Source organism: Pollicipes pollicipes, unplaced genomic scaffold (genome assembly GCF_011947565.3).
Source record: "Pollicipes pollicipes isolate AB1234 unplaced genomic scaffold, Ppol_2.1 Scaffold_6052;HRSCAF=7182_pilon_pilon_pilon, whole genome shotgun sequence".
Taxonomy (NCBI): Eukaryota; Metazoa; Arthropoda; class Thecostraca; order Pollicipedomorpha; family Pollicipedidae; genus Pollicipes; species Pollicipes pollicipes.
The window spans coordinates 9,530,029-9,649,610 of NW_023596805.1; the positions used below are offsets into that span (position 1 = coordinate 9,530,029).

At 51.5% G+C, this 119,582-nt stretch overlaps 6 protein-coding genes and 2 long non-coding RNA genes across 8 annotated transcripts in view; 4 read left to right on the forward strand and 4 right to left on the reverse strand.

Annotated features, from left to right (window-relative positions):
* LOC119104819 (high-affinity choline transporter 1) overlaps positions 1-9,755 on the reverse strand; it is a gene marked incomplete at its 3' end in the record, with an annotated part of 37,160 nt that extends 27,405 nt beyond the window's left edge. Inside the window, 2 exon segments of the mRNA XM_037228536.1 lie at positions 1,945-2,375; positions 9,676-9,755.
* A 12,974-nt stretch (positions 9,756-22,729) lies between these two features.
* Positions 22,730-24,562, forward strand: LOC119104764 (high-affinity choline transporter 1-like). Its single transcript, XM_037228484.1, has 3 exons — positions 22,730-22,806; positions 23,723-23,898; positions 24,462-24,562. Exons 1-3 carry the CDS (start codon positions 22,730-22,732, stop codon positions 24,560-24,562), a joined length of 354 nt encoding a protein of 117 aa, XP_037084379.1.
* Positions 24,563-31,158: 6,596 nt separating this feature from the next.
* Positions 31,159-33,008, reverse strand: LOC119104618 (uncharacterized). Its single transcript, XR_005094974.1, has 4 exons — positions 32,931-33,008; positions 31,910-32,504; positions 31,576-31,644; positions 31,159-31,404 (listed from the first exon to the last, which is right to left on the reverse strand). It is a non-coding gene; the product is annotated as an uncharacterized LOC119104618 (long non-coding RNA).
* A 5,291-nt stretch (positions 33,009-38,299) lies between these two features.
* KFase (kynurenine formamidase) lies at positions 38,300-65,615 on the reverse strand. Its single transcript, XM_037228485.1, has 4 exons — positions 65,530-65,615; positions 41,696-42,084; positions 40,806-40,925; positions 38,300-40,255 (listed from the first exon to the last, which is right to left on the reverse strand). Exons 2-4 carry the CDS (start codon positions 41,963-41,965, stop codon positions 39,773-39,775), a joined length of 873 nt encoding a protein of 290 aa, XP_037084380.1. The 5' UTR covers positions 41,966-42,084; positions 65,530-65,615; the 3' UTR covers positions 38,300-39,772.
* A 14,435-nt stretch (positions 65,616-80,050) lies between these two features.
* Positions 80,051-82,013, forward strand: LOC119104906 (uncharacterized). Its single transcript, XR_005095011.1, has 3 exons — positions 80,051-80,079; positions 81,153-81,211; positions 81,803-82,013. It is a non-coding gene; the product is annotated as an uncharacterized LOC119104906 (long non-coding RNA).
* Positions 82,014-82,893: 880 nt separating this feature from the next.
* On the forward strand, positions 82,894-88,729 carry LOC119104767 (uncharacterized). Its single transcript, XM_037228486.1, has 8 exons — positions 82,894-82,921; positions 83,906-84,172; positions 84,561-84,739; positions 85,253-85,456; positions 85,847-85,906; positions 87,500-87,616; positions 87,809-87,940; positions 88,652-88,729. Exons 2-8 carry the CDS (start codon positions 84,076-84,078, stop codon positions 88,727-88,729), a joined length of 867 nt encoding a protein of 288 aa, XP_037084381.1. The 5' UTR covers positions 82,894-82,921; positions 83,906-84,075.
* A 676-nt stretch (positions 88,730-89,405) lies between these two features.
* Positions 89,406-97,312, forward strand: LOC119104811 (uncharacterized). Its single transcript, XM_037228530.1, has 5 exons — positions 89,406-89,432; positions 90,209-90,382; positions 90,810-90,916; positions 91,291-91,402; positions 97,037-97,312. Exons 1-5 carry the CDS (start codon positions 89,406-89,408, stop codon positions 97,190-97,192), a joined length of 576 nt encoding a protein of 191 aa, XP_037084425.1. The 3' UTR covers positions 97,193-97,312.
* Positions 97,313-110,880: 13,568 nt separating this feature from the next.
* Positions 110,881-119,582, reverse strand: part of LOC119104768 (uncharacterized) — a 179,734-nt gene continuing 171,032 nt past the window's right edge. Inside the window, 3 exon segments of the mRNA XM_037228487.1 lie at positions 110,881-111,071; positions 111,373-111,378; positions 112,271-112,513. Coding sequence (XP_037084382.1) covers positions 110,881-111,071; positions 111,373-111,378; positions 112,271-112,513 — 440 coding nt within the window.

The following is a 119,582-nucleotide window of genomic DNA, read 5'->3' on the forward strand; positions in this document are numbered from 1 at the left end:
ATCGGTCCCAGAGCGGACACGTTGTTTGCCCCCACTAGCATGGAAAGGTCAGCTGGCATCTGGTCAACGGGGTCAACCCGGCCCGGGGAGGCCATGTCGCAGTACAGAGCAACACGTAAATCTCTCCGCAACCATCTTGTCTAGCAAAAGGGCGGAGACAAAATCCTCCCTTGAGCTGGCGCCAAGACTCGGGTAGTGTGTTCAGGGTAAACGCAACAGTCTGTGTCTAGCAAGCACCCTGAACCTAAATCCACCGATGTAAACCAATGAGGATATTTTCAAGCGCGTCACTCACGCGGAAAACTGGAGTTCTTTTTCTCTCCTTCGGCTTTCACTGTATGTGAGCCGCCAGCTAATGTTTATTTGGTGCGCCCAACTGCTTAATTTTTTGTAGCGAGACGACGCGTGAGGAGAGGTGGGGGCACGCGAGCAGAGGTAACCCGGTCACGTAACCCTTAACGGTTTGAGTATGGTCGGGATGATGTGCTGCGGTTATGGCCCGTTCAACGACATGACCACATTGCGTGAATTTCACCCGCCTACTTTCCTTGGCGACACGTCTTGGCGACACGTCACTCGTCATCCACTTACGTCGGAAACTTCATGAAGTGAACTAGCTAGCTACTTTACAAGCGCACAATGTTTAATGCCGCATGCTAGTTTAACTAGTGAACTAGCTTCATGAAGTTTTAACTAGAGCGGCGCAGCAACACAATAACAAAAACAACTTAAGCTGCAGCTGCTCAGTTTGACCATGGACCTCATGATATCCGAAGGTCCGGGCTGTCAAGCGGAATGATAGACTCAGAATCCGTCGTGTTCAGTCGTGCCGGGTCTTTGCGGGTGACAAAGCGGGTCTCATGCTCTGCCACTTCCGTCTATTGATTTGCTCGTGCTGTATTCAATGGATGGCTGTTGCTTGTCGCCAAGGGGGTCCTTTGGCGGCGTTTCCGGAATTCTAAATGTGTAGCCTGTCATCCACGCTGTGCTATTATCAGCCATTGGGTACCCCAACATCGCCGGGGGAGAGGGGAGGGTCTGAGAACTGGATAAGTACATTCTATGTGATTATTTTGTCTAAAAATAGCGGAAACAGGATTTCGGCTCCGGGTCCTTCCCGAATCTTCCTTCCTCGAGGCTTGAGGAAAACATAGCGCGATGGCTTGTCTCCGCTGTTTTTAGTAAAAGTTTGGTATCACAACACTGGTTTCTCATTGCCGCGACTTAGTACTTTGTTTAATGATGAGTCTCAAACCAGCATTTTGCTACGCAACTATTCAAGGCATACAGACACACACACACACCACACACACACACACACACACACACACACACAACACACCACACACACACACACACACACACACACACACACACACACACACACACACACACACACACACACACACACACACCACACACACACACACCCACACACACACATATATATATATATATATATATATACACACACATATATATATATATATATATATATATATATATATATATATACCATCGATGCGTGGCACGCCTTGGCTACGGGCATTTCTAATTTCACATGGCCCATGTACCTGAGCTGCAACCTGCAAGCAAACGCGCCCGTGCACGTGCTGAGAGGGCACACAGCAATGGTGCCCAAAAGGTTTGCAACGTTCCAGCCGTCAAAGAAAATCGATATTACATGGACAATCATTGGTAAACAATTCTACCTCATGCAGGTGTCCCAGGTAACATACAACGCACGCAAACGTCGTCTACTAGAGGGATTTAAGCGCGGCAGGGGGCATGTCTGATAAACTGAACATTCGGGGTGTTACGATGGAGGATCGTGCAATTCAGCCGTATATTTAAAAATAGATAAAGGAAATTCATGCAGATCACTGTATAGTGAGATGCTTGCAACACCTTGCGCAATGCATCAGAGAGTGCAATGAAGCTTACCTTTACACCCTTGTTGTTCCCGTTGGAAGATCTACTTTTAACTGAAAGCGATAACGAAATAAAATACTACAAATCTTTATAAAACTAAGACTCTCGCGTTATTAAAATATGTTGTCCGTCGTTGCCCCAGTCCGGGAAGCCCAAGTCTCTCTCAACCACTCAGCAATAACGGAATGTTCCGAAGCTGCAAGTCACTCGCCAACGACGCAACACTCTTCGCCGGGAGCCAGTGACTGCGCTTCCTGACGCACGCAGTTCTGGCACGTGGTTCAAATGTCAACGCTAGATGTCACTAGGCAGCATCCGTCGCCCCAGCGCAGCGAGGTTTTGTTTGAAGGTGTATTCTTGAGTTTAAAGCCCAGGGAGCACATGATACGTTTCCATCGGGGTCGGGTACATAACTCAAAACTCCTGTCTGCTTCTGGTCCAGCCTGAAAAAGAAGGAGTCGGCATCAGGCGTCATTTTGTCATTTCAACTGAATCGAATGTGTTGCACGATTTTTGGGGGGAGGGCCATGCAAGACAGCTCACCGCAACGACCTTGAGCACATCAGTCATCGGTCTAGGTGGAGCAATTCCATTCATCGGACAAGATGCCGGAAAAGCGCATTGTAATGACATCCGCACAACGCACCCCCCTCCCCTACACCCCCCCCCCCCCCTTGTCCTCATCGCCACTCTAATCACCTTGGCCAGTTGACCAGCTGGCTTGGTCCTAGCAACTTCCAAAGCGCGCCTGCAGGCATAAAATCAATGGCAACGAAACCAACCCTGGTAATGGACGACGGGATTCGCGCATGGACGGCTGAGCAGGTTCAGGTTTTGGAAGGCCAGCATCAGTTGAATTTGTGCCTGGTGCCTACAGCGAAATAGCTGCGAACAACCAGCGGGATAATCGACGCTTTTCCCCCGGTAAACCACCCTGTTATCTAAGGGCATCTTACGTGTTTTGGTTTAGGTCGCACGCTGTCTTTTGCAGCCGACTGCATGCGGCTTCCAAGGATCTCGATGAAGGGTGTAATTCCTCAAGCAGGTAGGTGAGGTCAGCGCCCAGCCCTATTTATTCTCGCCCCCCCCCCCCCCCCTCCAGCCAACTTAACAGCCGCTGGGCGTGTTACTCAACTTTGGATTGTCACCACACCGGTCGTGCACATTCAGATAGGGGACGGAGATCAGGTTTGGCATCTACACTCAGCCACACGCACAGAAGTGCACAAGTCCAGGGCCACCACGCCGAGCCTCTGCTCGTTTAGCAAAATCAAGCTCCTCATCGCGTTGAATTTAAAAACGCCTCCTCCGACCTCGTTTACATGGTGCCTCGCGACTTGGCGTTTCTCATGTTTCGAGGTCATGTGTTATCGGCCGAGTCACCACGTGACTGGATCTGCACCTTCCGTGTGCGTCCCATCCCCTGGGTCTCACCTCTCGACATCTTCAGGCCTTACCTGCTGAGCTCCTCAGCTCTGACCTCATGCCTGCCTCAGGTCTGACCTCCTGACCTCCTCAGATCTCACTTACTGAACTCAGGTCTCATCTTCTGAACTTCTCACGTCTCACACCCTCACCTCAGGTCTCACCTACTAACCTACTAACCTCCTCACCTATCATCTAATCTTCTCGGGTCTCATCCCCGGACGTCCTCAGGTCCGATCTCCTCGGCCGACGTCAGCAGCAGTCCGAGGCGCCGACCGTGGCCGCGAAAAAAACCACTCCGACTTGAATATTCCGGCCACAGTTCCCCCAGCCCATTCTTCAGCCGGTGCTAGACCGTTCTCCAAGGCGACCGTTGTCGCCAGGAGTTCTCAACTCTTGGCGACACAAGTAATGACTCGAATTTCTGCCTTTCATGAAGAAACAGCAGCAGGAGGCGAGTGCCACAGCCGACACGACTCAAACCCTGAATATCCTCCTCTACACCATAACCGCACTTTGCGGCTATTCAGAGCTCGATGCCAAGCATAGAAGCTCTTTGAGTGACCTTTTATCGCGACTGGAACTGCCGCTAGCGTGCAAACTCGGACCAGAATACGTGCCTTTTAAAGCAGCATTCTTTCAGCTGCGCCCGCCCGCCCATTGCCATCAATTCTCCAAGTCGAAGCCGCCTTGGAACCCGGGTATTGATCTTCTTCCGTGAGTGGGTGGTGCCCACCACCCCCTACCATCCGGCGCCCAATGACGTCACTACGAATTGGAAGACACTACAATGACGTCAGACTTGTCAACTGGTCGGCGATTGTGACGTCAGTGATGCACGGCGGATGGGCGATTGGCGGGGGAGGCAGTTGGCGTGTGGGTTGGCGAAATTGACGGAACTTTCCGTCGTGTTTTACGGAATGTTTGAGATGAGGCATTAGGGCGACAGGCGGGATAATTGTTCGGGATGCAATCCTGACCTGACATCTCTCCACATTTTCTAAACACTAACCTGCCAATATATCACCAAGTATTATCATTGTGATTATTATTATTTTTTGTTTTGTTATTTTTCATTATTTATTATATAGTTTTTTGTTTTTTTGATATTATATATATGTATATATGTGTATATATATGCAGATATATGTGTATATATATATACATATATATATATATATGTATATGTATATATATATATGTATATATATATATATATATATATATATATATATATATATATATATATATATATATATTATTGGGCTGAATACATCACTGCTATTATTGGAGGCGCACTGCATGCACTTCGTGAAAAGCAGATACCTTTCACTGGGCACGTTTATGTTACACATTGTACCGCGCTCTTGTGTGTGTGGAGCTCGGGAGAGGCCGGCATGGGGGTGAGGATACATTCAGGTGGTACTGGTACGTCGGAAACGCCAATGTACCCACTTAGGTCATGAAATAATGAGAATATGTGCTGATAACACACATCACGGCGTGTTGGTTCTCAGCACAACAGTCCGGCGAAAGCTGCAAAATTGCGCACAATTAGCCATAGTTTCCATGTATTTTGGGAGCTCGAACCGCGTCTTCATTAATGTATTTGGGGAGCTCTATAAGCGTCATCAGAGTAATTGGACTTGTATTCCACTTGATGCAAACCACCAATGATGAAATAACACACATACGGGGCAAGCAAATGTCCCCGACGCATGTCAAACCACGTTACAAAACATGTCGCATGTCAAAACACACGCTACAAAGCTGGTGGCGTGCTCCGGCGTTGATTCGCCACCACCCCGACCGCCACCCGCGCGCCACGATCGCCGCTGCCGCGTCACAGCTCGCCGCCCCGCGCTGCCCCACTTCTGCGCCATCGATTGCCGCGGGCATACCGGCAATGACCCACTTGCTACCCTCCCCTAGCATGTCGCCAAATAGCCGTGGGACCGCACAGACGCCCCCCTCCCCCCCCCCCCCCCCCCCCCCCGAATGGTTCGCTGGGGACCCCGCTCACCGCAGGGCAAACAGCACGTGCGCTGCCGCCGACGCGCGCGCGTGATTCCTTCGTTTGTCGAGTTCTTTCAAGGGAATGCACCCACCTAGACCGGTCCCCAACTTCGTGGATTCTTCAGCAGGCGGTACATTCTGATCCTGAAATGTAGTTCTTCAACCCTATTACAGAGCGATCACGACAAATCTCGACTCTCGAAAATCTCGTATCTTCGGATCTCTGCATGTTTCATATCTTGCAAATCTCTGTGCTTTACTTTCCAGGGTAGGGCTATGGGCTGAACTGTAATCATGAAAGTACCACATCACTGCCTGGTTGCCGCCCTCCATTAGGGCAGTACTAGCATCAAAACTATATGGAAATTTACGTGCAAAAAAGGAATATAAAAATACAACTTTTAGCCAAGCAGAACAGTGCGCAACAACTTAAATGTTATTGTACGATGCACTAATGACTTCACTATCGTATTGGAATGAAATAAAATAAGCCACAAAGTGCAATAGGAAGATGATAGATACTACTAACAAGAAACAACAAACCGCATATCTAATTCGAATTTGAGACCCAAGTCAAGGGTGTACCACACAATATTAATAAGGGTGCACGGTCGCAGAAAGGGTCTGTTATCGACAAACGCAACAACTTGTCAAGCACTCAACTCCAAACCATTTGTTGTGGGTCACTTATAATGTTCTGGTCGATCATGATTGCCAAAGTAGGATGTGTTCTCAGTGCGTGTGCCTGACTGGACAACGATGTGACACGAGTGCAGTTGCGCAGGAATGTGTTGACGAATGCGAGAAAGAAAAGGGCTAGTCGAATGCGTCACAGGGCCGTCCTGCACGATTTGAGTCTTGCGCGACTCACTGAAAATGCTGCATATCGGTGAAGGAACTTGTGAAGCATTATGGGGCCCGCGGGTGTCGCATACTCGTTGTTTTGTCATCTCGCATTGTATGTGTGCTTTGTCATCTCTCCCGAAGATTGGTGGTCTGAGCCTTTGGCTACATAGCTCGTCAGTTCATATCAAGATAGCCTTTTGGGAATCTGATCACCTCCGAGCCGGAAGCACCAATATTTGCATCCAGCGAAAATTGGTATTCAACGATCGTCAATTCTTGTTTCAAGTGCATTTGGGGCATACAGCCCTCTCCCTACGATGTTAAATTATCGTGGCTTTGTTTCACAAGCCACCATGGTGCAGACATGGGAATACCTGCACCAAGGTGATTTTGTAGCTGCCACTAACAATAACAGAGATAATGTTTTCAAATTGCGAGCTCTTACTACAAACTCGATTGCACAGCATCCGACAACAGTTGAGCTCCAAATTGCGTCCTGCAACGGCCCCAGGAGACGTTTTTTTAGGATACGCGGCAGGACAAGTCACGGGTTGTTTGAAGAGAATGTGTCCAACGTGTTTCTTCGGCTATAGGCGTCGGCGTTTGAATGAAGGGAGTTAAGATAGAGCTTATCTAAAACAAGCTGAAAACGGTGTTTACTCGTGAGTAAAGCATGGCAAATATTGAGTACTAGGGTTGGATCAAGGAGCAATGGGAGCAGGTGCTTGGCTTCTCTCCACTCCCCACATAACTCAGCCTAAAGCTAGGGCCTCCTCTAAGGAGTTTGCACTGGGCGGGACGATAGTTTCTTGCCCATGCGTAACAGGACAAATCTGACGTAACACACAAGAGCACGTGAATATTTCGTTGAATGCGCTTTGGGCGGGGAGATTTGCCAATCCAATGTAAGGATTTTGCGTCGCATTTATTCAACATGTATTGGGAGGACCCGGGCTAAACGACTTAATAAAACAATGCGATCTTACTAGTAAGGTCGGGTATGTCGGAGACTACCAGCAATACAATTCGCATAGGTAGCAAACACTATTTGTAAACATAGCGAAATCGCAAGTGAAGATGAGACACCGGGCAATTAGAATGGTAGAACTGCAATTGGTATTCTAAGCTGGAAAGCAATATGGTTAAGATCTTGTGCTTTCCTGCCATTGCCATGATGTACATCGATCATAATAATACGCGTGATGCGTACATAGGTTTCAGGCAATGTAAATGATGGCAAGAGGTTGAAGGCCACGTGAATAAGTGTGATGTCCGTACCCGTACTCGCAATACGCGCGATGCTTTTTTACATTTACGATTTCAACATGTGTAAGGACGTTTGTTCTATAGCTAAGGACACAAACATGCGTAGTGAATTGCATTTTCCATGGTTATTTTGGTCTGTAGCTGTGCGCGTATGTTCATATGTAAGGCCTGTCAGTGAAGTATAGAAAATCGTCGCCCACGCACGCAATCTGGTAATCTCTCAGACCATTGAATTGTCTAATGGTTTTGAGAGGAGAAGACCTTCTGATCAGCCTTGCCAGACATCCAGTTTCAATTTTTTTTACACTTTCAAAGGGAGTTGTCATTTACGGCAAAGGCAATTTTGGGTGAAATCTTGACGTTTATGCCGAATTAGTTCAAATAACCATCTGCCGAGCACAAATGTACAGCAAGTGTCTGTATGACGTAATGACCATTCAAGTTCAAGATCACGTGAGATAAAGTCCTGAAATAACTCAGGGCAGTCTATGTTGGCGTAAGGTGGCCGCGAAAGAATGCGAGGGATTAGTGATGGGCCTGTCTATTACGCTAATACTATTGTCACGCACCAGTATTTTTAGCGCGAGATTATCCGCAGTCAATATTGTCGCAGGTCTTGGGAAGCATTCAGACACCGATGGAGTTAACGTATTTGTGAAATGACTTCCCCGTCTCCCCCTCCCCCCTACTCTTTGTTTAGCTTCCTGAATATCATCCATCGCTATCCCCCTGAGCGTGTTACAGGAAGTCCCCACAGTATATAAGGGACGCCGACACAAAAACATAACTTTTGCAATAAATTTGAATACTTGGCTGCCATAAAGCATTCTGGGGCTCCTCAGATGACTTGAGACATTCTTGCATCACTACTTTGAAGTTAACGGTGGTATGCACTGACAAGAACTAGCTTCATTCCGTAAGTCATATTCAAAGCCTCGCGATACGGCAGAAACAAGAGTTGACCCCGTTTGTCTTTCACTGACAGCACAGCAGGCCGCCTGAAAAAGGCAGCTGAAAATTATCTAACTTGAAAGCAAAGACCACCTGCCGGCTGCTTTCGCTCTGAGACATTGGGTGCCGCATTGGCAGAAGATGCCTTATTGGTTCTGACCCCACAACAGAAGGTGGCTAGACCATCCAAAGTTAGCAGAGGTTGGATGGAAGGGAAGGGGGCGAGATGGGGTGGGGGGGGGGGGTTATAGACTCGGAAGTTTCCAGCAAGATGGTAATACACCTGTCCACGACTGTCCCCCCCCCCCTACCTTCCCATCCATAAATATATAATGTTCGGAACTATTTCATGTTCCACCCTATGCCTACCCCTTTGAATACGACGTTGGTGCAACGCAGCACCTTCCACACTTTCTTCTGCACTTGCCTTTCGCCGGGAGGGTCGGGGAAACTTGGAACTTGCACAAATTGGAGAAGAATGTCTGCCAGCGGAACCTGCTTTGCAATCCTATGTGAAACAATCGGCATGCTACGCTCAGAGCAGCTCAAAATGAATTGACTTACAAAACAGTTCGACATTACATGAAACGAACCATAGATTCTTCACACGGATGTCCACCTCCACTTCCGAAGTGGTGGGGCACACAAAAAGCTTTCTGTGCCGACAGAGCGTTCCATTTTACCGCGTCTTCCGAAGGGCCACGTGTCAGATCGCCAGACACGCCTATGTCGGGTCGACAAGGTGACATGGGGCGTGGGCGAAGTGGCAATGGACGTGGCACGGGCATGGGACCTGGTAGCCAACCATCAACACTACCGCAGGTTTACACACGCCGAAAAAGAGACGGCTCGTCGTCATGGGATACCCAGCCGAGTGACGTCCGCCGCTTCCTCTGAACACCTTGCAGCATTTTTCGCGACGCTGTTGCATAGCGAACAATGGCATCTACTTGCGGAAAGCCCACGAGGTCGTAGCGTGCTGGGCGAGGCGAGGTCATAGAGAGGTCATAGCGTGACCTGATGTCGATTCTGCGCACGGCTACCCTGCGCAGCGCATGGCGGTCCCCACCTGGCGAGGACCTCGAAGGCCACCACAGCAAGGATTCCTGAGACGCCTGAGCGGCCTCGGCGCGGCTCGTCTCCACCGGGGCGTCTGCGGACTGCTCGAGTTAGGCCCGAATCAGGCTCGAGTCAGGCCCGAGTCAAGCTCGAGTCAGGCGCGACCGCGTGATGACTCACCTCCGTCGGGGCGCGGGTGTCGGTGGCTGTCGAGTCGGCGGTCGTCCCTTCGACCCGACGTCGGCTTCGGTCGAAGCCGGCTGACGTCATGCCGCGGCCGAACGCTATTGATCGGCACGGCGGGCGCTGGCGGATCGGCGGCCGCTGATTGGTCGGGGTGGGCGGGGCCTTGCCGGAGGCTCGGCGAGCGCGCGGACGTCAGGGGTCGCGGGGTCAGCGGTGAGCAGGACGGCATTCATTAGCGCTGGCATCAATCGCCGCCGACTGCGGTCAGCCAGACACCTGGAAGACGCGACGAGTGCGCATCTCCGGAGGTGGGGGATCGCCCGGCGGTTGGGCGCGAGCCAGGGAGGCCAAGGTTACTTGAAGGTCGCGCAGCTGAGGGGCGGCGCTGATTCCGACAATGCTTTATAGATGGCGTCCGGTGGGACCACTTCATCCAAATTCAAGACAGCGAGGGCTTGCAAAATTGGTGCAGTGGAACGCTCGCGCCGTTACAGCTTGCTTGATATCAAGTAGATGGTTCTTCGAAGCGTTCGAAGACAATTGTTCAACAAACGCGCAGCAGAAGACTGGCATCATGCATATCAGCACATCTCTCACTGAAATAATTACCCTCCTGAGAGTTCAAAAGACCAGGCCGAAGCATATTCATCCGGCCTTCTTTCCTCGCTCAGTGTTCCATCCTGAGTCCAAACAGCAGACCCTGACGCTTCCTTAAACCCAGTCCCTCCGCCACGAGCTGCGGGCCGTTAGCCTTAAGCTGGTGAAAGCGCCTCGATATAGGAAGCTCAGCCTAAGTCCCGCATTGCCCCACAGAAGGATCCCTGTGCGGACCAAGTCTCGAAGCCAGTGGCTCCATGATGGCAAGTCTTGCCCCATCACTTACCCATCTCCTTCGTTCCCAAGTCGTGACATAGTCATTGCTGGCCGACAGGACTCCATTCGTCCTCTGTCCTCACTCGTCGCTTCATGATACCGCCTGCAGCGTGACATCTCGGAGAGTGAGCTGCGACCTTCAGCCACGAGTTGAACCGAGGGTTTCACTGACGGCGGTCCCACCAAGACGCCCGCTGTAGCCGAAAAGACTCTTTTCGTTACCTGTACCCCGAGCAGGGATACATGTCATGAAAAGAGGTTTCTTGCTATGGTCCGACATCTTACTATCCCGACATTGCCCCTACACTCTCCCCTCTTTTTCATTTAATGGCTTTGGAATGGCTGATGCAGGCAGCCAGGACTACACGTAAGGTCACAAGTGGCGTCATCTGGTGCACTGGTTCGGTGGGCAGACCGTGGTGCCAGGTCCGAAACAAACGGTGCCACGTGGCGCTGCTACAGCAGGGAGGGTACTGAGTGTTCTCCTCGATCAACAACTCACAAGGGAGGCCCACATCGTCGCGGTCGTTCGACGTTGCAACACCACCATACGTGATGCGTAATACGGCACGTGATGCGTGCCGCCAGCCGGACATGTGCAGACCCACGTAACCAAGGATACAGGTCGAACGTTGGCCGTGATTGGTCGGGTGATAGCCCAGGCCTCTGCATTGTGCGTGCTTTCGCGGTCTGCAGCCGTGTGCGGTCAACCACGTGACCCGCGGGCCGGAACGATGTGGTGCCGAATGATGTGAAATGGTACGTGTGAGCTGGAATGATGTGGTCCGGCCTCAAGACAGTTCCGGAGCTATTTGCACGGTCGCAGGCAGATGGTGGGCGACCCCGAGCCGTTGCTGCCGTCACACGGTGTGGCTCGGGGATCTCCGGTCAGGCCCACTATTATCAACGACCTCTCCAGCTTCCTGCCTCACGGCCGCCTTCTACCCTTCGCCGATGACACCCAGCTCCTCGACAGTTCAACACCCGACGTCATCGGCCTGTCCCACCTGGAATCCCGCGTCGAGGAGTCCATGCAGTGCCTCCAAGATTGGTTTCGATCAAACAGTCTTAAAATGAGCCCCGAGAAGACCGACTTTACTCTGATCGGTACAAAGTCTTGAGTTCAAAAGACCGGCAACTTCCACATCAACATTTCTCGCTCACCTTTTCACCCCTCAACAGCAGGGAGGGTACTGAGTATTCTCCTCTATCAACACCTGACAAGGGAGGCCCACATCGCCGCGGTCGTTCGACGTTGCAGCACCACCACACTCGTATCGTTGTCCAAGGTTTGGTACCACCCCACCCCTGATGTTTTGACGCTTCTCGTTCGTGCGCACGCCCTCCCCCACATACATTCCTGTTTGTCCGTATTGGGAGACACTGCCGCCTGCCATTTAGGCCGGGTCCAAAAGGTAATCCACTTTGCCGCAAGACTGGTGACCGGCATCCGCTGCCGCGACCCCATTACGCCTGCATTAGAAATGCTGGGATGGTGCAGCGTGGCGGAGATGGTGCGCCGACGTGACTGTGTCAATGTGTGCCGTGCATTGCATGTCAGCGGAGTGCCCGCCGCTCTGCGCTCGTTTCTCTATAGGCGAGCAGAGGCCTCCCAGCGCCATACCCGAGCCGCGGCCCGTGGTAAAGGTTCACTGCGCCTTGAACGTGTCAGACGGACACTAAGCGGCGGTTCCTGTACCGGGCGGGAACTGCTTTCCCCTGGCGGCCGTCCACGCTTCAACACGGCGTGCATTGTTCTCTGTTTTAAGACTCCAACTGTGTGACAGCAGTGTGACTGTTTGTGTGCATATGTGTTTACGCCGACCTTAGAAATGCTTATCGCATGCTTTTATGCTTTAAAGTTGTTGGGTATAACCGACTGAGTGCAGAATAGCCACCACGTGGAAGTCCCCTTCATTAACGAATACACGTGCGAAGACTTGGAGTCGTGGTCCTCCGTTTGCCGGAAACAGAAAACCTGCTCACTGACTTTCGGTGGATGGCGCAAGCAGTTCCTGCCACCGGGCCCATCGAACGACACCCAATCGAAGGCGTGTCGTGCCACAGAGGCTGATGCAGTGCGCGTGCTGAACTTTTGTATCCCTTTCCTTTAGGTGGCTCAGGCAGCACAATCTGAAGCGACGATGGGGTTGGGGATAGATGGGTGGCTGCGTTATAGTTTCAGTTGAATGCAGCCGGCTAGGGCTATATCTATATATAGAATATATATCTATATATCTATATATCTATATCTATATCTATATCTATATCTATATCTATATCTACATCTATATCTATACCTCGCACCAAGGCCGGGACCAAAGACCAACACCTCTCTGTCATTACTGTCAAACTGCAACTGCCAGGGCGGTGAAATTGGATAGGCATGATCGTTGCATACATGACAATCGATGAGCGGCTGTTCCGTGACCGGCAAGCGTTTGACCTTTCGGTGACTTTTAACCTTTGGCGTACGTGGCACTCCCGCTGAGTGAGAAGCTACATTCCCCATCCTGGCGAATATCTTCCACGGCACCCAGGGGCCCACTCACATATCAAGATTACCATGATCAGGGCCAGGATGTCATTTTGTACAACGTTTATCATCATCATTGTTGGGATAGTTACTCGGGCTGTCGTCCTCGTCTGGTGTGTTAGCACGTACACAACATTCCGGCTGGCTGACTCTTCGTCCGCCGTCAGGTGACCCGCGCATAGCTGAGAAGAACTATTCATCAAAGTCCCTCATGGAAATCAAAATACCTCGAACACCATTCAGTCTTTGTCAGGGCTCAAAATTTCCCGGCGACAGTCGGGGAATTACCTGGCCGCAATGTTGTTACCATACTAACACGTCGGACAGAGACAATAGTCTAACCAATGATCTCATCCGTGAGACTGATACCCCGTCTTAGTCCTTCTGTAGAACTGTTTGTCCTCATGCGAGGCTTGACTGCGCTCACCTGACACCAGTATTCACATTTAACACCTAACACCTGATACTTGACCTCACCTAACGCCAGTGTTCGGTTCGGCTGCACCTGTCCGGCGCTCTCGGGACACCGGCCTCTTCCACGAGTTTTTTGTGCCGGATGTTCACTGTTTAAGCATATTATTGCTTTGTGCGGACGTCTACCCATTACCTGCAAGCATTCTTCAGAGTTCTTCGAGCAATGACAACTTTGTCAGCCAAGGAAATCGTTCCAGTCCGGTTTGTTTTGTTTCATCAGCACCCGTGAAGCGTGCCTTTTTTTGCCGCTGTGTCTGAGCGTTTAAGGTGCGTGCGAAATTATGCGTAAGCTTAAACACATGTACTTTTTTTGGTGCATCGTGTCTTCAAAAAAGTGCTTTTGCACTTGGGCCTTTGCCGATGGACCACAAACACCTAAATAACAAAACGACAACAAGATGTAACATAGATGGCGCAAACACCACTAAATTACATTTGGTCCTGACCCCAGTAGCTTTTGAGCAGAATGAGCTAATCCTGTGTTTTGTAATCATGAAATGTGGGTCAAAACTATCATGTTTCCTCCACATTTTCCGGCTGCCCAGGAGTGCTCTCGAATATGTTGGAGCAATTTGCTTAACGCCTTGCTAAAATGATCGTAACAGGCCATCTCGGATTCCGAAAAGAACTCTTTCAAGCAAGCAGGCATCTAAAGCTAGTCCTCAGAGATAAATGTGAAATCCTGCTGATTTGGATCGAATTCTTGCATCATTCTTCAATACCTGATCTGAGCCACTCGGAGGGGTATGATCCCCCCCCCCCCGCCTTTCGAATACGTGCCTATGAGCTCATTTTTGGCTAGAAAAGGTCAGTTCAAGAAAGGAAAGCACCCAGCGAATCTCAGGCATGGAACGACCACTTCTGGGGATCACTTCTTGACACTAATGGGTACGTCAACAGTTTGGCAAAGCATATCCCCGATCGAAAAGCCAATCGTTAAGTCATAATGATATGTCTCATATTTTAAAGCGTCTCTTAGTTCCCAGTAAGGATGATGAAAGGCTGTATCAGTCTACTGGCATATTATTACCATTCAAGTATTAATTTATCCTGGGAGGAGTACAGCGACGTAGAGAAAATCAGCCATGATCTCGTACTTGATTAACTATTGGAAATATCACCAAATGTTTAAACAAGGTACAATTTTTCGTCTTCCCATCCCTTGCACAACAGGAATAAAAAACTACATTTTGTTTGCACTTGACTCGCTACGAATTGTCGCAAAGTTAGTGGTGGCATCCTCTTGGGGTAGGCAAATTAAGCTCATAATACGGGACATAAAGCTGTTATAGGTCGGAGAACATATTCATTTTAATGTAAAATTGCAGTACCCGGCACAGCAGTCCGGCCACATTGGGGCACAATGTATATTATTTGAGCTCGACCTTTTAGTTGCATGCTAAATACTCAGCAGGAGAAGACACCAGCTACTTTACTAACGGCACGCATGCACAATATACTGGGCGAAGCTGGCCGGCCGCCGCTTCGAGCAGTCAGTCCGCAGTTCAGTGTTGTGCTCTGACGCCAAGCAGGCATGCGGTATGTCGTTGGACTGAAGTGGCGCCGCAGTGACATCTTACGTCGTGGTTTCACGTTTTTCTTCATAGAATTCACCATCTGTATAGATGTCGCTGCTAACCCACCGTGAGCATCAACAAAAAACGGACACAGATGCCGCTGTAGCGCTAACCTGCCGTGAGCATCAACCAAAAGACAGACGCAACCAACAGGTAGTTATGAACCTCACTATCATGCCTCGTCTCACTGTCCTACGGCTTGGTCGGTCAAGCAAGGCCTTCTGCAAGCCACAAGGAGACGAGCGAAAGTGCAATCCATAGCAACGATGTAGAATCTAGCGACTATCTGGGCGCATTCAATGCCGTTGTAGCAGTAAACGTGTAGCAGAGGTGCAGTTTACTATGCATTTGGCGGCGGGGGGGGGGGGGGGGGCTCCAGCTGCCAGTTGAACTCCAGCCAGGAACGGTGCCGCCGATTTTTGATAGAGCGGACGAAGATGTAAAACCATCACAAAACATGGATCAAAAATGCACGAAAGGCATGCGTCCCCATTTATGAACTGGGGGTACGTAAATGAACAATGCTTCGAAAAATGTATTATGTGCCATGAGCTGCGCTACAGTGTGACATGGGGGCGCGGGAATCGTGGGTGGGGCCGGGGTTAAGGCCTATAACTTTAAGAAATTTGACCGTTTGCCCTGTGGACGTTGACTGGAAAGCAACTATCCAAACGGCTATCATCCCCTCTCCCTTCCACGCCACGGGGACGGGCGTTGCCCATGCCGGCAAAAGCCAATTTATTGTAATTTCGTCGTTTCCTCTCAGCACAGTGCACATATCTATTTAGACGGATTGACCATGTCATGTACGAATGTGTAAACGTTTGTATGTGCAAGGTGCCAGAGAACACCTTTATGCCAGCCAGCAAATGTTTGCGTAGTTTGGAGGGCGCCGCTTAGAGGCGTCCGCGTTCTCCTCCTCCTGCTCCAGGCGTCCCGCGCGAGGGTCGCCGCCACGGGGGCCAGGCGAGAGGGCAGCAACAAGGAAAGAATCCTGAGAGCCGCCGGCGCGAGAACGGACGCGCCGGCAGGACGGACTGTGTGGAGTGCCTGTGACGAGTATCAAATACAGAAGTGACTTTGAACGTACCGTGTGTACCAGTGAGCCGGAGGCGAGACACCGGAACAGCAGAACTCACATACGTGGCGTAGCAAAAGCTTGGCAGGATGACGTTTCATCCATTTCTGTCCCGGGACTGCGCTGTGACTCGGACGCTCGATTCCAAAGATTACCCTCGCTTTTGGAGAAACAATAAAAACAAGCGGATCCGACCATGTCTTACAGTGGTGATGAAAGCATCCGTCGACAAGTGGCTTCAGGATCACAGAGCACGTACGCCTTCCAGGTCTGCACCAACACACACCGGTCATGATGCGACCCTGCGCGTAGCCAAACATTCTCCGACGTCATGTGTTTGGACTGACAAAAGCGACCGCCGCGTGAGCCGCATTCGCTCGATCCAGGCGAAGGCGATGCACGCGGCGCACTGCTGCTGCGATGCACGTAGCGCACTGCTGCTGCAATGCACGTAGCGCACTGCTGCTGCAATGCACGTAGCGCACTGCTGCTGCAATGCACGTAGCGCACTGCTGCTGCGATGCACGTAGCGCACTGCTGCTGCGATGCACGTAGCGCACTGCTGCTGCAATGCACGTAGCGCACTGCTGCTGCGATGCACGTAGCGCACTGCTGCTGCAATGCACGTAGCGCACTGCTGCTGCAATGCACGTAGCGCACTGCTGCTGCGATGCACGTAGCGCACTGCTGCTGCGATGCACGTAGCGCACTGCTGCTGCGATGCACGTAGCGCACTGCTGCTGCAATGCACGCAGCGCACTGCTGCTGCGATGCACGTAGCGCACTGCTGCTGCGATGCACGTAGCGCACTGCTGCTGCGATGCACGTAGCGCACTGCTGCTGCGATGCACGTAGCGCACTGCTGCTGCGATGCACGTAGCGCACTGCTGCTATGTTGATCCTCCTCTGCGTCACCATCAAGCGAAGCAAGCTTTCAGCCCTGTCGCTCCCTGAAGCTGTTCAGCTTTGCCACTGAAATGGCGGGCAGGGCCATAAGAAGACGACCAAGTTTCATGACTTCCGGGATTGGTCCCCACGCGTAAACCCTTACATGGTGAAAAACGGGCAGGGCGGAGTATATATATATATATATATATATATATATATATATATATATATATATATATATATATACATTCCTTTGGCAAATGGCAAAGGGCGTTTGACCCTTGTCCTCCGGTGATGTTACCCTTGGTTACCTCCGCATGGTTGGTATGTATAGCTTCTGCACGACCAGGAATGATAATGTTACTAGGAGCTTTGGAAGAGGGGAAAAATCAATGAAAGGGGTTTCTACAGATGTAAGTGACCTGTTATCACGAAATGAACTTCAAGAGGGTGTTCCACATTTACCACACTTACGGTTTTCAGTAACCACGTGTAAAACACGCGTTCGCGCTGGCTGCTGTATGCACTAATAATGAGCTTTAGCAGTATGCTTATGACAAGGGGTCCTATTTGTGGGCAAGATGATGTTCTCTCACGTGGGCACCGTGACTGTACACACTAACACGTGCACGAATGATTACAACGAGACCCCTGAGTCACATCACCACTACCGCCACCATAACCACCACCACTACCACCGCTGCAGGAGTCATAATGAGGGTCGCGAGACCCAGCTAAATGATATTAATGGCTCTGGAGACAATACGCTCCCACAGATAACCATGCCAGCGCTAGTAAACATGGGCGCGAGCACTGCGCCCTTGGAACAATGCATGATGTCTCTCGATCACACCGGTCTCTCTATCATGTAACGAAGTGCTGGTTTGAGGCTGATAGCATAGGGAATACAAAGAGTGTGACCTGTCTTGCCACAACATGTGACCCGTGTTGTCACCGAGTAGCTGGGTTCGTGTATTGATTGGCTGCACTGGGGCCGCTGTTTCTGGCCCTCGCGGCCGCCAAAAGGTCACGTGACCCCATTTGAACAGATTGCGATTGGTGTCACGTGCTCTCGTGAAGCCGCTAGCGTGGCTCCAGTCGAACCCCGCCGGCTCTTTTCTCGGTTGTAAGCGCAAAAGCTCCTTCAAAACATGTAGTAGCCCCGCGCGATTCACGGCCTTGCCCAGGGTCGTTTTGAACTAGTTATGGTTACCTGAGGAGTCTGATCACTTGATCATCTGATCACGACCTCACCTGATGATGCTGGTGATGGTGATGATTATAACTGTAATGGTAATGATGATGATAGTGATGATGCAAATGATTATGTATTCGACATAAGATCCACATGGTAATTTTCCTCTTAGTCACGTCGTGATAAAGCAAATGTGCATGGAACATATTAAAAGAACACGGACATATAAAAAACACGGACATACACAGCATAAGTGACACATGGCGCACATGACACAAGTCGAGTGATTCGACAGCATTGAACGTTTCACGCTCCGTCGATACACAGTCGGAACGTCGTCAAGCATCCACCGCACTCGACGTGTCTTCGCCGCGAAGGCAAAGACGGCGCTTCCCAGCATCTGTGCAGATTTGACGAAGTGTTTGTCGGCTATCACGTGCAGTGATGTATTGGCTCCTCTCACTGGCGCGCTCCCCAACCGCCCAATAAGTTATCTCCGACTTTCCGGCGGTACTGACGTCCGAACTGCTTTTCTGGGCCGTCTGGCAGGCAGCAAGCAGAGATGATCATTTGAATCTTACACGTGGTTGCAGGGGTGTAGTTTCCTAGTCGGTTGGATGGATCCAGCCCCCCACCCCCAACCCCCTCCGCCAACGTTGGAAGAAGGTAGGCATAATCTGTGGTGGGTCCCATTTGTTGGCTGTTTTCGGGAAGGTTGGGCCATGTGTCGCGGCTCAGCCTGCCCACGCCTTTTCTTCTACTCATTTTGTGAAACTACGGCCCTACGTGGTCGTATTACCTCCTGCATCTCACCACACACGCACAGAAGTTCAAAGCTTTGTTCACATGGTGCACCTGGGTATTACTAAATGAGTCAAATGCTGACATAAATACATAAAACAAAGCTCGCACACTGCTCTTTAAAGTTGCTTTTAATCACAAGTCCCCCGTGGCACAGCGTCACGTGACTTTCACGTCCCGCTTTCAATGCTTCCACGTTTTTAGTGCTTTCGCCACACCTTCAGTGTTTCTGTGGGTTATGATGTTGGTACGTTCCTAGAATAGTTGCAAGCTGAGGTGGTGACGGTCATCGGTGAATCCGACATCTCCTACGGATCTGTAGCCGGGGACCAATGCACCACAGAGGCTCTTTGTGGGTGGCGGCAAATCTCGCAGCATCGTCAGAGTGCTGCGTACTGATATGTTCGTCTCCTGTGTGCTTAAGTGCATTCAGTTGCGGCAAACCATCGATAAATGGCACCAAGCGCATGGTCGATCCTGGAGATGAGCTGCTGCTAGACTTTGTTTTCCTCATCTCCCCCGAATTTTCAGGGATTTCAGGGATAAGCTGAGGAGCCCTTGACAGAAGCGATTCCTTGTGTCCCGATTTGGCCCGCTCCTAGACAGAATCCTGGCTACACCATTGTATCGCACCGAATCATTTTAAAGGGCGAACAAGACATGATAACTTTTTTACCGCAGCCATGGCCATGCACGTCTCTTCAGCGGTAGCGTGAAGCACGATTCCAGAGATTCGACGAGACGCTTTTGCGGTAGCCGTGATAAGAGCCATGCGACACTTCTGATGCTCCACATAGCTGGTCAGTCCTCTGGTGTGAGTTAGAGCGTGAAATGTGCGCTGAATCTAAAAAGTTCCCAATTCCACCTGTACTAAAGCTTTTAAGCTATGCAAAAAACAATTTCAAGCTTCTTCACATGGCAGGTAGAATTGATGCGGTGCAGACGCAGCCGGTAGTGCGACTCGTTCTATCAGGGGGCGATGCGGGCGCATGGACGGAACTTTATGTCGCTTTGAGAGGAAACGCCCCTCCTCCAATGCTGAGCTGCCCCCCCCCCTCCCCCCTTCCCCCCAAGAACACGTTAACCCAAATGCAGATATCATTGGAAAGTAGCGGCACGATTTTCTTTCTTTTTCAAATAGAGGTCAAATAGAGGCTCTCCTTTTCAAACAGAGGTCACCCAAGAACTTATCTCACGATGCACACCGTCCTTTCGTCGTCACCGTCATGTGACCGACAGCAGCGTTGTCTGAACTTACCAAATCTGCAAGTAGCGCACCAAATTTTCGACAGCATCTCTGATCAGTGGAGCCCCAGAATGCGAATGGATAGCAATAACGTGTTGTTTCCGAAAGGTCGCGTCATGTGGCACCAATGACGCTAGTTTACCTCCGGCTGTGCACAAGGCTCTACAGCACGCCTGTTGCTAGTCTAATAAGTTTGTTACCTTGCTTTGTTTTCTGTGCGCATACCTAACCTCTGTGCGCGTACCTAACCATTCCATACCATTCGTACCTAGCGTACCTAACCATTCGTACCTAACCATTCAGTGCCTTTCATCCGGCACGCAGTAATTGGTCGCTGGCGTGTTGTTGAAACCAAGGCTGTGAAAACAAAAGACCTTTCAGGCTCGCAAGGGAAGACAGAAGTCTTTTTGACATAATAAGAGGTGACCTTTGCGAAGTTCGAAGCCATTACTGTATTAGGGGTTGCCCAGAAATCACGCTGCGCATTTTCTATTCTTTTAACCCTCCTTTCCATCTTGCTTAAGCATTGATTACGCCGGAAGTCACCCTTCCCTTCAATGGCCACGCTGCGTTAAGCGTAACGTCTCAAGAAAATAACATCCGTTCAGGACCTAACTGAACTAGAGATGCGTAACAGATAACGGATGGGTCTCTTGTGATGAGTGGAAGCCAACGACATCCGGCCATAGGAACCGTTCGTAAGTTCAGTTACGCATGAAGGACCGCAGACGTGTAGCTGCAAATCACGCTAAAATATTGTAAAACAAATTAGCACCCTCAAGCCGGACGTTGTTGGCTACCTATCATGACAAGGAGCGCGTGCGTCATTTTCGCCGGATGGCTAGAGCCATAAGGGGTCATACGTGCGACACTTTTTGGGACGTTTCGGCTTACACAGGGCTCACAGGAGGACGGTGCTTTCCAGGCGGAACCACTGCATAACCAGGGAGGGAGAGGGTCGAACATAACACAACGATTCGTTACGTAATTTATGAACGGCGTGTGACGTTTCGTTTGTTTAAAAATGATTTAGTAGGATCCCCAGCAACATCTGAGCGTAGCAATACGCTATCTAAAACCTCCCTTCCCTCCCTTAGTACGCCTCTGTTGCGCTCTATCAAGCCCCCAACTTCCCCCCCCCCCCCCCCCTATGCATGACAGTGTTACGGACGCAACAAATAACGCTGTCATATATGTGATGAGGCACGCTCACCCACCACCTGGGCTCGCCTCTGCGCGGCGGCTCAACCTTGAGCGACTTTGACCGCGCGAACTGACGGGACGGCACGGAAAACCAGCCCAGTCTAAGAACGACTAAACGACTAAACTAACGACTAAGAACGCCAGTCGACTGTCATCTATCCGTTTTATTCTCCGTTTTGCTTCATCCTGCGTCCTCGCGGCAACTCGCTTGTTCGGGGCAGGCTGCGTGTGTCACTCATGAGTGGGCCGAGAGCCCCGTGGGAAGGGGGGCCTCGACCGGGTATCCGGCGCACATCGCGGGTCAAAGATCGGCGATTTGCACCCCCAGGCGCGTGCAAGCCTGCCCCACCGTTAACCACTTCCCTTCGTCCCATAGCCCTGAAATGATCATTTCTGGTCCAAAGGGCACTAATTTAAACAACCAAACCAGTCGACGGTAACCGGTGAGTGTGGACAATTACAACGCAAAGACAAGGTAAAATGTGAGGAATACGTGGTAGATGCAGCATCAAGCTGTTGATGTTGCGTCGTCAAGTTGGGTCGGAGACTGAGATCATCTGGGTGATGCCCACTGTTCTCAGGCGTCGGAGACTGAGATCATCAGGGTGATACCCTCAGTTCTAAGGTTCAGAGACTGAGATCATCTGGGTGATACCCCCCGTTCTCAAGCGTCGGAGACTGAAATCATTTGGATGATGTCCTCTGTTCTCAGGCGTCGGAGTCTGAGATCATCGGGGTGATGCCCTCTATTCTCAGGCGTCGGAGACTGAGATCATCTGGGTGATGCCCTCCGTTCTCAGGCGTCGGAGACTGAGATCATCTGGGTGATACCCTCAGTTCTAAGGTTCAGAGACTGAGATCATCTGGGTGATACCCCCCGTTCTCAAGCGTCGGAGACTGAAATCATTTGGATGATGTCCTCTGTTCTCAGGCGTCGGAGTCTGAGATCATCGGGGTGATGCCCTCTATTCTCAGGCGTCGGAGACTGAGATCATCTGGGTGATGCCCTCCGTTCTCAGGCGTCGGAGACTGAGATCATCTGGGTGATGCCCTCGGTTCTAAGGTTCAGAGGCTGAGATCATCCGGGTGATGCCCCTTGTTCTCAAGCGTCGGAGACTGAAATCATTTGGGTGATGTCGTCTGTTCTCAGGCGTCGGAGACTGAGATCATTTGGGTGATGCAGGTCGGCATCTTCGTGACGGACACCCTCTCGACGGTCATGGCGCTCACCATGCCAACCATCTACGGACTCTGGTCAGTACGGGCGCTCACCATACCAACCATCTACGGACTCTGGTCAGTTCAGGCCGGTCGAGGCCATGGCTCGGCTGGTTTTACATAAGCTAATTTGGGTTTTACCCCGAACTGCCAATTGAGCCATGCGTCGAGTTTTGCGTCATGCAGAAACTGGGGTTAACTATTGTCAGAAATGTAGCAGAATTTCATACCGTACTAACAACATGTAGCTGCTTTGCACACCATCGTTGAAATCGTATTTTACCCAATATCCAACTGATCGATGTTTTAGAGGGCGGCCTTCAGACCCGACACTGGTAGCAGATACCGCTGGTAGCTGGTACCGATACCGACGCACACTGATAGCAGGGACCGCGGATCCCCGCAAGAAAGGTCTGCCCGGTCTCATTTTCGTTTGCCGCGTGTGTCACTTGGGCAGTTAAGGATATGTTTACGTCTAACCGCTCTTGACAACGTGTGATCGTGATGATTGGGTTCAGAAAGCGACTTGCTAGAGCGTGGTTGCATCTTGAATTTGGTCTCTTGATAAGTGCGTTTTAAAAAGAGAACATCGTTCAGAATATACTGTTAGGTAGAATACACACACATGCTGCGAGCTGGAGCGGGCTTGAAAATTCAGAGAGAATTGCGAGTCCCTGCTTTTCTGTTACACTTCTGGTGCAGCGGCGGATGCTACGTTGATTTTTAAAGACTGCAGCAGAGCGCAGACTTTTTATTGAATGAATAACAACTGTCTTGGTCAAGAAAACGTTGGTTTTCAGGTTGCACTCACTGATGGAGGTCAAAGCTGAGAACACTAAAAGGCACTTATAAACGTAACTTAGAATACAGCACGATATCTAACAACACTTACGCCCCAAACGCTCCATATACCAGGCATATAACCGTTTCTCTCTCATCTTCTTTGTTCCAGGGGCTTGTCGTCGGATCTCGTGTACTGCATTTTGTTCCCACAACTCTGCATGGTAGTGCACTTCAAGCACCACTGCAACACCTGCGGCTCCTTGGCTGGCTACTTAATGGGGCTGCTGGTTCGGCTGTCCGGAGGGGAGGCCGTCATGCACATACCGCCTATGATATACTACCCAGGTAGGGCACACTACTGTGGTAGTGGCTGTAGTAGACAAAATGATAAGAGGCACGCTACGTTTGAACAATAAGTGTATCGTTGTTTCAAAACGTGCCGTAGTGTAATGCAGAATTTGAAGATGTTTGATACTCTTAGGCTGTATTGTCTGCCAGGGGCTTCACTACAGGCAACAAGATGGAAGAGCATACGTTGTTAAAGGTCCTTTCCCCTCGGCGCCCAAAACATAATGTTAAATTTGGCAGAACTGCACCACTGGCTGGTAGCGAGTACATTTGGCATTGGTGCAGCGCAGGTTAGCGCAGCTGTCATTGACATATGAGGTTGTTCTTGTTAGCATAAGTTTACAGAATTTAGCGAGGTTTCTCCCCTCCGCTCCGTTTTTGGCGGAGCACACGCTGTGAACTCTAGGCGAACAAAAACGTATAAGGCTTGCTAACAAATGTTACCAAACCCACAACTGTCTGGTGAGATGAGATATGGCTCGCCCAACTTGATGCCTTTCTCACCGGCACTGATTTGCGGAGCACGCCTGCCTAAGCCTCCGTTGCGTGGCTGCTTCCAGGTTATGACTACGAGAACAAGCGGCAGCTCTTTCCGTTCAGAACACTGGCTATGGTGATGTGCGGTATCACCGTCATCCTTGTCTCCCGCTTCACCAAATGAGCAATCCTGCGGAAGTCCCCCGCCACTCATGTGTGATCGCTTTGGTCCCAATGACATCATCGTCGTCCTTGTTTCCCGCTTCACCAAATGAGCAATCCTGCGGAAGCCCCCCGCCACGCATGTGTGATCGCTTTGGTCCCAATGACATCATCGGTGGTAAAATGACCAAAATCACTTCGCTAGACACGACGTTGCTGTCGATCTTGCACTGCCAAGGCCCCTGGCTTTCACAAAACGGAGGAGGATTGCGAGGAATTTGTGTAAAAATCTTCTGCGGTCACACACGTAATCAGCGCTCGTTCTGGCACAAAGATCGTTGGGCCTCAACTTTGTTCAAATTTCAGCTACAGATGCCATTGGGAGAAGGACACAGGGCGATGAAAAATAGCCATAACCTAATATTTAAGTACATTATCAATCCCATAGCTATGCCTGAAGAGAGCCTCTGGAATCGTGATCTTGACCCACTCTGTTTTTTGACGCTGTGGTGCTCCTGTCAACATGGATATTTATTTTGCAGAAGTTCAAAAGCGATAAAATGTAGATTGACCTGTATTTAAAGAACCGTCTGCAATATTGATATCAGCGGTAGTCTTTCCTGGCGAGGGCATTCCACAAAATTTTTATGGAGTTTTGAACTGAAATTGCCATATTGAAGATCATTCGGCGCAGTTCATAAATTCGGTGCCGTTCCTAGGACCTGAACTGCTGTAATGTTTGGGCTACGCAACCGCGAAGATGTGCAAACTACTTCGGGGAGACCATTTCCAGGCCACTCAGGCCTCCACGACGTCGGCGAAGACAAATATAGTTGTCGCGTCGTTCATACAAGGCGTTCGTGCGTTCCAGATGTAACGGCCGGCATTTGGCCGTTCTCCCTCACTCACTGTTGCGCAAGGTACGATGACGCAGTTAAACACAGACGAATTGAGAAGATCATTAACTAAATAGAGAAAATGTGTTGTTTAGAACAGTCCTTTCCGGTTAAAAGTACACAAAAAGTTATAAGTGAGCTTGATTCACCACTCTTGATGCTTGCTTTAATATGCCCAATTGTGCAGCACTTCCTGTAGCATAGCATGTAGCATGAGCTCAAAAGCAAGAACTATTTAGGTAGATAAAACATGATTTAGAACAATTGGACCATCAACGTCACCACACTTTTATAAGACCTCTAAGACCAGGACAGCAGTATATACCCGGTTCCCCCCTCCCCCCTTGTAATGTGTGAGATGCGCAGAACACCATCAGCGTAAGCGTAGTCGCATATGGAGCGCGACACTGGCTTGCCCATCCGTGGGCTGGAGGTACCCCAGTCGATGAAGCGGGCCCCGCCTACTTCCGGGGCATGACCAATCACAGCGAATTATCGATATCGTGATCGTCCGCGTCCGCGGACGGCGGGCATCCGGCGAGTCCCATAGAGATCTGTTATATCAGCTGATCGATTGCATAGAGAAGCTACGGGTTTTATCGGTGTCGATAACGGTATTGTGGATAATGATATGCAAGGTCATGGAAGGGCCCTCGGTATCAAATGTCATGTGGATTCCGCAGACTTGTGCAGTACCGCCTTTGGCTTTCTGTCGCTCAGAGGAGAAGTTAGGTGTTCGGTTGGGGGAGGGGGAGAGCTCACGCCCCCAACTTGTGCTCCAGCTCCTCTGCCCAATTTTGAGAAGAAAGCAGGCGAAACTTGGGGAAAATACGTTTCTTGGCGTGTTTAAAGACAGGCCTGCAGATGCATTATGGCGTATTTCGAGGCAGGCTGCGTCCTTTTCGCTGTTTAACCTCTGCCCCAACTCATTTTGCGAAGCTACGCCCGTGCCTTTATTGCTTATTTGACGGTGGACAAGGACAGTGTTGACGGCGAGATATCATATATTTAGTGGCCTTTGGAGAACAATACCAGGCGGGGTGGCAGCAAATGACAATGAAATGTATGACGCCATGCCAGTAGCGTAGCCGGGGGAAGGAAGGGGAAGGGGGGGGGGGCTTTTGGCTTTTATAGCCAGGAGAGGGGGGCAAGGCTTTTATAAGCCTTGGAGGTGGTAAGGGCTCCTTATGTCAAAGGTTCATATTGTTTTTGCTTATTAAAGACACCGGTATGGTTTCTGGGACACCAAAAGCATCGATACGGGATCCCGAGCCTGAAAATGTTCCCGAATCTAAAAACAAAGCTCTTATTTTGGTGACGAAGTGGCCCCTTTGGCAGAAAGGACACCCTCGCCGCGATTTTGTTACGTGGGCAAAATCATGGGTAGCCATTGCGCCAGACAGTGTAATTTTATGAGCTTTATCGTGTTGCACAAACTACCCGAAAGAGTAAAGTTATATGGCAACGTGGTAACTGCGAAAAGCAGCAGAGACTTGGCAACGAAGTCTTAAAGGATAACGAAGAACGTGGAAAACGAGTGTGTTGGCGTGCGGCAGCGACAGGAAACATGCATCTTACATGACATTCAATACTGCTGGCTCGTGGATCTTTAACATGCGCAATGACGAAATCTGCCGCACTACCGCCTTTTTAAAGGAGCGTTGAAATTCAAAACGTTCCCCAGCGAATCTTGTCACATCTCTACGAGGTGCGAGACATTGGCGCATAAAAAAGGCCTGGTCAGCTCCTGTGACTACTACACCAGGTTTACCTGCAAGTCTGGCAAACTCAGGCTGCGGTCACTCAGCACGCGGTTTGTCGCTTTGTTGCCTGCTTGTTTGTCGCAGTCGGACAATCGTACTGAACGGTGAGAGCGCAAGAGTGACGCGGCCAGTGTTGAAAATAGGAAAATGATCCGTAATATTGCCGCTGCTTTCGTCTTATCAACGGCAGGCGCCACTGCCGTTGTTTGTCACGCGCCATGAGACATGTATCAGACCAGGTAATCAGTGTTCTACACCGTCAGAAAGTGCGTTTTGAGTGCGTTCTCCATAGGCATATTATGACAGGGGGGGGGGGGGGGGGGGCGCAAGGAACGATTTTGGAGTGGGCAGAATGGATGGTCATGTGGTCCCTGCAATTTTCAGTGCTGTGGATTAGATTGGAACATGTGGCTTGTACTTCCTCCTGTCAACGCAGCGCAATCGGGCTTACGGGGATTTCACCGGCGCATTGGTCACTCCCCGTCAGCTTCCAGGTCCCCCCCCCCCCCCCCACCGAATTCATCATAAAACTCTGACTTGACCATGCTGATTTAAACAGGAAGCTATCCCTGAGTCTTTCCACCCGAGCACGCATCAGCTGAAGAACCCGAACATACTGGCGGATACCAAAGAAAAAAATCGACGTTTTTTTGCGAAAAATCTACTTACTGCAAATCAGTTCAAATTCGTCGCACGGTACAACCGAGTGGGACTAAAAATGCCACAGCGGGGCGTGCACTGATGTGCAGGACGCACAGGATGCGGAGGACTTCTGCTGCATCCCAGACGTACATCTGCGTGCAGCAATAGCCGCTGAACACGTGGCTTTATGCGTTCGTGATTTGCAACCACGTTGGATTGGCCCTCGTCAGTCGAGAGGGGGGGGGGGGGGGGACAGGGCTTACGTCCTTAAGGTGATCTCGAAAATAATACATACTAAAGCCACGAGAAAAACGGCATCGGATGGTGTATGCAGATCATGTTTTTAAACATCAGTGCATGTTGCGTTGGACAGGTGGGGTGTGAGTGGATGCCAATAACCGAATACCGCGTGCTGTAGAAAGTTTTTGTAGGTTGGAACGCCCACTCGCCTTCTAAAACATGAAAATGCACCGCAGATTCAACAAAAGATCCGAAGTGTAGATGGTTTCCGAACAAGATATAAAAAAACAGCCCCTACGCGACGTACAGGGGCTTCTGTCTACAACGGTCCTCGTGACCAGATTTGGCCCCTGCTGGCTGCAATCCTGGCCTCGCCACCGATAACGATAGATAGTTCAGTCCCCTTCTATCCCCAGAATCTACGGCTGGAAAGGCCATAGAAAAAATGTTAAAAAATTTCGCCCTTCGTTCACTTGGGTATGCACTGATCCGTTTAGTGAACTTATGTACGAACTGTCAAACCAGGTCACAGTGGGAAGTCGTGTACCCAAAGGCCCCACCGCGTCATCTCAGTATATATTTATTTCTCTCATTCACTGACACGTATAAACAGCTATACGATGCCGTTCTCTCCACGTTCGAAAACATAGTCTCGAAGAAAGGGTCCAAATTTCCAACTTAACCACGTTCACCTTTCGTACGCATGTCGACAAACGTTGGTGCACCCCATCTTCTGGCGAGCTTAAAAGGTTAGTGTTGAGGCCCACCCTACCACGACGGCAAACCAGACGCCGCATCCTATCAAATGCACCGAATGCCGATTTGACAGAAGAGTCTTGGTAATCGTTTGTGAGAACCTCGCCTCATACACCGCCGGTGTGTCAGTGCTTAAGAATTTTGATTACAGATGGCGGACACTGTCCGTATAGGTGGCGCTGCTGCCCACTTGCCAAGCTGGCGGAGCCAGTTCCTCACCAAAGCCAGTTTAGCGCCACCTTGGTTTTACCACCGACATGATGGAGACTCACTGACTGCCACGCGGTCAAAACGGACCGGATCCAGAGGCTTTTTCAGACGCAGCCGCCAGCGACACACATCTGGCACCCAGAGGGCCTGTGGTCACTGTATCCCGTATTAGATGCGCCCCGCATCCAGCTCGGGTCATTGGTGCAGCTTCCCCGGCGGTTGGCAAAACTGGAGACAAACCCGTCTGTTGGCGCGCTTTGGGAATAAGTTGGGTCCTCTCCCACTGTTCAGCCCCCCCCCCCCAAGTTTGGGATTACGCCCCTGGCCCAAACCACACCATATAAGCGAACCATATAAGCGAAGCCGAGCCGAAATCGCCTATTTCTGGAGCATGCGACTCGGCACACACCACCATCAAGCCACGCACGGTGCGCCCTGCTTGGAGGCACTCAATCTGTCAAGCTGAGGGGTCATTCATTTTGTCTTATGAGCCACTTTTCCATCCAGTACGTTCAGGACCGAGGTTAACTTTCCGAAAGCTTTAAGTCCGACCTCTCCCTCCCCGCTCACTGGCGCCGCCGGACACCATCATTACCGCAGCGGCCACTCACCTGCTATCGGAATCCGGGTCCGCCTTCAACGACGCGCTGCCGAAGTGGACAGCGATCCGGCGACAGCCTCCGTGCGAGCAACGCGTACTTCGATTCTGACCCCTCGCCGAAGCAGCGCGCGACAGCGCGCCCAAGACCTAACGCTCCTTTGAGTTCCGCTGTCTCATCGATGCCAACGTACTGTGATCACATTCCATCTCGGCGCCGCCTGAACCAACCAGAGCCCCCCCCCCCCCCCCGCCGAGCTACGACAGAAATTGTCGAGACGGTGAAGGCCTGGACTCTTACTTCAATTATCCTGATTGTCGTTCGTTGATATCAACGCAGACTTCCGCCTTCCGCTAGCAGAGCACGTTCGCCGCGCTTCAACCGCCTACTGAGGCCAGCAATGGTCAAAACAGAGATCGGAGACCATTTCGCGACGACACGCCTTACGACCTAATCTAACCTGTAAGACAGGGCTGCCAAATGTGGCAAATCGAGCCACTGTGCAGTCTGGCCAAAAGACAGGGCCGCCAGGGTGTGACAAATTGAGCCGCTGTGCAATCAGGTCAAGGGAACCGACGTGGACGCCCTGTGTGGTAACCAGGTGGCTACTGCCTACCGCCCCCAGCAGCCGGCGAGCGACGGGGACCGAACTTCGAGCAATCAGAAATGGCAGCACATGCGCCGAAGACAAAACGATGATCAGAACACGAATGCACTCGTGCCGCTGGGTATCTCCTACGTCTGCCCCCCCCCCCCCCCCCCCTCAACAGATTAAGGGCTGCTGAAAGTGATCTACATTCAACACACCAAGGAAAATATTTTGAACAATGTTTTCACTTAAGCATTGGCTATATTGAGAAGACCTGTTACATAGAGGGAATGTGTCTGAAACTTTTAGAACATGTTTCCCAAATAGCCAATACTCAGATGGCAGCCAGTTGACCGTTACCTACTGATATACTCAAGGAAACTAATTGCACATAGCAACACCAGACTAATCCCAAAAAACAGGACCACAAATGCCATTAATACTGATGCATCATGGAGTCACAGCAGAACTTCTGAAGTGTGGTGGCAATATAGGGTGGCAATACATCCATCTTCTAAGCAGTCTACAATGATATGCCAGTTTCAGAGCCAAGCAGCACAATCTATCCATTGCCAGTCTGCACGCTCAAATGACCCAAGCAATGGGAGACAGCAGAACTAGAGCCAGTGTACTGCATGTTGTGGTGCCAGCTTTAATTTTGATTCAGTGTGCCAAGCACAGGCCAAGCAAGATCTGGCCACCAGAGTTGGTATTGGACTTAACCCAACCTTGCATCAAACAGCTGAGCAGCTGCTTCCAGGTTGTCCTCTTCAAAACTGGAGGTAGCAGAAGTCAAGAGCATTTAAGCATTTCCATACATACATTCATCATCCATTCAAACTGCTTATTGCACACTGTATGCCTGCACTTCTGCAAGCCCTTACAAAAGTGCGAGAGCATAACCCCCCAGGTCAACACACAAACACATTCTCTTACATTGTATTACACACAACCATCACAATACAAATATCACAGCCAGTGCTGCACTTCACCAGTAACTGAATATCTCATTGAGAGCCCCATGCTTACCAAAACTTTGACAATAGAGCAAATAGCTCCCTCTGAAGGGCAAACATGTGACTTTCAAAGTGAGAGCATCCATGACCGGTCACCTCGGGGATACTACCTCTGTCCGTCCGTCATCCTCTGAGGTAGCAGGCATGGGCGAGCTGGAAAGAACATGGCCAACCATTATCCAGAAAAGGGAAGTCTGGGCAAAAACAAGTCAAATTTCCTAGTAGTGGTACTGAATGCTCAGCTTGTTTATGAAATCACAAGGCTGCACATAGAGCAATGAAAGTTCATTTTCAGTGAATGCACATGGGGTCACTAATACCAACCTGTTATAAATATGATGGTTCCATGGCAGCTTGCATGGAGATGTGCTGATAACCTCAGCAGCCATCAACCTAGAATAAGAGCATATGGCTAAAAACCAGACACAGTCACATAAATTCCTAACAGTCACTGGCACGGCTTGCTTCACAAAGCATTGAACCTGTCATCTGCACAGGTCACCACCCACAATGCGAACACATGTTCATGAGTGCCTCAAGCACACATTCACACCTTTCAGGATACCAGAATTGCCATGCCTGGCACCCTGACCTCCACATGTCATAGCCTGAACAGCACTCAGTCAGTAATCTTGCTTTCCAATTAGTTCACACACACCTCCAGCAGGTGCAGAGTTCTTTTCAAACACAGACTTCAAGATTTCATCCAGGGCAGGCAGGGCAGGGGCAGAGCGGTTCAGCAGTGCACTCCGCAGGAAGGCAATCTCCTCTTCAGCAGCCTGCAATCTACCCTGCAAGATCTTGGTTAGTGTTGTCCAGCTGCCTGTTTTCACTGGCAAGAGCTTCACACCTCTCATTCAAGTTCTTCAGCTCTTCCTTTTTCCTGTCTCTATTGATTTTGGCATTTATTGCATTTAGCCTACAGCGCTCCATTTCAGGGTTCTTGCATGGAGCTTCTTGATACCTCTTCATCTTCTTGGTAGTTTTGAAGTAGATAGAGTCAGACACTGAATCAACCACATCAGAGGAGCATCTCCTTTTTGAAGCCCTTCTGTCAGCACTGGCCACAGATTTGTTCTTCTGTTGGGGTTTGCAATCCGGAACATGCGGTTTGTGCAGCACTTTCAGCCTCCGTCTCCTAGGCACTTCAGTGCTGGCAGCCACTGTGCTCATCTCAGGAGATGATGTCTGAGATATTTCTGATGACTGCAGCATCTCTGGACCCATCTCAGCAGGAGACCTCTTGCAGAAAGCTGAAAGAGAAACTGGTGACGTAACAACTGCATCTTCTGAGCAGGCACGTTTGCTGGCATCTGCCTGGAGATCATCATCCATGACCAGTGCATTCAAAGTCTTTTCTGGAGAGCCCACATCCTTCAACATTTTCTGCTCAGGCTCTGGACTGTGATAAATAGCAACAGTACAAGATGCTACAGCCTCCTTCAGCTCATTCAAGGTGTGCATAGTTGGGCTGGCCAGCACACTATACATACACGGGTCACTGACGGACGAGGGGAAGAGTGATGTCTGTTCGTCGTCTTCATTCTCGGGACAATCCAGCTCTGAAGCAAACTGGTCGTCGCTGAACCGAAGAAACTCCAACTCGTCAAAGAGCCTGGTGTCAGGAAAAACGTCCCCCATGGCGAAGAGTCTCCTGGATGCAGTTTACAGCAGCTTACCGGCTATAAGACGTAGAGCTCGGCCCGACGAATGCAGTCGCACGCGACCAACGCAACCACGCCCGCCGTCTGCCCTCCGTGTGGTGGAAATAGATCCCGATTTCGATTATAAGCCACGTGCGGATGACTACATGACGTCATAAAATCCAGGCCACCTATTGGCTATCGCGTCGTCTAGGACCGTACAACAGCAGCATTTCCTCGCGTAAAAGTAGTACCCTGGCGGGCAGGCGGAAACGTTTCAGAAACGTTTCAGTGACTTTGACATATTTGGCGCAGTGGGGCAATTGTGAAGCATTTCTCCAACGTGTTACGTGCCAAGGGGCTTTGTATGCAAGCATTGCTGCCTAAGTTTTCAGATGGAACGTTCTGTAAGAAAAGAAAGAGCATTTAACTAACTGTGGCAGTTTTGAATCGAGGTGGGATTTGTCGGTCGGTTACTCCACGTGCTTCGCCTTCTTCGATTTACCGATGTATTTTGATGAGACCCCGTGTGGGGCGTAATACGAGTTATTGTATGTTTATTTTTATTATACATTATTTTGTTATATATTTAAGATGCATTCTCCATAATCATTTGAAAATGGAGGACGCAGCGAATTACGGGCAGGGGTGGGCAATGGCGGGACGGGGAAGGCCAATTTCCCATGCACTGCTCCCCAATCATGATCAAAATATCAAACATCTCTACACTTCCCGCGAGGCCTTTTTTAATGAATGGCGGCATTGTTTATACCTCTCCCCAATCCGGCGACCTCCCCCCCCCCCCCCCCCCCCCCACAAGGCGACGTCCTGGATCTGCCCTCGGTCTCACATGAGATGGTGGATGGCAGTAATCAGAATCTGGGTCGCCAAGGCATCAGTGGCACGGCCCGGACACGAGCCCGGAGCTCGGTGACGTCACGCCGATTTTTAGCTGCGTCGGAAGCCATCGATGGCTGAACACGAAAAATCTGGGCTGAAAGGGGGCAATCTGGGCCTTTCTTGGATGCGCCCCTGAGCCATGCCAGGATTAGCGACGAGTGGGGAACAATTGGAACGCTTTTCGGCCCCGTTTGCAGTACTTACACCCTCTGCACATACATATACATAGGACACGATCCCTAACAGCAGCGGTATAGTTCCCTTTTTCTCCTTCCTCAAATTCCTATTTACTAGGCTACAGCCCCCCCCCTCCCCCTCCCCAGTGGTGTAGGCATGGTGGGGGTACAGGGGACACGTGTCTCCCCCCTTTGGGTCCCGATTTGAGAGATCGAAAGACCCAAAGGATTGGTTGGAAATCGTATTAAGGGGGCCTGGCCCGCGAGACTGGGTCCGAAAATGCCAGTCAGAGGGCTTTTCGCGCCGGTTGGGGTCCCTGAGTCGATGAGGACCTATATGCCGGTCAGGCACCAACAAAACCGAACATTTAGCTCCGTGTCGGTCCGGGCCTGAGAGCCCATTTACCGGCAGTGACAAGACGGGAGCCCGCGATTTACATTGGCAGGGGCCTCTGAGTCAATGAGCCCCATCACAACTTCCCACCCCAACCCCGACCCACTCCTTGTCGACAAGGAGCCCCCCCCCCCTCCTCCCTGGGACCCGCAATGCGTGGCAGGGGTCCTGTGTTGGCGAGGGGCCTGTGTTAGCAAGGGGCCTGTATCGGCAAGGGACCTGCGTTGGCACGTGTCCTATGTTGGCAAGTGTGCTGTGCTGGCAACGGGCCTGTGTTGACAGCGGGCCTGTGTGACAAGTGGCCTACGTTGGAAAAAGGCTTATTTTGGCAAAGGAGTCAGGCTGGGGCATTGTTCAAGGGGTAGCGGGAGGGGCCGAATGGTCCCTCGCGACCGACGACCGAGGGCCATATGGAAAGCTGTTGGGCCCGAAAGGTCAGGTCAGGTCAGTCAAGGAAAGGTCAACTGCAAGTCAATCAAGGAACTCGGCCCGGAGGGCTGTGTCCTCAGATGACGGTCTGAGGGGTTATTGTGCTGACTGAGGTCCCGTGGGACAATGAGGATGTCAGTTGGTCGGTTGGTCGATCGGTTGTCCCGGGCTGCCCACTTCCCAAGCAAGGACACGGTCGGGACCCGCAGTTTGATTTGGCCGGGTCCCCTGCAATAATGAGGGACCCCTGTGGCGTTCAGGGGTCCGCACTGGCTAACAGGGTGTCCTATGTAGGCAAGGGGAACATTTGCTGGGCAGGGACAGGCACGGAACCCCGAATGCCAGAGTGCTTCTTGCGTCGATCGGGCCCTCTGATACTGAAAGAAGATATGAAAACTTATGGTCAGAGTCCATAATCAGACAATGGAAGGACACTGTCAGTCAGGACCCCCAATATCGAGCAGGGGGCTCCGCACCCCATTTAGGCCAACGGCCCGCCAAGCCTAAATGGAGACTCAAATGCCAATTTTAGGATTAGCTGCGGCGGTGAGGGATCCTGTTGCATCAATGAAAGCTCCTGCGTCGATCCGGGGTCAACTGCCCGGGCCAGAGGGCTTCCTGCGTCAGGGGGAGGACAAATCTGTTATGTATTTATCTTGGGCTTCCGGATTGACCAGGGGACTCCACCACCCTGAGGGCAGCCCGCGCTGGGGCGGAATGATCCTTCAGCCATCGAGCGAGAACGATATTATGCCCCCTAGCGTGCTACCCACGGGCCCCTCGCCAGGGAAAAGGTTAGGGTCTCAAAGTATTGTAGAGTGGATCAAAATGAGGTAAGAATGAAACAGATTAACCCATGTTTGCCTGAGAAGATCATCCCTTTGCAGAACCGATCAATGAAGCTATTCGCACAGCAAAGTTTTGAGCCTGCGCGCTCAGTTTCAGGAGGAAGAGCACCGGTAGCCTGTATTGGGTTTTCCGTAAAACTCAACGTCGGTAGTCGCTGAAGATGACACCAGGCGGTGAGCGCGAGGCGCGCAGAAACAACCGTCCTGAAAGCATTCCAAGTAAAGTCGTGCCATTCAAAGTTTGGACTGGGGGCGTTCAATTCACTTTCATAATTTATAGGTGTCTTTTGAACAGATGGACAGTTGGAGCAGCATGAATAACAAAGATTCTATGCGTGCTCTTCCAGCTTCACCACCAGTTTCCAGCACGAGTATACGGTACCGCAAATCCTAATCCATTCGCATTGAAGCCTCTCGTACTGAAGCCTTTTAGTCAAACTGAAGTGTTGAGAAAGTTCGGGTGGCACGTGGGAAGAGCACGCACGTACAGGCGAGCCAGTGATTTTAGTGGCTTCAGGCGTGCCAGTCGGTGGTTTCGACAGACCGATACCAAATGTTGTTCCGACGAGGGTGAATACTCGCTGCCATCTGTATTACAATAAAACCAAGTCAGCACAACGTGAGGCGTTTTCCACCGTCCTCGGAGCGGGACATGCCCCCTCGAATCCATTTTGATCCAGAGACGTTCCAGATGATCCAGAGGCGAACCACTAAGGGCGAGTTGGGGGCAAAACGATGCACCCCCTTCGTTTTCCTGGAGCGCGTTTCCGGCGAGACGGCCGCAGAAAGCCTGCGGCTGTGGTGGCGCCCGCACCAGGTCACTGCATGTTTGCATCTGGCGGATGGGCGCCGTCACCGTCCACGACCATGGTCAGCCAGCCGAGCCGAGCTCGGAGCCCGCAGGGGTTGGGCAGGCCCCCCTCCCCCACCGGAAAGGGGGCAGGAGAGTGAGGGCCACGGGACGGCCGTGGTGGGTAAGGAGGCGGTAAAAAATGGTCGCCCGGCGGTGGCACGAAGGCCACCGTGGCTACCCCGTACGACGACGCCAGATTGGACGGAGGGGGGGGGGGGGGGATCCGTCTACCGTCTATCTACCGTCCGACGTCAGGTAACCGGGGCCATGGGAGACGCGACGTGATGAGGCGTCGGGCAGCTGATGGCCGGCTGATGACGCGGTGGCCCTTCTCTCTCTCTCTCTCTTGCTCTCTCTGTCTTTCCTCTGTCTTCTCCTAGACTTACATTGATAGTCTTGGAGTACTGTGTGGGACTTGGTACCAGCAAGGCCAGACGACCAGGTGCCGACTTAAATAAATTCGCAGTGGTACCCGGAGCAGGTGTATTGAAATATGATAATATTTCGGAGCACGTTGGTTAGAATAAGCCAAAATAATCATATACGAGGTTCTCACACCCAATCTCACAGTTCAGACGTCAGCGTGTCACATTTGAGATCGATTCCGGAAAAGGCGTCGTTGACCGCTTCCTGGTCTGGTACTGACGCGTCCGTTGGCCGGACGACGTTTAACGTCTCGATTGCTCTGCAGACGGTACTTCTCACTGTGCAGTTACGCTTTGCAATTCGTTTCACACGCGACCTGCCCTGGCCTGACCTTAAAATGACGGAGATAACCCTTGAGAACATTCTGAGACGGTTGAATCCATGGTTTTGGCACGAGAGCGTTGCCGCACACATCGACACGCAGTTTAACAGCATATTTAGGTGTTTTTTCCAGAACGTGCTCCCAGGACGTGACGTTTCTACGGCGTCAGGTCGCCGGAATCGGGGACCCGATCCCGATTCGACGCCGCTTCTCAGCGTTCTGTAAGTTGGGCGTGCTCCGACTTCCGTGTTATTTGGTGAAGAATGATAAATTGGAATGATATTGTGATACGGAAGTAAAACCACGCAATCTCAAATGCCCTGTTCGCGAATATCTTGAGAACCTTGGTAAACATATAAAACTAAGATGAAAACCTTAAATAAGCGGCTGCTTCTTGCTAGCAGTTAACTGGTCGTGGGTAAGTGGCTTCTGATGAAGGTCAAAAGTCTCTAAGGTCTTAAACCGTATAGAAGTACAAAAACTTTATATAAACCACACCGTCGAAGGGCGAAACATCCAGTTAAAAGCGCAGGGAAGTAACTGTCTACAAAATATACTGACCCCAACTAACAAATACCATCTCAAGCACCCAACACCATACGTCATTGTGCCACCAACAATTCACTAGAAATCCGGCATAATTCTTCTGACCACAAAGCTGAGATTCTAGTATGTGATTATGAACAGAACGACAACAAAATCCTGATGGTATCTTAAAACAGTGCCAAAACGTGACAGACCTGTTGGCTTCAAGCCTTCCTCAGTGTTCAAAATGAGGCGATACTGAAGAAGTTTTAGAGGTAAAATGTCTCTTGATGTTGCCTTATCTTAGTACGTCATAAGGCTTTTGGTCACTGCTCTTTTTATAAGCCCCAGCATCAAGGAACGTAGCCAAAAGGGATGTCACGGAGGCCATATTCCTCTTTTCTCCCCCCCCCCCCCGCCAACACACACACACCCGAGACATGCGTTCTACACCAGGCATCGAACAGTTTCGCCAGATAGCTACTCGAGTACGAAAACAGCGATAGTCCCCCCCCCCCCCCCCTGAGCCACATGATGACCTGGTCCTCGCTGCCACCCCACACCAGAGAGCACTGGGCTTATCACACCATTCCATCGTAAACCGCACCAACTCAGCTCGCTGTAACTCCGGGGAGCACATTAAACCAGGCGCTATCCCACCGGTCATCCCGCAAAGGCACCCCGCCCCGATGGTAGAGCACACCACACCAGGCGTCATCCCACCGGTCATTCCGCAAAGGCATCTAGTCCCGATGGTACGGTCTCCATGCCATGCTGCCCGGTGGCGCACAGGTCACCCTGGTGGCACCCAGGCCACCCCGGTGACACGTACGCCACCTTGGTGACACAGCTCACCCTGGTGACACGTAGGTCATCCTGGTGACACATAGGCTACCAGAGGTGACACACAGACCACATTTATCATTACGACGCTGGCGACATCCACACCAGGTGGTCGCTATAATACGAGTGACCACGCTCAGGCTGTCAGATCATGTCTAGTTGGCCTTCCTCAAGCCGAGGCCATTATTTCCGTACTGAGGCCATTATTGTGAGCAGAGCCAGGCCATTATTATGCGCAGATTCCAGTTGTTCGCGGTTACTGGGACGAGGTGTTAATATGGCGGATGGGTAGTTGTTCGGACAGACGTCCTCGTCCGGTGTGTACGTATGTGCATACAGCGCTTCGGCCGGTTATGTCTTCGGCCGACACAAGGCGCCACCTGAGTTCTGAGGATGCCGGCAGGCTGTTCGCCCTCAGTCGCTGATGAGCTGCGACCGCACTCTCCTTCTCAGAATCAAAATTTTCCCCGCAATTACAGTGAGACAACTCTGGTTGTGATCCGTCCCAGCTGAAGACGTTATCGACGTTATCGAAGACGTTAAAGACGTTATCGACGTTATCGAAGACGTTAAAGACGTTATCAAGTCCTTCTCAGAACCCGATAGCAGCTGACGACGGCGGGAGAGTGATCGGACTGAGGCTCTGTATGCTCACGCTAGCACATCAGACCGGGACGATGGTCCGGGCAATCAGGCCATCCGTGGTTGAGAGCAGGTGTCCGTCATTGTGATTGGAAGAACGTTACCGAGAAACGTAAAATGATCTGAAAAGTTGGTACGGGTGGCCCTGGGGGTGGGGTAGTGCGATTGTCACGTAAGTTCTTCCCAAACACCTTCAGAAGATTCATGCTATATCTTAACAGGATTGAGGGGGGGCCGCCCGCTGCCCCGTGGGTGTGTTTTCGCAAAATAATTCGGGGGGGGGGGGGGCTGAGCAAAGAGAAATCTCTGCACGTTTTTCAAAACACATTGAAAAGGAGTTTCTCCCCGGTTTCGAATCACTTCTCTCAGTCGGGGGCCGAGGCGCCCCCCCCAAAAAAAACAGGCAACTAAACCCCTGCGCTCCTCCGCTTTCGCCATCTAATCCTGACATCCAGATGACCATCATCCTATCATCCCATCATCCCATCATCCCACCAGCCCATCATTCCACCATCTATCATCACACGGCGAGCACGTCCGCCAGCTGCTGCTGCACGACCTTCATCACGTCCGACCCGGCGTCCGCCAGCGCCTCGCAGACATCGAAGTGGTCGCGCCCCGCCACCACGTGGTCCACCGCTCTGCAGCCCGCCTGCCGCAGGCCGGCCGCGAACTCCCGCGTCTGGCGCACGAACTCTGGCGAGTCGTGCTCGCCCACCAGCACCACGTGGCGGAACTCCGGCAGCGCGGCGAGAGTGGCGCACTGGCGCAGCGGGCTGTGGCGTCGCGCGCCGGCGGCGTCCAATCGCAGCGCGGCGTTCACCGTCGTCGACAGCAGCGGCTCGAGGTCGAACACGCCTGACACGTAGACGGCCGCGCCGACCAATGGGCGCTGGGCAGCCGGCAGCGTCGACCAATCGGCGAGCATGGCGGCGGCGAGCTGCGCGCCAGCCGAGTGGCCGAACAGCAGGAGCGCGCGGCTGCGCTGACGGAGAGCCAGCGCCAGCAGCTGGCGGCCGACGGTGCGCACCTGAGGACCAGGGTCACGCAGGGTCACTTGGAGCACGCGGGGTCACACTGGGTCACACGGGGGGCACCCGGGTCACACGGGGGCACGCGGGGGCACTCTCCGCGCTGATGGCGTCTCACCACCAGGATACGGTGGCACCTTCACTGGTCAATTCCTCGTGCATCGTGTATCTATTGAAGCTTTTCCGAAGGTTCTTAGGGGGGTAACATGGTCTTCACGATCAGGTCTTCAAAGCCCCACTCTCACCAGCATCGAACATCTTTCAATGCATCCATGCAAATGTGAAACCACTGGGACGGGAAGCCTCTCCTCCAATTTTCGGAAACCGGGACTTCGCCCCTCCAATTCCGCCCGTAGCAAGCACGCATCGCACGTTATCTCCCTCAAAATATCCTTCAGATCCGACTTTCCCCTTCAGATTCCAGTTGGACCCCTCAACCCCCCACTTGACCCCCCACCTCCCCAGTGTCAGTGCCGTGGCCACGCCCTGGCACCCAGCGAGCCGCGGTCCGGCGCGGCGAACCTGGCGCTCGATCTGCTCCAGGCTGACGGCCGGCGCCAGATCGTAGCCGACGGTGGCCGTCCTCCAGTCCAACTGGCGGAAGCCGAGCGCCACGCCATCTGATGAGTCCAGGTCCATCATCTGACGCAGAGCGGGGGGAGGGCGGTCAGTCCGGAGACGTGCCAAGGAAGCAGTGCCCACCCCTCTCCTCCCCTCTCTGGGAGTCAGGAGACTTACACGTCATGCAGCGCGATGACGCTGGAATTAGTTCAAAATACGGAATTTGTTAAAGGAAGTTCGACATTTGCCCGCCTCCCTGAGCAAAACGCTGGGTACGGGTCTGCATCAGTCGCATGGAACAAACATGCAAAGCTCCTGAAACAAAACAAAGGCAGATCCCACATCTGCCGGCACGTTATCAATCTTTTCCTCAGGGGTTGCCGAATCGTCTCCAAAACTCTGCGAATTTGAACCAGATTCTTGCAAAACCATTCACTGTCTGATGTAAATCTCCCGGATCATCCCCCTCCTTTGGTTACGTCCTGCTCATCTAAAATACTCCTTCAGATAGACGGGAGTGCCTCTCTGTAAATCACACACAGAACACGGCGGATCTAGACAAAAAAAAAACTGCACGCGGTCACAACTTTTTTAACACCCTCTACCCCCGCATAACGAACTGTTCCCTGACACCCTCTCCCCGCACATAACTAAATGCTCCTTGACGCCCTCTCCCCGTACATAACTGACTGTTCCCTGGCACCCTCTATCTGCACATGACAAACCTCCCTGACATCCTCTTCTGGCACATAACAAGCTGTTCCCTGACACTCTCCCCCCGCACATTATAAACAGCTCCTTTACAGAGGCATCCACAAGCGATGGTCGCAAGGCAGGAGCTCGTGCCATACCTGCCAGAATCCTCCGTGGATGAAGACCGCGAGCGGGGCATTGTCCGGTACATCGGTCCCGAGCACGTTGTATCTCTGCTCCGGCCCCGGTCCGTACCGTAGGCCCAGGTCGCACGGCAGCGATCGGCGCGCCCTCTGGCTCTGCGCAGTTAGAGCCTCCACAAACTGCCGCACCACCTCGGAGGGCGCCACGCGTCGCACCCAGGCCGACGGCGAGTACTGCCGCTCCAGCTCCTCGCTGGTCAAGCTGCGCCACGCTGGTGACGTCATCGCTGCCGGCGATTCACCGCCGAATGACGTCAGCAGTAGGCTCCGGTGACGTTCCGATCGCAGCGGTTGCCCGTCGTCGAACACGTTGACGGGGTCGCCAGCCTTCTCACAAGGCTGACCTGACGTGGCGGGAAAAACCGTGATGTAATTGACACGCAAACAACAGCACACGGGCAGCTGACCGCAGTGCACGCACCGGAAGCCGCTCCGCGCGCGGAGTCACGGTATTCGCTGTGGACAGAAAGAGGCACGCATTCAGAAGAAGCCCTCTTCCAATATCCCAACGTCGGGGGGCTGGGGAGAAAGGATGAGATGGTGGCCAAATCCCCACGCTTTTTCTGTTCGCGAGACAGCGGCAAAACAAAAGCATCAGCAAATTGTCAGCATCAGTAATCAGCAAAACCTCAGCATCAGCAATCAGCAGAGCACCGAACCGCTGAGGATGGCATAGGCTGGCGAATAAAGGACCAGGTTCACTTGAGGTCAGAACACAGTCAGACGTTGGCCAGGTATAACCTGACATGGCAAAGGCTGACGTTTTCGTGTCTTTGAAAGACTTTTAGAGGCCCACAGTGGGGGGGGGAGGGGGGGGGAATAACTATTACGTGCCTGGTTTCAGGTCTGTAAAAGTTTGGACAATTTGGATAACCCAAGGAAACATTGCACCGTCCCACGTATTACTGCACCATAGTTTTAGTATGTTCAACGTAATTAGGATCGCCTAAATCTGCATGGCTGAGGAAGTCCAGTGCAAAGTTCCGATATCTGCAGAATTTGAGAGCCATAGTCTACGGCGCGGGTGGAAAACTTAACTTTTCAATTCCACTTCTGCTTGGTTCTACTCTGACCTATAGTGTTCCACAAAGCGTGTAGGGACGGTTACCTTACCGGCGGCCGTGCCGTGCAACAGTGCTTTCTAAAAGTGAAGCTCTCATGCTATGTCCAGTCATTCCACAGCCCACATGCCGCAGACATAACGGATCGGAACTGAATCACAGCCCGCATGCCACCGACGTAACGGATCGGGACCAAATCGCAGCCTGCATGCCACAGACGTAACGGATTAGGACCGAATGTGTCCATGTAGGTGGGAAAATGTCATAGCACGGGCCATCTGAGGATGAATTTTTGTCGCCAGAACTGACGAACTAATCCGAAACCACTTGCTCCAACGCTTGGAGCGCGAGACCGTAGTTGTCACCTTCTCCGTTTCCGTCCCACACCGTTATGACTCGCTTTCTGCTTCTTATAATCCCGCAGTGAAGTCGTGGAACAAAATTAGCTTTCTGGCACTTCCATTGCCCGGCCTTATAATCGGGTTCTGGGACTGAGCTGATCACACACGTAGCCTACGCCACACACATGTAGCTGTGGTATTTGAAAGCACCACAATTGACAGATATGTCAATTGGGAGTGTGTTTAATCAAAATGAATCGCTATGGATCACCACCATGTATGAGCATGGATCACCGTTATGGATCGCCATGGATCACTACCAAGGATCATCACGGATCACCATTATGGATTGGCATGAATCACCATTATTCACTGTGCGGAAGAAGCGATGAGTTTTACACCGATATGTCCTTGAAGTCAAAAGCATCGGTGGTAAAAACGCAACTTTCGTCTTACGTACGAAGATCAATAACCGGAGTGTTTCAAACACATTCACACTCTTCCATTCCAAGCAGCGCCATATCACAAGAAATCGCTCCGCAACGCTGTTTTTTAGAGTAGATGATGTAGCCTAAGCCTTTAACCTTTAGCCTTTTTATAAGCCTTTAGCCTCTAAAATATGCTACAATGAAACTCAGAAAATCAGCGCAGCCATGCCTGACAAGCAAAACACGCCAGCGTGCGACACAGAACACACAAAACAAAAACGCCATCGACGTTCGCGAAATGGCCATCTGTAACCACCGACTGATAAGCTTCCTGATTGTGTTCGACGTTGACATAGGGCTGCTATCGTCGAAAGATAGATGGTCTACAACAGTACACGACAACAACGCTGGCCTCTCGCTCTGAGCACCCCAGCGAACCGCACGCGGGGCCCAACGCGGACGCATGTTTGAAAAGGTTGAGTCCGGACACCTGGAATCTATGGGCTGCTGAGCTCAAAGCTCACGCTAGGCAGTATTCTGCGTGTCCTCACTCTTGCCAGCTGGTCGTCTGATTCCAGGTTAACGGCGGACATTGGAGGCGAAAGCTGAACGTGCCGCAATGCTCGGCACAATCCGTCCTGCCCTCTGACGTCACCTGACCTTTACCGCGGCCGATGCCACAGGCTGCAGGCCATCCCAGTCAAGGGCACGTATCGAGCTCCTAACGCGACTCGAGCCCGCCCCGCCAAGGGTGAGTGGATCAGAAGCCAGGCGCTCTAGCCAACTGCTTTTCGGGACACACGCTTTGACTCATACGCCCTTTCCCATCCTGATCACGACACCAGACACCTCGTAGGCCGCAAAGACACACAACTACTCGCCAGCGTTTTGGGGCAAACGCTTGCGACTTTATGCCAAAATGGATGCCTGGCTCTTCTTGTGACTGCCGCTTGATCTGACCTGACCTGACATGCGTCGCCTAACTGCCGCCTGCGCTGCACAACGCGAACGCGGCTCCTCCCGGCCAAACAGCGATCATTAAACGTCGACCGATCCCAGCTCGGGCCGCTTGACAACCGATCCCAGCCCGGGCCTCTTGACAATCGATCCCAGCTCGGGTCGCTTGACGACCGATCCCAGCTCGGGTCGCTTGACCGATCCCAGCTCGGGCCTCTTGACAACCGATCCCAGCTCGGGCCGCTTGACGACCGATCCCAGCTCGGGCCGCTTGACGACCGATCCCAGCTGGGGCCGCTTGACGTGTTCTAGATGGCCCGCTGCCACATGCTGTGATCTAACGCTGGGTGAAGTCCCACCGTAAAACCGACTGCACTGTTGAAGTTGAATTTATGGGTGGCAAAAATAATACTCCTCCACGCCCTCGAATCGCGGCTGTTCTAAGTGCGGGGGCCCATCGTCACCGAGCGATAGATAGTTTTACACCGGCCTTTCACGGCAACACACCTCGGCCATTGGTATCTCCCATGACAGTTGGTTATATCATCACCCGGTGAACCAATCTTGATGGACTTATCGGTGGATCAGCTGGCAATCATGTCAACTTCATCGCATCTCGTCACGCACGCAGTATTGCACGACAAGGTAAAGAAACACAGCTTACCAGTTCTATTATCGAAAGGTAGAAACGTCACAACGGCTCGTGAGGTATCGTTTTCACCGTTCAAACAATCAACATTACATCACATTTATGGCGAAACTTGCATCCGCTCCCGCCAACCTGCTGCGCAGCGACGAACCGCCCCCGCAGGAGCGCCCACGTCACAAAGGCACGCGTCACCGTTGCGAGCGGGCGCAGACGGTGTGGCAAAAATGCACTCAAGCCATTATGTTAACACACACCAATATAGCAGCGAGGGACGCATTGCACTGGGAATTGGGTCGGCATGCTAGGCATAAACGCGCCTGGAGCCACCCCCCCCCCCCCCACCCCCTGTTCCACCCGCGCCGTGTTCTGGCCGCACGCCCCCGTTCGAGGTCCACAGTCCACCTTCCTCCCGCCAAGCTGTTCAAGGTTCGCAAACGCGTTGTGCGAGCACCGCAGCGCTCGCGTCGTCGTTTGCTGACGTCATGGGTATTACCGGCGAGGTCATCGGGTCGCGGAGAGCGCCGAACTCTTCAGGGCTGCCAGACGGAGCACCTGCCGCCCGGAGGATTGGGTGGCAAACAAGTCACAAGTTTTGCGACCTCCGAGGCACGTTATCAGATAAATTCCGGGCCATTAGTCTGACAGCTGTCCCTTATCGAGACGAGATTGCCGTTGATGTGCACCGCCGAAGACGCCGACTCAGACGAGGTCAGGGAGTCTGTTGCACACACGGAGCCCATAGGTCAGCTCTGGTGAACACTTGGAGAGTTTTTACAAGCTGTTGCCTAGTCACTTCCCAATGCCATCTCGCCGGTCCTCTCCACGGAATCTGTAGCGATTCCACCACATCCACGGAATCTGAAGCGATTCCACCGTATCCACGGAATCTGTAGCGATTCCACCGCATCTTCTCACCAAATCTGCATCGCGCAGCGCAATGCTACCTTAGTGACAACGGCCACTACTTCTTGCTCGACCCCCACGATTTGAAGAACCGCTCCACACTATAACCTTTTCCGTCTGTTTTGCTCTTGTCCTTTGACACGGGTCGCGCGCCGATCTTGAAGTCGTACTTCGGCGTCGGCACCAAATGTTTATCACACTCCGGCGAGAACGGAGCGCCTTGCTTCCTGTGTGAGATCCCATCGGCCTTCGCCAGTGCCGGTGGCCAAGACTGCGCGCGGTCCATCGCAATGGCGGCGGCGAGAGACGACCAGCAACAAACCAACCGCTCCGGGGTCCGGCGTTGCTCCTCACCCCGTCAACCAACCAACCTTCAACCGCAGTCCCGCCCTGTCACTGCCGCTCGCTGCCCGCTGCCACAGCGCGGAGCCGCACGCGTGCAACGTCGCCTCGATGCACGCCGGGAGCCCCTTACCTCGCGCGGCGCCGGTGCCACACTGCGCGGCGCAGTTGGCGGGCGCGCCAGGACCCCTCCGACGGATGGGATCGGACGCGGGGGAGGGGCCGCCGGCCAGCGCAGGAATGTCCAGTTCAGAGATAACGCTCGGCGCGCGTGCGCGCGGGGTGGGGATCTCCCGCCGACCGCGTGGAAGGACTCGCCACCCCGGAACCAGTCTGTACGCCGCAACAGCGCTTCGCCGCCGCCGGCCGGACCGCAGCTGGCGGGCCACATGATCCCACACAGGTGCATCCCCGGGCGTTCTGAGTGAGGTCTCAGGCCTAAGCTCTGAGCGACAAACGCTTCTCGGACTCAAGGACGCCGCACTCGGCGCGAGAATGTGGTACGATAGCTGTGACGGCGGCGTCGCAGAATTCTGCCGACAAAAGTGAAACTGCAACAATTTTCGGGTTGATTGCCCTTGTTCTGGCCGTTTTGGCGCCACAGCTTCCTGCACGGCCGGTCCGGCCCAGAGAAGGTCCCAACACGGCCGACATAATCATAAGTCAGATGTTAGTTATCGACCGCGTGGAACACGTACTAAAAGTATAAAGCAGATCGGTGCATAACGCGGGAATAGGGGAGGGGGGGGGGGAAGAGGGAGCGCTGCCTTCCCCACCCCAACTTTGTGGGGAGGGGCGACGCTCCCTCCCACAAACTTTGATGGGGATAAGTTAAAGTTCTCAGATGCGAGATTGCAACAGTATTTATCACAGGAAGTCTTACAAAATGAGAGTCAGTTGTGCTTTCTTACTAAATCTCAAAACAACTCCCCAACGTGTTTGCTTTTCTTACTAAATCTAAAAAGAACTCTCCGATGCTTTTGTTTTCCTCCTTTTGATTGTGATTTTTTTGTCACATCAAGACAATTTTTCAGCCTGGTGAAAGCCGGCTACTTTGCGAGCCTCGCAAAAAAAGTCACATTGTCGTCGACGAATAACAAACGTGGCGTTTTGTTCACATTTCAGTGCCTGATAAAACAAAACAAAAATCATTGTCGTTGACAAATAATATCCGCGGAGTTTTGTCGACATTTAGGTGCTACATCATCGCCACGCACACCGCGCGCAACGCATCAGAGCAGCTGGCATAGGCACAGGTATCTGCCAATGCCTCTGACCCACTGGCGGGTTCAAACTTGGGCACACCACTCGGCACGGGCGCATGAAGTTGGGAACAAATTCGGATTATTTGATCGATTTTTTATCTTTTATATTCGGATATTCTGATCGACATTCACGACGGACCAGCTTTCGGACCAGCAGCGACGGCTCCGGAAAAGGTCTTGCCAGTCCCGCTTTTGTGCTTATCGGGGTGAGTGGATGAATATCCATTGTTCGCACATTTTTTGCGAAAGTCGAAAGAGTCCGTTTAAAATGACATGACCTCGCAGGCTACAATTAAAACTCGTTAATGAGCAATAGGGAAGCTGCGTGCTGGTCGTACTTTTTATATTCAGAGTAACCGTCTACGTTTGGGACATGTTTCTGGAAGGGGAGCGTCCCACCTTTGGGGCATATTTCAAAAACTTACCCTCATAATAGTACCAGAGGGTAGTGTTACTGCCGCACCAACGAAATATAGTAGGCAAGTTAATCGAATATTTTTTCAAGCTTAGATAAGGCCGTAAAGGTGTTATCGCTACACTACACTTCTTTCTTTCCTTCTAGCCTCAGAATAAAGCCCTAGTCCGCGGCATCTGACGACGGCAGAATCAGCTGACGGCTGCGTCAGCTGTTCCGGTCTAGAGGTCACACATTTGAGCTTTTTTAACCCACTGGGCCTGCCGGTCGTCATTCTCGTCGTCGTCATTGGGGATTTACGCCGCACTCAGCTGCTGAGGCTTTATGGCGTCGCCTGCCTCTCCCCCTGGCAGGAAGGGCAGCCACAGCGGGTAATCAAACCCCGTACCTCTGGTTTCCTGGACGCGCACTTATTAACGCAGAAGCGTTAACCACCTCAAAAAGGTGGCACCTCTACGGTATGAATGACGTCAGTACAGGTGAGCGTTTGTGATGGGCACAGTGGGCGACGTCGCATTAGTTGAAGTTTGAAGCAGTGCGTCACCGTAGAGTAAGTGCCACGTCCGCTATCTAAAACCAAGGTGTGCTCCGAAAATATAAGAAAAATTACAAAAACTTGACGATCGTGCATCACATGACGATGTCAGGACTTTGGTGACCACCGGCATGTGTGGATTTCGTTCATTCAATTTTCGGATTCGTATAATTCTAATTTTTGTAAGGCGAAGCTGTCTCACCGGACGCACCACTAGACGGATATACATGGTACGTAGGTACATGAAATGCGTTCATTTTTGTCCGTAACCTGGATATTTACGACTGTGAGCTGCCTAACGGATGATACATGGCAACTTGAGTTAAAGCTGTTCACACCATGCGGGAGTATTCCCTAAACTCAAGCCCCGCAACATGGAGAACGCTTGCAGACTTTCCTGGCGATCTCTGGCTAATTGATAAGGCACATTTTTCCTTATTGGCCAAGTCAAATCAAAGAAAAAATTCAGCTCGACCCCTGTACTGAGCAAAGCCTACCGCATGGGTGGCGATGATCCAGCGTGGTCTTATCGGACCGTTCTTGTTCGACGAAGAAGACGGCCACGTGGAAGCAGTGAAAACACAGCGATTCATTGAAGACTTGGGGGAGTTCTGGGGTTATCTGGGAAGAGTACTCGCTTACAAGTGCACCAGTCATAAGTCTCTACAGCACAGGATCACACCCCATTGCTTCCACGAATCACGGGAATGGCTCCAGCCACTTCGGTGGTGAAATGACCAGGCCTCGACTCGACGAGCGGCGCGTGTCACCCGTCGACTTCTTTCTGCGGGAGTACCTGTTGGACTTGCGTGTGAAGATAACTGCAGACGATCGCTGATGCCACAGCACCAACACAACATAAGATTCAAGCGATTCGAGCGCTAGTCAGGTGACGCGACAGAGGGCAGAACGGATTATGCCGAGCATTGCTAAACGTTGAACTTTTGCCAACAAAGTCCGCCTTTGACCTGGAGTTGCACGATTTGAAGGTAGGCGTCAGGGCTCACACCAAAAGCACTGGTTAGTGTAAAGTCTGATCCCAGACATGCATCCATTCAAAAAAAGTTTGCCTTAAGCCGAGCACGTGAACTTTGTGACCAATTTGGCAAAATTATTCATGTGTGCTTTAGCCATCGGAGCGAACATTTTAAGCATGGAATAAAGCAGCTCGAAATCAACACGAGCTGTCTTATCGCTATGTTACTGGGTGAGCTAAACATACAGAGTTTTCAACATGCCGCGTGAAAATTTGATTTGCTTAAACCGGTGAATGAAGCAGGTATTTCCAAAGTTCAGTGCCATATCTGCACTTGCTACAACCAATATTTATCACCCACAATATTTCCTACATTCATAAATAGTGGCCAAAATAACCTGTTACCAACCAGATATATACGTGGATCAGTTGTTTCGATTTTCTTGCGTTAGACATGGGATAAAAAAGTTCCATCGGCATAGCGGCAGCTTATCTTTTGGTTCACCTCATCGGAACGGCTTATTATACACATACATACTTATATATATATATATATATATATATATATATATGTATATATATAATATGACATACATTATATATTATTATAATTAATGAGTTGGTTTGCGTGCACACGAAGTTTTCGCGTGGTTTTATACTTAGTTGGATATGTACTACACCGTATTAACAGCTAACAATTGCTTCTCGTCTAATACCCTGCGTTTTGGTGACTTGTAAAACTGTAGTTCATTGTTTGAAGAAAAAAGCCTCCATAATCGAGCGGGATCGGCCAGCAATTTTTAACTTTGAATTCACTTCTCATCTTCATTTCGATGAGGGCATGTACCCAAAACATCAAAACATCCATCTCTTGTAATCCTGGTTACTCTACGAGGAACAAGGCTCACAATACTGTCCCAGCCTTATCGCAAAATGCGGCAAAAACGCGACACTCCTCGCCTTTGCCCTTTCTTATCAAACGTGGTGAGACTACCCCACCCCCCAAAAGAGAACTGATCTCTGTTGACCAAAACTGGCCCATGAGCATACTGCTTAAACCCAAAAATGTAACGAAGCCCTCATCATCACGACCCTATCGTCACCGGCTAACAAAGTCTACAGCAGCATGGCAAAAGTCACCCAGTGGGGTGTCAGGAAGGTGAATATGAATGACTGCTGTCCAGTTGGGTGTCAGAGATGTACATATGAATAACTGATGTCCAGTTGGGTGCTAGGAAGGCAAATATTAATAAATACCGTCCAGCTGGCTGCCAGAAAGATTCCTATGAATAAATACTGTCCAGTTGGGTGCCAAAAAGGTAAATATGAATAAATGCTATCAGACTCATTCGCCGCCTCCATCTCCGCAACGCTTCGTCAGATGTCCATAGGCTGCCCTTTGACCTCAACCCCTGCCACCTTGACCTGCCCACGCTCTCTGTCTTTTCCGTGACGTATAGGGGGTGGGCCGGCCGCGTCCGACTCGACGCTGATTGGTCGATCCTGAGCAACGAGGGGGGAGGGGGCGCAGACCTAAATCACATGCATCTAATATATATGCAATAGAAGTACATGCAGTATGCAATAAATAAAATAGGCAAGTATGCTATAGCATGCAATCATATGAGACGTCATCTGCCTCACTGGCACCAAAGTGACTGAGCTTCTTGAAGTGGCTGATCTTCCCTTAGGTCCAGTGGGTCGGCCACATACCGCAGTGCGGCCCGGGCGCGCGCCACGATATCTCAGTTCCCGGCAGAGAGACGCGCGTTCCGTATCAGCCGAGACGTGACGTCACACGCTACCTCCAAGCAGCTGCCAGCCGTAATCCGGAAACCCCGGAACTTATGAACTCTGGACATACCGGAAACAAGGGCAGGGCGGAACAACAGCAGCGCCACCGGCTCGAGGGAACTGCGATGACGTGACGGGAGTTTGCCTGGAGCGAGCGAGTGTGAATGGTGTAGGGCTGGTGTGAATGGTCGGGGAGCTCTGATTTGCAGTGATGTGACGGGAGTTTGCCTGGAGCGAGCGAGTGTGAATGGTGTAGGGCTGGTGTGAATGGTCGGGGAGCTCTGATTTGCAGTGATGTGACGGGAGTTTGCCTGGAGCGAGCGAGTGTGAATGGTGTAGGGCTGGTGTGAATGGTCGGGGAGCTCTGATTTGCAGTGATGTGACGGGAGTTTGCCTGGAGCGAACGGGTGTGAATGGTGTAGGGCTGGTGTGAATGGTCGGGGAGCTCTGATTTGCAGTGATGTGACGGGAGCTTGCCTGGAGCGCGCGAGTGCGAATGGTGTAGGGCTGGTGTGAATGGTCGGGGAGCTCTGATTTGCAGTGATGTGACGGGAGTTTGCCTGGAGCGAGCGAGTGTGAATGGTGTAGGGCTGGTGTGAATGGTCGGGGAGCTCTGATTTGCAGTGATGTGACGGGAGTTTGCCTGGAGCGAGCGGGTGTGAATGGTGTAGGGCTGGTGTGAATGGTCGGGGAGCTCTGATTTGCAGTGATGTGACGGGAGTTTGCCTGGAGCGAGCGAGTGTGAATGGTGCAGGGCTGGTGTGAATGGTCGGGGAGCTCTGATTTGCGATGACGTGACGGGAGCTTGCCTGGAGCGAGCGGGTGTGAATGGTGTAGGGCTGGCGTGAATGGCCGGGGAGCCCTGATCTGTAGCCGCTCGAACCTCGCGCTCGTGGACAGTAATTGCTATCTTGGAACCAACGTGGGGAGGGGGGGGGGGACACGGTGCCCTGAGATCTCGTAGCCCGGCGGACCGATCGTGACGGACCGGATCCAGAACGAAAGCTTGCTATCCAAACAAGCTTCTGTAGGGGACAAAACACTGACAGTTGTCAAAGGAGCGTTCTCACAGGATCAGAGGCGTACTTCAACAAAGTTGCGTTAGGGGAGGGCGTCTGAATAGGCAAAAAAGACAAAACCTTCCCCCAAATACGCCACAAACGGTTTAGTCGAATTTGGCACAGTTCTTCAAAGTCGGGGGGGGGGGGGGGGGCTCGAGTTCCCTCACCCAGCGGAATAGGAAACTGGGCGCCTGTAGAGGAGCAACACGTGGCGTCAATTCCCGATTTTCTCGACCCAATATCTCCCAACATCTGGAGGAAGAACTCCAATCCTCAGCACTGTTTTCATTTCAAGGAGGCCATTATGGTGGGCCCGAAGGTGCATGTAGATTATCCCACCTCGACCAAAGTGGCGGGGGGGGGGGATGTTCAACAAGGAATTCAGAAGTAAAGATCACTTGGCTCAACAAATTCATATGAAATGCCATGGAAAAAGGAACTGGCCTGCGTGCTACATGACTGCCGATTACGAAGGATGTTAATGCATTAGTTCCAGGGCGTATGAAACATTTCATAATGGGAGGAGGGGAGGGGAACTTAGACATATTCACTGAAAACCGATTTCGCCACGATGCATGTGCGTGTAATTTCCCACGGATCGTAAAACACGCACGACCTAGATCTTACGCATCCCACTGCAAAGTCTGACTGCCAGCACTAAATAACGCGCGCACAAGTGATCAGCATTATGAGGGGAGGCACGTGCCCCCCCCCCCCGGGAGCCACGGTGTGCGGGGCCACCGGGGGGCCTACTATTACGCGGCTCTGGGCCGCGCTCCGCGTTGTCAAACGCTGTCCACACGTTGCAGCCTATAGCGTCACATGTAGGTGTGTCACAACAGTGCCTCCGGCTTGGAGTGCAGCCACTCGTGTGTGAGGTGCGCACTTTTGACGTCATGGGTAACAATTCAGGTAGGTGCTTTGCCAACGGGGAACGCGGCTTTGAGCCCAGTTCCTCATTGACTTGCGACACGAGTGAAGTGACGTCATACCCACTGAGGGGACGTCATAGATACACGTCAATGGCCAACGCCTTCATTCCAAATGTGGCATGAGCAGAATCAGCTGATCCAACCACCTGGCGACATATAGCGCACGGGAATGGTACACTTCAATATTATTCGAATCACTGTTATCGGCAAGCATGCTGTGACTAAATACATCATGATCCATGACACCATCCCTTTGAGATCGAGACCTGCCCATTTGCCGGATCTACAAGACCGTTAACAACGCATCGACCGTTGCAATGCGTTACTATGTCAGCACCGACTACTTACCCGTAAAGAAACGAACTTACTTCGCCCCTCCGCAGAGTACGGAATGGGCTTGGGTTGTGACGTCATCGGCAAAAAATACGCTTACCCTGGAATACGGGATGGGCCCTCATGGTCAGATGAATCACGTGGACCTGGTGTCTAATCTGAACGCACACATTGCCTCCGCAGCGAACCGTAACATCACCTGGCGGCCGTCTCGTGAACTAGCCACCACCTCCATCTCAAGGACCGCGTTCGCTCTGTCGTCAGCACGATTGCCAGCACCAATCACGGTCCAGTATTCACCCTACGTCACGTCACGTGGCCACAAAGCCACGTGGTCTGCGACGTTATGCGCCAGCTGACGATGATGTCAGGATTTTTTGTCAGGCCCTGTTCGATCTGTTGTCGGCACGACTGTCGGTTGGAATGCGTGACGTCACGCGTGCTGACGGAGCATTTGATGTGTGGGCCGACGGGAAATATTTTTCAACTTCGCTTTCCCTTCCTCATTTATCTTTTACCTCAGACCACATACACTTCTGGCTTACCGCCGATCATGACACACTACCTTCTGGCTTACCGCCGACCATGACACACTACCTTCTGGCTTACCGCCGACCATGACACACCACCTGTAAAGTGGTGTTTAAAAGTGTGCGTAGACGTCGGAACGTTTGAAGACGTGGGGACCAAGCTCAGGGCGTACTTCAGAAACTTCTTATGGAAAGCAAGCTTGATGATCGGGGGGGGGGGGGGGGGGCGGGGGAGCAGCCGTAATAAAGAGCGATAACAACCTCCCTTTGGGGGTTGTTATCGCTCTTTATTATGGCTGCCATACTAGATATGCATCTAGAGCTGCTTTTCACTGATGCACAATCTTGCCTATTCCACTCATCTATGTCATTCGGCAAAAAAGGTTATCCTGCTTCCCACGATTATTTGTCCATTTCAACATCGCCTTTTCTGGGGAGACGAAACTCCACAAGCGGGTAGGCATTTTGGGCCATTGAGGCACCTGCCCCTACAGGGTAGATACCGAAATACGGCCTGGACATACGCTGGTAAGAATTGCGAACGTGAATCGATGTCTCACAGTGCGGCAAATTTTTCCTGCGCCTTCATTTCGCTGGCTGCTTTTCGGGAGAAAAGGCTTGTCGCAGCATTTTAGGCGGAAACAAATTCGGAGGCTTGAAACTGCCAAAAAGAATGTGACAAACGTCATAAAACTGGACATATTCCTCTAAAAAAGTCACGGAATGAATCAGTGTGGGAAAAACCTACGTGTTCTGGTGGATGTGGCACCAGGAAATTTTGTACTCCAGGCTCTTGACTGGTAAGAATGACAATTTTTGCACTCCAGACAAACGCTGCAGTCGCCCCACAAAGCAGACACCATTGCAAATGTATGAGCCTGAGTATAAGTACCAAGGCAGACAGTTTTGCTTTCTTGATAACCAGGAGGGTGCATGAACTTTGCTTTCATAAAGTGAGTCATAACTTGTATTTGATTTCCAGGGACCAAACATATGGAGCACCAAGAAATGGAAACAAGCATCTCCAATCCTGCAGGAGCTGGCCAATCCAGGGCGTTCATGTCAATGTCCTTCATCATTGTATTACATGGGTTAGATGCACTTGTGCAAGCCTATGCAACTCCTGAATGGTGATGACAACTCATGTGAATTACTTCTGTGGGAATGAAATAAACTGAAATATGAAATGTGCTTGTTTTAAGTACCTACCGCTGCCACATACCTCGCATGTCATTACCTGTGGGGAAAATATATGGCGCACCTGAGTAAGTAAGACCGCATTCTCCACGACGCACACACCTACCGATACCTTTCAAGAAACGGACAAACATATCACGGCTCTGGCTCCCACCACGCGACGAACCCATCGCCTCCCGTACCCGAAACCAACGGCATCCCAGCCTCCTGCAACTGACGAGTGCATTTTCGAGCAGTGAAGGTCCGCGTCGCAAGACACCTACAACAATGTTCGTTCGACCAGAAAACCACTAGCAGCACCAAAATCATCGATGGCACATCTTTTTCAACTAGGTCATTCAAAGACTCGCCGAGCAAGAAGTCCAGCATGCCAACTATGCTCTTAACTTACCTCATATTAAGATAACATGTTAGCGATTTTACCAAAGGACGTGCATCTCGCAAACAGTGGTGGAAAAATTCCAAAGATTGCAGCAGTGCACATCCTTTTCAAAGCGCCCGTTTTATTCCTGCTCCTGCCATACGAGCCACCAGTCACCATCCAACTTGCAATTAAACTAAAAATCATAGCATTCAAACACACCACATATCGGCACTTTTGAGATAGAATCATGACATGAAATGGCACCCAAATATCACTTTGTGGGCGGCACTTTTGGTGGTAACGGCTTCTTTTGGGTTCTTAGATGTCATCGGGAACTACGTTCCCAAAATGGGAGTTTGTAGCATGCAGCATTCCAAAACTTATTACTATTGTATAAACGATAATACGTCAACCACTTTTTCAGGAATCGGTAAATGCCGATCTTTGAAGATTCGAGGATATCTTACTTACTGAAAAACGGTATCATGTCTCCAGGCTCAACCAGTACCTATACTTGTAAGATAGAGATGGTCCATAACCCAGTGGGAAAAAATCGCAGTACTTGGTTGCCCTTCTCACAATGGGGCCTATGAGGAGACCCGGGGAGAACAAGCCGGAGTACAAGCCGGAGAACAGCAAGTTTTTAGCAAAGTTAGCCAAATTTAATTGAAAAATTTACGTGTTTTGGTATCGCCCAGATTCGGGCCTTCCTCAGAGGGTGTTGAAATGGCATGATATGCCTTAGAATGAGAAATATCTATAGATTTCTAGTACAGGTACTGCATTGTCTCGGCGTTGTCTTGCGCCACCAGAAGATAATATATATTTGTAGGTGGAAAATAGCAACTTGAAATGCATGACTGTAAAGCTCTATGATTTTTCTACCACAAACTTAACAATTTGTGTTGGTGCAACTGCATAAATGGCTTTTCTTAGACTATTCATCACAGCCTGTCATTTCAGGACCGACCCGACAGACCGACTTGTACTTGGTTGCCCCATTGACGAGTGATAGAACGCCATCACAATGTCTGTGAATGCGCCAGAACTCCTGTGCATGGTTTGGTTGTTTGTCTTGATGTAGTGGGAGTGAGGAGGGTGGAGGGTGAGTGAAGCTGCTTGGGATTATGTGCATCGTAGTTGCGGGTTTGAGGTATTCAGTGAGGCAAAGTGGAATTGGTTGTCTTCAGTTTTCACACAGCATGCATCCACACGTCTAAAGTTACTTGGGATTTAGCTTTGGACCACTATTAAGTCATTCCAAAAAAGGTAAATAAATACCGGAGGACTCATCTATAAATGTTTACCGCTGCAGACTGGTACAGAATCACCTTGGTATAACCTGCTCTACCTACAGCATGGTGGGTAGGTACGTAGGTACTAAGATCTATATACAACATCAATGCTAGGCTTGGGTTTCCCATGTGGGATCAAACATGAGGCTGGCCTCTTTTCAGCCTGTGGTTATAATTGCTGTAACCTGACAGGTGGCAATGCTGCCATGTTCCTTGCTGTCAGGCATAAGGTCTTACAGTGACACTATTAAAATTGTCCCTACATAGGATTATAGGGAACTTGGAGAAGAGGAGAGGGATAACAGGAGGTGCAGGAAGAGAGGAGGAGCAGAAGTGGAGGAGGAGTGGAAGGAGAAGAGTGACAGAAAGAGAAGGTGAGGAACTGAAAGAGGAGAAGAGCAGAAAGAGAGGGATAGGAAGAGGAACACTTTTGGTATGTTTATATTAATTATGTAAAGGCCAAAAGGACAACATGTTAGTGATGTCACATACATAAGGCTTTCATAGTCAGTTGCAGCTGCCTAAGACTCATTAAAAAACCAGGGTGTGATGCACAGTGGTTGTCCGCAATTCAGTTTGTCAGTAAGCAGAGGATGCACCTGATTTATCATTTTGATATTGTGTAAGTTTGCATGTAGATAGGTAATGATAAGTAACTGAGCTTTGTATGATGCACCTGTGAATGCATATGTATAAAGCTTTGTTGTTAACCTCTCTAACTGTATATTTCTTACTAACATGTACCATTACTCGATCTTTGCATGTATAGGTGAGCTAGTAGCACTACAGGGATATGGATGGGATCAGTGTGGCACCCTCACTCACAAGAAGTGCTCTGTTCTACTGAAATGCAAAATTGCATGCTGACACTAATTTTTGCCAGAAAAATGTTGGGAAAATGTTGACCCATTAAAGGCAGTATGTGGTGTACTCCAAGCAAGGCCCATTGTGCAGACACTCATTCCACATTAGACAGACCTTTGCTTGCAGGCAAGTTTGTACTCCGACCACAAAAAAATTGTACTCCGCCACCAGCAAAAAAAAAAACCAACTAAATTTCCCACCCTGGAATGAATCCCTTCGGTCATATATTCCTTATCTGAGCCCTGCTCTCATGCGCCGTCGACGGCCACTGCCCAGGCTCGGCTGTTTCCCTCGTGACTGATTACGAACCGATCATGTGGCTGCTTTGTTACATATTTCTGGATCAGCATTGCTATTAATTGGTGCGTAAAATATGTCGGATACCTGCAACAGTATCTTTTTCCGAATTATCTTGCCTTACACCACACCAACTCGCCAAAAAGCCCCGTGAGATGCCTGCCTTAGGTATAAACTGACCCAACGGATATTTAATTGCTCATTATTCAACGTATATGCTTTGATCTGCTTTTGTGTGTAGGCAGGGGCGTACCCAGAGCCTTGCCCGGAGGGAACGCAGGGTTGAAAAAGACCCCTCTGATGGTGCCCCCCCCCCCCCCAAAAAAAAGAAACCGGGTATGGCTTACTTGCTAACAAGGGATACGGCTTTCTTTGTTTCATTGTTACTTTCGCCTTGTAACCATAACATAAACCAGAAGCTACAGTGAGATCAATTTGATTTGTATTTTCAATTCAATAAACTGCAGAAATCAGGCGTTGAATGGCCCAATGGAATAAATCACCGGTGCCCTTAACTTACAATGGTTTAGTGGACCGATAAAATTAAAATATATAAATCGATAAAATTAGAAAGCTTTGCCACAATGATTTATCTCGGTTTTACAGGCATTAAGGACATTGCCAAGGCACATTGCAAATCGATATGTTTGATCGAAGTTTTAGGATGAAAATTTGATGGTAGATCGAGTGGTCAGCAATGTATATTAACATGGCCAAGCTATGTTGGCCTGGAAATGTTTAACATTCAGCCCGAATCGATTAGTGATACAGTTAATGCAACGTGTTTTTTAACATGCCTGCTCGCAAATCTCGGCAACAAAAACCTTGACACTAGGCCTTGCAGTGTCCGTAGTCCGCGGAGCAAAAGCCCAGTAGCTAATTTTTCGGCGTGGCCAATCACTGGATGAAAACGATGACGCTCTCGAAATAATTACACTTAAACACATAAATCTATTAGTAATACAAGAAATGCGACGTGATTTTGAGCATGCGAACTCGCAAATCTTAGAAACAAAAACTTCGACGCTAGGCGTTGCAGTCTCCCGAGGCTGCACAGCATCGGGCCAGAAGCTGATACTGAGCCGTGGTCAGCAGGTGGACGGAAATGACGCTTCTGAAAGAAGTATCTATGAACGCTTCAGAACATCAAATCTTACATCTAGAAGGCAGTCTGGGCGCATGTTCCACGTGTGCGATTTTTAGACTGATGATAAGAACGGATTTGCCCCTGGAACACCGCTAAGTGGTACTGGAATCTTGTGGCGAAACTGGAAACATAAAAGTAGAATATCTATTTTCGTGTTTTTGTAAGCATTAATATGTCCAAAAGACAAATTGACACGGCGCTCGCAATCTGGTGGTACATGCAGTGGCCGACGCCGTTCGGTTTTGCGGAAGCTGTCACCCAGGCCCTCGCTGTCCCTACTCTCGAGGTTGCGGGTAGACATTTCGAAACTTTTGACGCTTTTTCACTAATCCATTCAGAAAAAATGACGTTTTTAGGCAAACATGGGATGGCCCTGTTGGTTTTTTAAATTCAATTCGACCCACTCTATTCAACAATAATGAGATTCTCACTCTACTCAACAATGAGACCCCTTATTTCCTTTCCAGCAAGGGGTTTCTGGAGTAGAACACCAGGGGCACGTTACCCGTTCCGGTCAAGGGCTGAAAAGCCATTCCGTCCAATCGCGAAGTGTCTTCTGGCTGTCATGCTGGCGACACGCGGCAAGATCTCGTGGTCGGTCCGGAGGCCATTAGAAGGATAAATCATTTCTCATTGCCTCCTTCCCCGACACGGGAGGCTTTCTCACCCGCGCAGTTGGCTCAGGATCAGCACAGGAACCCTCATTGACGCAAACACATCCCTGATCGGCGCAGGTGGTCGAATAATCGTCACAGAGACTCCAGTTCCATGTTTTTCTGTGCTTTTCAGAGATATCGAGGACTTCCTGAACGTAGATTGCACATGAAATGGGGTCCCAAAATTGTACCAACATGGGCGATCCATGTTCGTCTTAAAATGTTCAAGATTCAGTCAGAATTGATTACTGATAACAAACTTCTCAATATAGTTTCGAACATGCGCGCTTGCAAGTAATAGCAGCATCCTCAACGCCCAGCGTTGCAGTCTCCACAGGCCGCGCGGCGTCGGCCTGTGGTTGTGACACTAGGCGGCGGCCAATAGGCAAATGAAAAAGATGATGCAACTTGGCGAAGACGGCTGGTGAACTAGGTAAGTCGGCATGATGTTTAAGGTGGCGCAAAAGTAAGCTAAATGCAACCTTAATCTGAAAAGTGTCTGTGGGGGGGGGGGGGGGGCGCAGTTAACACTGCTGGCCCCTCACCTTCCAAAGTGGGTGGGGGGCATGACCCCCCGCCCCTCCCCCTCCCCGTTCCTACACCCATGAGTGTGTGTCTTCTGTGGCTTCTTTGTGAATTGTTTTTCTTTTGAATTGTGGGACTTCTGAGTTTGTTTTCCGTGGCCTGCCGTTTATTTTTGTGCTTAACCTCGACTTGGTTCATGAAAAGCCGGGAAATATTCCAGGTGCAACCGCAATAAATTGAACTGAACTGAACCTCTGTTCTGACGTTGCAATCACCACCGTATGCTGAGTGCTTCTTCCCATTTCCAATTCATTTCAAGTTATTCCTTCTCATTTTTAGTGCTGACATATAACGCTATTCATTTACTAGGGAACGCAACCACACACTGCACAAATCCATGTCACTCACATTATCATGGCTGCTTTCGGCCTTTCAATTCCCTCCTTATCTTTTTCACGTCGCGTTTCTCCCAAAACTAGTGATAAGTGCCCCTAACCCACCTGACGTATCCCCCAAGGCAAGAGCTACTAAATCAAACTTCCGCTTCTACGTGAGAGTGATTTTTTGATCTGGTAACGCTTTCTCTCCATGCTGACGAGCTGACAAAAAATCCCGGCACCAATGTCAACCGGAACGTGACGCTACAGGCCACGTGACTTTGTGGTCACATGACGTGGCGTAGGATGAATACTGGGCCGTGATTGGTGCTGTCAAACGTACTGACGACAGATCGAACGTGGCCAAGCCCGTTAGCATGGAATGAAAGCGCTACCAGATTAAAAAATCTTTTGGGCAAAGAAGCGAGTTGATTTGGTAGCTTTTTAGTTGGCGAGTACGTTACGTGTGGTGGGGGCACTTGTCCCTAATTTTGAGAGAAGTGCGACGCAAGATAGATAAGGGAGAATTGAAATGCCAAGAGCAGCCATGGAAAGGTGAGCGACAATGATTGGTGTGGTTGCGTTCTCTAGTAAATTAATAGCCTTACAAGTAAACAATTAAATGAGAGGAAAGATATCTGAACGAATTGGAAATGGGAGAAAGCACTTAACATGGGGATTAGATGGATGTTGGTAATACCGGGACAGAAGTCACACTTCAAAACACCTCTTTATGGGAATGTGTCATGGTCGGCGGTAAGCCAGACTGTGTGGTCTGAAGAAAAAGGTAAAGGAAGAAGGGAAAGCAAAGTTTAACACTTCCCGTCAGCCCACACATCAAATGCTCCGTCAGCACGCATGACGTCACGCATCCCAGCTGACAAACGAAGGATCGAACGCGACAAAGGTTACGCAGCGACGCTGGCCGTCGCTCGCTTCAGCATCTGCCAGCGCAAAGCCATCAGTTCATCTTGCAGTTTTATAACACATAGCCCGTGATTCTTCGAGCCCGCGAATAGATGCAGACTATTTTGTGCAGGCTTTTTCAAGGTTGCCAACACATCCCAGCAGAAACGTCATTCACATCCAGCCATTTCACCGGCCATCCGCCGTTCGAGATCAAGAAAAATATAATCCTCCTGTCTTTCATCTCCGGCGTTCATAAACACAATTTCTAGATGTAACACCACCGTCGACTGGCTCTTACCCAACGTTGTGCAAGTTAGGTACGATTCTACCACGAATTGTGTTTTATGCTACACAATACAAAAAGTTATGCATTCTTTTCAGTTACAACAGGAATATAGCTTGTAATGGAATAGCCTACGAATGGCGTTGCATCCGAGTGAATGAATACCAGTAAGCACTTAAAGCTCACAGATAGATTTGCAAAAACACCACGAAAAAGGCCAAAAGACGAGCACCTAGCGATATTTGGTCCAGCACACACCCAGCACCACCGCGGGTCACCTCTCGGAACAGTGAAGAGCTACATGAGAGTGCGGTCATACAAACGTTTCATTGCGTCATGAAGCAATGCCGTATGGAGAGGCATATTTCCTAAATAGAGAAAATTTGCCATCCAGAGCGGTCTTTTCCACTCACAAGCGCCCCAATAGCTAAAAGCGAGCTCATTTCATCATATGTGACGCTTACTTCAATATTTCAAATGCTGACTATTCTCTTTAACGACCTTTAATACACCAGGAGATGCTGGTTGAACCACGTTGTGGTGCTAAATAGCATTTACATTAACCGTACTAATTGCTTTCAGCTGTGCTCATTCTCACGAAAACCTTGCAGCACAGAGGGCTTCTGCGGGCTGGATCCCTGGCTGGCCGGGGCAAGTCAGGCTGCGTGCTGACGTTTTGGAGAAGTGGCGTCTCTAGTTCAGATGTCATCGGCAAACTGTTGGTGTATTTGTAGTGGGCACTACGGGTAGAGGACGTAATTTAACAAGTGATATGGAGAGCAGCGTCGCAGCACGTCGTGTATTTTTATTGGACACTACGGGTAGAGGACGCAATTTAACAAGTGATAAGGAGAGCAGCGTCGCAGTACGTCGCGTCCGCAACAAAGGGGAAGCATGGACAGGGGTAAAGTTTCGCCTGAGTCGATGGTGAGTTGGAGTGGGTGGGCGGGGATGGGGTACTGAGCAGTGAGAAATGCTGGAACCTGCCTCAAAAACGTCAGCAAACGGTTGTTTTCTCAATTTGGGCCGTTTTCCTCCCAAAGTTGGGGAGCCCCCAACTGCACAGAAAACTTCTCCTCGCTGGTTAGCGGCAGCTCTGATCCCAGAAATTCACTTGTTAAAAAATTTCGGACTGAATCTGGTCCAAAAATACAACCACACCAAAAACCCCCCTACGCCGTAGCATCTCACCGCAATCACCACTGGCCCCGAGTTTTGCGCCGCGCCAACCCGTGCCAGATTTGCCAGAGCTTTTATAGAACCCCATCATCCGAGGAGTTGACCAAACAAGCGGCGTGGAGCAGCATAAATAAACACTGCGGAGTACAAAGGAACGCCGCGGCCTACTGAGAACGCCAGGCACATGTAAATCACAAACCAACCTTGCGCTGGAGGGAGGGGAGGGGAGGGGCAGTGGGGAGATGGCCGATTCCCCGCATGGGCAAAGTCTGGCTCAGCGGCCGCCTAGCGATCATGTTGCGGTGCCGCACCTGTAGCACACCGATGAATATACACAATATAGGCGCATTTGGCCGAGGGACAGCTTTTCAGCCATTAATTACCTCCCCGATAATCATTCTCGGAGGTTCTCTATTGACGTTCGGCAGGTCCGGATATTATTCCCCAGATTCGTCTCCCATGTACCATGAACCGCCAGCTGTCACCGCTTAGTCATGCATGGTGAACAGGGGTGCCAGTTTTTGTAAATTATTGGGAGGCCGAACTGAAGGCCCCGCAACTCCCCCCCCCCCCCCCACACACTTTTTCTCTCCGGATTTTGCCACTTCATTTCGATTAAACGCAGTAAAGTATCGTATAATTTATGGCTTTAATTGAACACGCGCCCGAGTGGCCGTCTGGATACCCTTCGCTCGGGTGGGGGAGGTAATTAAGCCCCCTAAGATCTCAGGAACTAAGAGAGCTAGACACACCAAATTTACCGCTTGTGTTGGCCCGTATCTGTACTCACTCAGGTCAAAGTTTGAGGTTCCTAGGTCATGACCTTCAGGCTAAGTAAGGTCAAAGGTAAGTTTCCAGGCTGATTTCCAAAGTGCCCCAGAACCTATATACCTGCTCTAAGCATAAGGTCACATGACCATTTAAGGTCAGTGACCTCGTCTGACTTTTCGAAGGTCATGGTGACCAAAATCATACCAGACTGCTTTGAGTGTTGCATTTGAATAAGTGACAAAAATTACACTTGGTAGCATGCTCCGAAAAAACCGTTGACCTGGGTCATTTTAGGTCAGTTACCCATTCTGACCTTTGAGGAGTGCACGGAATATGTATAATGCGGTTCCTGTTATCAATAAATTCGAAAGGAGCACCAGAAACTAACACATGCATCAAGCCCTAGAGCACTAAAGCAGATTGGGTTTAACTTTCGTCTGACCTTCAAAACTGACCTAAGGTCAGCTGAATTCGAATCTGCTCATTTAATTGTTGTGTTGCCTAAGAAAATATCTCCGGGACGTATGATCTCGTCTAGCATTACGTTGTTGAATCAGAATAAATGGTTCCCTAAAACTGACTTCGCAGAATCCATGGCCTGGCTTTGACCTGCCGTAGGTCAGCGACCTTACAACGTACACCTAAATTTTCAATCCCAACGATTTCTACTATTTAATCGTCTAAAGCTATGCGCAATTGCCGCGCCGTTTGGAAACCATTTTGAAAAAAACCTTTAGGGGGCAACTTGGACCTCCAAAGGTGTTAATGTTAAAGGCGAGTTAATGGAAAAGACTGCTCTAAATAGCGCGTTTCTCTGTTTATTAGATGTGCTCCTCAATGCGTCATGTTTTGATTACGTAGTCGTACTTGCACAACATTGATTGCGGGGCGGCTGACGCCCGTCATACCTGGAAGCACACTCACGAACGCCAGATATGAATGCCTCAACAAGTGCATTTTTCTTGGGCTTTCTTCGCCGTACGTTATTGTAACGTCATGAATGCCGAGGTGACTTTGAAACACTCTCCCCCATGTACACTTCCCCAACGTCGCGGGCGCGAAGCTTAGAGACTAGAGATGCTTAGGCCTTCAGGACTGGATTGTGAACAGCACCGACAAGCCCCCCCCCCCCCCCCCCCCCCCCAGCTGGCTATTTCAGGACAAAACCTCACATAAACGTGGAACACTCCCTACAATACCAGGTGTGCAGCCAGGGATTGAAGCCAGCATTTTCCTTTTTTATCACAGGCGGCTCAGACAGAGTTAAAAATCGGGGTGATGCGTTCTCACTGAGAACGACTTTGACCCCCCCCCCCCCTCCCACCACATAAAAAATCCTGACTGCGCCCCTGCTTCGAACAAACCGCGGGGTTTTCCCGCTCTCTCACAGGATCTGGACTCACCCGTCCGGAAAACCGTGACGGAGGCGTCCACCGCGCGGTGCCTCCCTGCCCTCTCCGCCGCTGCACTCGCTCCACTCCGCCGCGATCCACGCGAACGACAACACGTGAAGCCCCCCAACGCCGGTTGGCAAAGCCGCGTGACCTTGAGATGGCGTGCGTCTCTAGTTCACGAGACGGCCGCCAGGTGGCAGAGAGCTGTGCTGCGGGCACCGTGAGCGCTCAGTTGCCAACCGCACACAGCGTGTATTGGGTGACCGCCACCGCAGATCGTGGGCGTGATTCAATAGGTGATGTGGCGACCAACGCCACATAATTTTGTGTCTGCAGCAGCGGGAAAGCAGTGACACAGCCGGGATGGGGAAGTGTTGGAACTAATCCGCTGTGTTGGTTGCGGGCAGTGGCGGATCCAGGAGGGTGGGCACGACAGCATGCCCCTCCGTTGAACCAAGGGGGCACCGAAATCTCGTGGTGAAGAGGCACAGCAATCCTCGTTCCGGGTCCATATCATCTTTATTTCTCAACGCGCACCAAGGTTCATGGCCACCACAAACGACCCCAAATATGCACACTCAACATAAAAAGTTTAAGAAAATTACCTCTCGAAATAAGAAAATTACCTCTCGAAAAAGGGGCTAAATCTAGTCAAGCATTCCAACGGAAGATATCTTACCGATTGAAAAATGAGGATTTGAAAATGAAGTGGCCGAAATGCGGGGACTTCTTTGAAGGGGGGGGATGGGGGGGGTGCACCAAGTTCCAAAGGGCACCACAGTGAAGCGTGCCCCTCCCTTGACACACTCCTGGATCCGCCTCTGGACTGTGGATCTGACAGCTGAATATATTGCAAACACGCTGAATCTATTTCGCGCATGCATACGTTGTACATGGGCATCGAATTCTCACCATGACTGGAGGCCAGAGTCGACGTCACCAAAAAGGGCAAGGACGAAACACTTGCCGGATTCCGTATAATATATATATATATATATATATATATATATATATATATATATATATAGGCTTAGATATAATCTATATCATAAGCGTATAGAAGAAAGCGAAACCTGATGACCAGTTTGTCAATCACTGATCTATGTCAGTCAGCGTTTCGATACAATGAAGATCATCATCAGGACATATTTCACAATGGAACAATGTGTAACAAACTCTTCGCGTCACACTTGGCGTGTATTGTCTCAGCCTCCGCGATCCCGACTCTCTCGTCTCGCGCCCCGTCCTCCACCGCCGCCGGCCATGGTCACCCAGGCGCTCGCGCCGTCCCCCGTAATTAATTTTCCCTCCCTCCCCTCGACGCATGGCGGCGTCGCTACCGACGCGGCGGCGATGGCCAAAGTCGGCCAGCCCCACCCGTCCCTCCCAACAGCTGGCCGCTGTCACAAATATAAAGTACTTTGCGCTACCCTAAACTACGGCTGCACAGCACCTCTAGAATTCTAGCGCGCAGGGTTACATGTGACAAACATCGCCGGGCTATGTCACCCATATCGGTCGTAGTGAGTAAGTTAATAATGGTCATGATGAGCACGATTCAATACGAGAACAACACTTCTCTGCACGCAGCCATGTCAGCTTCAAAACATGAAAATCAGGTGACGAAGGATCTTCAAGACCCCGTTTGAAAGATAAGCTTATAATTTTAGAGGATATGCAGACCCCGTGGTATTAAATGACAGCTTCTTTTAGAAAGATGAAGTGATTCTAAAACCCTGAGATGGAAAGAATTGCCGCATCGCCCTTATAACATTATCGATCTCAGGATTTTATTACCGTTTTATATTCAACAAAAGAAGCCATTATCCCACATCCATGGGATCTCCGTATTTGCTGCAAATTATAACGTAGTCTTTTCATGCGAAGTCCAAGAGATCTTTCTTTCGTGGCGCGATTTTATTTTTTCACGCCGACCTGTTTGCGTGCAGACAGGTGTTTTGCTCGTGTTGCGTTGTGTTAGCCATGGTCATTAATGAGCCTGGCATGTCCGGCATTCACCGCACAAGTAAGTGATTCACGTACATCGCATAGGTGTGATGTCACCTAACGATGTTTGTTAACTGTAGACTTGTTCAATTGTGCAGCAATGTGCCCTGATCATGAAACTTAATTGCATGCCGTTGTGCGCGCACCAGTTGCGCCGTAATTCAAGGGCTCGCCCATAATTTCTACATGGTCATCCAGATTCCAACGGTCTCCTCTTACAACAACCTGACAGATATCCGAAGTGCTGTATAAACTATGCAGTGCCAACGTGACGACTACGCCAATTTTCGAATGTTCTTACAAAAATGGGATCCATGGATAAACCCTTGTGCACGCTACAGGTATTGAGGTGAAGGCCTCCGCCTGAGGTTTAATATTTAGTTTGCAGTGAATACCGCTGAGTTAAGCCGTTCAACCACGGCTGTAATGCGCCGTGAAATCCCAGTTCCACTACCAACAAGAAATGACAGACAAAGTCAAATGCTTTTTATAGCTCAATGAGTCAGATCAGCGCTACCAGGCCGACATCCGTGGCTTGAATAGGCTACTTGAGATGCTCAGGATTGCTGTTTCGGTCAAGTGACTCCTACGAAGCACGTGGCAGCTCGATATATCAGGGCACGTCATGTTAAATGCGTCATTAGCTGCGTAAACACCAGCTTTTCTTCTAGCTAAGACACTACAGGAATAAGCCAGATTGGTCTGAAGGTTCCTGATTTGGCCAGATTTGAAAATCGACTCCGCAAGTGATATCTCACACTTCCATGGCTGTATCCTAGAGGCAAAACTGCTCTTCATAATGTGCAGCTGCGCTGGTGCCAGAACAAGTAAGCAGACCTGGGCAATATAAAGTCATCATATTTCTAAGGCGACAATGGGTTGCCAACATTTATGTTCATCAAGCAAAGCACCCGGCGCACGCCCGTGTAACAGCATATATATATATATATATATATATATATATATATATATATATATATATATATATATGCGTGTATGTGTGTGCGTGTGTGTGCGGTTCTGTTTTATCTCTCAGACTAATGACACGTAATAGCCACGTACGTATGTGGGGTGTCAGCTGATGTCAAATACAACAGTGTCGCGTACCCAACGGAGTCGCCGTCAGTAGCAATGCAGCAGGCGTCTCCCTCGATGTCAGATTACGAATTCGTGGACTTGATCTGCCAGCTCATCTGGAAGCCCTCTTGGCGATGGTCCCTTGCCACCGGCGATCCTACGGATAACGCGGTGTGGGCTTCCGGGCCTCGTCGTTGCGGTGCGTCATTGAATATCCCCGCGGCGGTCGCATCGGCTCCCGACGATTCAGCTGTCTGTGCACCGCATTACATGGCGTTGCATCGCGTTACGTCGTATTGCGTTACATTGCATCGCATTACATTGCGTTACATCGCGTTACATCGCATCGCGTTACATCGCGTTACAGCACGTTACATCGCATCGCATTACATCGCGTTACAACGCGTTACATCGCATTATGTTACATCGCGTTACATGGCATCGCGTTACATCGCGCTACATCGCATCGCGTTGCATCACGTTACATCGCGTTACATCGCGTTATATCACGCTACATCGCATCGCGTTACATCGCGTTACATCGCATCGCGCTGCATCACGTTACATCGCATTACGTTCCATCACGTTTCATCGCATTACGTTACATCGCGTTGCACCGCATCGCGTTACATCGCATTAAATGGCATCGCGTTACATCGTGTCACATTGTTTAATCTGCACATCGCATGACGACGGTACACGTTGTGCCATGAGGTCCTTTATCACGTTGGACACAGAGATAACAGTCGACACGTTAAACTGAGCATCCTGCTATGGGCGTGTATGCCAAGCAGCGACTTCAAGATGGTCAGGAACGCTTCCCACCGACATCAGAGGAAAAAAGCGCCAGCATAGCGCCCCGATCGACACTGGCCATGTTCTGTAGCAGCATATCAGGGCTAATTGGGTGGTAGCTGTGTGTACTTCATTAATTGGGGAAATTTAAAAAAGCTAAAAAGGAGATTTACTCTGGATTTGACCTACTCTCCTCTCAACGTTGCGGGCAGGAGGACCAAAACGGAAACAAATATACAGGAAACAACTGGGCAAGGAACAACAACCCTGCTTCACTACGTTTCTCGCTCTGTTTCGGCGGAAGGTGCTGGCATGGAGCATCATTATTATCTTGTTTGGAATTGACGATCAAATCCAAGTTTCCGTTATTGACATACAGGGTCGATGCTACATGGCTTTATATGTTTGTGCACGTGCACAGCTTCGGGAATGAAAAGAGCTTGTAGATGTACGCAACTGTCTGAGGCCGCCACAGAAACCCGGACTGCAGGACGGAGAACGGGCTGAAAAGCAGCACTCGCGTCCAGTACGTTCGACACAGCTACTGCTGTTTTGGTGCTGGTCGTTGTCGGCGTACTATCGCGTCGGCCTAGCCGGCTGCTACCAATCGTCAGGTTTTGTAACTGTTCCAATGAATGTTGTAAAACTTCACTTACTTTTTATGCCATCGGCGTGCAAATTTAAAGGGCTCTTTCGAACTTACACGACTCGTAGATTCGTCAAGTTTTGGTGTGTCAGTATGTAACCTGTTTGTTCCAGCGATGATCAGCCGATAGCACGCCGCGGCAGAATGGCGCAGATCATTGCTGGCTGTGGAAGTTGAGAAAACATTGCTGAATAATGCCATACGACAGCGCAAGACCAAAGTCCATGTCAAAGTCATGAACTTTGTAATTGAAAACCATGTGACATGTAGCCAAAACGGCATATACTCAAGTAAGTGTGGAAGGAACGCGTGGCTCTTAAAAGGCGACTAGCTCAGTCGGTTGTACTGAGCTGTAGAGCACATTGAAAATGTTTAGTTTCTGTGTTTCTTTTTCGTGTGAAACATCTAGTAGACTTTTTCAAAAAATGACATACTTTGAGTTCCCACTTAAAAAGCCCTGCCTGCACTAGTCTCCAGAAGGTTAGGGGCCTAAATTACCGCTGTGGGGGGGGGGGCAGATATTGGGGGTTGGTGGGCGACCAAAAGGGATGAAAATCGACACCTGTGACGCCGGATACGTAATATGAGCGTAGTCAAGGGTCACAGTTTGGCCCAAGCCCTCATGCTGGCCTAAATACGCTGAATGAAATCACAATGGGCTTGAACTTTTCCTTCCAACACCAGAGATGGCTTCTGAAAGAAAGTTGGAAAAGCGCGCGACGATTTCTCACTGAGCTGCATCTTTTAAGCATTTAAAATCATCCCAGAAAATTTCAACCACCATGCGTTGGTGTTTGTTGTGCCATTAATATTGTGTAAGGGCGTAGTTTCGCAAAATGAGCTGATGGAGGTAGGGCTGAGTAGTAAAAATGGGGCAACCTTCAACCAAAACCCGCCAATAAACGCGTTTCACCCTGGATTTAGCCAAATCTCGTCTCAAAGTCAGGGGAAAGGTTGGAGCCGAAGTTGGGGGAGGACGACTAGGTTGAAACCCAAGTTGGGGGAGAGGGACAAGGTTGGATTCCCCACTAAATAGGAAACACACTCCTGTCATTGATTTTCTGAGCAAGACCTATCGCAGCAAGGCCAAGCAATACCCTGCGGTTAAAGGGAATGTTCCAAATTTGAAGACATTGAGGTAGGCATTACATATGATGAGAAAAGCGTACTTGTAACTAATCGTAAGCTTTCAAGGTTTAAAAACGAGGCTAAGTAGCAACGTTTCAAAGTTTGCAAAAATGCGCCCCATTACGTCACTGTTTGGTGGCGTTTTTTGTCTTACATTGCTTTTGCACATGCATTGCTTTTGCGAATGTACCAGCGGCCTTGCTGTTTTGACCATAAGCAGAAAACGGCCTGTAGTATGGCCGCGATCGCATGACGTTTCTATGACGTCATTAATGCCGAGGCAACTTTGAAATAGGCTCCCAACAAACCTCTTCGCACTTTTTGCAGGCGTGTAACTCTGGAACCAGAGCGTTTGGGGTCTTAAAAAGGACATGACTGTGAACTGCATCAAAAGCTCCTCAAGATGGCTATTTCAGTTCAAAACGCCATACAAATGTGGAACATTCCCTTTAATATAATTTGCACGTCCATGACATGAGTGATACGAAACTTTCTACAGTGGTTAGACACCAGCTTCAAAATGCCAAGCAAACCGCTTTCTGATAGCGATGTAATCTTAAGTGGATAAAATAACGCAAAAACACAAATAAAAGTGCTCAAAATTCAGCCACTTCACCACCTCACTGTCTAAGCCACACAAGCGCGAGTCCCCACCCCTCACCAGTACTTATAATGCCTCACTCGGCGTCCGCTCCGCGCAAGTTAAGCGCCACGATCTGCAGTCGAGAACCCCCCCCCCCCCCTCCGGCTGCCCGGGCATCTGGGGCACCTTCTGGTGAGTACGTCACCACAACATCCGCCGCCAGCGTTGCGACGCGCCAGCCGGGCCTCAGCAGTTCGTGATGAGTCACGCGACAGGCCGGACGTAGTGTGCGGAGTAGCCCGGGCGCAGGACTGTCCCAGCACACGCTCTTTGGAGCAGGCTAGCTTCCGTGACGAGCGACGGTCGTAGAATTCTGGTTCGCAAGGGAACCCCGTCGGAAACAGCTCTGAGAAGCTGCAGTTGCAGCAGACTGGTGCGCTTCGTTTAACCCGAGCAGACTGGTACACTTCGTTTAGTTAGGCTAGACTGGTGCGCTTCGTTTAGCTCGAGCAGACTGGTGCGCTTCGTTTAGTTAGGCCAGACTGGTGCGCTTTGTTTAGCTCTGCGCACCGTGTTACATGCCTGGTGACCTCACCTGCACACTGGGTTGTTTAGGGGCCCTGCACATTAGGTATTTTAGTGTAGTGCCCTACGCTCTTGGCAGGGCCATCTGATACCTTGCTCGGATACACTCGATCTTTCAGGGGCCCTCTACATTGGGTCTTGGGGACGTCCTATTTGAATGGGGGCCCTACGTACTTGTCTGGGGTCCCCTCTGTTAACCTCTTCGGTCAAAATGGACTGTTCGCGACCCCTGCACATTGAGTCTTGGCGTTTGAATTTAGGGCCCTGCACTCATATCGGGGCCCTCTGATAACCTGCTCGGGTACGCTCCATCTTTCGGGGTCCCTCCGCACCGAGTTTTAGGCACTTTTGATTTCAATTGGGGGCCCTACGCTCTACGCTCTTGTCGCGGCCCCTTCTGATAAGCTGGTCGGGTACATTCCATTGTTAGGGGACCTCTACGTCGTGTCTTGGGTACTTACCATTTGAATGACGATTGCCATTATGATTCGAACTTATGACGATTGTTCACATTGAGGTAATGGAAGGGTGGTGTGCCAGTCAGGGCCACCCAGTACGAACGGTGGGCCCTCCGACCCAATTCCAGCATGGGTCTGTTAAGCTGAACTGGGGTCAATGTGCCATTTATTGGACCATCTCAAGTCAGCTGAGGGCGCCGCCGCGCCCGGACGCGAGCGCCGCTCGCTCATCTCTGGGCCTTACACTCCTGTCGGGGCCATCGGATAGCCCGCTTGGGTACACTCCATCTTAGGGGGCCCCCCACACTGGGTCGGGCCCGAAGGGCCCGAAAGGCCGATGCGTGTCGTATCCTGTATGTAGTGACTTTGAGCTCTAAAAGGGGTAAAGGGTCCGCATGCTCCTGGATTTCAGCCGAGCGGATTTTATCCAAAAATGATCGCCGAAAATGGCATTGTCTGTTTTTATAATGACAGCTTGCAGATGTTCATTATATCTCAAACCAATAAGGCGCAAGGACTCCCGACATCAACGATACCCTCCCTTCACAAAGTTTAGACTTGACACGCGCTCTGGTGGGTGTCAAATTAATCCCCGAATATTTGTCCGGAATGATTTCGGAATGGCGCGGCGAAGCCGCGCCGAACTTTGCATAACCGTAGACAACTGAATGGCAGATCGTCTGGCATCAAACATTTAGATGCACCACGCAAGGCCGCTGACCTATGACAGGTCAAAGTTAGGTCACTCTTTCATCAAATACAATTGTAGGAAATCGTTAAACTTGATCCAACAACGGAGTGTTGAACGAAGCCATACATCTATGAGATACTTTCTTAGGATACACAACAACTGAATAAGCAAATTTAATTGATCTAGGGTCATGTATGGAGGTCAGACCAAGGTCGGAACCAACGGGTTTTATTACTCTAGGTCTTGCTGTATGGGGTAGTTTCTGGTGCTCGTTTCACATTTATTGATAACAAAAACCGCTTTTTACAGCTTCCATGTACTTTTTAAAGATGAGAATAAGTCACTGATCTAACATGACCCAGATCAACATTTTGTTTTTAGGAGCATAGCGTAATCTTTGTCGCTTATCCAATTGCAAAACTCAAAGCAGTGTTATATGATTCTGGTCACCAGGACTTTCAAAAGGTCAAACAAGGTCACTGATCTCAAATGAGCATGTGACCTTTTGCTTAGTACAGGTATCTACGTTAGCCATCTAGCATGTATCTACGTTAGTTATCTCGCCACGTTTGGTGCGGGCGGAACTACGCGTGATATAATTATTGGGAGAGAAACCACGGCTGCGTACACAGCTAGACTGTAGACGAGCTGGACGAGCCGTGGAAGCTGTGGATCTCCTGTGAACGAGCCGTAGAATCTGCGGATCTTCTTGGAGCATTTGTGGAAAATATTTGAAGCGGTGTCGGGAGTCGAGTATAAGTATTTGAGGGAGAAGTTGTCCTGCCCCGACGGCGAATACAACCATCCCCTGCATCCTCCCAGCACTGTTTCCGTGCCCGTCACTCGACGGAAACCGCGCTAGTGTCAGTCTTCGGCCACATCCTTGCCGTCACCGGTAGGGAGAGGTCTCACTGCTGTTCCTTGTTGATTTAAGGTAGATGTTATGACGTCACTGATCACCAATCTGCGGATGCACGCTTATGAGACCTGGTTCGCCGCCTGTCTTTGGGGGCACACTCGGGAGTGTGCGCCTGAATGGTGGGTCCGGGCTAGAGCCGCAGTATCAGCCCATGGTTATTCAGCCCGCCATCGCGCCAATTTCTGACCCGCAAGAACCCGCGGGCCTTTGGCTTGGTTACGAGCCAGACGTGGCAAATTTTTGCGGGTCAAAAACATTAACAGGTGAAATAATGTATTTTTGCAAATTCTTAAGTTCTAACATCATCCCAAAACCGGAGTGTTCTGGCAAACATAAAACAATGATGAAACATGTCTCATTTTCACAGAATTCGAAGACCCATGGAAAACATGACACCAGAAAACAGGTTGCACAAATTTTACAACTTAAAGCAAACATCTGACCAAAAAAATCAGAAATTTTCAAAACTATAGCTTGACTTCATTGCGCAGCATTTAGGTGAGCCCTTAGCATAAATGCAGCCACATGCTGCACTTGATTATCTTGAGAGTGGGGTGCGCTCAACCTTTCTTAGTTTACGCAAAAGCCATGTCTCACAAATCAAGATCAACATCCGCGATTCACGAAACGTATGGGCCTTTGAAACAAATGAAGCGAACATGGAGAGTTTTTGTACTCTCGCCTGTTACTCGAGAGATGCTCGGACGCACGGTCTTCGTCATGCGAAACTCAGCGGTGTGTGGTTCAGATGGCCTGTGTGTCCGCATGCTGAGCGCCGGTTTCCCGTATATCAGTGACGTCATCCTTCACATTGGCAGCTCCTGCCTTGTCCATTCAGATACCCTCAGCGTTTGCAAATATTCCTGGTCCATCCCATTTTCAAGGCGGTAGCCCATCTGACCCTGTTACTCGAGATATATCTTTGAACTGGTGAGACCAATGAAACTGTGAGACTTTCGTTGCCCTAGCTTCACTCACTCGTCAATACAACGAGAAATTACTGACGTATCAAGCGCAACAGTTGACGAAACTGAAAAAAGTACTGTCATTGAGGTTGTTTGTCTACGTCTCCGGAAGGTACAGTTTGCGACCACGTCCACAGGTCACTTGCACAACACAGTTTTCCCTTACTGCGATTGTTACTATTTTGAACATATATGTCACGATGGCTTTTGCTCCGTCTGATTTGTTCCTTTTTCCAATGTTGTGTCGGTGTGCAGTTCCGTGTGAAAAAGTCATCTCAGTTTATGACATCAATGAGCCACTCGGTCAAGATGAAAGGTTGAAGTCTGCGGGCTTTCTTAGCTGCAAAAAGAGTCCCTGGAAATTACGATTGCAACTTTTGTCCATATAAGTGTTTCTGCAGCGTGCATCAATATACCGCGGTTTTTGATGGGATTGCTAAATGTTGACGCCACTGCAGGAGCAAATATTCGTAGACAAAACGCTATTGCTATCCTTGCTCTCACATGGCTTTCGCGCAGCGCAATACAAACCGTCAGCGATAGTCATAGGCTTTAGCGTGGATGATGGTAAGAAAAAAAGTGGATTACTTCAAGGTTACCTTCGTGTGGTGTGGTGTGGTTGCACACCACACAATACTTGGTTATTGTGTGGTGTGGTTGCACGACGTATCCACTGAAAGACAGCAAACACCATATAAGAACCTGGCTCTGGTTTTTCAAGAGAGATTTGACATTGTTACAATCGTAACGCGGTCGAATCATGATTAAGTTACATTGCAATAAGCTGATACTTTCTATTACTTGGAACATCCAGTATATTTTACTCTGTCAGTTGAAAGCTATCAATGCTGTCAAATCGAAGCTAAACACATCATCGCTGTTTTTTTAACTGCAAAAATCATACCAATTTTGTTTTTGAGCGTTTTATGTTCGGTGCTATGCAAAACAAACTACGGAAAGGCGCATTTATTCGGACAAGCCGTGTCCTTGCATGTGGTGAAGCATCATGTGACTCGGCTGGTGAAAAGACAGCATGATGCCAGCAGCCAGGCGTTACACACTGAATGCAGCTACATCGCAGAAGCATGATGAAAAGCAGGTGCCAAGATTCAAATGTATCGGTGAGTATTAGAGGAAGATTGACTAGAAAAAGAGAACCTGTTTGAACAGCTGCTGGTCACCCTGGGTCTGCAAGGGATGCCATGTATACATTGTTTGGTATGAACCTATGATTGCCGTCATTACTAGTTTCCGATGCAAAATACATTGTACAAATACAGAGAAGAATTTACAGGCATGACACTGTTGAGACGACAAGCATGTGATATCTTTGACTTGTTATGTCACACTTTCGCAAGCCAGGCTCAGCAGATTTCAGCCAATACAAAATAGCAATGTTTTGAAATGAAAATAAGCCGTGGGCAGCATGGTCGTGGGTAAATTGGGACATTACATCATATTTGTGAGGGCCAAGCGATTTGCATTTTAAATGTCAGTTTAAGAATTCGCCATGATGCTGATTACCTTCACGTTATGACGTGCCTCACAACTTCGTTAATGTTAACTGTAATGCAAGGCAAAAGAAGGATCAGCCTTTGGTGTGATTTGTGTTGTGTTCGGTGAGAAAACACATAACACCGGATGATTCACAGACATTTTAGAACAGCATGAAAACTATCAGCAATGGTGCCGTAACTAGGCGAACAGTGAGAAAGAATTTTGTGATGTTCTCAATCCCTGGTCACGGCAAGGCTGCTCTGTTTTCTGCCCAGGCTTCCATCAGACTGTGGCAAAGCCCACCAACCATCCCGCTCCGCGACTTGCAAGTCTCTGATACATTCTGACAATCAGCGCCTGTGCAGTCTCAAACACGGGAGAGCAGCGACGAGCCGATCAGCAGGCCCAGCAAGCCGCCCACGTCGGCCAGCATGTCGGTGGCCGTGTAGGTGACGAAAGTGTGCATGGTGCGCCGGATCTCCCCCAGCCGCAGCTGCAGCTGGATGGCATCCGTCCCGCTTGACCACATGCTCGGACGGATGTAGTAGCCGAAGCGATCGATCACGCATGGCGTCGGACATGGGCAGGGCACGCTCGCCATGGTGATCGGGTCAAAAATGAACATGTTGTACGCGTCGTTTAAGGTAGGAGTCAGATACCAGGGGGCTTGCGTGGCCTGGCAGCGCGGCTTGGCGTCGTCAAGGCTGTCGTTCTCAAGGCTGCAGTTGAGCCAGTCGAAGTAGCAGCGACGCTCGCAAACGACCTCGTTGTAGTGTGGGTCCTCCTCGCACGGCGCTCGTCGGAGATTCGGTCGCACCTCGCGGTCAATCGTCACGAATAGCTCCTGGCGGGTGGACGTGTTGGTGACCGTGAATGTGGCCTGGTGTCTTAACGGTGGCCCCCAGAAATCTGGGTTGCCATGAATGATGATGTCGTAACTGAAGACAGCGTTGTCTGCCCATGAAGTCTCGAAGTCGGGCTGGCGCCACAGCATGAGGTGACTGACAGAGGTACCGGACGGCGTCAGCGTCGCGCACACGCCGCCATTCACATAGTTGATGCTGCGCTCCCACCTGCCGTAGTACTTGGTAAACGTAGTGGTGCTGGCGTTGGCCAGGTATTCGTCTGTCTCCTTCAAGCCCTCTATCATGTCGACCAGCGGCAGACCGGATGTGAGGAACAGATCAACCAGCGATCGGTTACCGAACAGGCTTCTCCTCTCGTCCTCCGTTCCAAAGTGGACGATTTCCTTGGTGCTGCTGTTCATGTAGCCACTGGGACAGATGGAGATGGCTGGCCGCTGGAATGATGATTCCCAAACTGCCCTTGTTGCTGTCGGTTCGGCGACGAACTTCATGACTTTCCACCAAGTCAGCGTCAGCCAGGCGGCCAACAAGATAAAGGTCACCGAGTACTGCGTCACCTTTGACGGGGTGCAGCAGCGTGGAGGCATGACTAACGTGTCCCTGCCCCCCCCCCCCCCTTGGTCTGCGTCCGGCAGGCTATGAGACCTGGAGGGGTAATGGCGCTTTGTGATACCACGTGGCACACAGCTAGGTCTGCGAGAATGGCCCGAAGTTCGTGAATAATCCACCAAGGTGCGCGAAGAACCCACCACTCTATGCTAATCATACAAAAGCTCACGGTTAGCACCAGTCTGCGTAGAGCGACTTTCGACGGCTCTCCTCTTTCAGCACATAACACCAACGGCCGGCCAATGATGAAGCAGCTGAGAAGGTGTGAGGTGCTCTTTCCACTGGTACCGCCAGACAGAAACTGTCACCAGGCTGCGTGGCGCGTGCCCCGAACGCTCGCTGAAATAGGCGCGCCCAGGCTCGAGGGTGGGAGAGGCTTGATAACGGAGCATGGTCTCACTTCTCAAACCTCGATGGGTTGTTCGATGGAATATTTTTTCGATTTTTTTCTCGCAATCTCGAAGCTTCTCCCAGCAGAGTGCTCAAAAACACACAGACCACTCGAACACACATTGTATGTTCCTACCAATCGTGGCCAACGGTCAATATGATAGCGCATCCTTCATTAGAGAGAAGCTAGAGGATATGCTAGTCTTGACAAAAGGCAGGAAGGAGACTGCGCACTTGCCGCTGGTGTAGCCGCCCCGGGTGCTCCCCGGGATCGGTACCAACAGCTTATGCGTGATCGGGGATTGTAAGGATCTTGAAGGAGCTCTCCTAGGAGGTTGATGGCGGGAAAAAATGAATGAAAGCAAGGTTCTTCAGATTGGTTGCGCGAAATGCTACAACGTTAAGACGTTAAAACAAAATGCGTGTTCAGTTGTTTATAACCATGTAAGAAGAAGCGGATTTCGCATCGCTACCCAACTGGAGGAGAGACATTTATCATACATTACGGCTTTCTAGTGGAGTCCGAAAACCAAGAGACTTATGCGTCAAAATTTTCAGCAAATTTTCTGTCATCATTTTGACATACTTGCAGCACTTCCAAGCCTTATCTCGAGTCAAGTCGTCACCACAAGCGAGGACAAATGGTCTAATGCTCGAAAAGATCTGTCGCCCCATTTTCGCGGAATGGCATATTTTGAGAAAAGGCAGACATTTGAAAGAAATGTCTGCAATTTGAAAGATAAACATCATATTACGAACATCTTTGAATGACAGTGATACACTAAACAGGGCTCAACAACTCTGTCTAGTCTCTGACATTTTTCCAAGCAGTGGTTCAAACAGTGCATTTGATCGTCACTATCGCTCACTCTATCCACCGTAGCAAATGAATAAGCTAGACAAATAGGTGAGAGAATAAATTTCTCATTTGATGTATCATCCGCCGTGTTCCGCAAGTCAGCGCTTGGTTATTGTTTTTCATTCTGCGCGCGAGCGTTTGAGGTACGAAAGTAAGCTAAATACAACTTAAATTCGAAAAGACGGGAGGCCAGTCAACATTGGCCCTCCTGTTTCCAAACTGAAGACACGGCCTCTTGATCCCCCACTCCTATGCCCATGCATTATTGTACCGTCATGCGACGTGTACGTTAGTTTGCACACTCACCCATTTATCCTACAATCAAAGACAAAACAGTATTTAGGGATGTCTTTCGATTGTATAACTTCACCTATTATGGCGCAGCTGAGACAACATTGGTGGCCTATCCGGCATGTGTTTTCCAGCATTCGCACATGGATGTGTGCTCCCGAGCAAGGCCCTCCCCCGAGGTCCTGTTTAGTATGTGCGTGTCTGAATTTAACTGCGCGGTTCATGGCACCTTCATATGTTTGTTTTACTGCATGCATTTAAGCATAGCAAACCTGTGTTATGGATGAGTGTTGATGCCAGTTCATGCCATAGTTCGGTGTCCAAAAACTTATTTCCAAAATGGGACAGGCACCTGGTTTGATTATGGAAAGCGGAAGGCCTGTTTTCGTTTGAATTTGAATGGATACCAACATGCTGAGGCTTGAATGTATATTTACCTACCTGTATGTTGATGTATGCACACAGTTTTGTCTCTAGTTTCTGCTGCATGCTGATATTGCTGTCAGTGTACATATGTCTGTATACTTGGTGGAGCATCCTGATTGCTGTTACCTTTTAATGTTCAGGGCTTATTTATTTAGTGAAATGCAGATATTGAGGTAATGTTTGGTTTGTCTTCTACGCAACAAGTTTACAAACAGTCCACCTGCTGATATAGATGCAACAACAGTGTTGCCAAACATTGAGCTCACATGCCTTGGACTCAAGCCAGTTGTAATCATGCCATATTTTCAGATTTGTTATGTGTGAAAAACATTTGAGGGGTTTTCCCCAAATTAATTTTGCATCAGTATCCCTTGAAACACCAGCTCTCTGACCAAAATAGGTGACAGACTATGCCAAGCTCAGAGTATCCAGATTTACAGCATACATGCACTGAAAATTTTGTGGTGTTGATAGCACACTGGAAATGTTCTTGACATACCATGTGCTCTCCAAGTCTGGTTGGACAGTTCTGACAGGGCACTGGGAGTTGGGACTAGAATATTGTATTATGATGAGACAGCCTAGAGATGAGGATATGATCTAGTTCATTGAACCTTTTTGGCCAGTAAAGGAGGAATTCATATGGTATATCCTTAACATCAATTATAAGTTGGGCAGACAGAGAAGACTTTAGAGCACTTAATTTCTTAGTGCTATATCCAAAAGGATTTTTACAGATTTTGTAAAGGATTGTTTATTATATATTTTTTAAACTGGCTTGTATGTGGAAGTGCTGTATATCACTGCAATGTGTGCAATAATGTTTCTTCCATATTACAGAAATATGGGCAATAAGAGGCAAAAACTGCTCGCTGCAGCCCAAGAAGATCTATCTGCTGGTAAGAAGTCCTTGTACCAGATATTCTTCAATGAAGTCATTCCATAGCTCTTGTGTGCATGCTAAAAATTTCAAAATGGGAAAGATTAAGGTCCTACACTGCTACTTGTGGCAAATTTCAGTGTGTTACTTGTAAAAACAGTGATCAAGCTGCAAGCATGTAAAAGCAAGTGAACATGTTTGCTGTTAAAAATATGGGTTTTGGCGATTGACCAATGCATCTAGCAATTTCATGTTGCTTGAATCAAGAATGTGGTGCCATGTTTATTAAATCTTGTGTTAGCAGGCTTGAACTGTGCCAGAAGTCATATTATTGGATGCAGAAATCATTTTATCCTGGATTATTGAATTTTTGATTAATTATTTGACCTGAATTATTTAGCTTGGATTATTGCAGATTGCTTGGTGCCTGAGCGGAAACCATTTTTGATGGGTGTGTGGAGGTACAATGCAGAATAAAAAATACCTTGAGTGGATTTAAATGTGTTTTGTGTCTCTTTAGCCAAATTGTGTCCCTTTTGACCAAAAAGGCCTCACCAGGAATTCAGGCTGCGCATGTGTGTAACCATTACAAGCTCTCCCCACCTTCCAGGTGTTCTGGAAATCTTGAAAGATGACAGCTTAGGCACCAGCAAGCAGCTCAAGGCAGCTCGCAACATTCTCTTCCACTCGTCATGTCCCGTGTCCGTGTGTCGCGTGGTTGTGGACTGGCTGGTGGCACAATGCGCGTCCAACCCGCTGGCTGCCGCGACGATCGCCGAGATCCTGCCGGCGCCGGGGCTACAGCTGCTGCTGGAGGAGGACTCAGAGCTGCTGACTAGCCTGCTGTCTGCCGCCGTCACCGACGACGTGTCTGCAGACCGGCTGCTGCTCGAGTCGCTTCCCGCCGATCAGCTGGTGGGCCCGGCCGCTGCCGCGGCGGCGCGCGCGCTCAGTTCGCCGGCTGACCGCGGCGCGGCGCCACTGTTCCGCCGGCTGTGCGAGCGGCTGGCGGCGGCGGCGGCTCTGCGACGGCCAGCCGGCCTACGCGACGCCTACCTGGCTGAACTGCTGGTGCCCAGCCTGCGCCTGCAGGCGGCGCAGCCGGCGCTGACGCCCGCGTGCCGCGCCGCCTTTGAGGCGGCCGTGCTGGCCGAGGGCGACGCGGTGGGCGGCCTGCGCACACTAGCGGCCGGCGAGGGTGCCGCCGCGCCGCCGACCGCCCTCCAGCTTCTGCACGCCCTACAGAACCTGGCGGCGGCTGACGCGGCGGTCGGCGCCGAGCTGCTAGTGCTGCTGGCCGGGCCGCTGCTGCGCGGGCCGGCGCCGCTGCTGGGCGCCGCGCTGCTGGCGGCGCGCGCCGGCGTTACGCCGCCTGGCGCCAACGGCCTCCCGCTGCTGGCGCCCTGGGACGCGGCTGAGGCGCCGCCGCTGCCGCCGGCCGAGCTGGCGCCGGGCACACGGCTCCGCCTACTGGGCCGGCTGGCGCGGTGCGTCCGCGAGGCGCGGCTGCCGCTGACTGCGGCGGCGCGCGGCGTGACGGCGCTGCAGTGGCTGCGCGCCGCCGCCGCGCAGCTGCTGGACGGCGGCCTGCTGCGCACCGCCGCCGGGCTCGGCTGCGCGGCCGAGCTGCTGCGCGTGTCGCCGCTGGTGCTGCCGCTGCAGACGCGTCTGGGTCAGCTGCTGACGGTGGCGCTGGAGGTGTGCTGCTCAGCTGACGCCGCGGCGGACGGTGAGGCGGAGGGGAGCGGCCGTAATTGTGTGGTAGAGATGACCTCCCGCATGGTGGAGGTGAACTCCCGCCTGATGGGGTTGATTTCCCAAGTGATGGAGGTGACCTCTCGCGTGATGGAGGTGACCTCCCGCGTGATGGAGGTGACCTCCCGCGTGATGGATGTGACCTCCCGGGTGATGGAAGTGACCTCCCGTGCGATGGAGGTGACCTCCCGCGCGATGGAGGTGACCTCCCGGGTGATGGAAGTGACCTCCCGTGCGATGGAGGTGACCTCCCGCGCGATGGAGGTGACCTCCCGCGTGATGGAAGTGACCTCCCGTGCGATGGAATTGACCTCCCGCGCGATGGAGGTGACCTCCCGCGTGATGGAAGTGACCTCCCGTGCGATGGAAATTGGACCTCCGCGTGAATGGAGGGTGACCCTCCCGGGTGATGGAAGTGACCTCCCGTGCGATGGAGGTGATCTTCAGCGTGATGCAAACGTGACAGGATGCTGCCAATGCCAGGTCACACTGGGCCCTGTCTGTGTCGATCGTGCTGACGCTTCTTCTAACACAACTTGGAGTGCGACATGTACTTTTTAGTTGGTAATGTACGTGTATGTGTGCTGGGCAACCAAATCATAACGGATTCATAATTTGAGGAGCTACTGGGCCACTTGTTAAAAAGCTTTAGATTAGTAAGCATGTAGTTTTCGTGACGTTTATTATTATATCATTGTTATTATATTATTGTGATATCATATTAAGCATCATTAAGCATGTGCCTTTGGTGACATTTAGTTTGTAGTAAATTGCCAGGGTGCGTCATGGGCGTGACCCATGAAGCAGGCAGCCAGTGAGGTCTGGGAGCTTTTCTCTCCACCCTGGTGTGTGTACAGGCATGGCCAAAGTATATTGTTGCTAGGAAGTGTGAACCGTTTCAATGGCGTGATCTCTTTCTGTTGGTGAAGTTTCAAGTTCGGTGTACTCTTCTCTCCAGACGCCGTCGCCGCCTCTGACTTGGTGCAGTTGGTGATCACCACATACGCCGACTTGCACCAGCTACCGCGGCTGCTGCCGCAGCTGCTGCTGGCGGCGCGCGCCTCGCGGCAGTTGCAGCTGCAGCTGTCGGAGTCGCAGCTGGCCCAGCTGGCCGCCCGGCTCACTGCCATGCCGCAACAGCACGTGGCCGGCGTGTGGAAGACGCTGCTGTACCATGTGACAGAGGACGGACTGGAGGCCATGCGCCGCGGAGAAGAGCCCACCGGTGAGAGGCACAGTCAGCTGACTGTGACGTCACCGGAAAAGGGTTGCTGGGGCTGGAGTCGACTTCTCTTGGAAGGGGAGTAATGGTTTGCGTTCTAATTCAGATGCTTAAGCAGAGCATTTGTGGCCTTGGTGTCGAGTTCGGTCGTCTCCGATAAAAGGCAGCCGTCTCAAGAAAATAGTCTTGGAGGGAAAGAACTACTCAGTTGTGATGTGACCCTGGTAATCATATGTTACCGCGATTACCAGTGCGTTATGAGTTTTTTTGTCATGTTTGCAGTCAGTTTTCGTTCTGTATTGGAGTAGCTTACAGCGCATGATTAAAACAGGTGAGGACAGGTCTGCTGCGATCGGATCTGGTTGGTAACGACGTGCGTTCCTCATTCCAGACGCAGCCTCGTCGGTGTTTGTGCTCACATTCCAACTGATAAATTGTTTTCTGAGCCACGTGGCCGTCATCGATCAGTCAACCACCACGGCCGCCACGCGCACCCTGTTGCCTGACCTGATGACTCAGACTTGCGAGGCACTGCAACAGGTGGCAGCACTGGTCACTAGGCGGTATCAGGTAAATCACGGACTGTTTATGTTAAAATGTCATCCAAAGATTGCATTTGTGATTAATCTTTTTCAGAGTGTAAGTGGTGAGTGACAAACTGATTGTATATGGACATCACTTAGCATATTTCTGTGTGAGAGTGTTATCATTTTATTCTGACCTAGTTCCTTCTCATTTATGATGAAATGGTGTGCCAACACCTGTTTTAAGTTTTAAGTTGTTTTTTGTGGTGCTCACGATTGTGGCGTGCTTATGGCTTACGAAACCAACTAGAAAGTGTTATTGTATGGGAGGCTCTTATCATCATTCGAAATATGGAATGCTTTTCCAACACTATAAAAACCATCGGCATAAAATGACCGCGGATGTCGACGCGTTCTTAAGCCCAAATAACAACTGTCAAAGCGACGCCGTCATCCGAGGTCTACTCAGCCTAATCTCTCCTCACCACTGGAGAGAGAGGAGAGACGCTTGTCGAGCCGCCCTGACCGCCGCCTGACGCCCTCTTCCCATCGTTTACAGAGCAGTGCTCACCTGGGCGGCCTGCTGTCCGCGTGCCTGGCCTGGCGCCGGCTCCAATCCGCCCTGCTCGCCTACTGTGACGAGTACCGGCAGCAGGTGGCGTCGGCACTGACGCGGGCGGACGAGCCGCTCGCGCCTGACAAGCGCTGGACGAAGCTGGCTAAACTGGACGCCGCCGGCCTGCCGCCCTGCAGCCAGCTGATGGTGGGTGATGACATCACTTGTTCTGAATGGGACCGGAGACGACTACAGATGCTGGTGTTCGCTGTGCACTTTCAGTTCGAAAAAATATTGTGTACACTTCTCCACTCGCACGTAATGCCGATTTTTAATAAAAAAATGTGCGGCTTTGCCTCCTTTGTTATGCAGGAGAATCAGTTTTTTGTCTTTGACATGTACTGTGGCGTTTCACAATGTCTCGATCTCCCCGAATGTTGTGCTCAAGGTTGGAAAGGTCTTGCCTCATTTGTAACATGCATGTGCTCCGAACATTTGCACCTACTTTGAAGAACGCCGCCGTGTCCATTGTTGACCGTTGTGCCGGCCGACCGAGGTGGGTCGCACGCTCCTGACACCGCCCTCCGCCCACCCCAGGCGGACCTGGTGGTGGAGGCGGCGCGCGTGGCACCGCCCGACTGGCAGCCGCCGTCGGGCGTGCCGCCGCCGCCGCCGCTCGACCCGCGCCTGCCGCGCCGGCGCCCTCTCCTGGGCGCGCCTCTGCGCCCTGCCGCCGACGGAGCTGGCCGCCGCCGCCGCCGCCGGCACCGAGTGCCGGGCCGTGCACGCGGCTGTGGCGGCGCGGCTGGCGCGCGCGCTGGCCGCCCTACCGGCCGCCAGAAAACGCAAGCGGCCGGAGGGCGCGCCGCCGCTGCCGGCGCTGGCGGCCGCGCTGTCCGACGCCGCCGCCGCCGTGGCGGCCGCCGACGGCGCGCTGCTGGACGCGGAGCCGGCGGCGGCGGCGTGGGCGGCGCTGCAGCCGGCGCTGGAGGAGGCCGGCGCGTGCCTGGAGGCGGGAGCCGAGTGGCGGCCGCCGCCGGACGAGGCGCGCGCCGAGCTGGCCGCCGCGCTGCGGCTGGTTGTCGGCTTGCCGCTGGAGTTTGTCTCCCCCGCGGCGGCGGCACTGCTGCTGCCGCTGCTCGCGCTCAGCCTGCTGGTGCCGGGACGGGATGAGCGCTGGGCGGAGGAGGGCGGTGACTCGGCGCCGCGGCTGGCCCTGGCGGCGCTGCCCGCGCTGCTGGCCGCCGGCCGCGACCGGCGACCGCTCGACGCGCTCCAGCCGCGGCGCCTGCTTGCCTGGCTGGCCGCCGCCCGGCCGGCGGCGCCCTCCGACGTCACACCGCGCCTGGATGACGTCACACGGGCGGTGCTGCGCGCCTGCGCCGGCCGGCGCGCCGTCGAACTGGCGCCGTTCGCCGAGGAGCTGCAGCGCGAGGTCCGCGAGGGTGACGCTGACCTGGAGGGCGGTTAGCTCGCTGGTGGACCTGCTGACTCACTACGTCCAGGTGCGAGACGACCACAACGCGACACGACATGACACCGTACCCATGGCTTAACGTCGTTTACCGCGGCGAGAACGCTTTGTATTTATACTTTACTTTTTTTGTTCATGTAAAGAAATGTTTGTGTTGTTGCACAACTAGACGTTTGTTATCTTAAAAGAGCCTGTAGTTTGGTTACATATACCTTAAGTTGTAACACAGGATGTGCACAGACAACATACCATGCAGCCATAACACAAGCTGTCTACCTCAGCTCAGTAAGCTTGTTGCTTTCAGTTTTTCTAGCCGCTCATTACGTCCTTTAGGAGAGGGCGAAGCGTGCTGGAACTGTGCTAGTCAACATGCCGCTTAGCAAAACCTGTAGCTGCTGAGCGACGCGTCCCACTCTATAGATCCGGCTGGGGGTTTGGTCCCGCAGTCGCGACAGCCGCCTACGCGATCGACTTCTGTATATTTGTATTGGTATCGCCATTTACCATCGCTGCAATATGCTCCGTTTCTGTTGTGTCGGCCACTCTTCTCGCGCCCCCGTAAATAAGTGGTCGGTTTGGATGGCGACCACACGCAGCTATCATTTTGCAACCGTAGGCGATCCCATTCCCGGAGCGGCTTCCTCCAGTGAGTGGCCATCTTCGTCATATCGCCCGTCGCAAGTGTACACCCGCTGCGTTCTCCGTTATATCACCCCATCCGCCCTCCCCCCCCTCCCCCCCCCCCCCACCGACCGGTGACCTCCCCCCTCGTGCAGGCCAATCAGGAGCTCAAGTGCGCCGACGTCACCATCAAGCAGCAGGCCAAGTCGCTGTCGTCGGCGCTGCCGCGGCTTCTGGCGCGTCACGAGCTGTCTCGGCTGCCGCCGGCGGCGGCGCGGCGCGCCATGGCCGGCCTGGCGCTGCTGATCCAGCTTCGGGCGCACAAGCCCGCCTCCGCCCGGCCGCTGTGGCGGCGCCAGCTGGCCGAGCTGTACCCGCTGGCGCTGGCGGCGGCTGGCGGCGACGGGGGCGGCGCGGCGGAGGAGGCCTGGACACTGCTGACAGCGGCATGCGCGGCCCGCGAGCACCTGCGGAACGACCTGCCAGACTCGCTGGTCACGGTGAGGACGGGCTCGCTGGTCACGATGGGGACTGACTCGCTGGTCATATTAGGAACTGACTCGCTGGTCACGGTGAGGACTGACTCGCTGGCCACGGTGAGGACTAATTCACTGGTCACGATGAGGACTGACTCGCTGGTCACCGGACTGACTTGCTGGTCACGACGAGGACTGACTCGTTGGTCATGGTGAGGACTGACTTGTTGGTCACGATGAGGACTGACTCGTTGGTCATGATGAGGACCGACTGGCTGGTCACGGCGAGGACTGACTCGTTGGTTACGATGAGGACCAACTGATTGTTTACAGTGAGGACTGACTCGCCGGTTACGATGAGGACTGACTGGTTGTGAGGACTGATTCGCTGATGACGTAGAAGGCTATGTCGATGGTCAGAATGAGGTATGGTTGGCTGTTCATGGCTCGTTTACCGGGATGTTGATTGGTGGACCAGTCCCAACGACTACACGCCACGCATTGTTCCGCAGGATATCCTGCTGCACCACTCTGATTTACATTGCAACCTGTAACATGTTCAGCGGAAAATGGGGCAGTGCGTCAGTCCCAATGACGTCACACTTTGCAGCGTCTCTGGCAAGACTTGTGACGGTGTTCTTCATTCATTGGTGTCGCGCTACGTGGGGTAGTCATGAGGGCCTCTGATGCTTGCTCCAGTGACGGCACACTCCGTACGGTGTTTGTCAGGACGTGTGGCGGTGCGCCCGCTCCAGTGACGTCACAGCCGGTGACCTGCGGGCCGTGCTGGCGGCGGCCGACAGTGAGGAGGTGGCTGACATCGTCTCACAGCTCACCGAGGACACGGTGAGAGAGGCGGCTCGGCCCGGCCGCGCCATGGACGCCAGCGCTCTCAGCTCCGTTCTTTGATGTTAAAAGCTGGGTAGGCAAACTCCCGCGGCTCTAACTTGCAGCGTGGTCACGATGATAGTGTAGTGGAGAGGATAGTACGTTCGAATGAAGACATTGAGATTCGCCTGGTACAGCACAACTTTGGGTCAGTTACCAGAACTGGACCACACCTTGGTCTTGTTACGGTTTGCAAGAGGCTTGGTTCGGATCTAGTTTACATATATCGAATCCATCAATAATTCCTTATTCATGTGGTATGGGTACCACTATTGCGTTCATTGTACTAGATAGCTGAGATGGCTTAGTGCTCAATCTCTGGCTGAATCATTTGGAAGTTTTTGGTGTTTCGGTCATCTGTTTACAGCCTTTTTATTATGCTTTCCAGCGATGGAGGCCGCATGGAGTGTGCAGAGCTGCGTTTACCGCCCTCACTTGCAGTGGGACCAAAATACCAAACCTATAATTTCATTCTGCCCGACAGATGGCTCTGCCGTTGCCGCCGACGCCTGACCGCTGGCTTCGTCTGCTGGCCGCCTGGCGGGCGCTGGCCGAGACGCGTCTGTCGGAGGGGGGCCGCACGCACCAGCGCCGGGCGCTGGCGCGGCTGCTGGGCCGGCTGGGCCCGGCGCTGGCACTGCGCTCCGGCTGGGTACCGGACGAGCTGCGCCATCTGCTGCTGCCGGCGCTGCGCACCATGGCGGCCGTGGCGCAGCAGAAAAACGTGCGTTGTGGGGACGCGATCGCCGTGAAGTGGCGTTGTGCCTCTAAGCTGATGCTAGACGGAGGTAGTCCACATCGTGCGCCTTTGTCTGAATTGTGCTCACTGGTTTTGGTCGTAGGAGCTGCGCACTTTGGCCGCACTGTTTGTCAGCTTGTTCGTTTATCAGCTTGTTCGAAGTATGTTTGGTACGTTGTTAGACCGCTTCTCTGTGCATTTGCCTGGAGACTTTCGTGACGTAATCCGTCTATCTATAATCCTTGATAAACCCGGTGTAGCGCATGTCCAGGAACATCGCCATAAGGAACCTGCACAACCTCAGATGTTCTATTTTCTTCTCATTTATTTACGCTCTTCTCTTCCCACTCTCATAATCCCATTGTTATGATGACCTAGTGTCGAACCAGATACGAGTCGGTCTGTACTCTCAGACCACGGAACTAGCCCTTGTGTGACCTGATCATGACATGACCCCTTTTAGCTGCGACCAAGCTGTAGCCAGGCCTGAGACCGACCTGATCACTACATGGTGTAGCAATGACCCGGCGAACCGGACGCGACCTGACCAGCTTTCCCGCATGCCATGACCTGAACACGACCCCTGTCTGACCGTGACGATCGTGACGTGACCTGGCCGCGACCTGACCGCGACCTGACGGCGACCTGACCGTGACCTGACCGTGACCTGACCGTGACCTGACCGTGACCTGACCGCGACCTGACCGTGACCTGACCGTGACCTGACCGTGACCTGACCATGACCTGACCGTGTCCGTCAGGTGCGTCTCTCTGACTCGGCGTACACCAGCTGCCTGCTGGCGTGCCGGCCGGACCTGAGCCGGGCGGCCACCGAGGACGCCTGCGACGTGCTGCAGGCCGTCTGCGAGCTGCTGTACCAGCTGACCTCGGCCCACCCGGGCCTGGTGGCCTCCCGTGCGCCGCTGCTGGTGCAGGTGAGCGGCCGGCGCCGGTCGGAGCGGTGCCATTGTACCGCTCAGTGATGGTGAGCTTGCTCGCTATCCGACCGTGCTGGCAGCGTCAATATATATATATATATATATATATATATATATATATATATATATATATATATATTAACGATGAGGCCAGCATTAAATGAAGCAATTGCTGGGAAGTTTTTGATCCCTCTGATTAAGTTCCACCATCCAATAGTACACAGCGTGCCGCCACCTTAACAGCGATAGGAGGAGGAAAAGTAACGCCTCATACGGCACCTGTGGGATGTCCGGCAGCGGTAATCGACCAGAGCATTCAGCAGAGTTTCGGTATGACGACCGTTGCTGCTGGTCCGTTGGGTGGGCGCCGCTGGCGCCGCCACGGTGGCGACTGTAGTGACGGGCTCGGCTCGGCCTGCTGCAGGGGGTGGAGTTCGTGGCCTCCGAGCTGTGTCCCAGGAGTAGTCAGGAGCTGGCGCGCTCGCCCGAGGAGCAGGCCGCGCTCGTCGCCACCGCCAACAAGCTGGGACGGTACGTGGAAGCAGCCTCAGCTGCTCACTGGCCTGAGGGTTGGAGGTGGGGCGGGGGAGGCGGGGAGGCGGCGAAGCGGGGAGGTGGGGGGGGGGGGGGGGGGGAGGGAATGGGGCAGAGGTGGAACCCTGTGTGGCGCTTGGAGGCAGCCTGCGCCGCGATCAGCTGCTTGGGAGCCACGCGGCAGTTGATTTGTGAACGGGCTCCTATTCGGCGGTATGTCAAGGCTCAGTACTTCGCTGCCTGCGTGTTGATTATTCGCGGCGTGACGCTTCACGCGCTTCCCATACCGCGCCTCCCGCATGCCCGGGACAGCCCTGCCGTCGTCCGCGGCGGCCGCGTCCGTAAGCCGTGGTTCGGCTCCGCTCCGCCAGGGTGGTGCGGGAGCTGGTGCAGCTGGGGCCGCTGACAGAGCTGCTGGCGCCCTACCTCATCGCCGACGTCCTGCTCCAGTTCCAGCGCACCACGCTCGACCACTATGTGCAGGCGAGTTGGCGCAGTTGGCGGCGTTTCAGACGTCGGAGCGGGGGACCTGGGTCTGATCCCCGTGGTCTGCGTTAAGTCATGGCTGGCGCTGTTCCGACAACAGACTTGAGGGACTGGTCGAGGTAAATGCGTGGCGGTGCCGCGTGCCTGGGAATAGAACAGTTCTATGCAGGAGCAGTCGGGCCGGTTCGGACGTTCGGTGAGGCGCTCCGTGATGGGCGACCGCCTGGCCAGCTGAGCCCGCCGCCTCGCCGTCAGCTGTGCGAGACATTGACGTGTGGCTGTCCGTGCCCGTCAGGAGTCGCTGACGTGTGGCTGTCCGTGCCCGTCAGGAGTCGCTGACGTGTGGCTGTCTGTGCCCGTCAGGAGTCGCTGACGTGTGGCTGTCCGTGCCCGTCAGGAGTCGCTGACGTGTGGCTGTCCGTGCCCGTCAGGAGTCGCTGACGTGTGGCTGTCCGTGCCCGTCAGGAGTCGCTGACGTGTGGCTGTCCGTGCCCGTCAGGAGTCGCTGATGTGTGGCTGTCCGTGCCCGTCAGGAGTCGCTGACGTGTGGCTGTCCGTGCCCGTCAGGAGTCGCTGATGTGTGGCTGTCTGTGCCCGTCAGGAGTCGCTGACGTGTGGCTGTCCGTGCCCGTCAGGAGTCGCTGATGTGTGGCTGTCTGTGCCCGTCAGGAGTCGCTGATGTGTGGCTGTCTGTGCCCGTCAGGAGTCGCTGATGTGTGGCTGTCTGTGCCCGTCAGGAGTCGCTGATGTGTGGCTGTCTGTGTCCGTCAGGAGTCGCTGATGTGTGGCTGTCTGTGTCCGTCTCCGTGGTGGGGGGAGAGGGGGGGGGAGATTGCGTGCCCCAATGATCCTGCGGGCGGTTAGGGAGGCTTGTAAAGCGCCCCTTCCGGCCAAAGAGGAGGGGCCAGACGAAACGTGCCTCTCGCAAGGGCTCTGACTCGTTCAGAGTAGGGATTAGCAACCCCTCGGCCCCAGCTTTTCAGTCTTATCTGGGTCTCGCCGTACCCCGTTGGGTCCGCAGGTAGCGATGAAGGGATCCTGGTCACTGAGGGAGTTGCCCTGCGGGTCAGTCGGGGCAGCTTACTAACACGTGGCTTTGGCCGAATTTGTGATCCTGCGGATGCTTCGTGAAGTCTTCACACGAGGAAATCGGCTGGTCAGGCGTCGTGTTTTCGTGACACTGGCTTGGAGGCAAGCAGGTCATGTGACGGGTGTTGAGGGGGGAGCTGCGCGGTGCAGCGTCTGCCTCCTGACATCATTAAGGGGCCGTCCCTCGGTTTGTTACCAGGGTGCCTGGTTAGCACCTGCGAACCAAGGCACTGGCGCCGCAGACTCGTAGTCCGGTGGCTCTCGCAGCAACTCTTTTGGCACACTGGTCTGCGTATAGCGTGCTGGTACCCCTGGCGGCTCCTCTCTTAGAAGAGGACCGTCCCCGTGTTGGGCTCCATGATGGGCGGGGAATCAGCGCGCCGAATATAAACACATACTTATGGACACCTTATCATCAACCAACCCCCCAAACCCCGACCGTCGTCCACTACCCCAGTTTCTGGTCGTAAGACCCGCCAAAGTAGATGACCAAGGAAGAACAGTACCGCTCCGACTGAATCCATTTCAGCGCCAACAAGCATTTTCAAAGATCGGGACGCCCAAGGATGCCTTTTCGTATGCGGACGGAGGCATATAAGTGCGTCTAACAGACGAACGCAAGATCCAGCGCATGCTTAAGACGACCACACTTATCTACAAAGTACGAGGACAGGGAGAGGTTAGGGTGCCCGTATCGGTGCACCCTCACGCCTCTAAGAACTACTCCAAGGGTGTGATTACTTGCCGGGACCTTCGCGGTGTGAGTGATGAGGATGTTTCTGAGGGCTTGTGTGAGGAAGGGGTAACGGCGGTGAGACGTATCAAGAGGAGAGAGAGAGAGGAGAGCTGATCGATGCTGATTCAATTTTTCTGACGTTTTGCTCCGCGAGAGTGCCAGATAGGGTCCGCGTGGGATATCAGTTCGGTCCCTGTTAGGGTCTATGTACCCGATCCAGTCCGGTGCTACCGATGTCAGACGTATGGTCACTTCACGGACAATTGCTGGAAAGAAGTTAGATGCGGAAGGTGTGCGGAAATAGGTCACCAACACTCTGAGTGTAAATCAGAAACTGTGAAATGCGTCAACTGTGGTCAGGGTCATGTGGCGTCATATCGTAGTTGTCAGTCCTCCTTGTCAGAGAAAGCTGTCCTGAGCATCAAAGTGAAGGAAGTAGCCTCGTTTCGGGAGGCCCAACGCCGACACAACGATGCGACCACCACAAGGACATACAAAGACGCCCTTACTAATCCGGCAAGAAATTTAGCCCAAGTAACACCCGCAGCCAACGAGGTACTGAAGCTGAGTGGACTTGATGATTTTAAAGGCATGACTGTAGGCGAGTTTGTACAGCTGATACTAAGCACACTTGTATCAACTGGCTCTGCTGTTCCGTCGTACCGGAAGTCGGATCCTCCGAAAAAGAATCCACCTGCGGCATTGGCCGTCGCTAGAGAAGGCTCAGCCTATGGGGTTGGAACCCCCTGGTGGAGCTGCCAGAGAGCCCGAGGCTGGGTTGCGACCCGGGAACGGGGGGGGGGGGGGTGGACCGCGGTCCAGCGAGGCCGTGGACTTCGCCCCCCGTCATCGCACCCCGGCCCAGCCCGTGCTGAAGACACGCCCTCCCGGGCTCCATCTCCCCCTCCATCCATACCAGCTACGACGGGATCTGTCGTCGCTGGCACAGGGGCGCTACGAGAGCTGACCCCCTCTGGCTCCCCAGCTAGTGGCCCTGCCGGGAGTGCCGCGCCCCCCCCCCCCCCCCCGGCTCACGGGAACCGGACAAGGTTCGGCATCCCCCAGTCGTCGCTCTCTCCCGAAGCCGCCCTTCTGAAACTTTTGTTCGTCAGGGTTCTCTGGACCTTGGCCCTGCAGGGCGCGCCGCCAGGTCGGCGTCTGCACAGCGGACGGGGGGCCGGCTTCCGCTGTCGACTCCGCCCCACTCACCGGGAGGGTCAATGGGTCCGCCTTCCATTCCTCCACCTGGGGACGGCGTTTCGGGTCGGCCTACCCTGCAGTCCGCGGTGGCAGGTCGTGCAACAAAGCGTGCCCCTCCTTGGCCGACGTCGCCTACGGAGGGTGGAAGTCCCCAAAGCTCCGAGGCCACATGGCACTCTTCATTGAAAACTTTTTTTTCGATTTCGTCGTCGATTTTTCCACGTACGAGTGAGTGGCATGCTATCCGATCGCTGTGAACAAGACAACGGTGTTCCTCAAGGGAGCGTCCTTATCGTAACCCTGTTTGCGCTGATGATCGATGATATCGCCGACTGTCTGCCACGTACCATTAGTCGGTCACTGTTTGTGGATGACTTTGCCATCTGGTGTGCAGCACCCACAACGACGTTTGCTGAGAGGCAGCTTCAGTTATGCCTGATTCGACTAACTGAGTGGAGCCTTAAGAATGGCTTCAAATTTTCGACCACCAAGACTAAGTGTATGCACTTCTGCTCACGGATTAGAGGCTGTAGAGACCCGGAGTTGCGACTCTATAATGCCGCTAACCCAGTTTGTAACATCTGTTTCCTGGGCCTCACGTTTGACCGTGGGCTCACGTTCAAGCAACACTTTAAGATGGTTGAGACTAAGTGTCTCAAGCGCGTGAACCTCATGAAAGTAATGTGTCGTATGACCTTTTGAGCCGATAGAAGCACCCTGTTGAACTTGTATAGGGCCTTAATTCGATCAGTCATCGATTATGCTAGCCCTGTCTACGATAGTGCTCCTACATCTTCAAAGCAGGTTTTGGACACAATCCACCATACATGTGTTCGTATAGCCAGCTGGGGCGTTCCGTACGACCCGAGCAAGAAACTTGCTGGTGGATGCGAACGAACCGCCCTTGCCTCTTAGGAGACGACGTACTTTGAACTACGCTACAAAGGTTTCACAATTTCCGGATCACCCAGCCTTTAAGTTCATCTTCTCTCAGACGTTAATCCGCTCTTTCTTGAGGGGGCGGCCCACGTCATCGCGGCCGATGTGCTTGCGCGTCCAGGACTGGCTGGACGAGGCGGATATTACGCTGGATGATATTGCCCCGCACACTCTTCGGGACCCAGCTCCGTGGAGACATCTGAGTCTGAAGTATGATTTGGAACTTTGTCAGCATCATAAAAATGGCACTTCACCACGAGAGTTCCTCACCTATTCGTTGGAACAGATCTCACTATACGCGGACTCATTACAAATATTCACTGATTGGTCCAAGGGCTCAACGGGAACGGGTTGCGCATTTGTTTGCAGTGACCATACCGTAGGTATATGCCTCCCGCATCACATGTCAGTTTTTTCCTCAGAACTGTTCGCTATTTTAGCAGCGCTTCAGTACGTTGCTTCTGGTCCTGAAAGAGATGTAGTCATTTTGACCGACTCACTCAGTGCACTTTTTATCATTAGACCCGACGGCGATGTCGCGTGACCACTCATTTTTGACGCGCTCAATCTGGGAGGAACTGAAATGGCTGGACAACACTTCCTGCCGTATCACATTTATGTGGATCCCCAGCCACATAGGGATAATGGGAAATGAGAAAGCGGACGCCGCAGCGAAAGCTGCGGCGTGTGAGAGAAAACCAATACCAATTTATGTTCCCGCTCGAGATCTGAAATCAGTCATTTCCAAATGCGTCCGCAATACGTGGCAGCACATGTTCGACCAACACCTTCACGCTTTCAGGGAAATCAAGCCCCAAATGGGTGATTGGGAATCCTCCCACCGTCGAAGCCGCTTCCAGGAAGTCGCCCTTCGTAGGCTTCGGTTGGGTCATACATATGCAACACACTCGTTTTACTTGACGCGCAGGGATGTGCCACGGTGTGATAGATGCGGGGACTGGTTGTCTGTAGAACATGTCCTCGTCTCATGCCGGCGCATTGAGACGGAGAGGCGACGATTTTTTCCTCCAGCGCCCCTTCATCGGTTACTCGGTCGAGACCCTTGTGGTGAACTTGGAGATATACTCGCATTTTTAGCACACATTGACTTTGACATTATTTTCACTCATCCCTCAGTGTAAGTGCGCCAGTGATGCTACCTGCTATTAGTTGACAACATACTTATCACGCCGTGGCAGAGGTAGATAATCGTCACCGAGTGGGCGCAAATATGCCCCGATGCCGACGCGCCCTTAAAAACCAAATCACCACCACCATATCTGTGTCCGTCAGGAGTCGCTGACATGTGGCTGTCTGTGCCCGTCAGGAGTCGCTGACGCGTGGCTGTCCGTGTCCATCAGGAGTCGCTGATGTGTGGCTGTCTGTGACCGCCAGGGGTCGCTGACGTGTGGCTACCTGTGCCCGTCAGGAGTCGCAGACACATGACTGTCTGTGTCCGTCAGGAGTCGCTGACGTGTGGCTGTCCGTGCCCGTCAGGAGTCGCTGACATGTGGCTGTCTGTGTCCGCCAGGGGTCGCTGATATGTGAATGTCCGTGTCCGCCTGGAGTGGCTGACGCGTGGCTATGTGTGTCCGCCAGGAGTCGCTGACGTGTGGGTGTCTGTGTCCGCCTGGAGTGGCTGACATGTGGCTGTCTGTGTCCGTCAGGAGTCGCTGACGCGCAGCCTGTACTGCCTGCTGACCCAGTGCCGGGACGAGGTGGTGACGCGGCTGCGGGTCACCCTGCCGCCCGCCACCCAACACCTCTTCCACACGCTCTTCGTCAACTACAAGAAGTTCTACAAGTTCGCTGGCCGTGTGTAGTGTAGCTGGTGGTCGGTAGATGGCAGGGGCAGCAGCGGGTCTGCCAGTGTGGGCAGTGGTTGTCTTTTTCTGTGCGGAAAGGAGTGCATACGACATGTCAATATACTGACTTGGACCATACGCGTGCGTGGAGCTGTCTTGCGAAATCAGTAGTCAGAAAGGGCTTACGTTGTGCGTTTTGACCATGGGTGTTCATCAAACGGCCCTCGGAAAGAGCAGAAAGTGAGTCGCGCAACAGCGTACATGGTGGACACATAGCCACTGGTGACTACTTTGGAGAAGATCAAAAACACACAGGCTCTCGTCGACCCATTCGGTGGCCACACACCCGTCTGGCACGACCTCAGCAAGTGGTTTGCTCCTATTGCGGCTCTCAGCCAATGAGTCCTTTTTCGCTTCGTCGTTCTCGTCGCTTTTCCGTTCGCACTAGCTCCAAACACACCTTTTTGCTTAAGTTTTGTTGCTCCCTTCTCGCTCCCCTAATATGGGGAAGCGAAGTAAGCGCAAGAAGGATGATACTGACACGGACTCGAACTCGGCCTCTGACCTTGATAATGCCCTGGATGTAGACGACGGGAGTGCCGCTAGCCCCACTTTGGCTGCCACTTCGCCTGATGACCTTCGCGCGCCCCAGGCCATGACCGTTGGTACGCACACTTCCACCGCGGTGGGTGGACAGCAGACCCCGTCTCCGTTCAACGCCCCCGGTTCCGACCCTCGCTCGTCTTTGACCACTCCGGTGCCTGCTCGCCCTGATGCTGACCCTCTCTCGACAATGACCAGTGTTCGCCGGCCCTCTGAGCCAATTCTGGATCCTCTCGGATCGTACGTCGTCGTCCAACCTTGTGATGAAAATGTGTCGTTTCGAAAGATCAACGTTTTTTGGCCATCATAGCAAATCAAGGCTATCTGCGGTCCATGCGAACTCAAAATTGAGGCACCAGCAAACGGATCACTCATCATCAAAACAACCACTCGCGCACAAACCAAGGCCCTACTCAAAACAGCTGAATTTTGCGGCAAACAAGTAAAAGTCTCCCTGCACCATGCCAGAAACACCAGTAAGGGCACCATCTTCGCGCCTGAACTCCGCTTCATGACGGAGGACGAGATCCTGACGGAGCTCAGAGATGAGCAAGTTTGCCATGTCCGTCGGCTGACGATTTTCAGAGATGGTCAGCGTCACGACACCAGCCTGCTCGTTATCACCTTTGGTACCACCCGACTTCTAGATTCGCTCACCGCTGGTTACCTTCGTTATAAAGTAAGAGTATTCATTCCAAATCCACTCAGGTGTTTTAAATGTCAACGGTTCGGACACGGCAGCAAGTTCTGCAAACAGAGTGCCAGATGCTTGAAGTGCGGCGAGACTCCTCACGAGGGATCTGCCTGCACATCACCCCAGAAATGCCAGAGCTGTGGAAGTGCTGATCACGCTGCCAACTCTTCTCAGTGTCCCACGTGGAAAAAAGAAAAATAAATTTGTTCTGAAAAGGCAAAGAGGTGTGTCGTACCCCGAAGCACGGCGCACCGTTTAATCCAAAATGTCGTCGTAGCCCAGCAAAACATATGCACAAGTAGCAAAAGCCACGATGGCCACATGTGCAACACAGACCGACCCTATCACCCATCTGCCTCCCCTGAAACTTCTCAACCCTCGCCCCTCGGTTTCAGCTGAGTTAACTACACAGACCCAGACGAAAAATGCCGTTGAGTCGCCCCTGGCTGGGCGCGCGGATGCCCAGGCGCCCGTGCACCCCCGTCCCCAGGTTGGGCGGCGTTCCAGCCCGCCGGCTGTGAGTGATTCACGTGCGGGTCAGGCCGTCCGGCGTTCTAGCCCCCCGGCTATGAACAGTCGGCGGCCCGGACCCTCTGGCCACCACACAAACATCACCTCCCCTTCCCCCACCACAACACCTGTCGAAACACGCCCGAACGAAGTCCGCCGGCCCCGTCCATCGGTGAGGGTGGCGATGGGACGGCCTCGGTCTGTTTCGTTCGGGCGATTCCCACCGACCGGTGGGAATGGATCCCTTCATCACTAAATGTCTTTCATCTTACAGTGTAATTGTCGCGGTCTCATTTCGAAATAGTCTGAAATGAAAGCACTTTTTGCCGTATTAGCTTCAATCATCACTGCCGTAAAGGAAACATGGTTTCGTCCCACAGACACATATAACTTTAAAATGCCAACTTACTCTTTATATCGCAGTGACACCACGGACGGTGAGCGTCGCCAAGGTGGGGTGGCGCTGCACATCAGTCAAGAATTAACACACACGCCACTCACTCTTAACACACCTCTTCAGGCTGTTGCAAGTTCAGTTCGACTGCATGGCCGTACCATCGATATGTGCTCAATGTATATTGCACCAAGTTATAATAATACGGAGCTCTTACGGCAACTTGACCAACTCGTTGCTCAATTTCAGAACCCCTTTCTCATCCTCGGCGATCTCAACGCTTACAGCCCAGCTTGGAGCAACGGCATCCAAGCCGTTGATCGCCGAGGACATTTGGTTGAAGATTTTATTGATCCACACAACTTAGTACTGCTAAACAGAGGCAATAATACTCATCACCACTTACCCACTGGTACAGAAGCAGCCATCGACCTGTCGCTGTGCTCTCCCTCAATAGCGACATACTTTGATTGGACTGTTGAGGGAGATATACACGACAGCGACCATTTTCCAATTAAACTTTACACCACTTTTGACGCAACCGCTGACGAAGTTTTGCGATCCATACCCCGCTGGAAATTACGAAAAGCAGACTGAGCCAAATTTCAAGAACTGTGTTATGTGAACCGAGACTGTTATGAATCACCAGAGCAGGGTGTTGGCCTTATTACACATATTATTCATGCTGCAGCAACCGCGACAATTCTACTGACTAAAACACCATCACGCCGCATCTCAGTACCATGGTGGACGACCGAAGTTAAGAACGGCTATTGCGCGTCGGAAACGTGCTTTCCGCTGCTTTCGTCGCCACCATAATGTACCTCATCTTCTTGCCCGAAATTATGAGCGGGCTCGAACCAGACGAGTTATAAGAAAAACTAAACGTCATTCTTGGCAAGCATACATCCAGCAGTTCACTGCTGCTGCTCCTCTAAGCCAGCTATGGGGACTGGTTCGAGCACTTTCCGGAAAACGCACCTCTATTTCATTGCCCACTTTACGCACAAACAACCAAATCATTTCGGCAACACCTCTTATCACCAATGCTCTTGCTGAAAGTCTTTCTCAGTGTAGCTCATCCGGAAATTACCAACCAGGATTTGTGGAAACTGCGCAAGCCCGTTTTCGTTTACATACTAATTGTTTTGCTTCCGATAACACCGAAGACTATAATTTACCATTTACATTTCTGGAACTACAAAAGGCTATAGAATCCGCCGGCAACACCTCAGTAGGTCATGATCAGTTACACTATTCTTTTTTTCGTAATCTTTCAGAAGATATGCTTCGTTTTATATTGGCAGTTTTTAATGATTTGTGGTCAACCCATGTCTTTCCTGACGCCTGGGAAGACACCATCATTATTCCACTTGCAAAGCCAGGAAAAGACACCAAAGATCTATCAAATTATCGTCCCATTGCACTTACCAGCTGCCTAGGAAAACTTTTTGAGCGGATGGTGGTGAAGCGAATCTCTTGGATTGTAGAACGAGACTGCCTGCTTACAAAAAATCAATGTGGTTTCTGACGCAATCGTAGCACAATAGACCATGTCATCAGACTTGAAACTGACATCAGACGTTCCTTTAAACATCGACACCACACAACTGCCGTATTCCTGGATATTAGCCGAGCCTTCGACATGGTCTTTAAACCTGCACTAATTTTCGAGCTCCATCAGTTAGGGTTTAAAGGCCATTTGGCACATTATCTTATTGGGTTTCTTTCCAGCATCAGACCATTTCGTGTGAGATGCAGATCCGCCGTTTCCGACACTCACCATCTAGAAAACGGCCTCCCACAGGAGAGCTGTATCTCACCAATTCTCTTTGATTTTATGATAAGCGATTTATTTGACTCCTTACCAGCGGGTATTTCCTCTTCACTGTTTGCGGACGATAGCGTGATCTGGTGCTCAGACGCTGAATATGACCATTCGCTGCCACGGCTCCAAGCCGCCCTAAACAAGGTGCAGCAGTGGTCAGAGCGATACGGGTTCCGTTTCTCCGCTCCCAAATCTGCAGTTATGATTTTCAGCAAAAATATGCGTGGTACTCCCAACTTTCGGCTTCGACTAGATGCACATTACATTCCTTTCGTTTCGTCTTTCAAATTTCTTGGCATCGTTCTTGACCCCAGATTATCGATGCGACAGCACGTGGAGCATGTTCGCTCCAAATGCCTAAAACGACCAAATTTCTTTAGATGCATTTCCGGGTCAAGATACAGTGCCGACCGCCAATCGTTATTACGTCTATACAAATCCTTAGTTCTTCCCATCATTGAATATGGCTCCGTGGTATATGCAGGACGCAGCCAACACACTCTCAAACCACTATCCACCATACAAAATATGTTTTTGCGAGTTGCCCAAGGAGCTTTGCGTACTTCCCGATTTCAGCGCTTGAAGTGGACGCTCACGTTATGCCTCTTGCCCTCCGACGAATGGAACACACATTGAGATACATAACAAAAGTGCGACAAAATCCCAGTCACCCAGCATTTAAATCCATACATATCTTACCTCACATTCACCATAACTACCTAGATCCGGCAGAACTTCGCTCAGGACTTACAATAGCATCTTGAACCACTATCTACTGTACCACTCTTCAGTTTACTTTGCCGCCTTCCTCCGTGCCACCTGCTTTAATAGTACCACCAAGGCAGTTAACCCCTTGGAAAGTTTTGTTTCATTTTGATGATCCCAAACGCATTTTCACAACAAGTTATGTTCAACAAACATTTAATCGTCTAATTTTCAACAATCAAAATAGCAGCTATATTTACACCGATGGCTCCAAGGCCAATAACCACACCGGATGTGCAGTTATTTGCACTGAGCATTACCATAACATTGTCGGTTACTGGATGGCACCTCAGTATATTTGGCTGATTTATTTGCTCTTTTCCTTGCATTGCAACACACTCAACAACACACCCATACAACGAAGACAATAGTGATTTGTTCGAATTCAAAGACAGCTGTACAATCTCGTATTGACCCAGACTTCACACACCACCTCCTGGTGTCAATCAGTATGTGTAGCTATGTGTCAATCAAACCAAACCACTCTCTCAAAGTCAATCGTCAATCTCTATCATATATTACACACACAGGATATGAATATCAAATTTCTATGGATTCCAGGACATACAGGCATCATGGGCAATGCACGGGCTGACCAACTAGCCAAGGAAGCTTTGACAGACCCACATATCATGGAGATCCCTCTTGATCATGCATCTATAAAACATTCCATTCGCACAATGACAAAACATTTTTGGCAACAACAATGGACCGATACTACCAGAACACAACTTCATGATATCAAACCAGACATTACCCCTTGGCCATCAACACATCGTAAAGACCGACTGGAGGAGAAGGCGCTGGCCCGTCTACGAATCGGACACACTACACTCACACATAGCTACACATACTTAAGTCAACCTCGTCCTCACTGTCAGCCGTGCGATCATCCACTTTCGGTTAAACATATTGTTGTTGAGTGCACAAAATATCAACAGCATCGCAAATATATGCAGGCCTTTTGTCGTAATCAAAATATCGAGTTTTCTTTAAAAAAACGTCCTTGGCAATGACCATCCTGAACTGCTTAACATCTTCTTTCACTTTCTCAGACTTACCGGCTTGCTTCAAGCTTTGTAGATGTCAATAAACAACTCTTTTCTTAACATATGTAATTGCACCAATTTGAAATAACATCATCCAGGCGTAAAATGGTCTGAACAGGCCGAGACGTCTCAAACAAATAAACAAAAAAACTTTGGAGAAAGCTCAAACTACTGTGACGGCACGGGAACAGAATTGTGACGCACTTCGGGTTGTTTCGGAAGATCTCGGGCAGCGATTTACGTCTCCGAGTGTGGTAGACACTGAGCTGTGTTTTTGGCCGCCGCCGCGTTTTTTTTTTTTTGCCATCTGGTCCCGACCACGCCCGAGCACACAAACATATTGGCACCGTAAGACTCGTGTGCTGTGGGGTCAGCCGTGATATCAGGATGGCCATGTAGAACAAACAACCTAAAATACCGCTTGTTAGGTTCTCACCGGCACGTTTGCTGAATTTATTCCGTACTTCGTCACCAAAATATCAGACAGTGAAGAAGACAAATTTGAACAAATCGTGAATTTAGCAGTTGTTTGTTAACCGCGAACAGGTACCGTGGAAACACGCAGCGTTGATCTTGGCATGCACCTAGTGATTTCTCTAAAGGTAAGCTTTTGTTGAAATATGATGCGACGCGCCGTCACTTCCGTATTGCGTCAGCACATGTCGGCCAAAGCGGACGGTGATCGTGACCCAGTCATGGCTGCATGATAGCCGGTCCAGGCAATGTCAGTTGCCAGCAAGTGTGTGGCCGCTTGGGGCGTTCAAACGTTCACCTCACACAATGCCATTAATATATATATATATATATATATATATATATATATATATATATATATATAGCTTTGTAAATAAGAATACGTAACTTTGTGAATTAGGCTGTTCAATAATATTGGCTATAGCTTCGTGAATAAGGAAATTCAACCGGATGCGTTATCTATGGGTGCTTGAGCAATTCCCTGTCCCCCGACCTCTAACCCCCTACCTACAAAGCTCTGCGTTCCCAGCCTGCGCGGAAACCACCTGTGATCTCATCCGTGTTGAAACCACCACATTGTTTAAACCGTTTAGCGTTCCCAAATAATCGCTTTGACCCAGCGTCGAATCTATGTAATCCCTATGCCGTTCCCGGTTCCGCCTGCCAGTGGATGTCCAGATGTACACACGCCAATCAGAGGAAATCGGCTTCGCTTGCTTCCGAGATACTCGGTCTCCGATGCGGCGGAACGGAGCCCAACCGGATCAGTCTGTAATCGCCGGTCTCCATTAGCTCACATGAAAGCCGTGTCCTTGTTTGTGGACTTCGTGGAGTCTGCGTGCTGCTGATGCGTAGCTCATGCGTAGCTGATGCGCGGCTGCGGCGCCGCTGCGTAGAGCAGGTGACATTCCCTACGCTGCTTACGCTCCCACCCGTCCGCGCATGCGCAATCAAGTGTGGTGTTCCCGCACGGCGTCAGTCTCTGTAGCGGAGAGTTGTCCGGGGTGGGACGGCCGCAGTACTGCCCGCCGGCGGCGTCGGCCTGGGTACCGGACAGTCGTGTGCGGGACGGCCGCAGTACTGCCTGCCGGCGGCGTCGGCCTGGGTACCGGGCAGTCGTGTACTGGGCGGCCGCAGTACTGCCTGCCAGCGGCGTCGGCCTGGGTACCGGACAGTCGTGTGCGGGACGGTCGCAGCACTGCCCGCCGGCGGCGTCGGCCTGGGTACCGGACAGTCGTGTACTGGACGGCCGCAGCACTGCCTGCCAGCGGCGTCGGCCTGGGTACCGGACAGTCGTGTACTGGGCGGCCGCGGTACTGCCTGCCAGCGGCGTCAGTCTCGGTTCAGGGGAGTTGTCCCGCACGGGCTCAGTCCTGCCGGCAAACAGCGTCAACCTCGGTACAGGGGAGTTGTCCGGCACAGGACGGGCGCAATAATGCCCGCCAGCGGCGTCAGTCTCAGTACAGGGGAGTTGTCCCGCATGGGACAACACCTGACATGTTGGTTTAAGATAGGACGTTAGTAACGCGCAGATTACGTTTTGTACAGTTTTCCAACAACATGTAATAATGAGTATGGCTTAAAGTAGCCACGGACTGAACGCTCTACAGTTCTGGACGGCATCATTACACTCGGCCCTTCTCATGTAATTGGCACCTGCTCAGTCACCAATGAGCTTTCAACAGCGTGCAGAAGGTGACGTCCTGTTGCGGCGCACATCATTCTTATCATTTTCAGCGTCGGATTTCATCATCATACGCTGCCGAGCAGCTCGCGCACTTTGGAGTGTATGTCACGTGGGACGGTGTCCCTATTATCACCCGGAAACGCTACTGTACGCAGGATGTGGTCATGGAGACAATGCAGCGCCGTGGGCCATCGTGCAGAGCCGTTGCTACCCTACGCCCGGCTGCATCCATGCGCCAGTTGATTCTGCCGGCCCAGGCTGGTTCGCTTAACTCTGGGCTTTCAAGCCTCGGTTAGGCTTCTTAAATGCAATTGGGAAATCCACCCGGTAGCTTGCGAGTGGCCTACACGTTTGGTGATCTATTTGTTGTATGGAAAAAACTTCAGGACAATACTTGACGCTTTTCGAGTAGGAAATTCGGAAAAGGAATTTCGGAAATTCAACTAAATCGGAAGTTCAAGGAGCCTGTGACGAAATTCGGGACGATCATCTAACCCGTGACTGCAATTCTAGCCTTAAAAAAACAAGCACGGCCGAGCAGCTCATTCTGGTAGCACAGCCGGGCGGGCAGAAATCGTGACAATGCGCTCATGTCCGCGTACCACTTGTGCATATCGCTCCACTGCGCATGCATGTGTATGCATACCACCTATGTATGTTTGTACGTACCACATATGTTTTTTTATGCGCACTACACATGTTTGCTCATACATGCTGCATATGTATCCTTATACATACTACGTGTGTATGTTGGTACATCCTACATATGTTTCTTTGTGCATACTACTTATGTATGTTTATACATATGTTAAACGTTGTGTTGCGGCCAGAGTCTGTTACGGCCTGTTGTGGATCCTCGTGGCCAGCACAGGCACTTTTTGTCTCGCCTCGTACCATTTAAAAGACCTGCAAAAGCCGGGCCTCACCACGGAAGCGAACCGTAGACCTCCGGGTCATGTCCGCAGGCGCACCGGTTCCGGCGGGGTCCAGTTGTGCGCGGTGAATACATAGCCAACATCACCTGTCTGTTACGCCGCGGCACGATGTGCTCATCACAGCCGGCGGAAGAACGAAGAAAAAACACAACTAAAAAACAAGAGGCGTATGTTGATTGCTCCGGCTTATAAAGTATTATCTGAGATGCTTGGCGGTGATCGGTCAGTGAAGGAAATCTAATACAAAGGAGTTTTTAAACCCATGTATAAAAGATCTGCTGCAAAGGAGTTTTTAAACCCATTCGTGAAAGTACTTGCATCTGGTTTTATGATGTAAATCGCCGTCCAAGAAAGCGTTTGCTGAAGCAGCGCCGCTAACAAAATCTAGAAATGTCACACTATAACACCTTCAGCTTCCAAGAAGGCAAGGATGAACCGTAACCAGGCTTTTTACTCTTCATACTCTAGCTTATGTAACGAGAATGACAGACGGTCGCGCAGAAACGTCCTTTGCATCCATCACTCAACTTTTGCCTCTGGGGCGTAAATCAGGGTAAGAGATGCCGGGTAGAGAATAGTTCAGTACATAAATTGTGTCATGATTATAGAAATGCACCAGATGTACAATGTAGGCTAGAACTTTGTTTTACACCAAGCATTTATCAGCCTGTAACGTGATGCAAATGCTGCACTAGTGAATGCATTTAAAATGGTTTGGTGTCATTTCTAATTTCTCTTGCAAGAAACTTAAGAAGTTGTGTGCCGCATAACACTGATAGCACGAAGCGACTGCTAGCAGCATATCCCATAGGGAACAGGTTCTGCTTCTGGTCCGCCCGGACCTCGAACATACGGTCTTTGAATTTTGGATGCGGGACGGCGCCGGCTGATTCCCTGAGATTATGGGACATATCTTGAAAATAGGAATCAACGGCGAGCCATGCATGAAACCTTTTCCCGGTAAAGCAGTGATAGTTGACTTTCCTTAGACCAGAAATGGTCCAGGGATCGTCGCAATATAACTGAGCAATCTTTATTTCCGTGTCGTGTTCATCGACATTAGCGCGACGAAGTTCGGTTCACAGTTTTGTGAAAAGCAGGCCTCGAGCCTCACGTGAACGCGCAACCGCGCTGAAGGTCAGGTGACATCAGAGGGCAGTACGGACCGTGCCGAACATTGCAGTGCGTTTAACTTTGCCACCAAATTTTGCCGTTGACCTGGAATGTCACGATCGGATGACAGAGGTCAAGGCTCACAAAACAAGCAATGCCTAGGGTGAGCTCTGATCGCAGAAATCCATCCATTAAAAAGATTCGGATTAAATCTATAAAAAACAACAAACTACGTGCTGGTAGGACAAGTACGCCGGAAGTGGTTGTGCTGCCAACATACTTCAGGGGGGGGGGGGGGGGGGCTGGGTTCTAATAACTGGTTCCATTAGTCGTTACCTTCTATTTTTATCAGTCGGTCTGTTCAGAACTGCCAGATATGCAATAGGTTAAGCAAGCGGCACCCTATATTCTTCGCTGTTCTGTCAACTCCCAAATGGCGTGGAGCCCACCGTCGTCAATGTCCTATGCCCAATGCCCAATGTCGCATGTCAATGCCCTATGCCTAATGCCTAGTGCCCAATGCCTATTATTATTGCGAACCTTGGCGAAATCCAGCAGATGGCTTTTCTAACGCCGCACCGGCACATATCACATATATAGACAGAACACGCCACACATGCAAATGGGACGCAACACCAGCGATACACATACGATGTTATAAAACATGAGCGACTAACGATACGATCATCACCTGCACGTCATGGCCAGTTGGTCAGTTTAGGTAAGTCCTCTGATGAAAGACATTGCTCTGCCCTTTAATCTGCTAGCCCCATGGGGCAGATTTGCTCGCAGTGCACCAACCACAGCGGTCAGATCTACATCGCAATGTTACATAAACCTCCTCACCATGCTGATGCAACACATGATGGGGCTTAGGTGTGTACTATCCACAATAATCAGGCTATTAGAAGCCAGATAACCGCCTCTCATCTAATATGTAAGGGTATATGAAAGTCTCGTGGCATTATGTAGGACACAGACTTGTGCAGGAGGCGTATCATTTGGCCGCCAGGTAAAATCTTTTCTTATCAACGAACAATCCAACATATACTTTAAGGAACCGTCGAAAAGACGACATTTTTCATTTGACCGCATTGGTGGTTTGCTTTACTATCGCGCTTTCAAGGCAGTTAAGCGTCAGTGAAGGCCAAGAAAACTGGGTATAATACACCAGTGCTTTGTATATATGGTAGGTGTTGGCTATAGCACAGCGCTGTCCTTGTCGGTTGGATTGTGACCTGTGCTAACGTGACCTCCCGCCGCCCAGGGCTGTTTTGTCCACCCTAATAGGCTAATCGAGCGTTCGGTTCGCCACGGTAATGGTAGCTCAGACTGTCTGCATTTCTGCCACATGTGTGCGGTCGAAGTCTCAGACACGTTGCAAAGTCGCTCCAGCGTGTCTGAGAACGGCCGGCTCACTTCACTGGTCTCCAGAACACGACTCACACCGGCACCTGCGCACACAAGCCGCGGCACACAGGCGACGACGACGTGTATTTTGATTGGCTGTCCCAGCAACGCGTCTCGCTCCGCGCCAATATGCCTGCCGCACTGCCACACTAGACCCCGGGTCGGCTGTATCCCCGACGACATCGGCCAGCAATAGCGCCAGAGACGCCGACACACGCTACGACGAGAAGCCCACATGCCGTCGCCCAGGAAAGCGTAATTATCCCCGGCGAGCGCACATCGACGACAGCACTGGCTGGGCAGCGACGCAGTCCTGAGAATGCCCGCAGGCGACTGGTCTCACACGCGGAGCCGACAAGGGCGTCGACACCGAGCTTTGGCACTGATCCGGCGCCATGATCCGCACGCGGATCACGCAGCGTGCGGATCATGCTCTTGGATCCACGGATCCACGCTCTTGGCGTGGACAGAGGAGAAGTCAAGGAGGGATTGTCTGGAAGCAGTGCATGTCAGTGCTGGGAGTGGAAGTCCCTGGCTTGTGGCATGGATATTTTAACATGCTAGCATGTTTGCTCCAGCGGTGATACGTGCTCTGTTCAGCACATGCGCGGATGTCGGAGCGAAAGTGAGACAAAAAAGCCTCGATCGATATTACTTTACTTTTGATTTATGCTCTCAGCAGCGGTGCTAGTGCCCGATCAGGTGGACTCAAGCGGGACTTTATCGCAAATGAAATCAGCATGTAATGAGCGTGGTGGAAGAAAAACAATCGTCGCTAGCTGAGCGACATTCTCAGACCTTTTTCGAGTTGTAAGAGAATGAACAGATCGAAAAATGTCACGAGGATTCGATCCAGCACAACCTGTCGCTGTGGTCCGTTAAGGAAGCAACGATGAGGCCTCTGATGACACGAAGTACTATTGGGAACCTGTGTAGCATCGCCCGATCCCTCGCATACATGCGCCCCTTTTTGCTGCAGTACGCAATACAAATATACAGCAAAGTAGCTCACAACATCCCCGACAGTCTACTGTGTACACCAGCACACCTGTACCACACGAACACAACGACTGTTGGTACATTCTGTTTACATTGTAAACACACAGATCCGAACGCTGAGATGCAGCAACAAACCATGCGTACCCCAAGCTCCATGGAAATCCTCCCCGTGAAATGATGGGAACGAAGTGCCTCCGATGGAGTAACGCATCGCAACGAGGAAGCTCACAACCCGGCTTTGATTGGCGGACAAGGCGACCGCCCGCAGGCTTCTTCGTTAATTGAGCAGAAGCCTGGCTGAGTGGAATCCTGGCAATCCTGGCTACGAGCACCGACGATCCTGGCGCGCGGCCGTCTGTTTACTGGCTTTCACCACGCGGCCCGCACGCGTCGCCTGTCTGTTGTGCTCAAGGAGTTAACTAATCAAGGATGTGCTGAATGGATTGGACGCCGCGTGTCCGAAACATCGAGCTTGCATTATTCTGATGTGACGTAATAATGACCACGCAGTACAATGCGGAATCTTAGCGCGCCCTTCGCTATAATTTTGTCCACTTGAAGTGAGCGGGTCTACCGTCGATAAGAGGACTTAAAAACCGAAACCCTACCATTTGGTTCGCTGTATAAAGTGGGTTCGACCATTACGCAGAATGAGATAACATGATAGATAATGACGACATGCTCATCACATCACGGAGGTGCTATACTAGATATGCGAACATACACGAATACGAGACAATAGAGAGACGCGATCTCAGATAAAGACCACGAGCTGCTGCTCATGACTTACACCCGTTATCTTGATCGACTGTGTAGTGCAGTCTTCCGGTCAATACAGTGAACACTGGCACAATTGACACTGAAAGTTGCGGCAGCTTTGCGCGGAAAGGCTGCGCCTGGCGCCTCCGCCAGAGGGCCGAACCCCATCCAGGCACTACTGCTGAATTCTAGCATATGACCGTGTTTGATGACAATTCATGTGTTCACCTTGAATAGCAATGCTGTATGATAATTTGAGACCAAGTTGATATCTTACCGCACGCTGCACAATGCCAAGGATTTCCATTTCACGTACATGATTTGGAATAAACTAACCCAACACAACAGGAAAATCACAACCTTCATTTGCTACAGACGGCAGCGACCAGTTTGTGAGATGACTCACGGAAGCCTGCTCCTGCCCCGCCGCGAGCACACCAACCGCGTACATCGACTAGCCACTGTCCCAGACGTATAGCAGCGCAGTTACGCGAGGAATTCGCGGCTGAACCGGAGCATGCCGTCTGCACGCACGTGCGCTGATGTGCGCCTCTTCTCCGGCTCCCCCTCCCCCAGACCGTGCGCCAGTAGCTGAGCCATCTTGCCGTGGAAGTCGACGGTGGCGCCACTGGCGGACTGCTCACAGCGCCATCTAGCTAAAGCGCTGCTAGCGCCACCTGCGTCAGCAATGGGGCGCGGCGCGCCAGCTTTGAACGGTGCGGCGGTGGGCGGCACTACGGGGGTGTCCGTCCTGGCGGCGGCCGGCGGCGGACGCCAGGGGTCGACGACCACCGCACGCCGGGCGCTGGGCGCCGCCGGTACGGCCGGGCGAGGCAGCCTGCGCCGCTGCGAGCCCGAGGGCGCGGCGGGACACCAAGACACCCCCGACCTGAACACGGCCACGCGGGCGAGCGGCGCTGACGCGTCCGCCGCGCGCGGCCGGTCTGGCCCAGCCGGCTGCCGCTGACAGGCGCTGACCTCCATCTGCCGGCACAGATCGCGCACAGGTCAACACCTAACAGCGGCCCGCAGGTAACGGCCACCATTGTGACGGCTACCATTCACACTCAAGACGCAGTGCAAAACGGTGCAATTCCGTCATCAGCAGGGCTAGCCGTGCGACAAACCAAAACAAGGCTGTGAAAGTACACTGCTAGGCTGATCAAACTACGCAAATCGAAGTTACTCGACATGGCACCAGCACACACATCACTCCAGCTGAAGGGAACCAGCGGCCAGGAATTCGCGGCGACCATTCGGCCAAATTCTGGATTGCGTACTGATTGGTCGCTGATATGCTTAGGATATTGGGTACGGAAGCTTGACGGGTGAGGAATGAACGGTGTCCTCGACTACTGTGAGCGCACGAATGTGCGCACGTACGCGCATGCACCCCCCATATATATATATATATATATATATATATATATATATATATATTCTGTGATATGCTATGTGGGTGGGTGGGTGTATACAAATGCCATGCCGCTGATACTATAGTTGTGAAATTAACTTGGACTACAGCATATTCGACACTCCACCCATTGCCTTCCTCTAAATGCAACAGATCGCGAGTGAAACGATTTAAAGCTACCGTTTACCTGTTGCCGTACAGTCTGTGATGCCACAGGAACAGTCGTCGAACCGCACTGTGTCGGTGGTTGTGTCTCTGCGCCGCCGGCATCAGGGTCGCAGCTCTGAGCAACACCCGCCGCCGTCCCGGCCGACTCCGTGGCGTCTCCTACGGGTATCCGCTGGCCACCAGGACTCCCAAGCCCCCGTGTACCGCCGCAGAGGGCCTCTCCGTCCGAGCCGGGGGCGGGGCCGGGGCCGGGGCCAGAGCCGGGGCCGGGGCCGGGGCCGGGGCCGGTCTCGCCGCCGTGCGGGCTCTCCTTGCTGGCGTCCGCCGAGGCTGGCTCGCCGCCGAGCCTGATGGTCGCGGACGCCCGTCCCGCTCCTCCGGCAGCTCCTCCCCAGGCCGGCGCGCGCCCCGCCGCCAGCGACGACGTCATGGGACGCGGTGACGTCAGCAGCCGGCGCAGCGAGGGCGAATCGGTGGAGCAGGGGCTGCGTGCGCGGCCGCTCGCCACCCGCACCGACCTGCGCGACTGTCGGCCGGCTGTAACCAGCGCCGCCGCGTTAGAGACGACACACACGAGTTGTACGGTCAGGTTCGTTTCCCGACAGCTGTTGCGGTGGTTGCTGGCAGGACACGTCGGTCGCCGCGCTAGGCAAAGCGCTGCGCAGCGCCGGCTGCACGAGCAGGCGATATGCTCACGGGACATAGGGCGCGTATCAGGCAACGAAGAGTGTGAATGACCACGGGGCACGGTGCGGGGACCGGCAGATAAAATTCAGGAGCGATGGCAATGTCCGCTTGTCATAGATGAGGAGAGACAGCCTGTCCCCGGAAATGCTGACAGGGTCCTCCTTCATACGTGATGGACACATTCTTGCATTCGGAGGAAAATGTGGCTAAATTGCTTTTAGATAGTCTGCTTTTATTCGGCGGTGACGTCATTCAAATACTCTTGTCATTTGGTGCGTTGGTTGTAGCCATTATGTCACCATTAACATCCTGCAAAATAACCACATCTTGCCGGGAATGCTGGATCAATGCCGGCCCATTCAGCTTTCTCGTCCCATTTACTAACGGCAGGCTTGTGTCCACACTAGGCGGGCGTTATCATTCCGAAGTCATGACGACCACCCACTTAACGTCAAAGAAAAAGGAGGGTGAGTTAAAAACAGACGGCGAAGACATTTAGGTACACTTGCAGCGATGCGGTAGTTGCTTCGAAAGTAGTCAGCAAAGTTGTTATAGTGCACCCGCGAAGACGCGGCAGTGGCTTCGGAAGTTGGGACATCCAAATTGCCCAAAAATATCACGGCATGTGTGTTAATTGCTTAGTTACAAGTTAAAGGAAGTGTTCCGCTTTTGTATGGGGGTTCCAAACTGAGATAGTCATGTTGAAAATAACTCAGTACAGTTTACAGTTCTTTCCTTTTCGAGACTTTAAGGCACCTGGCTCCGTATCTTGACGTCCGCGAATGCGTGCACACCATTTCGTGCAGACTATTACAAGGTTACCAGAATGCACGGTGCCTTAGAAACCCCACACAAATCGTGTCACCTCATTGGCCATGCAGCGCTTACGCCCACCAAAAACATTATCATCCAGCTATTCGTGTCCGGCTTACGTCAGCACAATTTCTTACATCAACTGACTTCAATTGGCCCTGGACCAAGGTGATCGGTATCATACGGGTAATGAACATAAATCATGTTTTGTGCCATATGAGACAAACAGTTGGACAGTGTCACGAGTTATGACGGAAAAAGGACTGCGAATTGAGTAAATTAACAGCACCATGGCCGAGCACATTAATGCAAGTCAGCGATATAAAACCACTTATTAGTAAGCAAGAGCACCACGGGAAAGAGCTAAAACACGCGCATATAAGGATATTTGGGTTCTGCAAACAAGGCACTGATTAGCATGAAACCATAACACCTCTCGATGACAATCTCGCAGGCCAGTTTTGCACCACCTCTGACGTCATACAAACGTTCCATGATATAATCTTACGATGACGTGCTGAGAAGCATAACATCTGAATACTGAAATTGTGTTGCCCGGAGCTGTCTTTTGCACTAAAAACAAAACATACTTTTTACTTTAAAAACATACCAGCAGTTACAAAACAACTTGCTAAATCATGTCTCATGGTTGCCTCAATATCTTCACATGTGAAGCATCCCCTATAAAGAAAGAATTTCACATTTGTATGGGGTTTTGAAACGAAATAGCAGTTTTAAACATCATCCGATGCATCTCACACGTGCCGTTTTACAAGAAACGATCTTCATCCAAACGGCGTTTTGAACTGAAACAGCCATCTTGAAAATATTTCGGTGCTGTTCACAATCCTGCCCTTCTTAAAACTTACGGCCCTCTAGTTTCTGAGCTACACATGCCCGCAAAAATGGAAAAAGGCATATCGGGGTGAGTATTTCAAAATCACCTGGGCATTTATGACTTCATAATAACGTCATGCAAACCCTGCCATTTCATAAGCCATGCGGCGATCAAGGCCAATAAAATATAACTTTTGAGACCTTCATAGTTCAGGCATTCGTGAGCGCAATGTCCAGATACAACGACAGTCAAAAGGCTCTCAATCAATGTTGTGCAAGGTACGATGAAGTAATCAAACCATGACGCATTGAGGAGCATCTTTACTAAACAGAGACTTGTGCTGCCTAAAGCGGTCTTTTCCACTAGAGGTGCACCAATTGTTGTAAGTGAGCTTATTTCACAATATCTGATACTTGATTCAATATCTTCAAGTGTGGAACATTGCCTTTAAATATGCATTGGGGGTAGACATACCACAAAACTGCCCACGGATTCAGGTGAAACGAGATAAAAATGGCACAGTAAGAAGTACTAATCTGTACACTGTTTGCCAGCACTAATGCTCATGCTTGTAATAATAATAAGATTATTATTAACTCACGATTAAGTAGTCATCTTTCCATTCACGTCATTAGGGATAGGTCGCTGATGCTACTACTACTCAACATTGCCAGCAATATGGACTGAGTTTCGCAAGATAACTGGGGGTCTGAACAGCGTCAAAGGTGGAATCTAACACCAAAACACGCCAGCAAACAGGCTTATCCCCGGATTTGGCGTACTCTCTTCTCGAAGTTGAGGAGGCCGCACTAGAGCTCAAGTCGCAGTGGGGCTTGAGCCCCGCCCCCCCCCCCCCCAACTGAACAGGAAACTACACCCCTGGCCAGTAAAAATACGATCTTTATCCACGTATTTTGAATATCACCCGACAAGCTCCAATACAGCCCTAGGGCTCATCCCAAACCCGGAATTTAACCACTCTGCGGGCCCCGTCAAGCCCCGCTCTCGGCCCTGGTATCCGGAGAGACAGCATCGCTGACTTATTCACAACCAGGAAACGTCAGGTGGCTGGGCGAGAGGAAGCAAAATGTATCAGCGCCTTAACACAAGCCATCCGGTCCAAACTCCGTCCATAAAAGCATGCATCATTCAGCGCCGTTCAATAACGAACGCCGACCGCCGTGTTGAGCACGGTTACTGGATCTACTGGTGTACTGGTTACTGGTGTTGAGGACCAATTGCGGACAGGAAACATCGAGACGTTTCAGAGGCGCTCCGGAAGCGCGGATCACGCCGCGTATTGACCTCGCTCGCATCCAGCCGTTCCGTTTCAGATACAAAATCAAGGTGTTCACTCGTGCGTTGTATCGAAAGCCGCGTGGCATCGACCTGCACCGATGCTCTGGGAGCGGCTGCCGAGCGCTGACACCCGGAGACGCCAGAGCGGGCGTCCACAGCGGGCGCAGGCTGGGCTGCAGCCAACATTCAGGACGCTTGGAGCTGGGGCGCAGGCGACCTTCAGGACAGCGGGAGATTGACGAAGGCTGGACTGCAGGCCGACTTCAGAACATCGGCGCCTGGGCTGCCGGTCACCTTCAGGACACCGGGAGGTGGGCTGCAGGTTTCCACCAGGACACCTGGAGATTGGCGCGTCTTCTAGACACAGGAGCTGTTTTTACCGTGCTCTTTCGTGGATAGATAACAACCTTCAAATAGTTCGTTGACACATTTTTTCTATCATTTTGGGAGGCGGTCTGCAACGCGGTCACAAATGTTATAATGTATAATTTGTACGTGGTGTGAACCAGGACGGCTACAAGTAATACAAAAGCACACTTAAGGTATCAATAAAGCTCATAGAGGTTTTGATAGCCTTAGTTTATAACACTTATGTGAGTGGATGATGGAATGTACACAGAAGCCCATGCGTCAGTTCGCGGTACTGGCAGAAGGTGGCGCACTGCCGGGACGGCTGTTCGAATTTCACTGTTCGGCTAGCCGCCAGGATCCCTGGTCGGCTGCTGAGAACGCGGTGGGCAAACGTTCACTTCAATAAAACGGCTTCTGGCGAACTGGTGCGAAACGCCATGTTCATCTCCATACTTCAGCTATGAGGACACCGTTTAAACTGTACGGCAAGAATGGTTTTAAGCAAACACATTGTTTGAGCTGCTACGCTGCAGCTAGATGATATTGGCCATACGTTGTACCTAGATGATATTACTAGACTATTATAGCACCTAGATGATATAGTTAAGGAGACTAAAGTTCATGAGACTTCAGTCTCTCATGAAGCTCATCAGATTGGAGCAAGAAACCCCAAATCACCTGAGCTGGGAACATAGAGAGAGCGCCACGCACATGCAAAAAACCCGCAGGGAAAATCCAGCCGCTCGTTAAGATGGTGGAGAATAAAACAACGAGTGGTGGGAATGAACTGTAAAGTAGCTCGCTAAAAGTTCACTGAAGTTTCGTTACAGCTCTCTGGATGAAAAAGGAACATTTGGAGCGCTTATTGTGATGTATGAACACGGCGAGCCTGATGGCTGCCTCAATTTCCCTCTGGAGCCCACTACTTAAACTGCGGGACGAGGCGTTCATAATCCCGCGTCTAAGCGGCGGGTGTTTCTTTAAACGCACGCCGTAGAGAACAATGGCTCCTTCCGAGCAAAACTCAACGGATGCGTCGCACAGCGGAAATAATCAACGGTACAGAACAGGGATCAAACGTGAACCGATGTGCCTGGGTGTAGTTTAAACTGGCCCAGCTGAGGTGCTGAGCAAGTGCCGGATGGCCAGATCTACTGCCGAAACTGCACCAGAGACCGCACCAGAAACTGCGCCAGAAACTGCACCAGAAACTGCACCAGAAACTGCACCAGAAACTACATCATAATCTAATACGTCCCGCCTATTCCAACGGCCACGTATCTTCGACCTGGCGCGTAGCCAGGGCTGGTGGTCCCGCTACAAGAAAAACTGGAGGGAGCTCTCAGAGCAGGCCGAGGCGGAAGTAGGACGGTCTGCAGCATTCCAGTACACGAACCACACTTGTGATCAGATGTGCATAGAGTCCCTGAAAGTCACGGCCCGCAGTATAACCGCCCCTCCCCCCCCCCCGCACACTCCACGGCGTCATGCCGGATGGAAATATTGACGACGTCCTCCCAGTGCAGCGAAAGGTTCAAAACATCATCTGCGTTTGAACCAGCTGCCGCCACTTCACGGCCTCTTCGAACACTAGCTCGCATAGCATGAAAAGCTTTTTCACTAGCCCTCACATGGCCTCCTGAGAACCTGCCAATCTGTGTTATTGTGTGCAGTTGATGAGCAAATATGGGGCTATTCAACACAAAAAGCCGATAACCACGCGAAAATTTTCATGCAAAAAAAAAACAGACGGTAAATTGAATGCGCCGAGGAGGTGAACTCGCTAGGTGTGACGTGACGCGACACGACGTGACGTGCCACGGACTGGAGTGGCGTGGTGTGACGTGGCGTGGCGTGCCGTGGCGTGGCGCGCCGTGGCGCGGCGTGGCGTGGCGTGGGGTGGCGTGGCGTGGCGTGGCGTGGCGTGTCGTGGCGTGGCGTAGCGTGGCGTGGCGTGGCGTGGCGTGGCGTGGGGTGGCGTGGTGTGGTGTGGCGTGGCGTTTCGTGGCGTAGGGTGGCGTGGTGTGGCGTGGCGTGGCGTTTCGTGGCGTGGCGTGGCGTGGGCGTGGCGTGGAGTTAAGGAACGGCTACACCGCAGGACGGGGAATCGATCGCAGCCCACGTGGTCCACAAGAGGTGCCGCCAAAGGTCCGAGGAAGTCCACCGATACGTCGCTGGTCCTCATGTGAGATGATCCAATCGATGTGACAGACAATACGCTGCGCTATGGATTCATGCAGCCAGTCCCAGCGGCAGACAATGTCACGGGGCATTCAGTGGTCTGGCCAAAAGCATGGGAGCAGTGGCAGGTCTCATGACGAGTGATTCCACGGCCTATCAATGCACGGATGACTTCCGGGCACAACACGACAGCTGTAAGGCTCCTTTCAGAGTACGGGCACAACGCTGGAAAACAAAATAATGACTGAGCCCTGCTGACAGCCGTGTACAAAAAGGTCCCCACTTACCGAATAACATCGGTAGAATATTGCCGGCACCTGCTAAAAGCCTTGGGGGGGGGGGGGGAGGGGGGGGGGGGCACTCACACCAACATACAGGCTCGTCGCCATATATGCACCGCCGGAAGGCTTTATTTGTAACCTTCATATTTGTACGCGACTTATGCGTTCGATTGTGTCGTTTTCTTCATAAAACGGCAAAAAAAACGTTCGGTTAGGACGCCACGACGCGTGTGTGGGGACAAACGAATTTGATGACGGACATTTAAGTTTTGTGCAGGCACATGTCGATGACGTGTAAATCCACAGCTTAAAAAGGCCATATATTTTAGAAACGCATACATCTTTGTCTGATCGATGCACATTGACATTAGCCGCTTACTGGCCGATCATTGGCGTAGCCGGATCGGACGATGCTCAGGGCGCCTCGTGATTGGCAGACGACGCATGGGCCCACACCGCGCATACACGTTCCTTAGATCTGGTTGCCGAGATGTGACACATGCATTAAAGACAACTGAGAAGAGGACGAGCCCTTAGTTTGTTCTTGAGCGACGGCAGCCTTCTGCATGCTTCGAGTCGTACTTCTGTCAGTACAATAGTTCCTTTCTCGCCCGACACATGGTGTTTGGTTCGCGTCACTGCGAAGCCAAGCCGACAAGATCTGACTCCAATTTGACCCATCGTGTAAGCTTTTCGCAAACAGTAATCGCGATTTCTTTGCTACACAGAGGGAGAAGACATCATTCATTTGACACTCGAATGTTTAACAAAGAACATCGCCGACGAAGCAGCTTGTACACTACGCCCTAACATTTATAAGACGTGTTCTGTTAAGCACTGCACTCCACGTTGCTGAAAATTGCTTGAAGTTTGGAGCAGGGCTCGACATGATGTTACCTTCCAAATCTCTCTCTCTCTCTCTCTCTCTCTTTCTCTCTTCTCTCTCTTTCTCCCTCTTTCCTCTCTCCCTCTCTCTCTCATCCTCTCCTCTCTCCTCGCTCTCCTCATTCTCTCTTCTCCTCTCTCCTCTCGCCTCTCTCCTCCTCCCTTCTCCTCCTCTCTCCCGACCTCTTTCCTCTCCCTCCCTCGTCTCTTTCTCTTTCTCCCTCTCTCCTCCTCTCTCCTCTCTCTCTCCGCTCTCTCTCTCTCTCTCATC

Excerpts from the sequence above, each read along its gene's own strand:
- LOC119104811 (XM_037228530.1), top strand. The coding sequence starts at position 89,406 with ATGGCGGCCGTGGCGCAGCAGAAAAAC. Across the intron at positions 90,383-90,809 it reads GTGCGCCGCTGCTGGTGCAG|GGGGTGGAGTTCGTGGCCTC; the intron begins GTGAGCGGCCGG and ends GGCCTGCTGCAG. Across the intron at positions 91,403-97,036 it reads CGCTCGACCACTATGTGCAG|GAGTCGCTGACGCGCAGCCT; the intron begins GCGAGTTGGCGC and ends TGTGTCCGTCAG.
- LOC119104764 (XM_037228484.1), top strand. The coding sequence starts at position 22,730 with ATGCAGGTCGGCATCTTCGTGACGGACACCCTCTCGACGGTCATGGCG. Across the intron at positions 22,807-23,722 it reads CCAACCATCTACGGACTCTG|GGGCTTGTCGTCGGATCTCG; the intron begins GTCAGTACGGGC and ends TCTTTGTTCCAG. Across the intron at positions 23,899-24,461 it reads GCCTATGATATACTACCCAG|GTTATGACTACGAGAACAAG; the intron begins GTAGGGCACACT and ends GGCTGCTTCCAG.
- KFase (XM_037228485.1), bottom strand. The coding sequence starts at position 41,965 with ATGACGTCACCAGCGTGGCGCAGCTTGACCAGCGAGGAGCTGGAGCGG. Across the intron at positions 40,926-41,695 it reads TCCACGGAGGATTCTGGCAG|ATGATGGACCTGGACTCATC; the intron begins GTATGGCACGAG and ends GCTCTGCGTCAG. Across the intron at positions 40,256-40,805 it reads TGGAGCAGATCGAGCGCCAG|GCGCTGGCTCTCCGTCAGCG; the intron begins GTTCGCCGCGCC and ends CGCCAGCTGCTG.
- LOC119104767 (XM_037228486.1), top strand. The coding sequence starts at position 84,076 with ATGCCGCAACAGCACGTGGCCGGCGTGTGGAAGACGCTGCTGTACCAT. Across the intron at positions 85,457-85,846 it reads CGCCCTGCAGCCAGCTGATG|GCGGACCTGGTGGTGGAGGC; the intron begins GTGGGTGATGAC and ends CGCCCACCCCAG. Across the intron at positions 87,617-87,808 it reads CTCGGCTGCCGCCGGCGGCG|CACCTGCGGAACGACCTGCC; the intron begins GCGCGGCGCGCC and ends GCGGCCCGCGAG.